The sequence below is a fragment of the Grampus griseus genome, assembly GCF_964374135.1.
Source record: "Grampus griseus genome assembly, chromosome: 2".
Lineage (NCBI taxonomy): Eukaryota > Metazoa > Chordata > Mammalia > Artiodactyla > Delphinidae > Grampus > Grampus griseus.
Window position 1 is genome coordinate 111,756,197 of NC_139018.1, and position 144,179 is coordinate 111,900,375.

The 144,179-nt window shown below is 43.5% G+C and overlaps 1 protein-coding gene and 2 pseudogenes across 3 annotated transcripts; 2 read left to right on the forward strand and 1 right to left on the reverse strand.

Moving 5' to 3' along the window:
• Positions 1–19,502: 19,502 nt before the first annotated feature.
• Positions 19,503–41,872, forward strand: SPESP1 (sperm equatorial segment protein 1; the record flags this gene model as incomplete). The annotated part of the gene is made up of 2 exons (XM_082649183.1): positions 19,503–19,572; positions 40,908–41,872. 2 exons carry the CDS (start codon positions 19,503–19,505, stop codon positions 41,870–41,872), a joined length of 1,035 nt encoding a protein of 344 aa, XP_082505309.1.
• Positions 41,873–55,658: 13,786 nt separating this feature from the next.
• LOC309817776 (large ribosomal subunit protein P1-like) lies at positions 55,659–56,109 on the reverse strand (annotated as a pseudogene). The gene has a single exon. The product of its transcript is annotated as a large ribosomal subunit protein P1-like (transcript).
• Positions 56,110–63,805: 7,696 nt separating this feature from the next.
• Positions 63,806–102,961, forward strand: LOC309819301 (NADPH oxidase 5-like; annotated as a pseudogene). Its single transcript has 14 exons — positions 63,806–63,949; positions 64,302–64,374; positions 66,715–66,919; positions 82,755–82,824; positions 84,159–84,325; positions 85,991–86,123; positions 89,434–89,594; positions 91,402–91,596; positions 93,276–93,320; positions 93,715–93,839; positions 94,117–94,205; positions 94,841–94,937; positions 101,629–101,795; positions 102,830–102,961. The product of its transcript is annotated as an NADPH oxidase 5-like (transcript).
• The last annotated feature ends 41,218 nt before the right edge of the window (positions 102,962–144,179 follow it).

Genomic DNA, 144,179 nt, shown 5'->3' on the forward strand with positions numbered 1-144,179 from the left:
TTCCTTCTTCTCTCTCCCTACTGGTAACCACTAGTAGAACCGCTATAGAACCACTTGTTCTCTATATCTGTCAGTCTGCTTTTTTTGTCATTGTATTCACCAGTTTGTTGTATTTTTTTTTTAGATTTCACATATAAATGATATCATACAGTATTTGTCTTTCTCTGTCTGACTTATTTCACTTAGCATAATGCCCTCCAAGTCCATCCATGTTGCTGCAAATGGCAAAATTTTATTCTTTTTTTAATGGCTGAGTAGTATTCCATATATATATATATATATATATATGTATATATATACACACCACAAATTCTTTATCCATTTATCTGTTGATGGGCACTTAGGTTGCTTCCATATCTTGGAATATCTACATTCTTTTTCTATATTCTTTTCCATTATGATTTATCCCAGGAGATTGGATATAGTTCCCTGTGCTATACAGTAGAACCTTGTTGTTTATCCATTCTAAATGTAATAGTTTGCATCTTCCAACCTCAAATTCCCAGGCAATTCCTCTCCCTCCCCCTCCCCCTTGGCAAACACAAGTCTGTTCTCTATGTCTGTGAGTCTGTTTCTGTTTTGTAGATAGGTTCATTTGTGCCATATTTTAGATTCCACATATAAGTGATGTCATATGGTATTTGTCTTTCTCTTTCTGACTTACTTTACTTAGTATGATAATTTCTAGTTGCATCCATGTTGCTGCAAATGGCATTATTTTGTTCTTTTTATGGCTGAGTAGTATTCCATTGTATATATGTACCACATCTCTATCCATTCATCCATCGATGAACATTTAGGTTGTTTCCATGTCTTGGCTATTGTGAATAGTGCTGCTATAAACATAGGGGTGCATGTATCTTTTTGAATTATAGTTTTGTCCAGGTATGTGTCCAATTGTGGGATTGCTGGATTGTATGGTAATTCTATTTTTAGTTTTCTGAGGAACATTCATACTGTTTTCCATAGTGGCTGCACCAACTTAACATTCCCACCAACAGTGTAGGAGGGTTCCAAAAGGGATCCATTTTTACCTGAACTGCTTCGCCCTAATTTCCGTGATAAAATTTTTAACATAAAGAAAGAAAAAATTGAAGAGTTCATACAAATCAACTAGAGTTAACAATTGTTAACATTTGCCATATTTGCCACACTGATCTTGTTAAAGTGTTGTAAAGTAAATACAGATGTTATCATATTTCACCCTAAACATCAGAATCTCTAAAAATTAGTACCTTTTCCTACAGGACTAGAATAACATTATCATCTCTAACAATATTAACGATAATTCCATTATATAATCGAATATCTAGAAGTTACTCAAGATTTTCCAACTGTTCCCCAAATATCTTTACAGCTGCTTTATTCATGTGTTGTTTTGCCGTATGTTTCTTCATCTTGGACTACCTTACCATTCACTTGTTGAAGCCCCACCATCTGGATTTGTCTGCTCGCTTCCTCAGAGCAGTGTGAGCTGTGTCTTCATCTCAGCCAATTCCTTTCACCTAGGAGTTAAATATTTTTTGGCAAAAAAATGCTTTATAGGTGGTGATGTATATTTCATATTTCATCATATTAGAAGGCACATACATCTAATTCTCTCAATATTTGCAATGCTAAGATTGATCCTTGGGTGAAGATGATAACAGCCTTACCCTAGGATTATAAAATTACATTTTCCTGCTTGTGCTTTTAGCAAGTAATCTGTGAAGTGAAATTTTGCAAACGTGTAAAACACTGGTTCCCCATCGATCTTTCATAAAATGCATTTAACATCTTTTGTTGAGCCTTACCTGAATCAATTCTCTCACTAAGGGGTTGTAAATTGATTTCCTAATTCTATTATTTCTTTTACATTTATTATCTGGCATTCTTCTATAACTAAGTCTCTCCCTCATCAGCAAGGTTTATTTGATTATCCTGATAATAATTCCTAATGAAAAAGCAGAATAAATGCCTAATTACTTTCCTTTAAAAAACTGTTTTCAAAGTAAGAAAGTAATTACCAATTTTCAAAGTTAATGTTTAGCCACCACCACTGATAACAAATGAGTTTGTTGTTTTATTCTAATTTGAATATCATTATGGATTTTTAATATGATATCATTATGAATTCTAAATATTTCAAACAGTTACATTAAGTATTTTTTTATGTTTACATTGTTATACATTTGGCCAGTAGAACCCCTTCAAGCTGGCTTATTCCTTTTTTTTTTTTTTTGCGGTATGCGGGCCTCTCACTGTTGTGGCCTCTCCCGTTGCAGAGCACAGGCTCCAGACGCACAGGCTCAGCGGCCATGGCTCATGGGCCCAGCCGCTCCGCGGCATGTGGGATCTTCCCAGACCAGGGCACGAACCCATGTCCCCTGCATTGGCAGGCGGACTCTCAACCACTGCACCACCAGGGAAGCCTCTGGCTTATTCCTTTGACAAACTTTTATAAGGCTTTGAAAGTTTCACAAGTTTCTTAAACTCTCTAAGCTCCAGCGTCTTCACTTATAAGATACAAATAGTGGTACCTACCTCATAGGATTAATAATAAGAATAAATGGGATAGTGTTATTTGGCATGGTAACTGACATTCAGTAGGCAGGTGATAAGGCATAGTTTTTATTATTATTGTTCCAAGCTTTGCATTTAACAACCCTAGTAACCTTGGATAAGACATTTGTCTTCCCTGGGCCTCAGCTTCTCTATCTGTACAATGGGAGATTTAAACTTTGAGGTCCTTTCCACTTTCAACATTCAGTAATTTTTTTGGTAACCATACCAGTGGTTTTGTATGGGCTTAACAAGAAAACAAAAACAAAACAAGAGAAAAACCCCAAGAAGGACATTTATGAAAATCCCATAGCTAACATCATATTCAATGGTGAAAGACTGAAGGTTTTCTCCTTAAGATCAGAAACAAGATAAGAATGTCTTCTTTCATCACTGCTATTTAACATTATTCTGGAAGTTCTAGCCAGAACAATTAGGAGATGAAACATGTTGAAGGAGCATTGAAGTAGTGCCATAGGACTGAGCCACTGTGCAAGGGCTGGGAGAGGTTTTTCTCTCCATGTCTGTCTCCCTCTCTCTCTCTGCATTCATTTCCTGGTATCCAAGGAAATCTGTCAAAATGCTAGCTGAATATAAGCTAAAGGAAAAGAGACTTCAGAGACCACATACAACAAAGATTGCAGACTTTACAAAAATAATTTAGAAAAGTAATTCAGCAAACAAACAGCCAAAGCTTACAGCAGGCAACAAAAACAAACACTGAAGGAAGGAACAAGCTGATCTCCAGAGCTGCTACATTATAATATTCAAAATGCTCAGTTTTCAAAATAAAATTATGAACCATGAAAAGCAGCAAGAAAGTATGGCCCATTCACAGAAGATATTAACAGAAACCGTCCCTAAGGAAGTTATTGAACTTACTGGAAGAAGACTTTAGTGCCACCCCCCAACCCTGTCCACAGCCGCACCACCGCCTCGCTCAGGAGGGACCCAACAGCCGAAGCCCTATTTGCCCTCGGGGCCAACCACGAGGTTCAGTGCCTGGAGCCCAGAAGTGAAACTGAGAAAAAGCAGACTCACAAGAGAAGAAAAATGTTTAAATGACATATGTACAGAGAAACCAAGATGTCAGAGGAGTAGGAGGATGTGGAGTTCATCTCTCTCCACAAATGCATCAAGAATACATCTGCAGATGGAACAACTCTCACAGAACACAAGCTGAACACTACAGAAGACCTTGGGCACTGGAAAGAACAAGAAAGATCCCGCCATAACCAGGTAGGATGAAAGAAAGAAGGGAAAAAGAAGAGAAGAGGAAGCAGGATGGAATCTGTGCCCCTGGGGAGGAGCTAAAACAGAGGAGAGGTTCCCACATCTGGGGGAGCCCCCTCACCAACGGGGAAATCAGTTGGGACAGAAGGGGAGCATCTGAGGCTGTCAGAGGAGGGTGAAATGGCCAGTCTGTGGCAGACGGGACAGAGTGAGACCTACACAGACAGTCCGTGCCACAGCCCTGCACGCCTCAGACTGGGACATGTGTCCGCTAATGCACACGGGGGCTGAAAGCTGGAACGTGGGGACTGCAGGGCAAACCTGGGAGGAGGAGTGCTGTTGGCTTCAAGGAGACAGCATGAGGGGATGGGAGGGAGGAAATCCATAACCGGGAATGCTTGTGGAGGAAACCCAGACTGCCATAGAAGCAAGGCACCACTGATGAGTGATGCACAGGGGGTGGAACCACCATTGCAGCCTCTCTTTCCCCATGCGCCGGCCCCCTGCCCCACCAGGCACTAGGAAAAGCCCCCACCAGGGCTGACCTTTTCACACTGGCCAGCAGGCACTGGGAAAGGCTCCCACTAGGGCCGGATCTCTCGCGCCCATGGCCACCAGCTTTCCCGTGCACCTGTTGCCACCGGAGCCCCTGCGACCCACGCATTCATGCTACCTCCATGCCTTGTCCTCACCGGGGCAGACCCGAGTGCTCCAGGGCAGCCTCGGGACCAGACTCCTGTGGGTGGCCCACACACAGAGGTGGGGCTAAAACCACAGCTGAGCCCCAGGGGTGGGGCGACTAAGGAAGAGGAACAAAAATCTTTCCATGCAGCTGCACAAACTGCAGATTAAATCCCCGTGACTGGCTTGGTAAACCCTGTATCTATGGAATATCTGAATGGACAATGAGCGTTCCCACAACTGAAACCGGCTTAGCTCTAGCAGCTGTGGACTTTGGGGACTAGAACACGTGGGAGCTGGGCCAAGTCAAAGTCTGAGCTGCCCTCACAGTGCCCACAGAGGGACCAGAGACCTACCTAGAAGTTGTGGAGGGCCTCCTGGGGAGGCAGAAGTTGGCTGTAACTCACAGTGGGGGCAAGGACACTGACAGCTGAGACCCCAGGAAAATATAATTATTACTATTTTTTTAATGTTTTGTTTTGTTGTTTTTTATTTAAAAAAAATTTTTTTAGTTAAATTTTTTTTAATATATTTTTTATTTTTAAAGTATTTCTATTTCTACATTACTTTTTTGTCGTTCTGTGTTGTTTCCTTGTTTTCGTTCTTTCCTTTATTCTATTTTGTTTTTATCTTTTTTCCCTTTATTCTATTCATTCTTTTTTTTTATCTTCTTTTAAAACATTTTGTGTGTTTGTTTTGTTTTCTTTGCTTTTTCCTTCAGTTTGCCTTCTGCTTTCGTTTTGTTTCTTATTTTTTGTTTTTAATTGATTTCATTTTGGGATTCTTTTGTTTGTCTGGTTGTTCTCTTGTTTTCTGTTTTCTCTGTTTTTGTTTTTGTTTCTTATTTTGTAGGTGTGTGTTTCTTTGGTTTTTTGTTTGTTTGGTTTTGCTTTTACCATTAGTCTGGGGTTTTGTTTGTTCGTTTGTTTTTAATTGTTGCTGTTGCTGTTTGCTTGTTTTTGTCTTTGCTATTTGTCTTGGGTTTTGTTTGTCTGTTTGTTTTCATTTGTTTTCTTCCCACCCTTCTTTTTTCTTTTTTTTCCCCCTTCTTTGCTAAGCCTATGGCTTGTAGGGTCTTGTTTCCCAGGCTGGGTGTGAGGCCTGAGCCTCTGGGGTGGGAGTGCAGAGTCCAGGATGCTGGAACGCCAGAGAATTCCTGGCCCCAGGGAATATTAATTGGCAAGAGCTCTTCTGGAGCTCTCCATCTCAACTCCAAGACCCGGCTCCACGCAACTGCCTGCAGGTTCCAATGCTGAACGCCCCATGCCAAACAACAAGCAAGACGGGAACACAAACCCACCTATCAGCAGACAGGCTGCCTAAATTCACACTAAGCCCACAGACACCCCAAAACACACCACCTGAAGTGTCTCTGCCATCAGAAGGAAAAGATCCAGCTCCACCCACCAGAATGCAGGCACCAGTCTCTCCCACCAGGAAGCCTACATAGCCACTAGACCACCCTCACCTACTGGGGGCAGACATCAGAAGCAAGAGGAACTATGACCCTGCAGCCTGCAGAAAGACCTCAAATACAGAGAGTTAGACAAAATGAGAAGACAGAGAAATATGTTGCAGCCGAAGGAGCAAGGTAAAAACCCACAAGACCAAATAAATGAAGAGGAAATAGGCAATCTACCTGAAAAAGAATTCAAAGTAATGATAGTAAAGATGATCCAAAATCTCAGAAATAGAACAAAGAAAATATAAGAAACATTTAACAAGGACCTAGAAGAACTAAAGAACAAACAGTGATGAACAACACAATAACTAAAATTAAAAATACACTAGAAGGAATCAATAGCAGAATAACTGAGGCAGAAGAATGGATAAGTGAGCTGGAAGATAGAATGGTGGAAATAACTGTTGTGGAGCAGAATAAAGAAATAAGAATGAAAAGAATTGAGGACAGCCTCAGAGACCTCTGGGATAACATTAAACGCACCAACGTTCAAATTACAGGGGTCCCAGAAGAAGAGAAAGAGAAAGGGTCTGAGAAAATATTTGAAGAGATTATAGTCGAAAACTTCCCTAACATGGGAAAGGAAATAGTCAGTCAAGTCCAGGAAATGTAGATATTCCCATACACCATGATCAACTGGGATTTATCCCAGGAATGCAAGGATTCTTCAATGTACACATATTAATCAATGTGATACACCACATTAACAAATTGAAGAATAAAAACCATATGATTATCTCAATAGATGCAGAAAAATCTTTTGACAAAATTCAACACCCATTTATGATAAAATCTCTCCAGAAAGTGGGCATAGAAGGAACCTATCTCATCATAATAAAGGCCATATATGACAAACCTACATCAAACATTATTCTCAATGGTGAAAAACTGAAAGCATTTCCTCTAAATCAGGAAAAAGACAAGGGTGCCCACTCTTGCCACAAATAGGAAACCATGAACAAATAGATAAAGGAGATCTGGAGAACAATATGAAAAATTATGAAATAGTAACACAGAAATATAAATGATAAAAAAAGAGCCAAAAAGAAGTTCTGGAGCTGAAAATTACCATAATTGAAATGAAAACTCACTAGAAGCTTTCAAGAGCAGATTTGAGCAAGAAGAAGAAAAAAATTGGTGACCTTGAAAATAGATCAATTGAAAATACCCAGTTTTAGGGACAGAAAGAAAAAAGAATGAATAAAATTTAACAGAACCTAAGAGACCTGTAGGACCCCATCTGTCATACTAACATATGTATAATGAGGATCCCAGAAGGAGAAAAGAGAGAGAAAGGTACACAGAGAATATCTGAAGAAATAATGAACCCAAACTCCCCAAATTTGATACAACACATGAATCTATACATTCAAGAAACTCAACAAATTCCAAGAAGGATAAACACAAAGAAATCCACACTGAGATACATAAGTAAAAGGCCAACAGCCAAGGACAAAAAGAAAGCAGCAAGAGTTAAGTGAGTCTGTATGTAAAAGTATCCTCGATAAGATCAACAGCAGATTTCTCACCAGACACATGGAGGTCAGAAGGGAGTTGGATGACATTTTTGAACGTTCTGAAAGAAGAAACCTAGCAGCTGAGAATTGTGTAGGAGTGAAGGAAAAATTAGGACATACCTAGATGATACAAGCTAAGAGAATTTATTGATAACAGAACTGCCATACAAGAAACACTAAAGGTGTTCTTTAGGTTGAAATAAAAGAGCACTAACAGTATCCCAAAGCCATATGAAAAAAATATAGATCTCCTGTAAAAGTGACTACATAAGTAAATATAAAAGCTGGTATTATTGTATTTTGGCTTCTAATTCTACTTTTTATTGACACATCCTACATGATTAAAGGACAAATGCCTAAAACAATTATAAATTTGTCTCAGTGGGTGCAAACATATAAAGATATATTTTGTGAAAAGAACAACCTAAAGGGGGAAATGGAACTGTCTAGGAGCAGAGTTTTGTATGCTATTGAAATTAAGTTGGAATAAATTCAAACTAGATTGCTATAAATTTAGAATGTTAATTGTAATCCCCATGGTAACTACTAAGAAAAATATCTAAAAATTATACACAAAAGGAAATGAGAAGGCAATCAAAATGGCACACTACAAAAAGTTAAATAAGCACAAAAGAAGGCAGTAATGGAGAAAATGAGGAACAAAAAGGTATAAGACATACAGAAAATAAGTAGCAAAGGGCAGAAATAAGTCCTTCCTTATCAGTAGTTACCTTAAATGTAAATGGATGAAACGACTCTAACAAAAAGCAGAGATTGGCAGAGCAGATTTTTTTAAAAGAATGATCCAGCTATATGTTGTCTACAACAGAGGCACTTTAGATCTGAGGGCATGCATGGGTTGAAAGTGAAAGGATGGAAAAATATATTCCAGGCAAATACTAACCAAAAGAGAACTGGAGTGACCATACTGAAATCAGAGAAAATAGACTTTAAGTCAAACACTATTATAGGAGACAAAGAAGAACAGTATATATTAGTAAAAGGGTTGATTCATAAAAGAAGTTATAACAGTTATAAACATATGACAGAGCCCCAAAATATATGAACAGTGGAAGAATAGAGAAATAGACAGTTCTACAATAATAGTTGGAGACTTCAATATCCCACATTCAGTAATGAATAGGGTATCTAAAAAGATCATAAGGGGACTCCCCTGGTGGTCCAGTGGCTAAGACTCCGCGCTTCCAATGCAGGGGGCTCGGGTTCAATCCCTGGTCAGGGAACTAGATCCCATATGCCACAACTAAGAAGTCTATGTGCCGCAATAAGAGATCCCGCATGCTGCAACTAAGACCCAGTGCGGCCAAAATAAATAAATGAAAAAGATCATAGGAAAATAGACTGATAATATAATAATAGGACAACACTATACACCAACTAGATTTAACAGACATATATTGGACATTCTACCCAATAGTAGCAGATACACATCCCACTCAAGTGCACATGGAACAGTCTTCAGGTTAGGCCATATATTAGGCCACAGAAAAACCTCAGTACATTTAAAAAGATTGAAATCCTACAAAGCATCTTCTCCAACCATAATGGAATTTGAATAACATAAGGAAAGCTGGAAGGTTTTAAAATATGTGTAAATTAAACAACGTACTCTTAAGCAATCAATGGGTCAAAGAAGAAATCACAAGTGAAATTGCAAAACATTTAGAGTTGAATGAAAATGAAAACACAACATACCAAAACTTCCGGGATGCAATGAAAGCAGTGCTAGGAGGAAAGATCTATCGATGTAAACACCTACATTAAAAAGAGCAAAGATCTCAAATCAACAACCTAAATTTACAACTAAGGAACTAGAAAAAAATATGGAAAGTTAAACCTACAGCAAGCAGAATAAAGTACATAATAAAGATTAGAAAGGAGACAAGCAAAATAGAAAATAGAATTATCTATTCTTTTCTTAGAGATTATCAATGAAATCAAAAGTTGGTTCTTAGAAAAGATCAAAATTTACAAACTTTTTGCTAGAATTACTAAGAAAAAAAAAGAGAGAAGACTTAACTAAAATCAGAAATGGAAGTGGGGACATAGAGACTGACCTTATGTGAATAAAAAAGATTGTAAGAGGATACAGTGAACAACTGCATGCCAACAAATGGGATAACCTAGATGAAATGGAAAACTCCTAGAAACATATAAATGACTAAAACTGGCTTAAGAGGAAATAGAAAATCTCAGCAGACCATTAACAAATAAAAGGATTGCATGAGTAATTTTTAAAAATTCCCAATAAAGAAAAGTCCCAAACAAGATGGTTTCAATAGTGTATTCTATGAAACTCTGAAGAAGAATTAATACCAATTCTCAAACTCTTCCAAGAAATAAAAGAGGAGGGAACACTTCCTCACTCTTTCTACAGAGCCAGCATTACCTTGATGCCAAATCCAGACAAAGACATCACAGGAAAGAAAACTACAGACCAGTATGTAAATATAGATATAAAAACGCTCAATAAAATAGTAGCAAACTGAATTCAACAGCGTATTTAATAAGGACTCTACACCGTGACAAAGTGGGTATTGGCTTTTCTCACTCAGCATAAGTCCTTGGAGATTCATCCCAGTTGTCAAATCGATAACTCTTTCCTTTTTATTGCTGAGTAGTATTCTGCAGCATCAATCACAGTTTGTTTAACCATTTATCCGTTGAATGACAGTTGTTTCTAATTTTTTTAGTTATTATGAACAAAGTTGTTATGAATATTCATGTTCAGTTTTTGTACATTTTCAAGTCTCTTGGATAAGTGCCCAGGATTGCAATTCCTGAGTCATATAGTTGTTTCATGTTTATTATTATTATTATTATTTTTGGCTGCACTGCACAGCATGTGAGATCTTATTTTCCCTGACCAGGGATTGAACCTGCACCCCCTGCATTGGAAGTGCAGAGTCTTAACTACTGGACCACCAGGGAAGTCCCTTCATGTTTAGTTTTATAAGAAAATGACAAACTGTCTTCTAGAATCGCTACATCATTTTACATCCCACCAGCAATTTATGAGTGATCCTGTTTCTCTGAATCCTCAGCAACATTTGATGTTGTCACTCTTTTTATTTTAGCTATTCTGATATGTGTGTATCTTGTAGTGATTTTAATTTGCAGTTCTCTAATGACCAATAATGGTGAACATCTTTTCATGTGTATTATTTGCCATCTCTATATCCTCTTCAGTGACGTGTCTGTTTGTGTCTTTTGCTCATTTTCTAATTGAATTTTTTTCTTTTACTCTTGAGTTTTGAGAACTCTTTATATATTCTAGATACTAGTTCTTTGTCAGATTTGTGGCTTGAAGATATTTTCTCTAAGTTGGTAGCTTGTCTTTTCATTGTTTCTTGGAGCAAATGTTATTAATTTTATGAGGTGTAACTTAAATTTTTTTTTTTTTTTTTTTTTTTTTTGCGGTACACGGGCCTCTCACTGTTGTGGCCTCTCCCGCTGCGCAGCACAGGCTCCGGACGCGCAGGCTCAGCGGCCATGGCTCACGGGCCCAGCCGCTCCACGGCATGTGGGATCTTCCCGGACTGGGGCATGAACCCGTGTCCCCTGCATCGGCAGGCAGACTCTCAACCACTGCACCACCTGGGAAGCCCCTAAATTTTTTTCTTATAGAGATCACGTTTTTAGTGTCAAGCCTAAGAATTTTTCACTTAATCCTAGATCCTGAAGATTGTATCCTGTTTTTTTTTTTTTCTTAAAGTTTTATACTTACATCTGTGATTCATTTGAAGTTAATTTTTGTATAAGGTGTGATGTTTGGGTCGAGTTTCATTTTTAATACTGTGAATGTCCAATTGCTCAAGCACCATTGCTCGAAAAGGTTATCCTTTCTCCATTGTTTTGTTTTCGCATTTTGGAAAAAATCAGTTGGGCAGATATGTCTGGGTCTGTTTCTGGATTTTCTATTCTGTTCCAATGATCTATGTGTCTATCCCTCTGCCAATACCACATAGTCTTGATTACTGGTTAATATTTTTTGAAAGCTCTGCACTAATATAATTAGTACAGTACAGTAAGGACTGAGACCCACTGCTGGAGCTAGCAAAAAAGCTTCCAAGAGGTCTAATAGTCAGTGAAAGGTTTGCTGTACTTAGAGTCAAAAGACCTGGGTTTTGTAGTCTTATTCCATCAGGAAATGACTGGGTGGCTGGCCAGATCTTTTAGCCTGAGCGTCATTTTTCTCATCCACAGAACTGGGATGCTAATACCTGTGTAGCTCACCCTCCCAGTAGGCTTGTGGGTATAAAAGGAAATATAAAGTCTATAAGGTTTAGACTAAAGCCAGTATTAAAATATAAAAGGTTATTATTTGAGGGATAAGAGGAAAATGAGATCCATAGAGATCAAGGTCCTTCTTACCAAAGGTCACCTTCTACTTGATTTGGTAGCATCCGCCAGAAAGTTTCACATGTTATTCAACAAATACTTACACATTCTTCCAGGTACTGTGAAAAGTCCCTGGGACATAGATACAAAAGGACACGGTCCTGTCCTTATGAATCTTCCTTTTCTGTGGGAATGTATTCCATTTTTCAAAAGTTAAGTGAATTCAAATTAAATGTATATTGAGCACTCCTTTTTTTAAAAATTGTATAGTTATCTTAACTACTCCCTTTTATTGAAACACTTTATTTTATTTTTTGGCTACACCATGTGGCATGTGGGATCTTAGTTCCCTGACCAGGGATCAAACCGGTGCCCCTGCAGTGGAATCACAGAGTCCTAACCACTGGACTTCCAGGGATTTCCCTGAGCACTCCTTTAGAATTCCAGGACCCTTCTAGATGGATGGATCCATGGGGCAATAAATCATTGTTCTGACTTCTCTGTAAGACACCAGCTATATCCTCAGACTTTCACGGGGCTGCACACTGACTTTAGAAGAGCCAAAAGGAAAGGGGGAGGGTTTCCTGGACAAAAGTAAAAACACTCTGAGACTCACATTCTTGTCAACCCTTCCCAGCTAGCCCCATCTCCAGTCCAGGATTTCTTTGCCATGTATTTATTAAAACAAAACAAAGACATCCCATGGAGCCAATTCAGAGTCCTGTAACTGTGAATAAAAAACGCATTTTGCTTACTTCAAATAGGGCAGAACCTGTTGAAAGTGTCAGCCTGCCTCATCTGTATTTTCCCAGGTCTCATTTTACAAACTGATTTCACTCCAGGTTTGTCTGGACTGAAATCAATTTGTAAAAGGAAGTAGTTTAAACAGTCAGAGAAAGACTGGATATTCATCATTCCTCTTGAGAGCCTGCAATGAAGAAAATCTCACTTGGAAAATAAAGGCTATTATTATTTAATCATTTAAAGTATTTTTACATGCTATCTGGTGCATTTATAAAGCAAAGCATTAGAGTAAAACAAAACACACAGTAGCAAAACATGCTCCAGCGCAACAAAATCAGAATCCTGTTCCTAAGCTCACAGGAGGAATATTTGGAAGTAATTCCAAGTACCATCCCAGCCATTGGTGGGGCTCTGCTGCCCCCAGGTGGCCGAAGCCCTTCTCTGACAATGCTGGTGCTCTAGTGCTGATGTTAGGGTGATTTTCAGAAGGGCAGAGTGGCTGAATGGATAGGGAGGGAGATGGGTGCATTCATTCGTTTACTCATTCATTTAATAAATATAGAATTTCAACTGTTTTGCCAGGCACTGTGCCAAGTGCTGTTAGGAAGTGGCATTTGAGATCTGAGATCTGAAAACCGCCTCGGCATTAAGGAGGCAAGGGCCATGGGCAGAGCTGTCCTGTGTGTTGGTCCCAGGAGAATAGTAGGAACAGTGGCAAGGACTGGAGAAGTGACCTATGAAAATGGAGGCAGGATTTCCCAAATATGCTTCTTCCCCCAGGGGCACAGACATATCTCATAGCCTATTAGTTGAAATCCACTGGGTTAACAAGAGAAAGAATAGAGAGTAGGTAAATGTGAGCTTTGGATACACACTAGAAAGTACACAGGGAAGGTTTGAGGTGGGGACGGGAAGCGAGAGTAGGCAAAACCCTTTGCTTCACTGAAAAAAATAAGTGAACCAGATTAAAACAACAGGATACCATATTTAACATGGCTTTGCTTCAAAGATTATGACACCCAGTATCAGTAAGTCACTATAGTATTGATGGGTATGGAAACTGGTGCATTCCGTTTGACATAGCAATTCCACCATTAGGAATTCAGTGCCCAGAACTACTTGCAGAGGTATGTAGAGAAAAGAGCACGTACCATTAGCTTCACCTGGGCTTAAACGATGGCATCACAGATGCTTAGAGCTGAGGGGTTCCTTCTTGAGATTGAAAATTGTTCTGGCAGTTGCCTCTGTGGCTGGTTACTGTTCTTATCTCCTTTTAAGATTCTGTAAAAGCCTTTATAAAATTCCCAACCTTTTAATTTCCATTGAACTCAAACATTCATTTATTGAGCACCTGGTGAATGCAAGACTTTGGCTCGGTGGGAAGAGTACAATAAAGGAACGACTTAGATTTGGTTTCCTGCGCTCAAGGACCTTGGTCTAGAGAAGATTGACTTGTAAAAACGTGAAATACAGTAATTCAATAAAATAATGCCTATAACATAGCCTTATGGAAATATGGTATAGGGAAGATACAGTACATTCTATTTAGAGGGATAAGGGAGGGGTGGATTCCTAGCAAATGTGATATTTGAGCCTTGGAACACAACAGGATTTTGATATGTCTGGGAGGTTGGGCATGGGGGAAAGGACACCATATCTTTAGGTTGGAAGAGCATGAGCTGTTATTTGTTTAGTCAGTCTTCGCTGAGCACCAAAAGGTGCTATGTGAAATAGAGGAGCATGAGAACCACCATAAAGGGGAGATAAAAATACATCCCTGAAAAAAAAAGTCATGTAATACTAAACGATCCGGAGGTGAAGCAGAAATGCAGGCTAAATACTTTTTTTTTCTGGTAGTGAATTAGCCACTTTAAAACTATTTCAGTGAAGTCAGCAGGAGAAAGCATGAAGCATAAGATACATATTTATACGACTGCCCCCCTTCTCCAAGCTTCCAGATTTTGTAAAAACTTATTGTTTTTATTTTCTATTACATGAGCAATGCATGTTTGGAAAAATGCAAGGGATAAGAAAAATATTTAGAGTAAAATTCTTCCTTTAAAATCTCCTGTTCTCTGCCCAATCTCATTTCTTTTCCTAAAAGCAAGCGATGCTCTCAGCTTGGTGTGTTTTCTTCCAGAATGATTTCTAGTGTATGTGTGTAAATATATAACTCTGCTGTGATTTCACATAATGGATATATGTGTTTTTCTGCATTCTTTCTTTAAAACTCAATACCATATTTTGGAGATTTTTCTATGTTAGTACATAGAGTTAAAACTCATTCTTCTTAACTAGAATTCCACAGTAAGGCTATACCTCAGCTATTTCACCACGTCCATTTTAATGGTCCATAAGGTGAGAGCCACTAAGGTCTTATCTGATTTATATAAACAACAGCAAAAACAATCCCAACTCTGGACCTAACAAACAGACATCTTTTTTTTCTTATTTATTTATTTATTATTGAAGTATAGTTAATTTACCGTGTTGTCTTAGTTTCTGGTGTACAGCACAGTGATTCAGTTATATATATATGTATACACTTTTTCATATTCTGTTTTCATTATAGTTTATTATAAGATATTGAACATAGTTCCCTGTGCTATACAGTAGGACCTTGTCGTTTATCTACTTTATATATAGTAGTTTGTATCTGCTAATCCCAAACTCCTAATTTATCCCTCCCCCTGAACTTTCCCCTTTGGTAACCACAAGTTTGTTTTCTATGTCTGTGAGTCCATTTCTGTTTTGTAAATAAGTTCATTTGGATCATATTTTAGATTCCACATACAAGTGATATCATATGATATTTGTCTTTCTCTGCCTGATTTAATTCACTTAGTATGATAATATCTAGGCCCATCCATGTTGCTGCAAATGGCATTATTTTTAATGGCCGAATAGTATTTCATTGTATTTATATATAATATACCCCATATTTTTTATCCATTTATCTCAAACAGATATCTTTTTTTTTTTTTTTTTGCAGTACGCAGGCCTCTCACTGTTGTGGCCTCTCCCATTGCGGAGCACAGGCTCCGGACGCGCAGGCTCAGTGGCCATGGCTCACGGGCCTAGCCGCTCTGCGGCATGTGGGATCTTCCTGGACTGGGGCACGAACCCGTGTCCCCTGCATTGGCAGGTGGACTCTCAACCACTGTGCCACCAGGGAAGCCCTCAAACAGATATCTTATTTGAAACTCTCACTTAAAGCTCCTCACCCAATTCCCTTGAACTCTATCCTGGAAAGGGAGACACAAACAATCTTTGCAACCCCCAAACCTGTCCAGGCTTCTGTCTGTAAACTACAAACTCCCTTCTCTGCTCCCAGAAATTTCACCCTGCATGGGGGAAGCAGAACTTCCATCTCCTGAATCCACATCCAATCTATGGTTTTTGCTCTCCTGCTGTCCAGTTTCCTTGACCTTTGATATCCAAAGCCAAGCATGTCCACTAAAACACCAACAAAACAAATTAACAAAACTTTTTACCCAAGCAGCAGCTCCTACAAAAGTGCTTTGGCTTTCAACCCACCGTGAATTGAAAAAATAATCAGCCCTTCCTTTTTTTTTTTTGCGGTACGCGGGCCTCTCACTGTTGTGGCCTCTCCCGTTGCGGAGCACAGGCTCTGGATGCGCAGGCTCACGGGCCCAGCCGCTCCGTGGCATATGGGATCTTCCCGAACCAGGGCACGAACCCGTGTCCCCTGCATCGGCAGGTGGACTCTCAACCACTGCGCCACCAGGGAAGCCCCAGCCTTTCTTTTAAGTCTCTGAGATTCTAGCTGGTCTTCCCTGAGGCAAGTGCACTAATATCTCAATGGTGGAATGAAAGGTAACAGGACAAGGAAGCCCAGGGAGGGTGAGACCTGAGTTAATACCTCAAATATGATCTACTACAACTTGAACATTTTCCCAAATTAGGTATACTTTATAAGCATCATTTTAATGGTTGCCCAGTATTCTAACCAACAAATATAATTTACCATTCTCTTATTTTTTTATTTTTTTTTTTACGGTTCGCGGGCCTCTCACTGTTGTGGCCTCTCCTGTTGCGGAGCACAGGCTCTGGACGCGCAGGCTCAGTGGCCATGGCTCACAGGCCCAGCCGCTCCGCGGCATGTGGGATCTTCCCAGACCCGGGCACGAACCCGTGTCCCCTGCATCCGCAGGCGGGCTCTCAACCACTGCGCCACCAGGGAAGCCTCTATTTTTTAAAATTATATTATAAATGATCCATTATGGTTATCTTAGGACATACTCCCCCACCCCACCCCAAATTTGTATTATGTAATTTACATAGTAGTATTTATATTATGTTAAGGATTTTGTTGCATATTCCAAATTGCTTTCCAAATAGCTGTAACTGTTTGAGTCTAGAAGGCTGCCGTACTTGCATTAAGCACTGGTAGAGCGCATAAAGACTCCTGCCCCAATCTTGAAAAAGCTATCTGTATTAGCTGTCACCGCATCCTCACCTCTTACTCATTCCTCAACTCACTGTGGTCTGGCTTCTGCCCAAACCACTCCACTGAAACTGCTTCTGCCAAAGATCTTGTTGCTAAATCTAAGTCCTTCTCTTGTTTGACTTCCTAAAAGCATTTGAAAAGCTTCTATGTTCTCCTAGGTTTCTTCTCCCCATATTCAGTCTCCTTTGCAGGTCTGTCCTCCTCTTTCTAGCCTGCCCATATTTCCCAGGGACCTGTCTTAGGCCTAATCACCTTCTCACTCTAAAACTCTCTGATACCCGAAAACTGGGTTCACCTCTTGGTGGGTGTTGAGCTAAAAGACACAACCAGGCCAAAGATCAGGAGAAGAATGGATTTATTATTACTTGCAGCAAGTAAGGAGAACACTGGAGATCTCTCCCCGGTAGGAGGTGTCTCCCTCAAACACCAAAACCGGGGAAGTTTTAAGCTAAGGGTATATGCATATTCATGAAGGGGCTTGAACAGAGGAAAATTCACTATAGAATTGGGGCAAAGGTCGACACAGTCGAAGCTATAGTTGGGTGAAATTAGGAGGGTCAACATCACCACCTGGATAGGGGCCTTAGTTCCTGCAGAACTCAAAGACTATATCACATAGTCATGTACATCCCTTGAGGAGGAGCTAGGACTCTGTTTTATTCCTGAATAAAATTTATTTATTTCTTGACTGCTTTTCCTTTGTTCCTGCATTCCCTTACCTTTCTTAAGATCATTATTACTGAGACCTGTTTAAGGGCAAGCATTGTGGCCAGGCTTAGATCACAAAGTGGCTTAGGCCAAAATGGCTTCTCTTATGTCGAAGCCATTCCTGGTTCTCCTTCTCCTGGGACCCCCTAACCTACCTGCTTACATCTCCTCAGGCAATCTCATACATGCCTACTTCTAAATGTTGATGCCTCCTAAACCTCCAGCTCCATTCTCAGCTACCTCCAGAGCCCTATGTCCATCTGGTCACTGGACAGGCCACTCCAGTAGGAAGCCCCAAGCCCATCTCAATAGAACAATGTTGAAACTAAACTTAGCTTCTTCCTCCACCCCTGCCACCCCTGTAACCCCCATTTCACACCCATGTGAGGTGACCAAGCTAGAGACATGAGCATTCATGTCTCTCATTCCTCACTTCCAATTAATTCCCCAGTCTTGTTGATTCTAGCTCTAAACGTCTCTCAAATCAGTCCACATGTCCCATGTCCTCTGTCACTATGAGTTCAGGACTGTATCAGTGAATGGTGCCTGGATTACTGGATCAGGCCCCTAACTTGGTTACCTGCCTCTAATTTTGCTTCCCTCCAACCCACTTTCTTTTTGTTTTTGTTTTTCGCCATGCTTCATGGCTTGCAGGATCTTAGCTCTCTGACCAGGGATCCAACCCAGGCAACAGCAGTGAAAGCCCTGAGTCCTAACTATGGGACCACCAGGGAATTCCCCCTCCAACCCACTCTTGACACTGCAAGGATAGTAAGCTTTCTGAAGTGCAAATCGAATTACACCTTTCCCAGCTCATAACCTTGCATTCTCTCCCCACTTCAGAATAAGATCCAAGGCCCTTGCTTCCTGAGGCAGAGATATGCGTGTCTGTAAATTAAAAAAATTACCATACAGTAAAATTGATTCTACAGTTCTGTGACTTTTAACACACATATAGATTCTGCGGTCACCACAACACTCCATCACCCTCCCTCGGAACCCCTCATGTTATCCCTTTATAGTCAAGCCCTTCCCCATCCCTAACCCCTGATGACCACTGTTCTATTCTCTACAGCTATAGTTTTGTCTTTTCCAAAAAATGTAATGCAATCTTTTGAAAAAAGCCCCTTAAGGCGGCTTTAAATGTTTCTACCTAGCTCTCCTCCCTCACCTCCAACAACTGCCCCTCCCCCGCCCTGGCAATTAGACTGAACTATTTTCAGTTCTTGGGGAGCTCCAAGCTTTCCTCCATCTAGGCAACCTCCCCCGTCCCTGCCCTTTGGAATAGGGGGCCCCTCCTCTGATCTGTACAGTGCCTAGTGTTTCCCCATTACGGCACTTCCACGCTGTTGTAATGGCCGGTTATTTATCTATCTCTTCCATGAGACACTTCCTTCTGCGCAGAGGCCTTGTTTTAGGCACAGCTACAAGTCCAGTTTCCCGCATGGGCGGACGCCACCGCACACCCACCCTTAAAGCCCCAGTATTCCCCAGGGTGTCAAGACTTTCGGAGGCCCGCGAAGCCTTAGCAAGCATGTGCACGAGGGAGGGGCGAGGCACCGTGGCCCCGCCCCTCTGCGCGGCGCTAAGAGTGGGTGGGGCCACAGCCGTTCGCGATCCCCTCATCCACCGCTTCTGGGCTTGCGCGCTGGAGGCAACCGTTGCCTGGCGCCCACGGCCCTGAGGTAGGAGCGTCGGCCGCCGACGCCATCCCGTTTCGGCCTGAGGTAACCGGCCACGCGGCCCCAGGACGTTCCCGACGTATGGTGGAGTGCTGCGGACGATGCCCATGAAGTTCGTAGTCCTTCTAGTTTCGCTGTTGCTATGGACTTCGTCCGTGCCGACGTATCTGAGTGAGTGACCGGCCCGAGGTAGCAGCCACCCCAGGGGATACTGCTGGGGGAAATTCCCGGGTTTCAGGGCCCGTCCAAGACCCGGCTCTTCCTTTTCTTGGTCCTGCATACCTCCCCAGCTCCACTGTCCAGGAGTCCTACCTCTGGTACCGAGGTCTGTCCCTGTCCTACTCCGACCCCACCTGCGCGCGACCAGGCAGTGATCCAGGCAGTGGATCCCAAACGTGACCGGGCTGTGCCGGGCTGGGTCCCTGGGGCTGCGGGGGTGACCTCTTCACCCCGGCGGAGACGGTCCTTGTTCCCCTGACCCCGTTTACCCGAGACTCGCTGCAGCTGTGATGAAGCGGGGTGGGCCACCTGCGCCCAGAGGGCCCGGGCGGCCGGCTTTGGTATGGCTGGCTGGCTGGCTGGGCATGGTTTTCACATTTTTAGCCGTGAATGTGAAATGTGATCTTTTCGTGACTTGCGCAGGAAGTATGAAATTCCAATTTCATTGTTCGTTAAGTTTTCCTGGAACACAGCCAGCTCATTCTTTTATGTGTTGTCCAGGCTGCTTTCCCGCCTTTTAACTGCAGAGTCCAGTAGTTGCCACGGAGACAGGATGGGCTGCAAAATCTGAACTATTTGCTCTCTGGCCCTTTACAGAAAGAGTTTGAGCCTGTGGTTAAACGGGGAGAGCATGTGGATTGCGGGCAGCTGTCTGGGACGCTCGCTGACCTCCTATGCACTTCCACAGAGCATCCTCGGGTGCACAGGATTCAAAACCCTAGCTGAGCAGAATTACAGCTTCCCACTTGTCCCTCCCCGGTGGCTGAAAACTAATAAGGTCATATTCAGGGGTGCTGAGACTATTAACATCACACGGACGCCTCGAGGTGTTTAAGTATTTAAGTGTCTGATAGCTGATATTCCAGATAGGACCATGAGGCTTGTTCATCTAGTCTAACTGTAGTTCATTGTAGCATCTAGTAATGTTGGGGTTTGATTTAACTATCTAAATAAAATTTAACCGGTAGGTGTGAAAAAAGTACTAAAGTACATGCTAGCTATGCAGAGCTGTATTTCAGACTTGTTAGAAGGTCTTAGTTAAAAATTGGATTTCAAAAATGAAAACACAGCACAACCTAAGTCATAAATAGTAGTGGATAAAGTTCTGAATAAAGTGCCCTAGATAACTAAAGTTAGCCCTTTCAACACTAGCCCTTATGATAGCTGTTCTAAACAAAAGTCTTTGTAAAATTTTTCTTTTTTGCGGTAAAGGAACAGAACATACTGAAGAGGATAATATTCTTTTCTTGCTGTCTAGTGGTCATTATTACTAACACCAGCTATTGCCTTTTGGTAGTTGTAGAGCAGTAGGTCACACTGACTAACATATATGCAGACTTTAGTTGAAGTGACATTAATTCTGTCACACAGTACTCTCTGAGACTGCTGGTTAGCAATACCTGGATACTCAACTCAGCACAATCTCCGGCCTAACTCCATAATTTCATGGCCTGTGCTTTTTCTTTGTACCCTCTTAACCTAAACTTTCTTAAGGCTTTTAGGAAATGAAAAGATACTTCTCAGAAAAAGGAATGATTTTGTGTTGAAGATATAGATGATACAAGACATGAGGAAAATATATACAGGTCACAGATCATAGAAGATACCTTAGAAAAGGTACCTCACGTCTTTTCCATGGAAGGGCTTAAGGGATATGTAGGGCAATGCTAACATGGCTACTTTCTCTGTGAAACTAGGCTTTTCATTGTGTTTGATTTAAGTCAGTTATGTATTCTTTATTTTGTATGTCCACTATTCCAACGGTGTTGGCAAGAGAGTCATATAAAAAAAATGCTCTCTCATGCCAAAGAAAAGGCAAATAGGTTTTCATAATGAAAAGTGCATCTTTAACAATTTTTTTTTAGAATACAAGACAGTTTTGAGGTTATCTTATACAAACATCACAGGTATGTATTAAGTAATTACAGTTGTTGAAAACATCAGTACTTCTTGTAACTACTCATACCTTTTTATTAGGCCCAACCCAAGATTAGCTAGTACCAGTTTAATCTAAATTCAGCTTGATACAAATGAGAGTTGGGTGTACAGCAGTCTGCACTCGTCTACATACACATAGATCCTGATGATGCTGGATAAACATCTTTTTACTATGTACTTAAATTTATATACATTTAATTAATTTCCTTATATTTGATTTTTCCTTAGTTTTAGTTGTATTTTTTCAGTTTTAAAAATCATGCCTCTTGGGCTTTCCTGGTGGCGGGTTCGTGCCCCGGTCTGGGGGGTTCCTGCATGCCGCGGAGCGGCTGGGCCTGTGGGCCGTGGCCGCTGGGCCTGCGCGTCCGGAGCCTGTGCTGCGTGGCGGGAGGGGCCGCGGCGGTGGGGGGCCCGCGTACCCAAAAAAAAAAAAAAATCATGCCTCTTTAATGCATTGCATTGTACAACTTACTTTTTTCTTTTTAAAGAGAATACTTTTTGCTTTTTTAAAAAAGTATAACTTCTAAAGTAATATTAACATAATAGTTATATATTTAAGTACTATTAACTACTATTAAAATAAATTATATAATCTGCCTTTTATAATTTTAAGTCATTAGATATTCATGGGCCTGAAGCTATAAATGCAAGAATGTGAAATAGATTTCAAAAATGAAAACACAGCACAACCTAAGTCATAAATAGTTTTAGGGCCTTTTTTTGGGTATCTCATGAATAACTTGTTTTTTCCTAGTCATCTCTTTGGATAAATCAGCAAGAGTAGAGGTAATGATAGAGGATTGTTTTAAGCTAGGACAACAAAAACTCTTAACTTGGTTTTCTAGGTTAGTGCTAAAAGAAGGCTCAATATGTGAGTCTTTTTTGTCTTTAGGAAGGCTTTTGTCCTAATGGACCACAGAAGGCAAGGGAAGTAGTAGTAAGGCAATAATTATTCAAATCTATTGGCAATTGATGGAATTGAAAAGGAAAAACTGGAAGGAAAAGCAGATTCCTTTTATTTCAAGAACATTAAAAAGGTAAAATTCGCTTGGTTCTGGTGCTGCACGTTCACTTTTCACTGTTTCAAGGCCCAAGGCCATGGCACTTGGGAGAGTCTTTCAAACCTGTGAACGGAATGTCATGACACACTTTGTTAATGTTTTAGATAATGAGGAGCATGTCTTCTAATGCAAATGTCCAGAGGGTGGACTTTGGAGGTATGGTAGTTTCATTAGCCTGTCTATTAATATTTTATGGGGAAAAAGTTATGTTTTTCTGTTCTTTTCAGCTGTCTTCTGTGTTCTTTTGATAGGATCTCATGTATTTTTAAAGATTTCTTGTCTTCTGACATTAAGCAGTTGTACCAAGACCACTTTGTATATTCCGTGTTCTGAATGGGATTAGCCCTCCTTTTGAGGAGACAGAGTAGAACATGGTATTAGAGACCAAAGTATCTGGGATGCATATCAGTGCTGGGTGATATTATTATTTAGGTTACTTTACTCAACAGAACTAGAAGAGATATATTTTAAGGTCATGAATTTGTTTTGGTTCTGATTAAATTTCAACAGTACTCATAGGATAACTTCCTGATTTTTAACTCTTTACCTAAACTAAATTTGTTTTCCTTTTTCAAAATATAATTTAGTGAAGCTGTTTTGGTTATCTGTTGCAGCATAAAAGACCACCCCCAAATTTTATTATTTCTCACGATTCTGTGGGTTGTCTGGACTCAGCTGGGCAGTTCTGCTTCATATGGTGGAGCTGAGGAAGCTCAACTTGGATGAGAGCATCCAACATGGCTGCTCATATTCCAGGGTCTTTCTCTGCATGACTTCTCATCTTTGAGTAGTCTAGCCCGAGTGTCTTTATACCATGGCAACTAGCTTCCAAGAGGGAGCTTTATAAGCCCCCTGTACACAAGCTCTTATAAAGCCTATGCAGTGTCAGATTTGCTAATGTCCTGTAACAGGCCAAGACAGTCACATAGGGAGAGCCTGTATTCAGTGGGGGAAGAAAGACACTACCCAAAAACATAAATACCAAGAAATGCAAAGCCATAAAGTTATATTTCTTCTTTTTTTTTCAGCTTCATTGAGGCATAATTGTCTAATAAAATTATAATATATTTAAAGTGTACAATGTGATGATTTGACATATGTATATGTTGTGAAAGAATTCCCACCATTGAGTTAATTAACACATATCACCTCACATCTTTACATTTTTGTGTGTATCATCAACTGTTGTCACCATATTATACATTAGATCCTCAGGCTTTATTTTTCTTATAACTGAAAGTTTGTACCCTTTTACCAGCCTCTCTCCCTATTGCCCCTATCCCCAACCCTAACGTTATGTTTCTTTAACAGGACATTTAATTAATATAAACATAATTACTTGTTTGTTTTACCTGCCAGCAAAAATTAAAATTTGAGTTAACAAATTATAGGAAAACTGCTGGAAGAATAACACGATGCAGTGTTCGTTTTTGTCATCATTTTTTGAGTACACACCTCTAATGAAGCATAGTTATTACAACTTTGATTTGAGTTGGAAGTACTTCAGCTCAGTTATTCAAGTTCATTTTAATTTGAAGGTGTTGGTGTTTTAGCTGGCAGTTCTTACATGATGACAGCTTTCAGGTATTAATTCTTACTTGCAACACTTCTGTAGAGTATGGGAAATCTATTCTTTGTGAGCCCATTTCATGACATGGACGGAAAATACAAGCAATTTGTTCTCCGAAGTTAAGACATTCAGCCAGAGTCTGGCCCACCTATAAATGATTCAGTGTGTATGTTAAGCTTTATATACATGAGTTCTTTACTGATAAAGCCATTCTGGTTTTCACTCTTGTGGTAATAAAAATCCTAGTTATATTTGAACCTTTTAAAAGATGAGCATCCATGATTTTGGTTAAATTTTGGGTACAATCACCAGTTGCTGTATCAAGATTACAGGCCAAGGGCAAAGTAAAAACATACGAGTTCTTAAAGCACAATGACCAGACATATTCCATTGAACTTTAACTTTTTTTGTCGTTATGTGAAAAGTTTAAAAATTGATCTTTCCTTCTTTACTGAGCTACTAGGTTTCCCCCAGTTATATGGAACATTTTGCTAGTACTTTTAACTTACCAGGTATTTAATGTCATACCAATTTTTTAATTTAAATTAACAATATTATTGGGCTTTAAGGCCTTAGTTTTTTAATAAAACATAAATTGCATTTTAAGCACATGATCAGATAGCAGCCATCTTATATTGAGAGATACAGATATTTTTAGAATTCCATCTTGACTTGTAGTGTTTTTGAGTGTGTTTCTTTGTACTGCCTAGGTATTACATTATGTATACATAACATCACAATCTATTGGTTTCAGTATTTTGCCAGTTTCAGTGAAATGTAGAAACCTTACCTCCCTTTATGTTCTTTTACCCTCTCCCATTCATAATATAATTGTCATATATATTTCTTTTACATACATTGAGAACCACATCAGATAGTATTATAGTTTTTGCTTCAACTTAATTTGGAAAACTCAAGAGGAAAAGAAAAGCTCATTGAATTTACCCATATTTTTCCTCCTTCCATTATTCTTTCTTCCTTTTCAACGTTCAGGATTCCTTCTTTTATCATTTCCTTTCTGTTTAATGAGCTTCATTTAGTCATTCTTTTAGGGTAGGTCTTCTGGCCACAACTTGTCTTAATTTTCCTTCATCAGAGAGGTCTTGATTATCCTTTCATTCCTGAAGGATATTTTCCCTTGATAAAGAATTCCTAGGTTGACAGTCCTTTTCCTTTTAACACTTGAGACATATTATGCCATTTCCTTCTGAGCTTCATGATTTCTCATGAGAATTCAAATTGTCATTTAACTTGCTTCTTTCAAGATTTTTTTCTTTGTCTCTAGAGTTTTCAGAAGTTTGACCATGATATGTCTTGACATGGATTTCTTTGGGTTTATTCTGTTTGAGATTCACTCAGCTTCTTGAATCTGTAAATTCATGTCTTTTGCCAAATTTGGGAAATTTTCAGCCATTATTATGTCTTTGAATGCTTTTGCAGACTTATCCTTTTTCTTTTTTCCTTTCAAGGCTCAGATGACATGAATGTTAGATCTTTTTGTTGCAGTCTTACAAGACCCTGAGGCTCTGTTCAATTTTTTTTTTCATTTTCTCTCTGTTATTCAGATTGGGTAATTGCTATTGTTCTTCTTCCACTTCACTGCTTCTTTCCTCTTTCTGCTGTTGAGCCTACCCGTTGAGTTTTTCATTTCAGTTATTGTGTTGTTCAGTTCTAAAACTGAATTCATCCTTATATATTCTATTTCTTTGCTGAGATTTTCTATTTATTTGCTAAGACTTTCTATTTTTCATTTGTTTCAAACATGTTCATAATTGCTTGTTGAAGCAGTTTTATGATGGCTACTTCTAAATCCCTGTCAGATAATTCAAACATCTGTATCATCTCTTACATCTCTTTAGCTCTTCTGCTACAGATTTAAATAGACCTCTGACACCACTTCAGTGGTGGATGGGGAGTGTTGTGTTGTTAACACAGGGTGGAGAAGAAAGTCCTAGCTCCTTGCTTAGTCTTCTCTACTTGAAGAGAAGAGATATTCACACTTGCAGCGGCATTTCTGTGGGATAAGGGCAGAGGGGTCGGGGCAGCTCAGTGAAGCTTGATGAGGGTGAAAGTCTATGTTCTCCACTCAGCCTTTGCTGGTGGAGGGGTAGGATTGCAGTGTTTCTGTGGTTTTGGCTTCTTAAAAAATTTTTTTGTCTTGCTCAGCTATTCTTTTCCTGGTCCTTTGGCTATGCAGAGAGCAGTCTTTTCTTGGAGCCGTTTTTGTCTGTGTCCATTGGTGTTTCTGGATTGCCAGCATCTCCAGTCCCCAGTCTAGGGTATATGTGGCAAAAAGAAAACCCAGGGAATTCACTGCTGTGTCATTACTCAGGTCCTGAAGTCCCTAGTTGGTCTCTCTTCCTCTCTCCACCTTTCCAAGTCTTCTCATCTCATGCTTGTCTTACATATAATGTTCAGGGGTTTTAACTGTGCTTAGTAGTAAGGATACGGGGAAAAATACATGTTTTCTATCTTTTTGGAATTGGAAGTCCAGATATATTGTTTTAAAACATTTTATTTGGGGCTTATGGAAGAGGCAGTGTGTTTTACAAGTAAACAAGAGTACCTAAGTAGGACATGCATGGGAATTATGTGATGATCTGTTTTTATTTATATTTATTTATTTTTTGTGGTATGCGGGCCTCTCACTGTTGTGGCCTCTCCCGTTGGAGAGGACAGGCTCTGGACGCGCAGGCTCAGCGGCCATGGCTCACAGACCTAGCTGCTCCGCGGCATGTGGGATCTTCCCGGACTGGGGCACGAACCCGTGTCCCCTGCATTGGCAGGCAGACTTTCAACCACTGTGCCACCAGGGAAGCCCCTGTTTTTATTTTGGTCAAAATATGTTGGAATTAAGTTTACAGTGCTTTTGTCTATATTATTTTCCAGTTTGTGTATAAGGTACTAGTTGTTGGAAAGCAGAGAGAAGTCTTAATTGACTATCAGATATCCATTTAATTTATTTAGATAGAATTTTATCTGAGTAGTGATTCATAGTACTCTAAATAATTTAGAGAGACTGTAAATAAATTCAATATTTTGAGAGTTTATCTAAAATTTTCCTTTAATTTTTAATTATTATAGGCAATTAACCAGTGTACATTATTTTACGAGCAACATTCTTTTTACTTTAAAATCAGTTTGATGCCAAACCTCAAGTTTTTTTCTTTTAAAAATCTTTAGATAAATACCTATGCTATTAATCTAAAATTGTTTTAGTTTGCAGGTTCATAATTAAGAATGTCAGTAATTATAACCAAGTTAATGTCAAAGTAAAATACAATTCATATTAAGTATTATCAGAGGACTATAAAAGGTAGACTCTACATAGCACATTTTAATGGAAGAATTCTGTTGGTCCTTGTGACTTTACAGTATTGTATAAGTTTTATAATAACCAGTTTTTAAGATACCAAGTGTTTGGTTTGTAACACATTTCAAGTGAGATCTCATATTCACATTTTATTTATGTGTTGTTCAGTACAGTTCTTGAAAAGTTTAGCTATGTGGACCTCAAGTGCAAAAACCCAAATTCTGCATAGATTTGGATGTGCCCTATTTGCTTTCCAGTTTTGTATTCTGTGATAACTACACAATCACCATACAAGTAAAACACATAAAAATACTTTTTTAAAAGCAAAATTTTTAAAAAGACCTAAAATTGACCAATATTCTTCTGAAATTTTAAATTGTTACATTAAATAAAGAACTTCCCAAAGATATATTAAAATTACCTACTGTTATTATTACCCTATATTTTATTACCCTTTGAAGTAAAGATTTTTCATATTAAAGCTCCCAAATTTGAGGTTATATATCTTTTAAAAGAAATCAAACCCCCACGCCCACCCTTTTTTAACCAAAGAAGAAGTGGGAGTGGTTTAGTTTTCCTCTTTATTCGGCTTAGAAACTATTGGTTCTTTGGCCAAGATTTAGGGTGACATGTTTTTTCCTTTTTTAAAATTTTAGTCTCAAAGGAACTAGGTGTGTTTCTAAATCAGCTTTTTAATGTTAGCATTTTATTACTGTCATTACATTTTATTGTAATTTTTGGCATGCTGTCACTTTTTAGGAGCATAAAAACTCTCCCCCCACCCCTTTTTTGAGAGTAAGGTTTTTCTGGAAAAAATTGTTAGTTAAAACACTTAATGCGTTTTAGCTTTACTGATTAGGAAATCTCTCCAGAAACAGATAAAGGTGTAGCCTTTGGGATGTTTACAAAAAATACAATTATATATTTCCATTCTTTTAAATAGATGTTGTAGAAGAAATTTTTTTTCACACCTATTACCAATTGAAGTTTTATTCAGTTAGATATATTCATGAAATTAGATATTTTAATTGGTGCTTAATGGTGTATTTTTAAGAACTTGAGACTTCCCAATATCATTTTCAAAACTTGATTAGTGTACAGTATATTTGCACAGAAAACAGAGCACTAAGTTTTCTTGGAGTGGTTTTTTATGCAGTTTCTTGAGCAAATAAAATAAGCCAGTTAATTTACATGTGTTAAAACCATTATTTATAGCTTAAAATGAGTAACTAAACCTAAAAATCATATTTTTTAATTTAAAAAAATTTACAATATCTTTGGTCACATAAACCATAGTTTCTTAGCTGTGATAGGGGAACCAAACCACTCCTAACTCTTTGGTAGAAGAAAAAAAATCTTATGAGTTCTATTTTCAGATTCATAATCTTAAATTTAAGAAATTTTATATTAACTTCCTCTTTAAAGTGATAAAAGTTATGGCATAATGAAACTGGTAAATATAACTCTTGGTTTATATATGTCTTCAGTTAGCTCTGCTAACTAAAATGAAAATAACGTCTATTGATAACATTAAATTTTATAAATTCTGGTTCTTTAAAAATGATTTAAAAATGTGTTAATGTCTAGTAACTATAATGCAAAACAGTTACAAAAATGAGATTTTAAATATATAATATATATAGAATAAAGTGCATAATCACAATGTATGGCTTAATGAATTTTTATAGTTAATGCTCCTGTGTAACCAGTGCCTAAACCAAGAAACAAAATATTACCAACTAGTTTACAAGCACTATATATATATATATATATATATATATATATATATATATATATATATTTTTTTTTTTTTTTTTGCGGTTTGTGGGCCTCTCACCGTTGTGGCCCCTCCCATTGCGGAGCACAGGCTCCGGATGTGCAGGCTCAGTGGCTATGGCTCATGGACCCAGCTGCTCCACAGCATGTGGGATCTTTCCAGACTGGGGTACGAACCTGTGTCCCCTGCATCGGCAGGCGGACTCTCAACCACTGCGCCACCAGGGAAGCCCAAGCATTATATTTTAATGTATGCAAATATATAAAATCTTGCATAGAAATTTAAAGGACTGGAATTTTCTAAATTTCTTGCACATACAAAACTGGGTTTACCAGAAAGAACTTGTATAAAAAAGAAAGGTTTGTAGTACATGCATACCTTGTATAGAAAGGTTATGCACATAACCACATGAGTCATTAGGTTAATCAAATAAAATTCTTGACAGTGACAGATCAAACTGCTTATATTTTTCATCCATCTGATAAAGTATACTAATAAAAAACAGCCTTCCCTTAAACTCTAGTATTGTAATGCTGCTATCAAGAAAGAATTGTCCATTAAAACATCAACAATCTCAAATTAAAATTAAAGAATTAGAATAGAGAATACATCAGATAACTGTATATTTAACAACAAAACAATTTAAAAAATTACAAGTAACCCCAAACAAGATAATTTGACTGTTCATTAATTGGAGTAGAATGTAGTCAAATTATACAAAGGCGGGCTTCCCTGGTGGCGCAGTGGTTGAGAGTCCGCCTGCTGATGCAGGGGACGCGGGTTCATGCCCTGGTCCAGGAGGATCCCATATTCAACACAGTCCCTATCAAAATCCTAGCCTGCTTTTTTTTTAGAAATTAACAAACTGATACTAAAATTCATATGGAATTGCAAGAGACTCAGATACCCATAACAATCCTGAAAAAGAACAAAGTTCAAGGAGATTGCGAAATTTAGTATTACAGCTGCAGTAAACAAGACCGTGTAGTACTGGCATAAGATTAGACATATACATATAGGAGTTTGGGATTAACATATACACACTACTATATATAATATAGATAATCGACAAGGACCTATTGTATAGCACAGGGAACTCTACTCGATATTCTGTAATGACTTATATGGGAAAAGAATCTGAAAAAGAATAGAGGTGTATATATACATATAACTGAATCACTTTGCTGTATACTGGAAACTAACACAGTATTGTAAATCAAGTATACCCTAATATAAAATAAAAATTAAATTTAAAAAGAAAGAAGAGAATAGAAAACATAAAAGTGTGCCACACATTAAAAAAAAAAAAAAAAGGAATAGACATATATATTAATGGGATTGAATTGAGAGTCCAGAAAGGAACTCTTACACTTATGGTCAATTGATTTTCAACAAGGATGCCAAGACAATTCAGTGGGGAAAAGAATAGTCTTTTCAGCAAATGGTGCTCGGACACCAGGAAAAGAAAATGAAGTTAGACCCTTACCTCAAACCATATACAAAAATTAACTCAAACTGGATCATAGATCTAATGTAAGAGCTAAAACTATAAAACTCTTAGATGAAAATGTAGGTGTAGATCTTTGTGTCCTTGGATTTGGCACTGGTTTCTTAGGTATGACACCAGAAGCATAAGCAACAAAAGAAAAAAAAAGATAAATTGAACTATGTCAAAATTTAAAACTTCTGTGCTACAAATGATAACTTTAAGAAAGTAAAAAGACAACTCATAGAGTAGGAGAAAATATTTTCAGATCATATAAATGATAAGGGACTGGTCTCCAGAATATATAAAGAATTCTTATGATTCAGTAATAATAAAGCAACTCAATTAAAAGCTGGGGAAACTATCAGAATAGACATTTCTCTACAACAGATATACAGATGGTCAACAGGCACATGGAAAGGTGCTTAATATCATTAGCTGTTAGAGAAATATGAGTCAAAACCACAATGAGATAGGACTTCACACCCACAGAGATGGCCATATCAAAAGGACAGACAATAACAAGTATTGGAATCATACGGAGAAATTAGAACCCTCATATACTGCTGGTGAGAATGCAACTGCTTTGGTAGTTCTTGAAAGGATTAAACATAGTGTCAGTTCCACTCCTAGGCATGTACTCAAGAGAAATGAAAATGTATTAATACATCCACACAAAAACTTGTACATGAATGTTCATAGCAACATTACTTATAATCACTAAAAAGTAGAAATGACCCAAATGTCCATCAGCTGATGAATGAATAAACAAAATGGGTTACATCAGTACAATGGTCCATTATTTAGCCATAAAAATGAATGACAGGGCTTCCCTGGTGGCACAGTGGTTGAGAGTCGGCCTGCCGATGCAGGGGACACGGGTTCGTGCCCCAGTCCGGGAAGATTCCACATGCCGCGGAGCGGCTGGGCCCATGGGCCATGGCCGCTGGGCCTGCGCGTCCGGAGCCTGTGCTCCGCGGCGGGAGAGGCCACAGCAGTGAGAGGCCCGTGTACCGCAAAAAAAAAAAAAAAAAAAAAATGAATGACATACTGATATATGCTACAACATGGATGACCTAGAAAATATTATACTAAGTGAAAAAAGCTAGTCACAAAAGAACACATATTGTATGATTTCATTTATATGAAATGTCTTGAATAGGCATTTCGTAGAGAGACAGAAAGTAGATTAGTGGTTGCCTAAGGCTGAGGGGTAGGGGTGGGCTTCTTTCTGGGGTGGTGTTTTAAATTTAGATTGTGGTAATTGTTCCACAACTGTGGCTATACTAAAAACCGTTAAATTGTATACTTTAAAATATGTAATAGATAAACCATGAAGATATATTAACATTGCCTAAGATTATAATTTTCTTAAAGTTATGTTAATGTGATGTTATTTTAGAGATTGATAAAATGCAATAAAAGAAAATTAATAGAACATAAGCAAATTTAGTTAAATTTATGTGATCTCAACTTATATTATGCCTTTTAGTAAGAACCACTTAAAAGTTCAGGGGCTTCCTGAAAATTGGAGTTGTTTAACAACAATGTTTATGATGTTGTTTTAGATAAACCAGATTTAGAAATTCAGAAAAATATGGTGAAAGCAGTATCTTTGCCTAATAAGATACTGCTTTGCCTAAATAAGAACTTTTTTTACTTGTCCAGATTTTCTCCCTAATTATTTTTAGACTATTAGCCAAAAGCAAACAAAAAGCAAACTTAAACCAAATCAAAACAAAGAAACAATAAAAAACAGTCTTTAGACCAGCAGATTTATCTTAAACATAACATGGAGCTTAGTTTTCCTCTACAGCATTCTTCTTTAGAAATTTTTTTGCATGTGATTATTTCCTTAAGGTAAATTATGGGAAGTACAATTAATTTACATACTTGCCAGCATTTGGTTCATTCATTTAATCATTCATTTAACAGATGCCTTTTGACTGTCTACTATGGTGCTAGGCACTGGTTAGAACAGGGGAAACAGAAAACAAAGCAGACATGGTCACAGCTCTCAAAGAGCTTATCATATGTAGCAGTTAGCAAACATTAAATATATACATAATCAAAATTATCCCAAGTTTTATAAAGAAAAGACCAGCATGTTAGAGAGAGACTAATGAAAAATCTGGGGATCAGAAAGTAAGGAAGTTACTTCTTTTACTAAAGAAGTAACATACGCACATGACAATCCTAGGTTTTATTGTTTAAAATTTTTTTCTGCCTAATTGGTAAAAGAAAAATTGTTTTTAACTTGCATTTGTTTATGAACAGTGAATTTTAGCAAGTTTTCATGCTAATTGACTTTTATGTTATTCCTTAACCCTCTTCTTCCTCCTTTAATTGACTATTCTATGAGGAGGAAGTGTGTGTTTTGAATGTATTGTTTGTTGATTGAAGTTTTATATTTCATTACTCATTTTATTTTTGTTTTTGTTTTTGTTTTTTGCGGTACGCGGGCCTCTCACTGTTGTGGCCTCTCCCGTTGCGGAGCACAGGCTCCAGACGTGCAGGCTCAGCAGCCATGGTTCACGGGCCCAGCTGCTCCGCGGCATGTGGGATCTTCCCGGACCGGGGCACGAACCCGTGTCCCCTGCATCGGCAGGCGGACTCTCAACCACTGCACCACCAGGGAAGCCCTCATTACTCATTTTAAATCATGATTTTATTATTTTCCTCAGAATAAACTCAAAATTAATTAATTTGCTTTTTTACCTCTGTGTGAAGTGAATATATTCCTTTGTAAGTCATTGACTGTCAGTTCCTACCCATACTTTGTGTTAAGAAAACGTTAGGGACTTCCCTGGTGGTCCACTGGTTAAGACTGTGTTTTCACTGCAGGGGGCGCAGGTTTGATCCCTGGTCAGGGAAGTAAGATCCCACAGCGTGGTGTGGGAAGGAGAGAGAGAGAGAGAGAGAGAAGGAAAGAGAGAAAGAAAGAAAACATGTTAAATTTGGATCAGTTATTTTTAATATTGTCAATACATCTTAATACATGAAAGGGATACATTTTGGTCCAGTTGACAGTAGAGCAAAATTTTGTATATTTTACCTATTTATTTATGATATTTTAGTATTCATGTGTATTTAAAAATAGAGCTGAATTCCTTCAGAACAATTTTATTATCATACTTTTACTATTTTGCCAGCATCCTAGTGTCATCTTTTTATGACAACATTGTGTAGTTGTTATGTGTACCTGCTTGAAGTAAGGCAGCCTGTGTTTGGATCCCTTATTACCACTTATAAATTAAATATAATATCAGGCAAATTACTTATCCTTTCTAGGTGTCCTCCTTTTCCGCTTTATAAAAACACTTCACGGGACTTCCCTGGTGGTGCGGTGGTTAAGAATCCGCCTGCCAATGCAGGGGACACGGGTTTGAGCCCTGGTCTGGGAAGATCCCACATGCCGCGGAGCACCTAAGCCCGTGTGCCACAACTACTGAGCCTGCGCTCTAGAGCCAGCGAGCCACAACTACTGAAGCCCGTGCGCCTAGAGCCTGTGTTCCGCAACAAGAGAAGCCACTGCAATGAGAAGCCCGTGCACTGCAACGAAGAGTAGCCCCCGCTTGCTGCAACTAGAGAAAGCCCGCTCGCAGCAACAAAGAGCCAACACAGCCATAAATTAATTAATTAATTAATTAATTTAAAAGAACATTTCACATCCAAAGCCTTTAGTATAGTGCCTGGCACATAGTAATCGCTCAGTCAGTCAGAGCTGTTATGGTCTTTTCAATCACTGTTTTCCAATTTCCCCTTCAGATTTCATGCTACTTTTGTTCCTACAGTTTTACTGTTTTGTTTACTTTTCTGTTATTTCTGTCATGTGACTAATTCTCCCTGTACTATTTCAAGAAGAAAAGTGCAGGCAGTCCCAAGCTCAGCTATTGATATAATCTCCGTATCTGTGATTCCTGTTAAACCTCAAGCCTGCATTAGCAGGTAGCCATTCTGCTTAGTTGAGGCACTTTCCAGGCAGCATTATGGCTTCTCAGGGTGGAAAAGATTCTTACTTTAGCCACATTCTAAGACATTGCAGTGTTTGGTTGGATCACTAACTGGTGAACATAGAGGGAATATTATAAAGTACACCAGGGTAGACTGCAAATATCCAAAATATAATAACCAAACTTCTAGCAGAGTTGTCTGGTCTTTGTAAGAATTTGAATTTTGTTCATCTTTCTAGCACCTCCTGAAGAATGGGGAAAAGCAGATTTTCACAGTGGCCAGGGCCATTTGTAGGGATATTTGAGCCTTCATTATCTTTTACTACCTTGCTTTGTGAACATTTAAAAAAAAATTTTATTTTATATTGGAGTATAGTTGATTTAGAATGTTGTGTTAGCTTCAGGTATACAGCAAAGTGATTCAGTTATACATATACATATATCTGTTCTTTTTCAGATGCTTTGTGAACAATTTTATAATGATCAAATTGACTGGCAAGAGCAGTCAATATGAAATATGTAGATGTTTTTGGAGGAAAAAAGGAGGTGGGAAGTGTGTGCGGAGAGGGTGGATTTAACAATAGAACAGTGTATAGACAAAGAGTACATGAAGAGGGGAGGGAAAGCAAGGTAGAAGGTAGGGTGCTCTGTTTTTAGGCAGCCATGAACAGGATTTTTAGAGTTGCCTGAGTTTCAGTATAAAGGGATTATGAGTACTTCAGTTCTTTTAGGAATCAACTAGCAATAAGTATCACCTATTTCTGTCCTTTGACAATCTAATTTGCCTAATAGTAACCTGGATATCCTATTTACTACTTTGAGAAGAGACAGGTTATTAAAAATTGAATGTTTAGCAGACTGTAATCTAATAGCAATGTCTTTTAAGAAGCATTTAAACCACTGTTGGTTGCAGACTTTAGATTTGCTTATGAATAGTTGCCCAGAATTGAAATTTTTCCAAAACAGGTTTTTAAAAACATTTTATCATGGAGAAGTTTAAATATATACACAAGTAGAAAGAATGGTATAATTGTCATATATCTATAACCAGTTTCAACTATTATTAACCTATAATTAATCTTGTTTCATTGATATTTCCACCCACATTCCTTTCCACCTTACCTCCTTGATCCCTCTCCCCAAGGCTTGGTCCCTCTCCCCAACTCCTAAGACTTGGATTATTTAGAAGCAAATTCCAGACGTCACATAATTTTATCAGTAAATATTTCAGTATAAAGCACTGAAATATAAGTACCTTAAAAAAACTACAACAATGTGAATTTCACACCTAAAAAGATAATAATTTCTTAATATTACCAAATACCTTGGTCAGTGTTCAAACTTTCCTGATTCTCTCTTTTCCAGTTTAATTGAATTCAGATTCAAATAAGATTCATGCATGTAATTCATTGATATGTTTGTTAATTCTCTTTTAATCTGTAGTTCCTCCTTCATCTCTATTTTTCCCCTTGCAGTTGTTGAGGAAATTGGATCATATGTCCTATAGCTTTCCGTAGTCTAGATTTTGCTGAGTATATGCCCATGGCGTACTTTATATTTTCTTTTGTTGTCTCTTGTACTTTCCATATGTTGTTAGTTACATCTAGAGAAACTTGTTGGACTCAGGTTTGACCTTTTTTGCAAGACCACTTCATAGGTGGTACTGTGTCCTTTTATCAGGAAGCATATGTCTGATTTTGTCTTTTGTGATATAAATAATCATTGATACATTGCAAAATAATTACGTTCTAATTATAAATGGCTTCTTCATTTATTAGCTGGAATAATTCATAAATTGAAACCTTCCCTCACCTTTAGCTGTATTCAATATGCAATTGCATCTATTTCTGTATTTTCTGTTCCATTCATCTGTCTATTCATGTACAGTGCTATACTATTTTTATAATAGAGGCTTTGCAATATATTTTAATATATAATAGGGCTAGCCTCTTGTTTTTCTGGCTATTCTTACTCTGTTCAAATGAACTTTATAATCTATTTTTATAACTTCATTAATATTATTAACATATTAATGATATTTTACTAGGAGCATATTAAGTGTAAAATTAACAGAATCTGACATCTGAGCATGTTTATTTTGAATCTTCTTGTCTTAGAACATGGTATGTCTGTTTGTTGAAGTTTACATTATGTCTTTCAGAAGATTTTATTATATTCCTGTATCAGTTTTCTGTGACTGCTGTAACAAATTACCACAAACTTGGTGTCTCAAAACAACAGAAATTTATTCTCTCACAGTTCTAGAGGCTAGAAATCTAAAATCAGCATTACTGAGCCAATATTAAGGTGTAGGGCAGAGTTGTGGTCCCTCTGCAAGCTCTAGGAGAAAATATTTTCCTTGTCTCTCATTCTTTATATTATGACCACTTCACTCTACTCTGCCTCCTCTTCTGTGTTACTTCCTCCTCTTCTGTGTGTGTTTCAAATATCTCTCTGTCTCTCTCTTATAAAAACACTGGATATAGATCCCTCCCAGATAATCCAGGTTAATCTCCTTTGTCAGGATCCCTAACTTAATCACATCTGCATGGACTCTTTTTTCTTTTCTTTTAAAAAATTATTGTTTATCTACCTCTCTTTCCCCCCCCACCACCAGTTTTATTGAGTTATAATTGACATACAGCACTGTATAAGTTTAAGGTATACAGAATAGTGATTTGACTTACATACATCATGAAATGATTACCACAGTAAGTTTAGTGAACATCTGTCATCTCATATAGATACCAAATTAAAGAAATAGAGAAAAAAAATTTTCCTTGTGATGAGAACTCTTAGGATTTACTCTCTTAACAACTTTCATATATAATGTACGTCAGTGTTATGTTTAGCGTATTGTACATTACGTCCCTAGTCCTTATCTTATAACTGGAAATTTGTACCTTTTGACTGCCTTCATCCAATTTCCCCTCCCCCCCCACCTCTGGTAACCATAGATCTAATCTCTTTTTTCTGTGAGTTTGTTTGTTTGTTTGTTTTTGAAGTATAATTGACCTACAGCACTATGTTAGTTCCTGTTACACAGTACAGTGATTGGATATTTCTGTACATTTCAAAATGATCACCACCATGAGTCTAGTTACCATCTGTCACCATACAAAGATATTACATAATTATAACTATATTCTCCATACTGTATATTTCATACCTGTGACTCGTTTATTTGTAAGGTAACATTTACAGGTTCCAGGGATTAGGACCTGGTCTCTGGATGTCTATATTCAACCTAGTATAATTCCTCATATAAATTTTGGACATGTCTTTTTAAATTTATGATTTGATATTTTCTTTCATTTTTTGTTATCATAATAGCATCTTCTTTCTCATTTTATCTTCTAACTGGTTTATATTTGTATATTGATTTTTGTATGTTGATTTTATAACTTGCTACTTTACTAAATTCTCTTACTCCATGTAGTAGCTTTTCAATGGATTCTTTTGTGTTATCTCAATGTATAATTATATCATCTGCATATAAAGATAGTTTTATCTTTTTCTTCCCAATTCTCATGCTTCCAGTTATCTTGTCTCATTACATTGACTGATACCTCCAACATGATGTTAAAGAGTAATGGAGATATTAGTATTCTGATCTTGTTCCTTATCTTTAGCAGGAGAGCTTCTAGTGTTTTTTTACTAAATAGAATCCAAAGCCTATTTCTTTTTAGGGATTTAAATTTATATTTTAAAATGAGAAATGTAACCAGTTTTGCCTTCATAGAGAATAATATTATCTTATACAGTGCTCTGTAGCTTTTCAAGTGTTTTCAAATAACTAATTTATTTAGTTCTGTGAGATAAAAGGGCAGATATAGTATCTTAATTTCATAGTTAAGTAAATGTTCAGAGAAATTAGGTAGTTACCTAAGGTCATGATGCTAGAAACTGGTAGAACCAGGACCAGAATGAAAGGTTTTTTTTGACTGCACTAGGCTACAAATTCATTTTACTTAATATTTTCCTTCAGGAAAACTCTAGATTCAGGACAATGTATTTTATAAATATAAGAATACATAAATAAGTTATTTTCCTTTTTAAGATGTGACCTTTAATGGTTTACTATGTTAAGTGATTGTGTGTGTGTGCTTAGAGAGTAAAACATCATAGATAAGTCTAATGACCCCTTTAATAACCAACTTCAGTCCCATTCCCTCTCCTCTGGGGCAAATGCCCACATGAATTTGGTATGTCATGCTTCTAATCCATTAAAAAAGTTCTCAGTTCACAGACAAATGTATGATGCTATGTCACTGATTCATAAAAATTATAAGGATAGGGCTTCCCTGGTGGTGCAGTGGTTGAGAGTCCGCCTGCCGATGCAGGGGACACGGGTTCGTGCCCTAGTCCGGAAGGATCCCACATGCCGCGGAGCGGCTGGGCCCGTGAGCCATGGCTGCTGAGCCTGCACGTCTGGAGCCTGTGCTCCGCAACGGGAGAGGCCACAGCAGTGAGAGGCCCGCATACTGCAAAAAAAAAAAAAAAAAAAAATTATAGGGATAATATACAAATCTACCTTATGTTCTATATCTTTCTTTTTTCACCCATCATCATCAAATGGATCTCAGGGTATGCAAGACTTTTCTGAACATGACATAAAACACAGAGTCTCCTTTTAGAATCTAGATTTCTAGTAGACAAGTCTAGTGTCTTTCCACTATCACATTGACTCACTAAACTGTTCTGGTTAAGATTTTTAAAATTTAGAAATATAATTTCAATTTTGATTAAAATTCCATCTGGTCTTTCTAAGTTGTAACAGATGAGTTAAGGAAGAGAGGAGGTAAATCGTTTTTGGACTATTTTGTGCTTGCCAAAGAGCTGAATAAAAGTGCCTCCTGAGCAGAAATTTTGTTATTTCATTTTGCCTGCAGAGGGAGGGTTCAGATAGAAGTTATTCATTAGTGTTTGGGAAAAAGTGACTTACTTCCTTGAATTAGATCAGTTTGTATCCATGACAGTGGCGAAATCAATTCAAAATTACATGTAACACAAAATTCTAGCACTTAAAATTAAAAACTTCTGACTCTGGAGTTGGGGAGTTGAGCAGAATTTCAGAATATATTATTCAATAATCTTTTCCGTTTTCCACATTGGAAATGAGAGGCTTCACCACTCAGATACTGCAAAATACCAGTATAAATAGAACTGCCATTTTGTTGTAAGAGTAAAATATGGATGATTTAAACCAGGAACTTTTCTGTAAACTTTTTCTGTAAAGGGCCAGATAGTATTTTCAGCTTCGTAGGCCATATCGTCTCTGTTCCAACTATTCAGCTCTACTGCTGCAGCCCAAAGCAGCCATACACAATACATAAACAAAGGGGCAAGACTGACTGAGTTTCAAAAAAACTTTATTAATGAAAATATTTGGGTGGATGTGACCCACAGGCTGTAGTTAGATTTTTGCTGGGTTGAAGGCAGTGATATACCAGTAAATGTTTAACAACTGGCTTTTCCGAGAGGTGGGTACACCCTGACTTATGGTGTTTGCCCATTTACATGAGGCAGATACTCTCACCATGGTTGATTTCAAAGTACCTACTTGATATCACTCATCAGGGAGGTGAAAGAGATAAACAATGGCATACCATTATATAGCATATATAGCATTTATAACATACTAGATGTAAATAACCTCAAGAGCATAAATAATAGGAAAATGAAATAAAATAAGAGTGATAAGTTTTGAATATTACCTTGTTTTGAATACATTTACTTAATTGTAAATTCAGATAATTTAATTTTTAACAATGTCTGTGTTTACCATCTGGCTCACAAAATTCCTAAAAATTTAATAATTGGCTCTGGTGAGCCACTCTAAGCCTACTACGGCACACCACTGTGTTAGAGGACATAACCAAGAATTTTGTTTTAGTAAGTTGCCTACTGAATCATAAGTTATATGGGAGAGTAAAAGCAAAGAGATATAGAGAATTGTGTTAATATGTAACTTTTGCACTAATTTTGCTCATCTGTTTTAATAAGAATCTGAAAAAATAATTTTGTTCCTTTAAATGAGAGTTGACTGTGTCAAAGGTGCTTTATTTCTTGGTTCTTTATCTCAACTTTTAAGTGATGGCATATGAAGTAAATTTAGGTGAGTAGATTCTGTCAATATGTCATACATAATAATAAATGTTACTTTTTGTTTGGATTTTTCCCCTTAAGGAATAACTGTGACGCCTGATGAAGAACAAAAATTGAATCATTATGTACAAGTTTTACAGAACCTAGTATTAAGTATTCCCACTAAGGAGCCAGGTCATCAGAAAAGATCAGAGTCTCCAAATAATGCTGATTCTGTAGGATCGAGGGTATCAAAATTTAAGGAGGTAAAGTTTACACATGATGAAGCTCCAGCTGAGAATGATGTTTTAATCAATCCTGTCAGTGAAGAAACTACAACTTTCCCTACTAGGGGCTTCACACTGGAAATAGATAAAAAAAACCATACTAAAAGTACAGCTTTCTGGTCAATTAAACCAAATAACATTTCTGTTGATTTACATGCAAAAGAACCTTATATTGAGAAAGAAGAGCCAGAGCCAACTGTAAGTCAAACTGAGGCACCAGAGCAATTGCCAATTGTTACTGAATCATTTACAAGTCAAGGTGTCACCTCTTTAAGTAGGAACACTGACTTGGATATTGCCACAGAAGGTGTTCCTCAGCTCTCAGGCAACTATGAAATGGAAAATCCTGAACCACACAATTTGTATAATAAAGACATTTTGAAAAAAATTGAAGATATCGGCTCACAGGTGCAACAGGTACCTCTTCCTGAGAGTTTCAAGCCAGAATATAGAGAAGACATTCGAGCCTCTAAAGAACACCTAAAACGAAGCCTTGCTCTAGCAACAGCAGCAGAACGTAAATTAGAAAAAATGTATAAATCCCAGATGTTACCACTAGGACAAAGCAGTGATGGAGTTGATGACATTGAAACTGTTATTAACATGCTGTATAATTCTAGATCTAAATTACCTGAATATTTAGATATTAAATATGTTCCACCAGAGATGAGAGGAAAAGCTACTGCAGTATTCAATATATTAAAAACAATATTATGTGTAAGTCAAGGAGAAACTCAAAACCTCATTAGGAAGTTATTAAACAATAATATAAAACTTTAAAAACTACTTGATATTCATGACAAAGTTGATCTAAGCTAACTGTGCATTCATTCACAGGGGAAATAAGCATATTAGTGATTCAAAAGTTGTATAAAAATATTTTCTATTGTAGTTCAATGTGCTAACATCTTTATGTGTCATGTATTATGAAAAGTTTTCATATACACTAAAACCTAACAATTTAAAATAAAATTTTGGTTCAGGAGTTTGTAGTTTTTTCTCATTAATTTTAAAAGTTATAAAGATCTAATCCATAAAATGTTTAAGCTTTGATTTTACTTGAATAGGTTAGTAAATTCATCCATTTTATAAGACTTAAGAGACTTGTGCAGTCTGTATATGTCGCTGGTTTTCAATAATTGCATATAAATGTAAAATTTTAGGATATGTGGTCTTTATTACTCTTTCAGAGGATCTGAGTTTTCTATCTGAATAGCATAGTTGGAGTATGTATCAGAACTACTTTTATTTGAATATATATGTGCCTCCTCTGAAAGGTGGATGATACATTAAGATACATCCCTATTCCTTTGTTGTTAAATACTTTTGGAGTATCAGTGAGGGACTGTAACCGGGATTTGTAATGAAATCATTCTCACTTATTTTCTCTTTTTGTTTGTTTATATACATATACACTGAAGCTTTGCAAATCTTTTATTTGGGAGTATGACTAACACAATTTAGGTTAACTGTAATATTGTAATTATGGTACAGGTAATTCTGTTTCATGATTTGACTGGTATTATATTTAAATTCATTTATTTATTCACTTATCAAGTGAGTCATTTATAGTTTAATAAATATTTATTGACCTTTTACTATGTGCAGGACAAAATGCTGGATTTGGGGATACTTAGTTCCTTCTCTGTTTGAAATCGTATTATAGCAGCAAAGACAGACATAACTTCAACAATTTTTAAATTTCAGTTGTTATAGAAGTATGAGAAATTTGACCTCACCAAGACCAAGAATAATGGGAAAGCTATCCTGAGAAAGTAGCATTTAAAGTGAGATCTGAAGGATGAGGGTGTGTGTAAGGGAGAAGGGAGCATTCCAGAAAGAGAGAACAGCACGTGTGAGTGCTCTGAGTTGAGAATGAGTATGGCAAGTTCAAGAAGTAGCTGCAGTATAGAAGGGCAATGGAGAGCATCTTAAGATGGAGCTGGTAAGGTACACAGGGTTGGAATAGATCTTGCAAGGCCTCAAATTGCATATTAAAGATTTTAGCCTTTATCCCATGATCAATGAGAAGCCATTAGTAGATTTTAAGCAAAGGCTAGGTATGATCAAAATTGTGTTAAAAAAAAAAAACCCACTCTGGCTACGGTTTTGAAAGTAGGCAAAAGTTGAAGTGTACTGTGCCCAGGCCAAATTTAGCTTGGACTAAGATGGAAAGAAGTGGCAGTTAAGAGGTAGAATCAACAAGATTTGGTGATTGAATGGATATGGTGACTGAGCGAGTAGCAGGGATCAGAAATAATTCACACACAATTAGCTATATTACAAAAAGGACTACTAATGTTTTATTTCATAATAACACTTTTACCGTTTACTACTGTTGCTTTTTTCTTTTTTTTTTTTTTTTTTTGCGGTACACGGGCCTCTCACTGCCGCGGCCTCTCCCGTTGCTGAGCACAGGCTCCGGATGCGCAGGCTCAGCGGCCATGGCTCACGGGTCCAGCCGCTCCGCGGCATGTGAGATCCTTCCGGACCAGGGCACGAACCTGTGTCCCCTGCATCGACAGGCAGACTCTCAACCACTGCGCCACCAGGGAAGCCCTACTGTTGCTTATTTTTAAAAAATAATTTTGCTATGGGAAATTTCAAACGTGCAAAATAAACAGATTAATAAACCCATGTACCCATCATCCAGTTTCAACAATTATCTACTAATGACCAGTCTTATTCCACCTAAACCGCTTTCCCTCTTTTCTATTTTATGTTGGATTAAATGCCAGATACTTTTTCATTTCATCTGTAAGTATAGGAGTGTGAAGCTCTATAAGCTTTTTAAAAAACCACTACCACAATATCACACATAAAAATTTAATAATTCTTTAAATCATCAAATCTAGTCAATGTTCACATTTCTGATTGTCTAATAATTAAAAAAATTTAGTTTGTTTGAATGAAACAAACTAAATAAATCCAAATGAAGTTTACACGTTGAGATTGGTTGATTTGACTCGTTAAGTCTCTTTTAAACTACACCTCTTTTTTTCCTCTTGAGATTTATTTGTCAGCGAAATTGGTCATTGGACCTATGGTTTTACACAGCAGAGATTTTGCTTATTATATCCCCATAGTGCCATTTAGTATGTTTTTGGTAAGTTGGTAGTTGACTCTAGAGAGGCTTTATCAGACTCAGGTTGGTTTTTTTGTTTGTTTTTGTTAAGATGTTGATGTATTCCTCAATCTGGTATGTTTCTTTTTGTATTATTAGCAGCCTATGATGATTATTACGTAGATAAATTGATCAAATGTTACAAGAAGAGGATATCATTCCTTCCTTTATTAGCTGGAATATGTCTATAAAGAGAAAGTTCCTTCCATATGTTGTTTGAGTCCGCAGTAGTCCAGTGTGTATTGGAAAGGTCTCACATGCTTGAATCTTTCTCTGTGTTTAACAGTTTTCAAAACAATTTGTTCATAGAATCCTCCAATGGTGCCCAGTTTTCAAAAATTAGATCTTTATTCTGTTAGAGCAGTTGTAGGCTTGCAGAAAAATTAAAAAGTACAGAGTTCCCACATACCTCCCTCTCTTCCCCCATAGTTTCCCCTATTATTTATATCTTGTGTTAGTGTGGTACATTTGTTACAATTGGTGAACCAATGTTGATACATTATCATTACTGAAGTCCATAGTTTACATTAAGTTTTACTCTTTGTGTTGTACATTCTATCAGTTTTGTTGTTGTTTTTTTTTAAATTTATTTATTTTATTTATTTATTTTTGGCTGCACTGGGTCTTTGTTGCTGTGCACGGGCTTTCTCTAGTTGCGGCGGGCGGGGGCTACTCTTCTTTGCGGTGCACGGGCTTCTCATCGCGGTGGCTTCTGTTGTTGCAGAGCTCGGGCTCTAGGCATGCGGGCTTCAGTAGTTGTGGCACGTGGGCTCAGTAGTTGTGGCTCGCGGGCTCTAGAGCACAGGCTCAGTAGTTGTGGTGCACGGGTTTAGTTGCTCCACGGCATGTGGGATCTTCCCGGACCAGGGCTTGAACCCGTGTCCCCTGCATTGGCAGGCGGATTCTTAACCACTGCGCCACCAGGGAAGCCCCATTCTATCAGTTTTGACAAATGTAAAATGACATGTATCCACCATCACAATATCATACACAATGGTTTCACTGTCCTTAAAAGGCCTTGTGCTCCACTTATTCATCTCTGTCTCTCCCACCCCTCCAGCCCACGGCAACACAGATATTTTTACTGTCTCTATACTTTTGCCTTTTCCAGAATGTCAGATAGTTAGAATCATATGGTATATAACCATTTCAGATTGGCTTCTTTCACTTAGCAATATGCATTTAAGATCCCTCCGTGTCTTTTTGTTGCTTGAGAGCTCATGTCTTTTAGTACTAGATAGCATTCCAGTGTACGGATGTACCATAGTTTATCAATTCACCTATTGAAGGACATCGTGGTTGCTTCCAAGATTTGACAGTTATGAATAAAGCTGCTATAAACATCTGTGTGCATGTTTTTGTGTGGACATACATTTTCAGTTGTGCCAGTTTTTTCACACTTTGAAAGTGAGATACTTTAACAAACTTTTACATTTGGCGATAACTTTAACAAACTTTTACATTTGGCCAATGTGATTGATGAAAAATGCTAGCTAGTTGTTGTTTTAGTGTATATTTATTAATTATGAGTTGGACTTCTTTTCATATTTATATTGTTATCTGTAGAAACGATCTATTCATTTCTACTTCTCTACTGGTTTGCTCTTAGTGATGCATACAACCTGTTAATATAATAAGAAAATCGGAATTTTGTGTCATAGTTTTACAGATATTTTGTCTAGTTTATTATTTGTATTTTGGTGTTTCCATGTAGAAATTTAAAACATTTATAAATCAGATTTACACATTTTTTCTTCGGGTGTCTTTATGTTTTGTGTCTTGCCTTTCCCACTCTGAGATTTTACAAAATTCCTCTGTTCTATTATAGTGTTTTAATGGTTTTACCTTTTGAAAATCAGACTATTTTTCAGAGCAGTTTTAGGCAAAATTAAACAGAAGATAGAGATTTCCCTTATATCACCTATCCCCATACATGTGTAGCCTCCTCCATATCAGCGTCCCCCACCAGAGTGGGATATTTGTTACAATTGATGAGCCTACTTTGATACATCATTATAACCCAAAATCCATAGTTGACCTTTGAGTTCACTCTTGGTATTGTGCATTCTCTGTGTTTGGGTAAGTGTATAGTATCATAAAGAGTAGTTTCAGTGCCCTAAATATCCTCTGTGTTCTGCCTATTCATCCCTCCCCCTAATCCCTGGCAACCATTGATCTTTTTTACTTTCTCCATAGTTTTGCCTTTTCCAGGATGTCATATTGGAATCATATAGTTTGTAGGCTTTTCAGATTGGCTTCTGTCACTTAGTAATATGCATTTAAGGTTCTTCCATGTCTTTTCATGGCTTGATAGCTCATTTAGCTCTGTATAATATTCCATTGTCTGAATGTATCTCAGTTTATTCATTTGCCTATTGAACATTTTGGTTGCCTCCAAGTTTTGGCAATTATGAATAAAGTTTATGTAAACATCCACATGCAAGCGTTTGTGTGGACACAAGTTTTCAGTTCCTTTGAGTAAATACCAGGGAGCACAACTGCTGGATCATATGGTAAGAGTATGTTTAGTTCTATGGAAACTAACTAACTGTCTTCCAAAGTGGCTGTACCGTTTTGTGTTCCCACCAGCAGTGAATGAGAGTTTGTTTCTCCACATCCTCACCAGCATTTGGTGGTGTCAGTGTTCTGAATTTTTACCATTCTAATAGGTGTGTGTAGTAGTCTCATTATTGTGACCTATTATTTTTTAATTAAACTTCTTATTTTTTGATAAATATAAGTAAATATGCAGTTGTAAGAAATAATACAAAGAAATCTAGTTAATGTATTCCTTACTCATATCACTTATAGTAATACCTTTAAAAACTATAGTACAGTATCACAACTAATATACAAATATTGATACAAGATACAGAATGTTTCCATCAACACAATGGTTCCTCATATTGCCCATACAGTCACTTTATAGCCACACCCACTTTCGTCCTGCCTTCACCTCTCCCTAACCACTGATAACCACTGTTCTGTTCTCCATTTTGATAATTTTGTCATTTTAAGAACGTTATATAAATAGAATCAAACTGTACATAATCTTTTGGGATTGACTTTTTTCACTCAGTTCTCCAGAGATTTATCAAGGTTGTTGCATGTATTATTAATTCCTTTTTTTTTTTTTTTTTTTTTTTTTTTTTTTTGCGGTACGCGGGCCTCTCACTGTTGTGGTCTCTCCCGTTGCGGAGCACAGGCTCCGGACGCTCAGGCTCAGCGGACACGGCTCACGGGCCTAGCCGCTCCGCGGCATGTGGGATCTTCCCGGACCGGGGCACGAACCCACGTCTCCTGCATCGGCAGGCGGACTCTCAACCACTGCGCCACCAGGGAAGCCCCATTAATTCCTTTTTATTGCTGAGTAGCACTCCACAGTTTGTTTAACCATTCACCTGTTTAAGAACCTCTTGTTCTTAAACAGGTCAAGCATCTCTTCAGTTTTTGGCTATTACAAACAAAGCTCCTATAAACATTCATTAGTAGGTTTTTGTTTGAACATAAGTTTTCATTTCTCTGGCATAAATGCCCAGGAATGAAACTGCTGTGTTGTATTCAGTTTTATAAGAAACTCCCCACTGTTTTCCAGAGTGGCTGTATCATTTCATATAGCCACCAGAAATATATGAGTTTCTCTGAAACCTTGTAGGCATTTTGTGTTATCACTATTATTTAATGTTTATTTTAAAGTGTACAAATCAGTGGTTTTAGTATATTCATAAAGTCTGACAACCATCACACTATCTAGTTCCAGAATTTCATTGCCCCAGAAGGAAACCCTATGTCTCTCCCCTAACCCCTAGCAAGCACTAATCTGTGTCATGTCTCTATGGATTTTTCTATTCTGGATACTTGATATAATCATACAGTATCCTTTCATTTAACATAATGTTTTCAAAGTTCATCCATATTGTAGCATGTACTAGTACGTTATTACTGCTTATGGCTGAATAATATTCCATTATGTGGATATACCACATTTTGTTTATACATTCATCAGTTTATGGACATTTGGGTTGTTTTCACTTTTTGGCTATTAGAAATAATGCTGTTATATATGTACATGTGGACATATGTTTTAAATTCTCTTGGGTGTATACCTAGGAGCAGAATTGCTGGGTCATATGGTAACTTTATGTATAACTTTTTGAGGGACTTCCAAACTGTTCTCCAAAGGAGTGAACCATTTTACTTTCCCACTAGCAATGTATGAGGTTTCAGTTTTTCCACATCTTTCCTAACAGTTGTCAAAGTCTGCTTTTTTTTATTATAGCCATCCTTGTGAGAGTAAAATGGGTATATCATTGTGGTTTTCACTTGAATTTCTCTAATGTCTAATGATGTCAAGTAACTTTTCATGTGTCTATTTGCCATTTGTATATCATCTTTGAAGGAAAGTCTGTTTAGATCCTTTACAATTTTAAAGTTAGGTTATTTGCCTTTTTATTATTGAGTTATAAGAATTCTTTATATATTTTGGATACTGGTTCCATATTAGATACATAATTTGAAAATATTTTCTTCCATTTTATCTGTTGTATTTTCACTTTTTAAATGGTATTGTTTGCAGCACAAAAGTTTTAAATTTTGATAGTCAAATTTATATTTCCTTTTGCTACTTGTGCTTTGGTGTTATATCTAAGGAACAACTGCCAAATGCAAGGTCCCCCATTCAGTATGACTGGTGTCCTGTTACAAAGAGATAAGAATGCCATGTGAAAACAGAGACACAGAGAGAACACCATGTGAGGACAGAGGCAGAGATTAGAATGCCAAGGATCAACAGGCACCACTGGAGGCAAGGAAGAAGAAAGGAAAGAGTCTACCCAGAGTGTCAGAGGGAGAATAGCCCTGCTAACACCTTGATTTTGGAATTGTAACCTCCAAAACCATGAGAGAATAAATTCCTGTTGTTTAAAACCATCCAGTTTGTGATACTTTAATACAGCAGCCCTAGGAAACTAAAATAGCCAAGGTGTTTAATTTTTTTTTTTTTTGGCTGTGCTGCAGGGCATGTGGGATCTTAGGTCCCCAAACCAGGGATTGAACCTGCACCCCCTGCAGTGGAAGTATGGAGTCTTAACCACTGGACAACCAGGGAAGTCCCTAATTTTTTTTAAAAATAAATTTATTTATTTATTTTTGGCCATGCTGGGTCTTCGTTTCTGCGCACAGGCTTTCTCTAGTTGCGGTGAGCGGGGGCTGCTTTTCATTGCAGTGCGTGGGCTTCTCATTGTGGTGGCTTATCTTGTTGCAGAGCAGATGGGCTCTAGGAGCGTGGGCTTCAGTAGTTGTGGCACACAGGCTCAGTAGTTGTGACCCGCAGGCTCTAGAGCGCAGGCTCAGTAGTTGTGGCACATGGGCTTAGTTGCTCCGCAGCATGTGGGATCTTCCCAGACCAGAGCTTGAACCTGTGTCCCCTGCATTGGCAGGCGGATTCTTAACCACTGCACCACCAGGGAAGCCCCCTAATCTTTTTTTTTAACATATTGCTTAATTCTATATGCTAATAATATTCATTAAGGATTTCTGCATCTATATTAATGAAAACTATTGGCCTGTAGTTTTCTTCTTTGTGTGTGTGTGTGTGTGTGTGTGTGTGTGTGTACTGTCCTTGTCTACAAGTTTTGGTATCAGGGTAATATTGGCTTCATCAAATGAGTTGGGAGTGTTTCTCTTTCTTCTATTTTCTGGAAAAGATTGCGTAAATTGGTGTTAATTCTTTCAACATTTGGTAGAATTCTCTAGTGTACCCTTAGTTTTCCATTGTCTGAAAATACCTTCATTTCCCCTTCCTTTCTTTTTTTTCTAAATTTATTGATTTTTTATTTTTGGTTGTGTTGGGTCTTCGTTGCTGCGTGCAGGCTCTCTCTCATTGCAGCGAGTGGGGGCTACTCTTCCCTGCAGCGTGCGGGCTTCTCATTGTTGTGGCTTCCCCTGTTGTGGAGCACAGGCTCTAGGCACACAGGCTTCAGTAGTTGTGGCTCACGGGCTCAGTAGTTGTGGGCTCCACGGCATGTGGGATCTTCCCGAGCCTGGGATCAAACCCGTCCCCCCTGCATTGGCAGGCGGATTCCTAACCACTGTGCCACCAGGGAAGCCTCCCCTTCATTTCTAAAGGATATTTTTGCTGGACATAGGCTTCTGGATTGATAGTTTATTTTCTCTCATCACTTGAAAAATGTACTGCTTTTTTCCTGCCTCCATGGTTTTTGATGAGAAATCCACTGTCATTTGTTTTGTTTTTTCTTAGGGTAAGATGTCACTTCTTTCTCACTGCTTTCAAGGGTTTTTCTTTCACTTTAATTTTGAGAAGTTTGCCTATAATATGTCTTTGTGTGGATTATTTTGGATTTATCCTGTTTGGAATTTGTTCAGATTCTTGAATCTATAGGTTTATGGGTTTTGCCAGATTTGAGAACTTTTCATTCATTATTTCTTTGAGTACTTTTTCAACTCTACCTTCTTCTCTTTTTCTAGGACTCCAATGACAGGCATGCTAGATCTTCTATTATAGTATCATGGGTCCTGGGGCTCTCTCCATTTATTTTTTGTTTACTTTCTCATTCAGATTTGGATAATTTCTATTATTCTGCCTTCAAGTTTACTTTTTCTTTCCTCTGTTCCCCACCCCCTGCCCCACATTCTTCTGTTGAGACCATTCACAGAGCTTTTTGTTTCAGTTATTTTCTAATTCTAAAATTTTCATTTGGTACTCCTTTATATCTTCTAATTCTTTGCTAAGACTCTATTTCTTTGGGGAGATTTTATACTTTTTCATTGATATCAATCATGTTTATAATGTTCATTGAAGCATTTTTATGATGACTGCTTTAACATCTTTATCATATAATTCTAACATCTCTGTTATCTTGGTGTTGACATCAGTTGATTATCATTCCTGCTGGGTAGTGGTGAAAGTTCTGACTGTCCACTAGGCCTCCTCTGATACCACGGTAGTGGTGAGCAAGAAGGATGACTTATTATTGCTGAACGGAGATGGAAGTCCAGGCTCTCCATATGGTCTCCACTAACATGTAGTGGGGGATTCAGTACACCCAACAGGGATGAAAGTTCTGGCTTCTTACTCAGCCTTCTCTGACACCACGCTGGTGAGGGCAGCATCCCTACTTGGCTTTTGCTAGTGGAGATGGTTGGATTGGAGGTCACAGTTTTTCTGTACTATTTGGCTGGAATAGAGTGGTTACTGGCTAAAAGTTTTCTAAATTGCTAGCCTGCCCCTTCCAGATCCTTTGGCTAAAGAGAGTGGCTTTTATGAGATTTTTATGTATGTGCCTTCTCCTGTTTCTGGGTTGTCAGCTTCTTTAGCTCCAAGTCTGGGATATATGAGGAAAAGAAAGAAATCTGGAGAATGCAGTACCATGTCATTTCTTGGGTTCAGAGGTCTTTAGCCAGTATACCTTTTTTTTGGTCCACCTTTTAGAGTCTACTTATGTCTGTTTTATATATGATGTCCAGGGATTTTAGTTGTGTTTAAGAGTTTGTACTTTATCCTAAAGACAATAAGAATATTTTTAAAGATTTTAAGCATTTTTAACAAATCATTCTATTTGGCTGCAGTGTAGATAAAGGATAGGAAGGAACAAGACTGGAAGTAGAGGCCAGTTAGGAGACTTATAGGAATCTGGTGAAAGATGATGATGTTCTGGATTTGGATGGTAACAGAGGAAGTAGAAATAAGTAGTTGAATTTGAGAGATATTTAGGAATTAGGAATCAATAGAATTTGGTGATTGATGTACAAGACAAAGCAAGGAGTCAGGAATGATTTCTATGTTTCTGACTTGAGCCATTGGGTACATGGTAGTGTACTTTGTTTTTTTAATAGCATTTATCATAATTATAATTTTATAGTTATTTGTATAATTATTTGTTTAATGTTTGTCTCCCCTCACCAGACTAAGTCTAGGAGAGCAGGGGCCATGAGAGTTTTGTTCATTGCTGTAATCCTAGCACTTAGCACAATGCCTGGCCCATAATTATATGTTCAGTAAGTATTAATGTATTACACTATATTTAAGAGGAAGCATGTTTATGGGTGAGATGATTTTGGAAATGTTATTTTTGAATACATTAAATTTAAGATGCCTATGAGACGTGTTCCAGTTAGATATATTGGTCTAGAGCTTAAGAAATAGCTCTAAATAAGTATTTGGGAGCTATCTGCATATAAATGGAAATTTAAGCCATTGATGTGGGGGGATTCTCTATATAGTATATAGGGAAGAGAAGAAGACCTAGAGCTAAGGCTTAAGGAACTCTAATTTAAAGAGACAAATAAGGAAAAGGAGCTCCTAAAGCAACTGGGGGTAAGAATAGAGAAGTAGAAGGTATACTAGGAAAAGTATAGTTATATAGAAGCCAAAGGCAAAATATTTAAAGAAAGAAGGAGGAGTTAACACTGTTGTAACTGAGAAATTGAGCAAGATAAAGTCTGAAAATCATCTACCCAATTAGGGCAAAAATGGTTGTGGTAGAGGTGTTGATGAGGAAGGCATATTGGAAGAGTAAGTTGAGATAAGAAAATGGAAATAGAAAATGTAGACAATTCATGAAGTATTTAACTGACTAGAATGAGAAAAAAAGATGATATCTGGAGGGGAAAGTAAAACCCAGGGAAACTATTTGTTTGTTATTTTCAGATAGGTGAGACTAAGTCATGTTTAGGAGCTGATGAGAAGGAGCCAGTAGAAAAGGAGAGGTTGAAGATAGTTAATGGAACAAATGAGATCCAGAGCACTGGTAGAGGATTTTTACTTTAGATGAAAAGATTTAACATCTCCTTTATTGCAATAGGAGGGAAGGAGAAAGAATGGGTTGAGATAAAGGTGGGCTTATAGGTTCGGTAGCAAAAAACTGAGGGAATTCCAGATTGTAGCTTCTATTTTTTTTTAGTGTAGCTTCTATTGTCTTTTTTAGTGATGTAGAATACCTGTTGATATTGAGTGAGTTAGAAGGTTTAAAAGCAATAGCATATGTGAAGGGACTAGTACATACTAAGTGCTTAATAAATGATAACTTTGTGTTACTTGCAGCTTTAAAGAGGTTTTCTATGGTTATATAGGGCCAGTGCCGTATAGCGTGATTTGAGAACATTCAAAATATCTCCTTTATATTCTGGCAAAGTGCTTGAAACTCTATTTTGAGAAAATGTTTACATTGGATTAAGGTATTTTAAGATACTGTTTTATGTGTTCATATTTTGGTGAAATATATATATATATATATTTTTTTTTTTTTTTTTTTTGTCACACCACATGACATGTGGGATCTTAGTTCCCTGACCAGGGAGCGAACCTGTGCCCCCTGCAGTGGAAGCTTGGAGCTTGGAGTCTTAACCAATGGACCACCAGGGAAGTCCCAGTGTTAGCTCTTTTTGTTTGTTCATTTGAAAATTCTTTCTTTAGTCCTTGCTTTCCAAGGTGCATATGATAGTGTAAATTTTATTAAGAGTTTTGTAGTATGAGCTCTTATATTTAGGTCACTGATCCATTTTGAGTTAATTTTTGTATGTGGTGTGGGGTAGAAGTTGAACTTTCTTCTTTTGCATGTGGATATCCAGTTGTCCCAGCACCATTTGTTGAAGAGACTATTTTTCCCCAATGAATGGTCTTGCACCAATGTTGAAAATCAACTGGAATAGATAAATGAGTTTATTTCTGGACTCTCAATTCTATTCCATTGATCTATATGTTTATTCCTATGCTATTATGACACTATTTTGGTTACTGTAGATTTGTAGTAAGTTTTGAAATGGGAAATGTGAGTCCCCCAACTTTGTTTTTCTTTTTTAAGATTGTTTTTGCTATTCAGGGCACCTTGTAATTCCATATGAATTTGAGAACTGGCTTTTTCATTCCTGAAAAAAAATGGCTGTTTGAATTTTAAAAGGGATTGCATTGAATCTGTAGATATCTTTGGGTAGTATTTCTGTCTTGAAATAGCAATATTCCATCAACAAAGGATGATTTTTTTTATTTAGGTTTTCTTTAATGCCTTTTAACAATGTTTTGTATATTTTAGTGTAAAAGCCTTTCACCTCTTCGGATAAATTTTTTCCCAGGTACTTCATTCTTTTGAATGCTATTGTAAATGGATTTGTTTTCAACTTGTTCATTGCTGATGTATAGAAACACGACTGATTTTGTTGGTGTTGACCTTCTACTGTGCAACTTTTCTGAATTTATTTGTTAGTTATAGTAGCTGTTTTGTGGATTATTTGAGATTTCTATATATAGGATCATGTCGTCTGCAAATACAGATAGGTTGACTTCTTTTCCTTCTGGGTGCATTTAATTTCTTTTTCTTGCTTAATTACTCTGACTAGAACTTCCAGTAAATGTTGAATAGCAATGGTGATGATGATGATGATGAAGTGATCATCTTTATCTACTCCCTGATCTTAAGGAGAAAGCTTTCAGTGTTTCACCATTGAGTATGATGCTAGTTGTGGGGTTTTTATAAATGCCCTTTATCATGTTGAGAAAGTTCCAATCAGTTCTAGTTTTTGAGTGTTTTTATCATGAAAGGGTGTTTGAGTTTTGTCAAATGCTTTTTCTGCATCAGTTGAGATGATAACATGGTTCTTTCATTTATTTTATTAATGTGGTGTATAACACTGATTGATTTTCTTATGTTGATCCACACTTGCATTCTTGGGATATATCCTGCTTGGACATGGTGTCTGATCTTTTTAATATGCTGCTGGATTCTGTTTGCTAGTATTTTGCTAAGGATTTTTGCACCTACATTCATAAAGGATATTGAGCCATGATTTCTTTTCTTGTAATGTGTTTATCTGACCTCATAGAATGAATTAGGAGGTATTCCCTCCTTTTCTTTTTTTTTTGGAAGAGTTGTGAAAGATTGTCGTTAATTTTTCTTTAAATCTTTCGTAGATTCACTCGTAAAGCCATCTGGTCCTGAACTTTTCTTTCTTGGGAGGTTTTTGATTACTGATTAAATCTGTATTGGTTATAGGTCTGTCAAGATTTTCTATTTCTTCTTGAGTCTGTTTTTGGTATCTGTGTTTCTAAGAACTTGTCCATTTCATCTAGGTCTAATTTGTTGGCATACAATGGTTCATAGTATTCTCTTATAATTATTTTTATTTCTGTAAAGTAGGTAGTAATGTCCTTATTTTCATTTCTGATTTTAGTTATTTGAATCTTCTCATTCTCCTTCTGTGTCCTTCTAGCTAAAGGTTTGTCAATTTTGTTGATTTTTTCAGAGGACTAACTTTATTTTCATCGATTCTATTTTCCTATTCTCTAAGTCTGTTATCTTCACTCTAATATTTATTATTTCCTTCCTCCTTTTAGCTTTGTGTTGACCGTGTTCTCCTTTTTCTAGTTCTTTAAGGTGTAATTTTATTTTTAAGAGTTCAGCTTTTTATTGAACGTGTTACTGAAGAGGTTTAGTCAAAAAGACCAAAGCCCACGTCATCATCAGACTCTTCAGATTCTTCTTTCTTTTATTCCACTTACTCTACTCAGCTGGGGCAGCAGTGGTGGAGGGGGAAGGACCTCCTGCTAGTGCATCACCAGCTGCTGGGGCAGGTCCACCTGCCCCCACATTGCAGATGAGGTTCCCGATGTTGACATTGGCCAAAGCCTTTGAAAACAAGCCTGGCCAGAAAGGTTCAACATTTACACCAGCTGCTTTAATGAGGACATTGATCTTATCCTCTGTGACCGTCACCTCATCGTCGTGCAGGATGAGGGCTGAGTAGATGCAGGCGAGCTCCGAGACGGAGGCCATGGTGCGGGCCAGTGCTAGGCAGGGGCTGCCAGGCGCAGTGCTAGTCGCCGGATGAAGTGAGGGCCTCACCCCAATGCAGCCTTAGCTTCCTTGGAAGGACCGAGCACCTTAGCGGCAGCTGAGGAAAGGGCTAAGGTGTAATGTTAAATAATTATTATTATTTTTTATTTTTTGGCTGCATCACGCGGCATGTGGGATCCTAGTTCCCCGATCAGGGGTGGAACCCATGTCCCCTGCATTGGAAGCACGGGCACCAGGGAAGCCCCTAAATTATTTATTCCAGATGTTTCTTTTTATTTTTTTATTAATTAATTAATTTTTATTTTTGGCTGCGTTGGGTCTTTGTTGCTGCGCACGGGCTTTGTCTAGTTGTGGCGAGCAGGGGCTACTCTTTGTTGTGGTGTGCAGGCTTCTCATTGCGGTGGCTTCTCTTTGTTGCGGAGCATGGGCTCTAGGTGTGCGGGCTTCAGTAGTTGTGGCACACAGACTCAGTAGTTGTAGCTCGCAGGCTTTAGAGCGCAAGCTCAGTAGCCGTGGTGCATGGGCTCAGTTGCTCCACAGCATGTGGGATCCGTCCAGACCAGGGCTCAAACCCACGTTCCCTGCACTGGCAGGTGGACCCTCAACCACTGCGCCACCAGGGAAGTCCTCTTCTTTTTAATGCAGGTATTTACTGCTATAAATTTCCCTCTCAGCACTGCTTTCATGGCATCCAAGACATTTTGGTATATTGTATGTTCATTTTCATTCGTCTCTAAGTATTTTTTACTTTCCCTTGTAATTTCTTCTTTGATCCATTGGTTGTTTGAAAGTGCATAGTATAATTTCCCCATATTGGTGAATTTTCCAGTTTTACTTCTGTTATTGATTTCTTGTTCTTTTCTATTGTGTTTGGAGATAATATTTTGAATGATTTCAATCTTTTAAAATTTACTGAGACTTTTTTTTTGTGGACTGATATATTGTCTACTTTGGTGAGTGTTCTATGTGCACTTGAGAAGAACAGATATTTTGCTGTTGTTGGGTGGAATATCCTATATATGTCTGTTAGGTCTAGTTTGATTATAGTGTTGTTCAAGTTTCTTTCTGTTCTATTTCCTTATTAATCTTCTATTTAGATGCTTAATACATTATTGTAAGTGGGATATTGAAGTCTCTATTATTATTCATTCTATTCCTTCAACATTTTCACCATATATTTGGGAGCTCTGGTATTTTGTGTGTATATATTTATAATTGTTATATCTTCTTGACGAATTGACCCTTTTGTGAATATATGTTCTGCTTTTTCTCTTGTAACAGTTTTTCAATTAAAGTCTATTTTATCTGATAGCAGATAGCGGCCCACATTTCTTTTGGTTACTGTTTGCATGGAATATCTTTTTATATTCTTTTACTTTCAACATATGTATGCCTTTAGATCTAAAGTGAATCTTTTTTGACAGCATATAATTGGATCCTGTTTGTTTGTTTTCACTCATTCTACCAATCTCTGCATTTTGGTTGGAGAATATAATCCACTTACATTTAAAGCAATTACTGATAAGGAAGGACTTACTTCTGCTATTTTGCTATTTTCTGTATGTCTAATATCTTTTTGTCTCTTATTCCCTCTACTACTCTTTTCTTTTGTGTTTAGTTGATTTTTGTAGTGAACTTTTTTGATTCACTTCTAATTTCCCTTTGTGTATAATTTTTAGATATTTTCTTAGTAGTTATAAAAGGGATTACATATAACATATTAAATTTATAATGATCTAGTTTAAATTGATACCAACTTCAACAGCATACAAAAACTCTGCTCTTATAGAGCTCTGTCTTCACCCCTTTATGTTAATGTTGTTACAAATCACATCTTTATACACTGTGTGCTCAATAATAGATTTATAGTTTTTAAAATGCATTTTCTTTTAATCATGTAGGAAATAAAAAGTGGAGTTAGAAACTAAAACTACAGTAATGCTGGCTTTCATGATTACCCATGTAGTTACTTATACTGGAGACCTATGTTTCTTTTTTTTTTTTTTTTTTGCGGTACGCAGGCCTCTCACTGTTGTGGCCTCTCCCATTGTGGAGCACAGGCTCTGGAGGCGCAGGCTTAGCAGCCATGGCTCACGGACCCAGCCGCTCCACGGCATGTGGGATCATCCCAGACCGGGACACGAACCCACGTCCCCTGCATCAGCAGGCGGACTCTCAACCACTGTGCCACCAGGGAAGCCCCCTATATTTCTTCATACAGCTTTGTGTTACTAACAACTGTCCTTTTATTTCAACTTGAAAGACTCCCTTTAGCATTTCTTGTTGGTCACATCTACTGATAAGGAATTCCCTCAGCTTTTATCTGTGAATGCCTTAATTTCTCCCTCATTTTTGAAGGATAATTTTGCCACACGTAGAATTCTCGATTGACAGCTCTTTTTCTTTCAGTACTTAATTATGTCATCCCACTGCCTTTGGCTCCATGGTTTCTTCTAAGAAATAGGCTGCTAATCTTATTCAGGATCTATTGTACATAATAAGTCACTTCTCTCTTGCTGCTTTTAAGATTCTCTCTTTGTCTTTCAACAGTTTGATTATGTCTCAGTGTCTTAATCTGTTGGGCTGCTATAACAGAATGCCATAGATTACATGGCTTAAAAACAACAGAAATTTATTTCTCACAGTTCTGGAGGCTGGGAAGTCCAAGATCACGGTGCTGGCAGATTCACTCTCTGGTGAGAGTCTGCTTCTGGTTCATAGACAGCCATCTTCTCACTGTGTCCTCACATGGCAGAAGAGGCAAGAGAGTTCTCAGAGTTCTCTTTTATAAAGGCATTAATCCCATTCATGAGGGAAAAGCTCTCATGACCTAATCACCTACCATAGGCCCCACCTCCTAATACCATCACATTGGGGGTTAGGATTTCAACATGAATTTGGAGAAGGTGGGGACACAAACATTCATTCTATAGCACTTAGTATGGATCTCTTTGAGTTTATCATACCTGGAGGTCATTGAGCTTCTTGGATATGAAGATCCATGTCTTTAATAAAATTTGGCGAGTATTCAGCCATTATTTCTTCAAATATTCTTTCTACTTCTTTCTTTTTCTCACATCCTACTAGGACTCCCAAAATGTGTGTATTGGTACATTTGATGGTGTCCCATGGGTCCATTAGGCTTTGTTCACTTTCCTTTATACTTTTTATTTCTGTTCTTCAGACTTTTATAATTTCGATAATCTTATCTTCAGGTTCATTAATTCTTCTGCCTGTTCAGAGCTGTTGAACCTCTCTAGTGAATTTCTCATTTAAGTATCATACCTTTCAGCTCCAGAATTTCTGTTTGGTTCCTTTTCATAATTTGTATCTCTTTATTGGTATTCTCATTTTGTTCTTTATTTTCCTACTTTCTTTTAGTTCTTTGACCATGGTTTCCTTTAGCTCTCTGATCATATTAAAGATAATTGATATAAAGTCTATGTCTTTTTGTCCAATGCCTGGATTTACTGCTTCTTTGTATGTCTTGTGACTTTTGTTGAAAACTGAACATTTGAATATTACAATGTGGAAACTTTGGAAATTAAATCTCCTCTTCCCCAGGATTTGCCATTTTGGATTGTCTCTTTGAAGCTTCAGTCACCTATGGTTTAGTGACTTTTCCAAATTATTTTTTCAAAGATTATATTCCTTGCCATGTTTTGTTGTTGAAGTCTACATTCCTTTAGCTTATGGTTAGCTAGTGTTTTGACAGAGATTTCCTTGAATATTAGGAGCTAAAAACAAACAAACAAACAAACAAGCAAACCACCTCTCCTAGTCTTCACAGATTAGCTCTGTGCTGGGGCAAGCTGTTTAGCCTTAGCCTTCGCTTCTTGCTTGTACCAATTCTAGAAATTAGCCAGAAGTGAAGGTTTAGGATCTTCTCAGGTCTTTTCTAAGTATGTGTGTGATTTTCTAAATTCCCCAACATACTTAGAAACTTCCCTTCTTTGGCCAGCTTGCCACCATCATCTTGGATCCTCCACATCTACTCCACAACTCTTTTGTTTTTAGCTGCCTACTTCAACCCAAAATTCCAGCACCTTCCAGCTCTCCAACCCAATTCTACATCAAGCTCTGAGTCCTTCACAGGTCAAAATGCATCAAGAGACCCTGATAAATATTTGTCAGTCTCCTCAGGGTCTGTATTTAGCAGCACAAAGAACTGGCAGTAGCTTTGGCTCTGTAGATTTTGGGGGGTTTTTGGTTTTTAATATAATTATTTTAGGCAGAGTACCTCTCCCACTATGGAAAGAGAATTTTCCTTCTCTGTGGAGCGTGTTCCATGAGTCATGGGAAGGGCCTGGTCTCCCATTTGCATCTCTAACTGTAGCAGGGGTGAGCAACTTCACCATTTCAACATTGGCTAGAAAACTAATACTAAATTAGCCCACTCAGGAGCAAAGGCAGGGTTTACTGCCAAATACCTCGGCTGCTCTGGACATCTCTGTGTTCTTCCTTTGAAGGAATGACTAGGAGTCTGGAGGCAGGCTTCTGGATTTGTCTCTACTAGAGTGGGTTGGGGTTCCTTATATCCTTATTCAGCTCTGCAGGAGTGAGCTGAGCAGGCAACTAACCCCGGTGGCCAGTTCCATTGACTGGGCTTCCTCAGTCCTGGGTACTTTGTCCCTATGTAGGTGGCAGGAGATGGGGATAGGGCCAAACTTCTTACAAACTTCCCAGCGGTCACTGACATTTCTTGAAGGAGGCAGGGGTTGTCAGATGAGTTTTCTGGTCTGGGTCACCAAGACAGGGTCTGGAGGATGTGTCAACCAGTAGCCTTTGGGCTTCACTTTCAGTCACAAAACAGCCTCCCCTGCCCAGGTTTCATAGATCTGTTCCCGTGTGGTGGTGAAAATCAACGTGACCTTCAGAAAGCCTAAAATATTACAACTTGTGAACACAGGAGGATGCCCTAACCCACCAGCACACAAGAGCATTTTTAAAAAACATTAAAATGTTTTCAACTGCGAAATTTCTTAGACTCTCAGTGTGTTAAAATTGGAGGAGATCTACGAGCTAGGCTGAACCCAGCCCCTCACTTTACAGATGATGAGACAGAGGTCACAAGAGGGGAGGCCTTGCTCAGGGTCACCCTGAAAGCCAGTGGCACAACCAGGACTGCCCCAAGTCCACCCACTGCCCTCACCACCAGTTTGGGGACGAAGGTCCGCACATTATCCTTTTCTTATTCTTGCTTCTCCTCAGAGCTCATCTTTTGTTTTTTTTTTTGTTTGTTTGTTTTTGCGGGACGCGGGCCTCTCACTGCTGTGGCCTCTCCCGTTGCGGAGCACAGGCTCCGGATGCGCAGGTTCAGTGGCCACGGCTCACGGGCCCAGTCGCTCCGCGGCATGTGAGATCTTCCCGGACCGGGGCACGAACCCGCGTCCCTTGCATCGGCAGGCGGACTCTCAACCACTGCGCCACCAGGGAAGCCCAGAGCTCATCTTTTGAATTCTGTGCCCTTGTTCCTTCTTATCTAGTCCCACTACCACTGCCTTAGTTAAGGCCTCTTGTCCTCTTGCCAGGATGGTGATGATGGTAATAATAATATTAATGATAGCAGCAGCTGACACTGACTGAGCCCTTACTGCTCACCAGACCCTGTTCTAAACTTTACGAGTATGAACACTTTAAAATCTAACAGCCCTTTGAGGGAGATACTAGTATCACTGTCATCTTATAGATGAAGAAACTGCGGCACAGAAAAGCACAAGGTCATAGAGCTGGTAAGTGGTGGAGCCAGATTTGAATTTGGGCAGTTTGACTCTGGAGTTCATGCTCTCAACCATTTGATTAAACTGCCTTTAGGGGATATTAGCATAATGGGTAACAATTACTACCCCATTTTACAGACCAAGAAACTGTCTTGGTGAGATTAAGCAAGGGCACAAGGCTAGTAAGGAGCAGAGCTGGTTCTCAGGCCAAAGCCGTGGCTCTTAAACACCAGTTATACCTCTTCTTGTCATCATGACCACCCTGCCCCCATCAAACTGACAAAATCTAAGCCTCCAACAGGAAGGCCAAGAAGCAGTATTTTTAACAAACAAATTTAAGAACAACTGGTATCAGGAGTTTGGGATTGACATGTACACACTGCTGTATTTAATATGGATAACCAACAAGGACCTACTGTATAGCACTGGGAACTCTGCTCACTATTCTGTAATAACCTAAATGGGAAAAGAATTTGAAAAAGAATAGATACATGTATATGTGTAACTGAATCACTTTGCTGTATACGTGAAACTATCACAACAGTGTTAATCAACTATACTCCAATATAAAATAAAAAGTTAAAAAAAAAAAAGAACCACTGGTATCAATGGTATCAAGATTAAGGGACTTTGGAATCAAACAGTACAGAGCGTGGAATCCTGGGCCTATCACTTTAACCCCTTTAAGCTTCATTTCTCTCTTCTCTAAAAAGGAATATTAGTTATTTTAAACCATAGCTAGTATTTATCACCTGCTCACTGTTGCCCAGGCCCAGTGCCTCACATGCAGTTTCAACTGATCACAGTGCTGTCCCACCAGGTTGTGGTGGCAGTTAAATGAGATAACACCAAGTGTTGACCCGGCATGGACTCAGGCTCAGCAGATAAGAGCTATAATCTTAGCCACGATGATAGCTCTCCGTCCATTTTGTGTCTGCCCCTTCTGGATAGGAAGATTCTCACAGTTATGATGTGTGTCTTACTCATTTCTGTGTCTGACCAGGGTCTGGCTCGTAGCCGGTGTCCAGTCAATCTGTAGAAATCTGTTGACACAAAGGCCGAGAGCATGTCCTCTGCTTGCTTCCAAGCCCTTAATGATTTTTTGGCTGAAATGAGCCTCTTGCTTTTCATTTTGTTCCAACTGTTCCCAGTTCTTCCATGAACCTGAGCTATACATGCTTCAGTGATTGTGTTTTTGCTTTAGGGATCAGGGACAGCATAGGGTGGATTTTTGAAGATTTTGCAGACGAGGATAGAAAACCCAGGCAGCTTGGACCAGCCACTGTCACAGTGTAACGGAAGATGTGAGCTGACACACTGGTGGCCAAGGTGGGCGGTGATCTCTCCAAACTTTTCCGTCTGCATCTGAAGTCTCATGAGGCTCATCACTGCGGCTATGGGAGTGTTTCTCTTGATGTCACCCATAAAGTGGGGTGACCACTGCCTTCCTACATCACAGGGTCACTGTGAAGATCAAATCAAATGACCACATGCTTGTGGAGGCTTTTGCTAACTGTAAAGCTTTGTACTGGGGCTAGGCCTTGGTCAGGTGGGCGTTTGGTTCTCAGTGAGTTGCCCCTCCCCTTGGTGGAGACGTCCCTCTCCCAGGACCCAGGGCCTTACCTTCTCATTGTTCTCTTCTCCTACGCCTCTGTTCATTCAGCTCAAGCCAGGCTGGGCTTTCCTGACTTGCTTCTGAATTCTTTCAGACCCACCTTCCTTATCTTTGCCCCCTTGCTTTCAAATTCTTAGCTGACATTTTAATTTTTCTACAGAAACCAGAGTCTTTCCAGCATTTCCATCTTACTTTAGCAGTGCACTGTGTCTGCTGGTAAGTCTTATTTGGCAGTCCTGGCTCATGGACCACTGCCTGAGCATGCAGCTGTCTGATAAGCTCTTAGCCATGTGGGGGAGGTCGTCTGTTCCTGTCTTCATCACACACATGCAAGCCTCCTGTCTCCCGGAGCATCCTGTCACATTGCTTGTCCCAAGCCCAGATCTCGCCTTTCAACAGAACCTCATTCAGTCTGTTTCCTTACTGACCTCATGTCATTCCATCAGCATGATCTTCTGGTCCCTTGGTGGCCCTCTGAGTCACTCCAGCTGATGGGATATAACCCAGACTTCTGAGGAACTGAACCTGCTGCTGGTGCCAAGAGCTAACAGGCAGGGAGCTGTGAGTGGGACTTGTGCCTGGGACACCTCGGTATAGACACAGCAGGTCCCACAGGAGGATCTGTTCCCTGCCAGTTGCCCTCAGAAGTCCTGGGCAAAGGCTTGAAGGGCAAGGATCACTAGTGTCCAAGTAGGGGGACCAACTGTCCCAGCTAGCCGGGATCCAGGAGTTTTGCGGGGCACAGGCCATTCAGTGCCAAACAGAGAAAGTCCTGGTCTTCCTGTGTCTGGGACAGTTCAGCCTCAAGAGGACAAAAGGGGGTCCTTTCACTTCGATTTGGATTTGAGGCCCCTTGATTTTTCAAGGCTCCCTTGATTTTCCTCAGCTGATGAGAGTATGAACAGTGGTTTTGCCTGAGCCTGAAAGCTCTGTCCCTGTCCAGGTGAACGATGACAAGAGGCAGGCCCAGGCAAGCCCTTGCTGGCCCTCAGCAACCTGCCTGATGATGTGGGGAAGTGAGACTCATACACGGGGAGAACAGAGAAAGAGCATGTCTGTTTAAGCTAAGGTGGCAAGGCTCCATCAAGACAAGAGAAACCCCAGGAAATAATGATACAGCCCATTATCGGGTAAGTTAGCTGTTGACCAACGATGCCCATCTATGGGGTCCTGCAGAATGTACAAATCAGACCTTTTCTTCAGGTGAACACGGTGGGGGAAGGATTTGGAAATGAGTCCTCGATTTAATGCATCTGCTTCCGAGGCCCCTTGCTCCCCTGCCACCACTCAATGCGTACACGCATATACACGCACACGCAGCCAGCCTCTCCCCCACTCCTACACATCCCCGCAGGCCCTTGACCCTTGCTGCTCCTGTGTCCGGACCGTGGCCCCCGCTGGGCTTCCAGATCCACAAAGGGAGCTGAGTCTCTTGGGCGGTGACTTTCAGCCCTAACAGCATCGCTGGCCTCACAGATGTCCTCATGTAGCCCTTTGGTGGCTGAGGGATTGCTGTATCTGTCCCCCTGCCCTAATCATTCCAGGAGCAAGTACCAGATAGCTAGGGACAGCCCCTGTGCCCCAGAGCCTGCTAGAATTATTCAAACAGGCCAGTCCTAAGCCTGCTTACCCTGCCTCACCCATCCTTCCCATGGAAACTGCAATAAAGGCTCTTGCCCAGTTTCCTCTGCTCTCTCTGTCCTGACTGGCCCTGGTGTTACCCAGTGTGGCCCTGCGAGGTGTGGGGTGCCTCCTGTTTCTAGGGATCTGTGAGTATAACACTCTTCTTCCTTTGTGACAGTTGTCTCTATGTCTGCATGTCTTACCTTACCTGACAAAACAAATATCAGGTAGCTTTATCATGGTCAGGCACACACCTAAGCACTCACTGTACATGGATCATCTCATTAAATCTCAGCACAGTCTGTGAGGCGGGTGCTATTATATTTTGCAGATGAGGAAACGGAGACCTGAGTACACGCAATTAAAATAACAGAGGCAGGATTAAGAATTCAGGCATGCCAATCTGAAAGGCTGCACTCCCAACCTCCACTCTGATCTGCCTCAATTATTATTGAGTAGTTGCCTTATTATTTTTATTACATTAGCAGGCAGGGGCAGGGCAGTCTGGTGTCCCCATAAGCTCCCATGTGAGGGCAGAGGTCAGGTGGGAGAGCTGAGCCGTGTCTCTGGTCCTGGTCCTAAGCAGCCCCACTTGAGAGCTATAAAGGGCTCACGGAAGAGCTGGATCCTAGGTGGGAGGCAACCTTCTGGAGCAACCTGTCTTGATGGATTTGAAGGGCCCTGGGGCAACCCCTGTTTAGAACTCTCTGTCCAGTGATCTGTTTACAATCACCCTCTACCCCCACCATCTGTCAGTCAAGGTTTTAGGTTATGAGCAACAGATACCAGCTCTGGGTAACTTAAGCAACACTGATTAGAAGACTACTGGTACATTAACAGAACTGATAGAGAATTTAGAAAGCCAGCGTAAGAATCATTACACACCAAGAGGAAACTAGTGGCTAGGAACACAGCAAATTCACCTTCAGGAACAGTGTGATCAGGATGCAACCTGGCACCCCGTCCCTGGACTCTCACTGTTGATACTCTCACGTTGCTGTGTCTTTCTGACACTGACTCAGTGTCAAAGCCAGTGGGGACTTTTGGGGGTGATGGATATGTTCACTGTCTTCATTGTGGTGACAGTTTCATGGATCTCTACATATGTCAAAGCATATCAAATTGTACATTTGAAATATTTGTAGTTCATTATATGTATTCTTACCTTAATAGCACTATTTAAATAATATAGTCTGGAGAGATCCCTGTGCCTAAAGCTGGGGGGCGGCAGGGAGGGGAGTGGAAGATGAAACAGAGAGTGGGGGGCAAAGGTCAACAGGCCAGCTTCATGTAGAGGCCAGACTGGCCATGAGAGGCGAACCGAGGCTCCTCTCCCCAGCTCTTCTGGAGGGTCCTAGACCTCTTGCTGGGTCGTGGCTTGTCAATAGCAAGTTAAACTTGTAGCTGATGTTAGCTTTGATGGAGAAACTACTTCTTCTTCCTCTTTAGGCCTAGCTCTCTGCTCCTCTAACCATCTTGCTCACTGAGCCTCAGTCTGGGAGGGGCAAACTCCCTTCCTTTAGGAGTGGCATTGAGAAAAGTCTCAATGGCTAGAACTGTTGAGGGATAGCATTGCTCAAATGGGTTGCCCTGAAGCAGATAGAGAGGCATGAATTTGTAGCAAGCCATTTATTAAGCTCTTAGGGGACATAGGTAAGGGGATGGGGAAGCAGGACAAAGCCTGGGGCCCCTCAGACAAAGGCCTATGAGGGCAGCTTCTGCCCATCCCGCAGGGAAGTCTGGAGTGGGAAGAACACCTCAGATGTCCCAAGCTGAGCTGGGCTTGCATGCTGTGGCCCACGACCCGCTGGGAGAGGAGAAGGATGCCTACTTCCAGGCACGCCCTGCATTCTTCACTCCAGCAGCCGAGGGCAGCTCCCCCAGAAGAGATGGGAGTGCTGCTGTGGGAGGTGAACAGGGGCCCAGAAGTGATGAAAGGTGCTCTGGATGCAGCACCAACACTGTCCATGACAAGCCAGTGTCTCCTTCAAGTCCCAGCAAGTCCAGGGCTTGGCTGACAGAGGTAATGGAAAGGCAGCCTTGTTTGGAGGAAGGTGAGCCTTGGCGTCCAGAGACCCCAGACTTAATTATCACATTCTTTTACTTGGCTGTGTGCTTTCAGCCTGTAGGACAAACCAGGCTTAGTTACACACATCTGACACATTCTTCCACTGCTCACGTCAGAGGTATGCAGAAAGATCAGTTTTCAAAAAGTGCTGCACCTTCGATTTTAGTTTGACTACTCATTTTGTCACACTGCTATTATATTCTGCTGGAGACGTGGGGTATCCGCCTATGGGGCCTGTGGGTTGGGAGGGAGAGCAGGGAGAGTGTGAGGAGTCAGTGCTCAGAGAGTCAGCTGACTGGTTTCACAGGCAGGACCACACGCCACTGCACAGAACAGAACGTGGGGACTGGAAATGTGAAGACTGTAGTCCACAGGCCTCATTGTACAGATGGGGAAACTGAGGCCCAGAAAGGAGAGACTCTCCACTCCCTTAGCTTATATTTACCCAGCACCTCTCTGTGCCAGGGCTTGCACCAGAGCCTGGGAACAGAATACCAGGATGCCACAGACTCCGACCTTTTAGCTTTTCACCTTGAAATAATTATAGATTCACAAGAAGTTGTAAATGTGGTACAGAAAGGTCCCAAGTGCCCTTCACACAGTTTTCCCCAGTGGCAACATCTGGAATAAAATTACAGTGTAATAGTAAAACCAGGAAACTGACACTGGTACAAGCACACAGTGTTTACATGTACTAATTAATGTGTGTACAGGGGTATGTGTATGTGTGTGTGTGTGTGTGTAGTTCTATGTACTGCTATCACAAGTATAGATTTGTGTGCCCATCATACAATCGAGACATGGAGCTTTTCTGTCACTGCAAAGGACCTCCCTCTGTGTCCCCTTCATAGTTGTCCACACCCCACCCCCCCATTCCTCAGCCACTGCTAAACTACTTTCCATCTCAGACCTTGCTTTCAGGGGGCTCACCTCTTCGGAGGGAGAGAGATGCAGATACAAATCTTGGCAATGTGAGGAATAGTAAATGCCTGTGTAAGTATAGGAATGAAATAATACCATGACATTTGGGTGCAGTTAACGCCACACTCCTGAGGGTGTCTAAGTCAGATTGAATCCATTGAAAGGGGACCAGAAATGGGGTGGTTTCAGCCATTACAAAGAATGAGGTCGCACTGAGGTAGCTGACGTAGAACAACCTTCAAAGCAGATGACGGAAGGCAAAGGACGGAACGGTACATTCTGGCTTGTGTGTGTGTATGTGTGTGTGTGTGTGTGTGTGTGTGTGTGTGTGTGGCAGCTCTGTAATCAGATGTCATGTGTACATACACAAACACCACTAATGGTATCACCTGTGGAAAGTGAGACCAGCAGTTGAGGAGGGAGGGATACTCGTCTCCTTGTCTACTCTCTTGTGCTATTTCAGTTTTCACTGCGTGCGTGACTTGCTTTTATTAAAAGGAAATGGAATCATTTTGGACGCTCCTTAAGCAAGAAGGAACGTATCCTGTATATTTGTATCCTCATATCGCCATATCCTTGCTTTCTCCTCTCCCTTGGGTTTGCAAAAGGCCCTCTAGGGACTTAGCAGTCTAAAAAGGGGGTTGTGCAGCCTCTAGTTGCCATGGTAGCTGTTGCTCCTGGTGACACAAGATGCAGGCCTGGCCCTCCCAGCCCTGTGAGCAGGGGGCTTGGAACCCGCACACCACCCTGGGTACCAGATGTTAAAAAAGACGTCTCTATCAGTGCTAGCATGGGATGAGTCAGCTGTGTGATTTCAGGAAGACACTGCGTTCAGTGGTCTGCACTGCATGGTGTACGCTTTCTAAAGACAAATGTTCTTTACCTAACAACATCTTAACCTCTACCTCGGAGCACCAAGCCCCATTCTCCTCCCCGCTGGGATAATCTGGTTTAACTGCCTCTACTGGTTTCTAAACACAGAGTCTGGTTTAGCGGTTGTCTTGGGGGCAGCCCATTCTCACACCAGGGTCCCCTCCCAGCCCATTCATCTTCCTCTCTCAGACCCAGAAACAGGGAGAATTGTTTAGTGCTTCTTAAGGGGTGGAGAACCCTTATTGACCACAAGAGGAAAATCGAGCTACCGTCCAGTGTATGGGGCTCATGTCAAGACAGCTTTTGTTCTTTTCTGGTGAGTCAACAAGGGCAATAAATGATATAAATTAATTTCTTGATAAACTATTGTGATACATTAAATTCCCAATAGGTTCTTCTGCTTCAACTCAAGTGTGTGTTGATAGAATAAAAGTAAAATGCAGTGAGAACTAGAGGAGAGAACTAAATTAGCTCTCTTGGGGAGGAGTGGGCTGGGGAAGGGAATTTTTGTGGTGGTCCTTGAAGGTTGGGTAGGAGTTCACCAGGTGAAGAAATGAGAAGGCGAGCTATCCTATGCTTGGTGCTAAAACCAGGGACCTGACTCTGACCAGAGATTTTCCGAACTATTACATGCTGCCATGGCCCCGACCCCTCTCTGTCTCCAGGACTGAAGGCATATGTTCAGGTGAACTTAGAGCCTGGAGAGAGGCGATGCTGTCTTGTCAGCTGGCCAGGACATGTTCAGTCCAGATGGAGCCTGTAATACGCCGATGTAGACCGAATTGCCAGATACTCCACTTCTCTTGTGGAACCAGTGTCCTGGGAACAGGCCGGGACTGCTGCCCTAAAGTAAGGCCTTACCATTCATGCTGTGATTTCTGTGGGTGCAAACTAGACAGGGTTAAAAGACTGGGGAGAAAAGAAAGGCAAGGCACGGTGGAGAAAGCAGGAAAGGCCAGGCAAGTTTGCTTTGGGGAAGGTCTCAGGCCACGACTCACAGTGGGAACATGATTCACAGACATCCTCCGAGGCCTGATTATTCGAGGCTCACGTTTCCTTCCTCTGGGACTCCCAAAGCCTGATGGTTCTTGGCACTTCTCAAAAGCTAAAGGCAAAAATAATATTTTAATTTTCTCCAACAGAAAGTCTGCGTTATAGCTACTAGCCTTATTCCAAGAACCAATTCTTAGGAAATTGGATTAGGACATAAATTTACAGAGTTCCTGGATCGGCCCAGGATTCTTTTTCCACTTACGCCACATGTGCTCCACCCTGCCTTCTTCTTTGCGTCTGAGATGCAGAGCCCAGCCTCGGGTTTTGCAGTCACCACCTCAGGATGGAGGCTGGTGGAAAGAGCCGCATTAGGGGACCAGGGCTCTAGTCCCAACTCCACCAACTCCTGAGATACCACCAGGAGACCACATCCACTCCATGGGCCTCAGTTTCCCCATCTAGAAAGGAAGGTTGCACTAGATGTTTCATAGAAAAAAATCTGCATACTCATTTTTTAGGGAGGGGAGTCAGTTAAAATTTTACCCACATAACTGAAAATTAATTTAAAGTGTTTGGAAGCCACTGGAATAAATCATCTTCAAGGCTGTACCCAGACCTAATTTCTGTAAGTCTCTAGACTTCTCCATGCTCAAAAGTGGAGGCAGAGTGGGGAGGAGGGAGGTGGTTTGGCTTCAGCCAGGTGCCCGCAGCAACCCTCCCACCGTTGCCCTCTTTTAATAAAGGAGTGTGTCTCACACATGTCACCTGTCTCCTGGGCTGAATGGTGGTGGCACTGGCAGCTGGCTCTTGCTGCACATGTTTCTGATGGCTGGAGCAGTGAGGGGGTCTCCTGTGCTAAGGATGCAGAAGCGGGTGGGAGGGAAGTGGGGTGGCTGAGGAGGAGAGGTTCTTGCCCAGGATCCAAGCCCTGCCCCACACTTTCTGGAGAACAGACCACTCCAGGAAGGAGAAGGCAAGGGGCACAAGATCACGTATCCAGTGCGACCCACTGGAGTGTGTACTTGCGGTGTCTCAGTGGAGTCACACAGCCTCATGGGGCTAAGTCTGAGTGTTACTGAGTCCGAGCTCATACTGCTCGCTGCACGACAGGCCAGTCAATTGAGAGGCGAGGTGTTGGGGCAAGGAACAGCGATTTTATTCAGAAAGCCAGCAGACGAGAAGATGGTGGACTCGTGTCCCAAAGAACCATCTGCCCAGGTTTGGACGCTAGTTCCTTTTATAGAACAAAGAGGGGGAGGTGAGGAGGTAAAGTAAAAAGAAGGCGATCAGTTGTTGGAAATATTTCCTGGTTCCGGCCAGACTCCAGAGGGGATGTGATAATTTCTTCCTTCCTGCAGCCATTCACAGGTGGGCCTGGTGTGTGTGTGTTGGGGGGTTCCTGTGAGCTAAACAAAGGTATTTTAACTTAACAGTCAGGCATGGGAGGCAGGGTTCCTGGAGAATGGGCCATTATGTATACTTTAAGCTCTAGGCAATATCCCTTGAGTGATTAACTTGTAGCAGAAGGAATACAATACAAAGGTTAAAGTGAAGCACCATCCCAACATGGAGTCAGATTTGTTCTTCCCTGTTTCAGGAGCAGTCCCTTTCTACAGGTAAGAAAGGTGGGGAACAGGGAGAGGAAGCACACTGGCCTCAGGCAACAAGTGGTGAGCCCAAGTGCTGATTCTGGGGGCGGTGGGGTGAGCGGGAGTATCGGGACCATGACCCCTGGGTAGGCAGTTGGGGCCACATGAACTCACCTATTTCTGCTTCAAGAAGACTAGTCAGGATTCTTTTTCTGGGACTTGGGAAACAAAGCAGGTGGTTGAGAATAATCAAAACGGCCTTCTGAATGAGTGAAAATGAACTGAGTGTCTCTTCTGGGTCAGGTGCTTCCTTGTGGTGTTTCATTGAATCCTCACAACCATGTGCTTTGGTATTCGGGGAAGACCCCCCTCACCCCCCACAGAGAACTCAGAGAGGGAGAGGGGGCTGCCAGGGAGGGCAGAGCTCCAGCCAAGGCCAGCCCCTCTCACTCACAGGTCTTGTTCCCATCAGGGGGCCCGCTGGCCACACTTGCCAAACAGCTGATTGTCCCACGTGAGTTCCATGAGTACAGTCAGCCCCTCCCTCCTGTCCCTGACCCAGTGCTGGGTACGGAGGAGATGCTCAGAACCAGAGCATGAGTGTCTTCCAGCCTACTTTAAAGTATTTGAAGCCACTGTTGTGAACTGCTCTCCCCCACCCCTCTTTCCACCTGTGTGCTCCTGTGTGCCAGAAAGCCTTCCAACAGCTAAAGGGAAAACAAGTCTTTCCCTTTAGCAGAAAACTATACCTCAGTGGGCTCCTAGGAAAGGAGCGCTGTGCTGGGAGTCTAGTACTGGAGCAAGCACAAGCCCACTGCAAGCTTCAGTTTCCCCATCTATGCCATGAGGGTGCCTTTGGTGAGCCTTAAGCCCTCTTCAGGGCCCATGGCCCCTGACCCTTTATGGGTGGAGCTTCCAATCTCTCCCAGGAGCAGGGCCCAAAAGGAATCCCTTTCTAGGTTTGCCATCCAGAGGCAGCCACACAGAGATCCCACCTCTGTGGTCCTTGCTGCTTTTCTACTTAAAAATAGTCCTCACTCAGCTTTGACTAGATCAAAGGGACACACTGCTGGAACTTGCTGGCCAGAGGCTGTCACTGTTAACTCTTGCCCGCTGGTTACAGGTGGATTATAGCAAGTCCTGTGGGGACATAAGGAAGAAATAAGGCATATAAGTTCTGTGAGGGCAGGAACCGTTGGTCATCTATTTATCTCTTGGATGGCATAGAATATTTCTTGAAGGAATGTTTGAATGAAATAGGGAATGAGCAGAGGTGATTCCTACCTAGAGCTGATAGGCTCATTGCGGAGGGAAGAGATATATACACAAAAAGTTAAATAATGATCCAAGGACCAAGTTACCATGCAAAGCAACGGTATGACATGTTGCAAGACAGCATTTGTGGTGCAGGAACACAGTGCAACTAATTCTGGGCTGAGGAGAGCAGGAAGAGCCTCTAGAAGAAGTTGGACTTTGGGCTGGACCTTGAGGGGTGAGTCCGGTTTGAGGGGTGTGGAGCCCCCAGATGCTTGCTCTGAAGAGGCAGTTCCTGCAAAGTTTCCGTGTTGGAAACAAGCAAAACACGCTCAAGCTCTCCAACAGAGGATGTGTCTCTGCTCTGGAGAGAAGGGAGACTGGACATGACTGGCGGGGCTCAGAGTGTTCTGGCCCAGGCTCTGCCCCTCAGTTTGTCTGCCTGACAGATGGAGGTCAGAATGTCTACCCCACTGGGATCTTGTTGGGATTTCCTGGGATGTGTTTGCACAAGCATTTTGCGGTCTGCGAAATGTTTTGCAAATATTCACTGTAATCCCAAGATGAAACCTGTTGCTCAAGGCAGGCACAGTGTTTGTTCTCTCTGTGTTTTCCTCAAGCTGAGGGATGGCGACTCAAGGCCCAGGAAACAAACACTGACCAAATCAGTAACCGTTTATGGAGCTGCTACTGTGGGTGGAGCCCCAAAGGGGATACAAGAGGAGGAAGACGGGTCCCAGCCATCCAGGGCTTAAAAAGGAGATAAGAAAAGTGGGTGAAAACTTAATATCCCCTGAGATTTTGTATATCAGCTGAAAATGATAATAGAACTTGCTGGAATGATATTAGGTCAACTTAACTGCCCTGTTTTCCATGAGAAGGTCATTTCAACCCCAAAGGTGTGAGACTGGGGTGGGGTGATAGGCCATATTCCATCTCATTAGCATGAACCCTAGTGACATCAGCAGGAAAATAGAGCCTCTGCTTACTGTTCTTGGCCCCAGGGAACAGTTTCTTGTGAGCCTCTCTCCCAGACACAAGGTGCATAATGTGGGTGAGGTCAACTTTGATGGTTCTAAAAATGTATACCCCTGTGTCTGCTCTTACACTGTGTGCCAAGGCAGGGAGAACAGGAGAAAATCTCCATTGAGCAGAGGAGGGACTGGATCCTGAACAGGGGAGGTGACTTTCCCAGGCCAGACAGTGAGTTAGCCTGGGCATAGAAGCCCCCTCTCCTGATTAATGCCTGGAGCTGTTTCGGTTCCTGCTGACCCTGCTTAGAACTGGAGTTGGGCATCGGGAACGGTTGACTGGAGTGGGGAGATTCCTCTGCGGGTTGCTGATGTGGCTGGTCTACTACAGTCATTCACTAAATATCAATTGAGTAACTATTATAATCCAGGCACTGCTCTAGTGTTGAGATTCATTCGAGAATAAAACAGACTCAAGTCCCCGCCCTTATGGAGCTTACTTTCTAGTGGGGGAGGAGGCAGACAAAAAACAATAAGGAAGCACATTATATAGCACATTAGAAGATGGAACGTGCTGTGGAAAGAAGGGAGTAGAGCAGGATAATGGGGATCAGTAGTTTGGGGTGGGTGAGAACCACCTTTAAGACAGGGTGCTCAGGGTAGACTTCATTAAGAAGGTGTGAGATGAGCAAAAGCTTGAAGGAGGGGAGGGAGTTAGCCAGGTAGATCTCTGGAAGAAGAATGTTCCAGGCAGAGGGAATGGTCAGTGCAAAGGCCCTGGGGCAGAAGTGTGCCTGGTATGTTCAAGAAGTACTGAGGAGGCCAGTGTGGCTGGAGCTGAGTGAGCAAGGGGAGAGCCCAAGATGAGGGCACAGAGGTCATGGGGCCATGTCATGGGGGGAATACGGAGGGCTTTGTGGTTATTCTAAGTGGGATGAGAAACCATCTAAAGGTTTTAAGCTGGGGAGTGGCTCATTAATTTACATTTGAAAAGGATCTCCAGGGCCCTGAATAGAGAACAGACTATAAAGGGATGAGGGTGGAACAGAGGGTGAGTTAGGAGGCTGTCCAGGTGAGCAGTGATGGTCCCTCTGGCTAGGGTGGGACCTAAGGAGGGGCAGTCAGATTCTATATCTATTTGTAATGTAGAAGTAGAAGCAGCAAGATTTGCTTGTGGGTTGGATGTCAGACATGTGGGAAAGAAAGGAATAGATGAGTACTCCATAGTTCTGAGGTGAATGGGGAAGGGGTCGTTTACTGAGATGGGAACAGTGGGTGGCTCAGAGTTAGGGATACCGTGAGTCCAGTTTTGGACGTGTTAAGTTTGAGATGCATATTGACATCCAAGTGGAGATGTTAACTGGCCATTGGAATTACTGGACCACAGTTCAGGGCCAAGGTTGGGAATGGAGACATGCACTTGTTGATGAGCTAGTTGACAAGGAATTTAGTTTAGATAGAAAAGATAGGCTGAGCCCAACTTATAAAGGCCAGATAAAAGAACAGGATCTATCCATAAGTCAGGACACTGAGAAGGAGACAGTGAGTTAGAAGGAAACCAGGAAAGGGTGGGATTCTCGAAGTCAAGAGAAGACAGAGGTTCAAGAAGGGAAAAGAATTCACCTTTGTCAAACTGCTAAGGGCTGAGAATGACCCCTTGGCTTGGCCATGAGGACATTGTTGTTCATCTTATTAAGAAAGGTTTCCTTGGGCAATAGAAATCTGATTGGAGTGGGTTCCAAAAATAAAAGGGAAATGACGAAGTGGAGACTGAATATAAGCAACTCTTTCAGGAGGTTTTGCTATTAAGGAGAAACTGGGCAATAGCTAGAGGAAAACGAAGAGGAAAATGATGCAGAAAGCAAGGAGATAATTGCAGGTCACAATCCTCAAGTGGGTGAGAGGATGAGGACTTCAGGGCACAGGGGGCGAGGCAGCTGCAGAGAGGAGCACATGCAGGTGAGCCATCATTTTCCCTGTGGCTTGTCCACATCTCAGCTGCCTTTCTGGACTCATCCTGGCAGAGGAAAGCGGCCGTAGCAGTGTTCCCACCCTACAGCAAGCAGAGCAAATCCATGGGCTACAGACTCAGGTCTTAAAATCAGCCCAAAGAATCAACAAATAATATGTTGTAGGGCTGGAGTGAAGATACCATGCTTTTGACAAAAAAAAATGTAGAAGAAAAGTGTTCTAAGCCAAAAAACAACCAGTTGGGAGTATGTCATGTAACGAAGCTCTGTGTCCCCTCTACAGTAAAATATGTCCTACTTTACCCAAGAAATGAGGAAAAGAGGTTTTCACTATTTTTCCTTCCATGATGATGTTTCACTTTGTTACTAATCAGACTAAGGCAAATAAAAATTGAAAATATTGGGCTTCCCTGGTGGCACAGTGGTTGAGAGTCCGCCTGCCGATGCAGGGGACACGGGTTCATGCCCCGGTCCGGGAAGATCCCATGTGGAGCGGAGTGGCTGCGCCCGTGAGCCATGGTCACTGAGCCTGCGCGTCCGGAGCCTGTGCTCTGCAATGGGAGAGACCACAACAGTGAGAGGCCACAACAATGAGACGCCCGTGTACCACAAAAAAAAAAATCGAAAATATCATTTTTTGCCAAATGGACAAATATTTTTTTTGTCTTGTTATCTCATTTTTTTTAACATCTTTATTGGAGTATAATTGCTTTACAATGCTATGTTAGTTTCTGCTTTATAACAAAGTGAATCAGTTATACATATACATATGTTCCCATATCTCTTCCCTCTTGCATCTCGGTGCTTTGTGACCACCTAGAGGGGTGGGATAGGGAGGGTGGGAGGGAGGGAAACACAAGTGGACAAATATTTTAAGGGATAATTCTTAGTATTCAAAAATGTTCTGTTAAACAGGCATTTCTTAAAACATGGGTGGGAGTGAAAAATTGGTTCAAGATCTTTGAGAAGCAGTTTGGCTATTGGCTGTAACCAAAAGACTTAGGAAATTTCATACTTCTTGGGCGCAGTAATTCCTCTTTTGGGAATCCAGCCTAGAGAAACCATTGGAAACTTGGACAAAGATTTAATAACAAGATTTCTCAAAAACTTGTTTATGGTAATGGAATAAATATAAGAAAGTTAACTGTCCAAACATAGAAGACTAGTTTACAACATTTTTGACACATTCATATTTAATAATATGGAGAAATGTTTAACATATGTTGGTAAGTGAAAAAAAGTTACAAAATTATTCCAAGTGAATTATTCAATTCCATCTTAGGGATTGTACATCCACTCTTCAATTAGGTCTAGACTAAAAATTATGTATTGAATTATTTAAAATTTTAATAACCATATGTGTCTCCATATTTCTAGTTGCATTTTCTTCATACCAGCTGGGCTGGTTTCATTTCTGCCCATTTTTATTTAAGTTCTTATTCTTTTTTTTATGAATGTTTTTCTTTCCTTTCCTTCTTTGAGAATTCTAAATATGCTTAATGTCTATTATTTTCACTTCTTACAAAATGAATTCCCCCTATTATTGGTTTGATTGGCTGTCTTCTTTGCAGTCATTCTTTTGAGGTCTTTTGGAATACCAGCTTGTTGACTCATCTTGAATGGGGTGTGTGTGTGTGTGTGTGTGTGTGTGTGTGTGTGTGTGTGTGTGTTGTGTTGTGTTGTGTTTGTGTTCAGCCCTTCTCTAGAAGTTCTGCATTGCTTCCACCCAGCTTCCTGGTCCCCTCAGTTCAACATTAGCCTTACCTTGGTGGCCTCGGGCTCCCATCCAGGGAGAGCTGAGGATACCATGGGTCCAGTCACCAAGCAGCAGTTGTTGTGGTCCAGCTCTTGGCTAGGAGGCTAAGTACAAAATATAAATCACAGTCCCAGGCAATGGTCAGACACAGCTTTTTCCAGCCCTCTCCCATAAGCAGGGGCATGGCATGTTTCTGCTTCATCTCTGGTCAACAGAGATGTTTATCTTATTTGAGATCAGTTGGTCTTTTAAACTAAAAAAAAATTTTTTTATCTATCATTGCTTTGTATGTGGTACAGATGAGGGGGCCTCAAAGAGTGAATGTAATACCATCTTAACCAGAAGTCCCAAGTCTCAGCTTCTTACTTTTCTGACTCTGGCTTGTGGCTATGAAGAAGTGTCATTAGCATTTATGCCCACCTTTTGCTAACTGCTTTGCTTACTCCACTCCCAATTTTCCCCAGGTACTTGGGTGTCTCACATGTGCTCACGAGCCAGCCTGCTCAAATCCCACCAATCTCGTGCTCCTGGAGCTGTCTACTACCTGGCAGCCCTCCTACTGGCTGTACTGTCCTAGCACCTCCCAGTAGAGGGGTGATCTCCTGGACTTCCAAACATTCAAGACCCCCGAGTCCAAACAGTACCGGAGTCTCCTGCAGTCCCTGCAAAGAACTCCCTGCCTTCCCTATCTCTTCAGAGAACTCAGACCAGAGTTCAAGGGCAGAGCTGAAGAACAGACCCGTGCTTCCCTCTCCTTCTTCCCAGGTTTCACCCCCAAGCCCTCCACTTACAGTGTTCTCCTCAGTGGCCCCTTTCACACAGGTGACACTGATTTCTAGGAGACAGCAGTGAGCAGTCCTGAGACAGATCTTAGTTCCCCTGTATAGGAATTGAACCTGGGTAGCCTGGATGAAAACCAGGAATCCAAGCCGTTAGTCCACCAGGGGCTAGAGGCTAGAAGCAAAGTGCCTCTAGCTCTTCCCCCCATTGAAAGCAAGAATGTTTCAAGGAGGCAAAAACTGCAAAATAGGTACAAAGTTTATTACTAGAGACACAGCCCAATGTATGGGAGAGCACACAGAGAAAGAGTGTATTTATTTAAGTCAGAAGCAAGGCAGAAATACACACCCAGGGAGAAAGGGTATAGCCATCCTTCCTAATGAGGAGGAGTGCAGGAAAGAGGTGATTTAAATCACTTACATAGGACACTTCTTCCTGGTCTTTGTTTACCTTTGGCCAAATATCTGGTTTCTTTTTCCACACCTGACCTGCCCTAGGACCCTCCCCAACATGCCTGCCAACTTTTTGCTAAGATGGTTCCCACTGCAGAGGCCTGTGGCGGTATGTCCCACACCTATTATGGGATGGCGCCCCCTCCCTTTTTGACCCCCAAGGAGCCTTCCCGCCCATGTGCAGACAGGGAAGTTTTCCTTGACCTCCGGAGCGGTCATCTTATCTCTTTACTTCAGCAGAGCTCATCTTCTGCCACTAGCTTTGTCCTTGGAGCATCTGGGTGAGAGCAAAGCTTCAGTTTTCCTCCACTTGACACGTACCAGCTGTCCAGCCCAGGGGCCCATTTATCTCCTACCTCAAAACCAGTTCATGTGAATGAGTCCATCACACACAACCCCCCTCTGAATCCCAGGCTGGGCTACCTTCTGCATGTGACTAGAAATAGATGCTCAACATTAGCAGTGATTTTATTTGGGTAGGTAGATTATAGTGATTTTTTAAAAAATCTTTTTTAAAGTGTGTGTGTGCTTTTAGGTATTTTTCTAATTCTCTACAGTTAATGTTTATAATTTTGTAATCATGCAACAATATTATTGGGGACATTTCGGTTTCTTCCATGTCCTGGCGATTGTAAATAGTGCTGCAATGAATATTGTGGTATGTGTATCTTTTTGAATTATGGTTTTCTCAGGGTATATGCCCGATAGTGGGATTGCTGGGTCATATGGTAGTTCTATTTTTAGTTTTTTAAGGAATCTCCATATTGTTCTCCATAGTGGCTGTATCAATTTACATTCCCACCAACAGTGCAGGAGGGTTCCCTTTTCTCCACATCCTCTCCAGCAAGTATTGTTTGTAGATTTTTTGATGATGGCCACTCTGACCTGTGTGAGGTGATATCTCATTGTAGTTTTGATTTGCACTTCTCTAATAATTAGTGATGTTGAGCAGCTTTTCATGTGCTTCTTGGCCATCTGTATGTCTTCTATGGAGAAATGTCTATTTAGGTCTTCTGCCCATTTTTGGATTGGGTGGTTTGTTTTTTAAATATTGAGCTGCATGAGCTGTTTATATATTTTGGAGATTAATCCTTTGTCCGATTATTCATTTGCAAATATATTCTCCCATTCTGAGGGTTGTCTTTTCCTCTCGTTTAGGGTTTCCTTTGCTGTGCAAAAGCTTTGAAGTTTCATTAGGTCCCATTTGTTTATTTTTATTTCCATTACTCTAGGAGGTGGATCAAAAAAGATCTTGCTGTGAGTTATGTCAAAGAGTGTTCATCCTATGTTTTCCTCTAAGAGTTTTATAGTGTCCAGTCTTACATTTAGGTCTCTAATCCATTTTGAGTTTATTTTTGTGTATGGTGTTAGGGAGTGTTCTAATTTCATTCTTTTACATGTAGCTGTCCCATTTTCCCAGCACCACTTATTGAAGAGACTGTCTTTTCTCCATTGTATATCCTTGCCTCCTTTGTCATAGATTAGTTGACCATAAGTGCGTGGGTTTATCTCTGGGCCTTCTATCCTGTTCAATTAATCTATATTTCTGTTTTTGTGCCAGTACCATATTGTCTTGATGACTGTAGCTTTGTAGTATAGTCTGAAGTCAGGGAATCTGATTCCTCCAGCTCAGTTTTTTTCCCTCAAGACTGCTTTGGCTATTCGGGGTCTTTTATGTCTCCATACAAATTTTAAGATTTTTTTTTCTAGTTCTGTAAAAAATGCCATTGGTAATTTGATAGGGATTGCATTGAATCTGTAGATTGCTTTGGGTAGTATAGTCACTTTCACAATATTGATTCTTCCCATCCAAGAACATGGTATATCTCTCCATCTGTTGGTATCATCTTTAATTTCTTTCATCAGTGTCTTATAGTTTAATGCATACAGGTCTTTTGTCTCCCTAGGTAGGTTTATTCCTAGGTATTTTTTTTCTTTTTGTTGCGATGATAAATGGGAGTGTTTCCTTAATTTCTCTTTCAGATTTTTCATCATTAGTGTGTAGGAATGCAAGAGATTTCTGTGCATTAATTTTGTATCCTGCAACTTTACCAAATTCATTGATTAGCTCTAGTAGTTTTCTGGTGGCATCTTTAGGATTTTCTATGTATAGTATCATGTCATCTGTGAACAGTAAGAGTTTTACTTCTTCTTTTCCAATTTGTATTTCTTTTCCTTCTCTGATTGCAATGGCTAGGACTTCCAAAACTATGTTGAATAATAGTGACGAGAGTGGACATCCTTGTCTTGTTCCTGATCTTAGAGAAAATGCTGTCAGTTTTTCACCATGGAGAATGATGTTTGCTGTGGGTTTGTCATATGGCCTTTATTATGTTGAAGTAGGTTCCCTCTATGCCCACTTTCTGGAGAGCTTTTATCATAAATGGGTGTTGAATTTTGTCAAAAGCTTTTTCTGCATCTATTGAGATGATCATATGGTTTTTATTCTTCAATTTGTTAATATGGTGTATCACATTGATTGATTTGTGTATATTGATGAATCCTTGCATCTCTGGGATAAATCCCACTTGATCATGGTGTATGATCCTTTTAATATGTTGTTGGATTCTGTTTGCTAGTATTTTGTTGAGGATTTTTGCATCTATATTCACCAGTGATATTGGTCTGTAATTTCCTTTTTTTGTGGTATCTTTGTCTGGTTTTTGTATCAGGGTGATGGTGGCCTCATAGTATGAGTTTGGGAGTTTTCCTTCCTCTGCAATTTTTGGAAGAGTTTGAGAAGGATGGATGTTAGCTCTTCTCTAAATGTTTGATAGAATTCACCTGTGAAGCCATCTAGTCCTGGACTTTTGTTTGTTGGAAGATTTTTAATCACAGTTTCAATTTCATTACTTGTGATTGGTCTGTTCATATTTTCTATTTCTTCCTGGTTCAGTCTTGGAAGGTATACCTTTCTTAGAATTTGTCCATTTCTTCCAGGTCATCCATTTTATTGGCATAGAGTTGCTTGTAGTAGTCTCTTAGGATGCTTTGTATTTCTGCGGTGTCTGTTGTAACTTCTTTTTCATTTCGAATTTTATTGATTTGAGTCCTCTCCCTCTTTTTCTTGATGAGTCTGGCTAATGGTTTATCAATTTTGTTTATCTTCTCAAAGAACCATCTTTTAGTTTTATTGATCTTTGCTGTTTTCTTTGTTTCTATTTCATTTATTTCTGCTCTGATCTTTAGATTTCTTTCCTTCTGCTAACTTTGGGGTTTGTTTGTTCTTCTCCTTTAGGTGTAACGTTAGATTGTTTATTTGAGATTTTTTTCTTTCTTGAGGTAGGCTTGTATAGCTATAAACTTCCCTCTTAGAACTGCTTTTGATGCATCCCATAGGTTTTGGATCATCGTGTTTTTCATTGTCATTTATCTCTAGGTATTTTTTATTTCCTCTTTGATTTCTTTAGTGATCTCTTGGTTATTTAATAACGTATTGTTTAGCCTCCATGTGTTTGTTTTTTCCTTTTTTCCCCTGTAATTGATTTCTAATTTCATAGCGTTGTGGTCAGAAAAGATGCTTGGTATGATTTCAATTTTCTTAAATTTACTGAGGCTTGATTTGTGACCCAAGATGTGATCTATCCTGTAGAATGTTCCGTGCACACTTGAGAAGAAAGTGTAATCTGCTGTTTTTGGATGGAATGTCCTATAAATATCAATTAAATCTATCTGGTCTATTGTGTCATTTAAAGCTTGTGTTTCCTTATTAATTTTCTGTCTGGATGATCTATACATTGGTGTAAGTGAGGTGTTAAAGTCCCCCACTATTACTGTGTTACTGTCAATTTCCTCTTTTAGAGCTGTTAGCAGTTGCGTTATATATTGAGGTGCTCCTATTTTGGGTGCATATATATTTATAATTGTTATATCTTCTTCTCAGATTGATCCCTTGATCATTATGTAGTGTCCTTCCTTGTCTCTTGTAACATTCTTTATTTTTTATTTATTTATTTTTTTTGCGGTATGCAGGCCTTTCACTGTTGTGGTCTCTCCAGTTGCAGAGCACAGTCATCCAGACGCGCAGGCTCAGCGGCCATGGCTCAGGGGCCCAGCCACTCCACGGCATGTGGGATCTTCCCAGACCGGGGCACGAACCCGTGTCCCCTGCGTCAGCAGGCGGACTCCCAACCACTGCGCCACCAGGGAAGCCCTACTGCTGCTTCTCATGTCCGCCTGCTCCAGCTCCTGTGTCCACAGGAGCGGCCACTTTGAGGCGCCCCAGCCCTTGCCCCTTTGCCTGTCCCATCCTGGGCTCCCAACTTCATTTCATGCTGCGTTCCCTCTAAATTACTCCAGAGCCCAGGAAGCTCCAGGCGGTCTGCGTACTATGGACGTGTGATTTGGGGTTCTGCCATTGGGCAGTAGTTTTATGTCTGCTGAGTGAAAATGTTCTGCTCTAGAAGATTCTTCTGGCTTTTTTGCTGGCTTATCCCCTTGCTCTAATTGGATTAAACTGAGCACAGGGAGGGGAAGGAACACAGGCTTTCGGGATTCTAATCCCCACCCCACTACTTACGGGTCACTCATTGTCGTCATCTGTAAAACGGAGCTATAATTCTCTACCTTTGGAGTTATTAATATTTTAGGAATTAAACGAGATAATACATGTGAAGCCAATAACTACACACACCTGGCACATGGTCAGTCCAAAAGTATTAGGTCTAGTTTTGCTTTCCTCTCTCTAGCCTCCTCGAGATACAAGAGGTCACAGAGGATTTGGTTGGGAGACAGGAACTGTCCCTTGGACTGATCTGGTCACATCAGAAGTAGACATATATATGTATACATATACACAGCACCTACTTGGGGCCAGCAATGATCCTTTGAAGTCAGAATCAGCATCCTCATTTGACCCATGAGGAATCTGACTCTCAGAAAAGTAACTTACCAGGCCAAGGTCCCACAGCTAGTAGCAGAGCAGGTATTAAAACTCAGGGCTGGCTTCCCTGGTGGCGCAGTGGTTGAGAGTCCACCTGCCGATGCAGGGGACGCGGGTTCGTGCCCCGGTCTGGGAAGATCCCACATGCCGCAGAGCAGCTGGGCCTGTGAGCCATGGCCGCTGAGCCTGTGAGTCCGGAGCCTGTGCTCCGCAACGGGAGAGGCCACAACTGTGAGAGGCTCGCGTACTGCAAAAAAAAAAACAACCAAAAAAAAACCTCAGGGCTTTGCTCTTTCTCCTCCACTCCCAGGACACCATTGCTGTCTTTCCTTCCTTCCTGCTGAGAAAGGGTCAGTGGGCTGAGACACTGATGCTCATGAGCCCATCAGAGGGGGCAGTTCACTCTGCCCAGAGCACCCCCAGGCAGATGTTCCAGATGTTTGCCACTAGCACCAAGAATCTTCCCTTACAGACTTTCTGGACCAAGCCCCCAGAACAGAGAGGCAACGAAGCTTCCCACCCCCAACCTCCTACCCAAGCCTGTTCCCAGGAGAGGGTGTGTGTGGCCAAGGCTCTGGGCACAGTCCTGGCTTTAAGGATGGCCGTGAACCTTGGCTCTGTTCCACCCCCAGGCCCTGACTCTGGCAACTTACTCCCCACTCCAACAGGTGTTCTATTGGACCCACCTGTCCTACCTCCCATGTCTGCACGGGCCCAACTTCTGGAAGTAGCTGCTGGTCCCCGGCATCTTGTTCTTCCTGGAGAAGGCCGTTGGCCTGGCCGCATCCCTCATGGAGGCCCTGTGCATCGTGGAAGTCATCTCCTCCCTTCCAAGGTGCAAAGGGGGCCTGACGAGCCAAGGGGAGTCACAGGTGGTGGGGTGCAGAAGCTGAGTACTCTGTTAGACCCCCACTCCCAAGGAAATGGGGCACCCCATCACAGTGGAGAAGATAAGCAAAGTGCAAGACTCGATCTAGCCCTCCAGGAGTGACACTTCTGGAAGGGGAATAACAGGTAAGCAGGGTACCACTAAAGGCCAGTGTGCACAGAATACCTTCAGTAAGTATATATTAGTGTGTACAAGGTGGCAGGCCCTGCACTAGGTGACAGAGATGCAGAGAAGGCTCAGGCACTGTCCCGCTCTCCATGGGCACCCAGGCTAGTAGGAGAGCAGCCCTTCCGTTACAGTGCAGGGCTGTGTTGTAAGAGAAGAAGAATCCCAGGAGGTGTTAAAACTCTTTGTCTTTGAGAGATCAGAGAAGCTTCAGAATGAGAGGGGAGCTGCCTTTTCAGGGTTTTGAAAGATGAATAGGAGTTTGTTGGATAGACAAGACAGGGAAGGGTTTGCTTGGATAAGGAACAGCATGGGCAAAGGCACAGAGTTATGAAAGGGCATACTGTGCTTGGGGGACTACAGGTAGTTTGGCACAGCTGGAGCCAAGGTGCCAGGGAGAAGCTGGAGGGGTGGGAAGGGCCTAAGGGTGAGTGGCCTCACTCTGCAGGCCACGGGGAACCCTTGAGCAGGGTGAGGGATGGGTGGGCGGTGGTATTGAGGTGCTTTATACTCCAGCTGCATTTCTTTACTCGCTCTATAGAAGATGGCTTGGAGGGGACCACTGGGGAGGCTGTTGCATACGTGTAGATGAGAGCTCACGAGAGCCTTGACCTTGAACTGGGTGGGGAGGGGGCATGTCACAGAAAGACTCAAGAGGTAACTGGTTGCATTTGCGGTTGAGGTGGGGAAGGCGTCTAGGCTGTCTTGCAGGTGCCTGAGTAACTGGGGCCATTTTTGGAGAAAGGGAAGGCAGTTCTGGGTGGGTTTGACTCTGGACAGCTTGAGAGTGAGGACACAGAAGTTGACTAAGAGGCTGAGGTTTCTGTCTAGACCCTGGCATCAGACAGAGTGGTTGGATTCAAATCCCGTGGTTTCTTAGCTGGTGGCCTTGAGCAAGTCATTTAACCTCTCTGAGCCTCAGCCTCTCCTGCGTAAAGTGGAGAAAGAATGACATTCATCTCAGAGAGTCGCTCTGAGGACTAGAGATAGCACTAGAAGAGCTCCACACAGCTCTGGCACCCAGTAAGTGCTCAATAAACGGAAGCTACTAGCCGGGAGGCAGTTGTATCCTGGGGAGATGCCCGTTCACGGTTGGAATACCACCCAGGTGCCACAGAAGTTCCAAGAAAGGGGCTGGAGCAGTCAGGGGCTTCACAGAGTGGGAGGGCCACTGAGAAGCAGTATTTACACCACAAGAAGTGGGATCACACCATGAGCCCCACTTCAGACACAGCCTGACTTCCCTTCTCTGATCACTGCCCACCCCCTGGTTGGCAGATGTGCTGCAGGGGCGAGACCCCACTCACAGGCACAGAAGAGTCTCATGTCTGGGGCCGGCCTGGCTTATGGTGGAGAAAGACGGCCCAGCCTCCATCCTCTGGCCTTGGGGCCCCTGGCAGCTCTGGGCCTGCACAGATGACCCTGGTCTCTTTCTTCTCTCCCCAGGTCACTCATCTCGTCATCAAGAAGCCCCCTCCTTTCCACTACAGGCCTGGCGACTACTTGTAACTGAACATCCCCACCGTCGCACACCACAAGTGGCACCCCTTCACCATCCGCAGCGCTCCCGAGCAGAAAGGTAGGCCTGCGCCAGCCCCACTGGTCACTCAGCAGGTATTACTGAGTCCTTGCCGTGTGCCAAGCAAGGCTGGGAACCAGGAACACAGAGGTGAACAAGACCAGACACACAAAGTCGACCTCCCAAAGCTCCCTCTGGAACACAGAGGCAGCCGTGCAGATGCTGACCGAATGGGGTGTTTGGCGCTGTACTGGCTGCCGTGAGGGTCACAGGGGAGGGCCTGGCCTGGTGGGAGAAGTGGGCAGGGTGGCATTTCAGCTGAACTTTGAAAGGTTCGTAGGAGTTTCCTAGGTAGGGAAGGACGAGGGGGTGGAGGCGGAGGGAGAAGCATGAAAACATGGAAACATAGGAGGGTCTGATGTAGTTTGGGCTGAGAGTTGGGTGGAGTAGGGAGGAAGGAAGTAGGGGCAGTGGGGGCGGGAAAGAGGGTCAGAGAAGGGACCAAAGGCAGACAAGAGTGGCTGGCAAAGTCGATGAGAACCAGGGTGGGACTGTGAAAGACTTTGAACGCAGAGTGGAACGCAGGATGGCGCAGGCGGTTGGGAGCCCGCAGGGGTCTTAAGCGGAGGAACAGCGGCTCAGAGGAGAGGGGACCATGTCGTTTCCAAAGGGGCTGTGACAGGAAGCCAGGCTTCCGCACTCCATGTGGGCATGAGCCCTGTGGGGCGTCAAGGCAGCAGAAGCCCTCGCACCCTTCTCCCCCATCCCTGGACCACCCCTATTCCCTCTGGATACCCAGCGCCCATAGAACCGCTCAGCGGACCCCCCCTTTGCCCAGCTGTCCTCTGACTCGCAGCCATGCGTGGGCCTGCCTTCTGGTCCTGAGCTGTTGGTCGGGCCACAAGCTGGACCTCTGACCTCCTGGCCAGGCATTGGCCCTCCCACCTCAAGCGGTGCTTCTGACAGAGGAGGCCTTGCGTGGCCTGTTACAGCGAGACCCTTGCTCGGCTTCATGAGGAGTAAAGGCTTCTGGTTGCCAGGGTTCTCTGACCCACCCCCATTAAAAGCTGTAGCTTCACTCAGGATGCCTCCCACCCCCTGGCCCAGCTCCCTCAGCTCAGGGCGCAGACCCAAGTCCAGGGTTCCCCACCCGGAGCTGCACAACACCCACCCTGGAATCATGTGAGTGGTGGCCTGGAGGTACAATGGGATGAGGGTGTGGGTTAGAGAGGGTGGGTTACCTTCTTCCTATTTTTCTTTCCTTTGCTGTTTTGTAAAGAACAGATATGCTTCCAGAAAATTCAGACAGTATAGAAACATGTCCTGAAGAAAATTAAAATCCCTCAAGTAATTCCACCCAAAGAAATCCATTGTCCGAAGCGGGAAAGGGACGATGGGATGAATTGGGAGATTGGGATTGACATATATACACTCTTGATACTATGTATAAAATAGATTCCATAATGAGAACCTACTGTATAGCACAGGGAACTCAATGCTCTGTGGTGACCTAAATGGGAAGGAAATCCAAAAAAGAGGGGATATATGTATACATATAGTGATTCACTTTGCTGTACGGTAGAAGCTAACACAGCATTGTAAAGCAACTATACTCCAATAAAATTTTTAAAAGAAAAAAAAATAAAACCATTGCCTTCCAGATCTCGATACATCTCCATGGATAATCAGAAGCAGAGATAATTCTGCATGCAAGGGATCACTGTTCACACTGTGAAGCCCACTTTTTCTCCATGAATAGTATGTCATGAAAGTCTTTGCATGTCAGTTCTTTTAAAAGAAGAACTTTTCCTTTTTATGGCTGCATACTATTCCAGTGTATCAATACTAATATGATTATAATGACCATGTTTATTTTATGGATGTATTATTTATTTGACCAATTCTTGAAGGGGTTTCTTAGGGTCTCAGCTTGGAATCTGCCCATATCTTGGGCCCGAGTCCCCTGCAGTGAGCTGAGTGAGTCTATATGGGGACTGGTAAATCCTCCAACTTTGTTTGCAGAGGTGGCTTACAGAATCAGGAGTGGAACTCAGGCTCGCAGGTGCGGCTGATTGAATTCAGCTGACATTTAAGAGTCCTTCTCCGTATGAGTCACTGTGTGAGGCAGTTCAGGGTGCATCTGTGCGACAGGGCATAGCCCAGCCCTCCTGCCTCTTTGCACCCTGCAGGGTGAGGAAGCGCCAGGAAGGCGCATGGGAGTAGGGATCCAAGCACGTGACTTTCAGTCCCCTCCTCACAAAGCTGTGAGAGCATGCCTCACCTCTCTGTAAACATAGGGTCCAACCAGTCCATTCAGGAACTTAGGTGGACAAAAAAGTGTGACATCTTGGTTTCACTAACAGCTAACTAAAATTTAGCATTTTCTTCAGGTATGAATGCAGGTAACAATGCATAGTAGCATTACCAACCCGTGTGCCTTTTTCGAAATGAAAACCATGGGTTCTTCTTCATATCACATTACGGTTGCTGTCCATACTTTCGGATATCATTCATGCTTATTGCTAATTCACGTTTCCAGTGGCCATGTGACTCCTGCTGCATCTCAGTATTTCATGTATTAACAAAAACGCACATGTATTCTTAAATCAAAATTTTAAAAAATATATTTTGATAACTGTCTCATTATAATTGGTTTCATTTTTACATATGTTATTCAATGTATTTAAAAACATTCTGAGAAGGAGTCTATCCATTTCCTTCATACGACTGCTAAAAAGAGTCCGTGGTTTAAAATAAAAGAAAAAGGGTGAGAACCCTAGACCAGGAGATCTCTTAGGGGCCTCCTTACTCTCATGTGGGTTCTTTCTGGTACCCCTCAACAGAGGGATAGCCCCCCCAGGCTTTTCCATCAGTCATCCACTCAACAAGGAACCTTAGTAAGCAACCCCTGCATCCCAGACACTGGGGGCAGTGCAAGCTGTGGTTCCCACCATTGACTGAGCACCTACTGTGTGCAGAGCCGTTGTCAGGCACCCGGTTGAATGTGGGAGGGAGAGGGTCCCCACCTTAGTGAGACCCTGGCTTGATGGAGGAGGCCTGGCCCCCACCCCTAGGGAGCTCCCAGTGTGCTTAGGGGCACTCTGACCCCTGCCTTGGCAAAGGAGATTGAACCCTTAGGTTGACCTCACCGAGCAAGATTGCCAGATCTGCACAGAGAGCTCGGCTCTCCAAGTCCCATGACTGTGGCTGCTAGTTTGGGCCTGAGGAAGGACATTCAAAGGAGGACTTAAGGACATTCAAAGGAGGACTTAAGGACAAAGGAGGACTCCCAATCCCTCCAAGTGAGACGGGCCTGTCCCTGCTGGAGAACAGTGCTGAACCCTTTCCTCCCTCCCTGTCTCTTGCTCAGACACCATCTGGCTACACACCCGGTCCCAGGGCCAGTGGATAAACAGGCTGTATGAGTCCTTCAAAAAATCAGACCCAGTGGGCTATGGTTCCGAGAGGCTCTCAAGGAGTTTGAAGATGAGAAGGAGTCAGAGGAAGCCGCAGGGAAGTGACTGCAGGGAAGTAAGGCTCCACCATGGTGACACACCCATGGGGACCAAGTTGCCTTCTTAGCTGGCAACCACTGAGCAGCTGTCGTGTACACCGGCTGGACGGTGGCACACAGGGCGAGGCAACTACAGACTGTGGGGTCCAAGAGCCTCCTCGAAGCCTGACCACGCCAGATCCTCCCCGCTCCAGTGTGCTCCATTAGAAAGAAGGGGACAATGCAAAGAGGGGGAAATTGAGTTGAGAAAAACCCACCCCCACCTCTCTGCTCTAACGCTTTCTAACTGCATGGCCTTGGGCACATCTTTTAGCCTTGCTGAGCCTCAAAGTTGTTCATCTACAAACTGGACGTGCTTCCCACCGTTGGCTTTCCTTTTACACATGATTCTTTTAAGGACCAATGGAATGAATGCATGTCAAGTATTGAGTGAACTGAGCAACATGGTCCAGAGGGATCATTCATTATCACCATCACCATCATCACCGCCACCATCACCATCACCATCAGCATTGTTATCTTTTGAGCCCTGATGAACTGCACAAGATTGACAATCTGCCAGTGCCTGGAGTGAATACAGGTTCTGGGAGGTTTGTGAGGAATACAGAGAGATCAGAGCAGCACCTGAGGAAGCAGGGATAGATGTAGGAGGCTGAGGGTGCCTGAACACTTAGTAGGCTGTACCACTGAGCCGGGAGACAGGTTAATATGTGGAAACCCTGTTGAAGGTCAAAGGAAGAAAGCCCCCAGGCCTGGCCCAGCCCTGCCTTGCCCCTGTGGAATTTAAAGTCCAGGGGAGAAAACCATGTGGAATCCTGCCTGGTCAGACCAGAGGGACCTTCTAGGACAGTGCCAAGAGCAAAGCTCCGGGAAAGGGAGAGGTAGGTAGAAACAAGCAGAATGTTCTCTCCTGTTAATCAGGGGAAACCTCCCGAAGGAGAAAGCTGATTTTCAAACCCGGGCGAGTCTTGGCACACTGAGATTGGTGGCTAGATACACTAAAAGCAGTGTTTCCTTGGGGTCTTAAGCACCGCTGCCAAAGAATAAACTGGCACAATCTTTCTGGTGGGCAGTCTGGCTATATGTGTCAGCGTTTTAATATCTATACCCAATGGCCCAGCAATGCCATTTTTAGGGATTTAGCCTAACAAGCTGATTGGACACATACACAAGAAGTACGTTAACCACCTTGTTCATTCATTCATTTAGCAAATATTTATTGAGCACAGGATCTACTGTTTTCCAGGTACTGTTTTAGATGCTGGAGATATGTCAATAAGCAAAATAGCCATTGGCACTGCTTCCCTTCCGGAGGGGAAGATAGACAGTAAATGCCCAAATAGATATAAAATGTGTCACGTGGTAATAAATGCTATGAAGAAAATCAGTTAGGGTAAAGGGAAAGAGCTAATTTATATAATATACCGTGGTTGTTAACAAGAATGAGAAAATGAGATTAACCAAAATGCCCAACGGTAGGGAAGCAGTTAAAGAAATTACTGATCGCCCGTCTAATAGAATAGTAAGTTGCCTAAAAAAGACTATGTGAATGTATATGCATTAGCACGTAAGCTGGTCAAGATGTAGTAAGTGAAAAAGGCAAATTACAAAACAGTACGTTCCATTTATGTGAAACTGTGTGTGTGTGTGAAAAAGATCTGGAAGGACAGAGAAAATGTTTAGAGAAGTTGTGTCTTCCAATTCAGGGTACTTTTTTACATTATTCTTTAAAGTTCTGTAGTTTCTGAATCTTTTAAAAAAAACTAACACGTACTGATCTTGAGGTTTAAATCATAAAGCACTGGGTTTTTTGAAACCAAACAGGGTTTGCAGCCCCAGCCCATCCACTCTGGAGCCTCGGCACAAGGTGCAATGGACTCCAAAAAGGATGTCTCTGTGGAGGTGATGCCCTACAGGCCCAAGGGAACTCCACAGCAGGGGGATGAAGCCCTGGTGTACGTGGGGACAAAGGACGGGGTTCAGGCACAGTGGGAAGCTGCAGCTGAAGACCTGGGCCAGGTAGGGCTGAGGAAGCTGGGGCTGGAGCATGGAGAGCCAATGATTTTTCTTCCCAGGAACGGTGGGTGGGTCCTTGGAACTTGGAAGAGAAGGCCTCAAGGGCAGGCCACATTCAGGAAGGACCACACGCCATGTGGTGTTTCTGTAGCCAGTCACCTGCATGGCACCTTCATAACTTTTGCCGTATTTACTTCCCACAGGTGATATTTCCTACTGAATCTTTCTCCTTACATCCCAACATTACTTTCAACTTAATCGTATTTTAAAAGGACTCTTTAGATTGCCATGTTTAATGAAGAACCAGTTATCACGTGCCGTAAACAGAAGATAACTCTGAAAGCAAAAACGATGTAATTAAATGCTTGCCAGATGTTGCTGCCTGCTAAGTGAGGCTCTGAGCCTGAGCTGCATCCACTGCTTGTTCCCTCTCTCTCTCTCTCTCTCTGTCATGCTCTCCATCTCTTTCTTTCTCAGATTGTTAAAAGAAAAAAAAAGGAGGAGGGATTAGTAAGTGTTAGAGAGATGTTAAAGATATAATAACCATGGTGTAAGGCTTTCTCCTTGCAATCAGAAGGATTTTAAAACATTGTAAGAGAAGTATCCCTCTCACAGTATACTTCCTAAAATAATCTTCACAAGTAGTTCACATCCAGCACTGTGGAGGACACAGAATTCGGTTGCCGCCAAAGAAGCAACGTGGTGTGACGTGGTGAGTGCAGGATGGGCAGCTGGAGACCCAGGCTCCACCCCGAGCTCTGTGGGAACTTGGGCGAGTCATTTCCACACTCTCGGGTTCGGCTTCTCTCTGTGAAATAAGGGATTTGCTTGGATGATTGTGAAGGTCACTCCTCACCAGAGAGAAACTGTCACAGGCCCCTGCAGCCCTTTGAGTGGGGGGAGGTTCTGTTTCCTTCATCTTCAGGAAGGAAGCACTTTGACCTCAGGGAATCTGGTCTGCCTGTCCTCGGGGCTGGAGGAGTTAGGCAGAGCAGAGGAGGCCTTTTCCCTGCCCTCAGGCAGCTCCCTGTCAGCAAGCCCAGAGCAGGGTCCCAAGGGCAGGGGCGAACTCTGAACCAGGCCCATTCGTGGCTTTTCTGCCTGGAGCAGCTGGGCAAAGCTTCCAGGAGGAGCAGCCACTCCAAGTGAGCTGCACACTGAAGGATGCACAGGAATTTGCCAGCTGGGCAAGAGGAGAGCGTGCTCTAGGCACAGGGAAAGAACGTTCAAGGCCGGGGCTGTGTCTAGAAACATGAAAGCTATCGGGGAGTGGCTGAGCCCAAGAGGCGGCTGGGGTGAGTCTTCTCCCATCACACCCTGAAGCTGACTTGTGTTGGACCTCTAGAGCGATTGTTACATTTTCAGGAATTTTGAGAGCCAGTTATTAAGCACAGTCATTGGTGGGAGCCGTGATGGCAGTGTTTACACCGGAAATCTAGACACTAAAAATCAGGAGTTTGTCGTTGCCGGTGGTGGTGCTTTCTTTTTCTGAGGAGTCCGTGTACCAGCACACCACTGATGTTCTCCCTCAAAAGTGCCCCATGCTCCCTGGAATGGTTGGGGCAGAAAAGGCAATTCCCTTTCTGTAAGGTTGCTCAGACTGGCAAGGGTGAGGAAGCCTCTGAGAAATGCCTGGCCCGCCCACTCCCAGAGACCCACCTTCTCTGCTCTACTCCCTGCAGGTCTCCGAGGTGTCCTCTGAGAACCACCAGTTCTGTAACATCAAGGTGAGAGGCTCAAGGGGGTGACCCCAAGCAGAGGAATCGAAGCCTCTGCCCACGGGGAGGGCTTGCTGTGGCTCTTGGTACCCGGGTTCCACAGTCCCCACGGTCTGACTCCCAGGTCTCCAGATAACGGAACCAAACCCCTGCCCTCCCAGGGCACACGGGGAGTGCTGGCTGGGCCCTGCTCTCACCAGCTCTGCATGTGAACATTCTAGGGCTCTCCCAGACTCTGGCTCAGACCACAGCGTGTAGAATGTGCTCTGAGTGGGAGCCACTTACTCCTGGGTTCCAGCCCAGGAGATGACTGCCTGTATATAAAGGGAGGTCCTGAAGCGTCGGGGTCCGCTTCTCCCTCACACACCCATCCTGTCTTTCCTCTAACCCCTCCTGCATGCAGTGCTACATCGATGGCCCTTACAGGACCCCCAACCGCAGGATATTCGCCTCCGAGCATGCTGTGCTCATCGGGGCAGGCGTCGGCATCACCCCCTTTGCTTCCATCCTGCAGAGCATCTTGTACAGGTGGGTGGACAGGCTGTGGCCCTGCCTGCATCCCAGGGCAGAGTCCTGAGAGACGGCCTCCCCTCCCCGCCCTGCCTTCTCCCTCCTTTCACCTGGCTCCCTCTCCCCTTTTCTCTCTTTCCTCTCCTGCTCTTTTTCGGGTCTCACCCCTCCCCCTACTCATGGGGTGGGCCCTGCCACTCCACCTCCCTCCCTGTGCCCTGCACTGTTCTCTGGGGTCCTGAGAAATCTCATACTCACCCCAAACTCCAGAGCCCCTCCTCTCTTCTCCCCTCAGGCACCAGAAGAGAACGCACATTTGCCCCCACTGCCAGCACTCCGGGAGGGAGGGTGTGTGTGCAGGATGCTGACATGAAGCTCCACAAGGTGAGTGAGCACCGCCTCCTGCAGGAAGGACTGGGGAGCTCCCCAGACACCAGAGCTACATGCCCCCTGTGCAGAGGCAGGGGAGGGAGAGATGACCCCTCCCCGGCTTGGATCCATTGGTCTCTGTGTTCAGGGCTCCCCCAGAGAGACATTCTGGGCCCTAAAGGCAGGCATCTCGTTAAAGAACACGGAGCCTGAAAGTCAGGCAGCCGGGATTCAGTTACAGCCACGATGCTTGCTAGCCGTGACCTGACGGTGGTTTTAAAAATGAAAACGTTTGCCGTTTGAAAATTTATTATTCTGTGTAGGCCACTTCAAAGAGTTTCTAAAAAAAAAACAATGAAGTAATGTTTTTCTGGCTGTCCTAAACTTAAGATCTCAGAATACTGCTTGCTGTAAACAATAGATTATTAGAGAAAATCCTGACCTGGTTGTCAGGACCCCGAGTTCTGATCCCATGCTGCTCTGTGGCCTGGGCAATGTTCCTCACCTCTGCGAGCCTCGGTCTCCCCCTCCCTTAAATGGGGGCGATACTGTGTGCCCTGCTCACAGCAGGGTGGTTACACCAGGGCCCTGGGGATCACAGATATGAGTGAATGAGGTAGGCCCCCTCTGAACTGGACCCTTCTCCGTAGGTGGACTCCATCTGGATCAACCGAGACTAGCGGTCTTTCGAGTGGTTTGTGAGTCTGACCAGAATGGAGATGGACCAGGCCGAGGAGATTCAGGAGGGTAGGAGAGGGGCGAGGCCTGAGGATGATGGAGGTGGGGCAGCGGGTTTCGGGGTCTTTTTAAGAAAGTGTTTAGATTATTCTATCAAAAATGTGGGGGAGGGGATTCCCTGGTGGCGCAGTGGTTGAGAGTCCGCCTGCCGATGCAGGGGACACGGGTTCGTGCCCCGGTCTGGGAAGATCCCACATGCCGCGGAGCGGCTAGGCCCGTGAGCCATTGGCCACTGAGCCTGCGCGTCCGGAGCCTGTGCTCCACAACGAGAGAGGCCACAACAGTGAGAGGCCCACGTACCGAAAAAAAAAAAAATGTGGGGGAGAGGGGCCTGCTTTTTTCCCCCAATAAAATGCAATATTTTGTGAAACTTAAAAGAGAGAAGAGAAAAAAAATTCATAATCCCATCTAGGTATCCAGGCATTTTAAAGGATTTCCTTCTGATATTTTTTCTTATTCACATTTTATAAAAATGTATAGCCTCCCCCACCCCATTTCTCTTTTTTATGGCATTTCTTTTTATTCAAAATGAGCACTTATTAAAAAGTTAGATAACCAGGCCTCATTCCAGACCTTCCAAGTCGGATTGTCTGGGAATAGGGCCCGGGAAGGTACATTTTAACACGATTCTCAGACGATTTGTATTCACACTTTTTTTTTTAAAGTTTCCTTGAGGGATAATTTGCATACAATAAAATTCATCAATTTAAGTGTCCAGTAAAGACAATGGGATTTTGACAAGTGTGTCCAGTTTTATAACCATCACCATAATCAAAACATGGGATATTTCTATTACCCCCGAAAGCTCCCTCATCTCACTTTGCATCAATGCCCTCTCTCCACTTGCAGCTCCTGGCAACCTCTGATCTGCTTTCGATCACTATCGTTTTTCCTTTTCTAGAATTTCATAAAAATGGAATCATATAATATGTATGTAGTCTTTTCTAACATCTTTCACTAAACATAATACCTTTGAGATTTATCCATGCTGTTGCATGTTAAATTAAAGTAAGTAGTTAATTCCTTTTTGTAGCTGAGAAGTGTTCCATTTTCTGGATATACCACAATCTTTTTCCACTCAGTTGCTGATGGATGTTAGAGTTATTTCCACTTTTTAGCCATTTTTGACTATGAAAGTCTCTGTGTGGGCATATGTTTCCTCTTCTCTTGGGTAAATACTTAGAATTGGGATTGCTGGGTAGTATGGTATGTGCTAAGTTTTATAAACTGCCAAATTATTTTTCCCAAATGACTGTACCACTTTGTATTTCCATCAGCAGTGGAGTTCCAGTTGCTCCACAACCTCATCAACATTTTTTTCTTTACATCTTTATTGGAGTATAATTGCTTTACAATGTTGTATTAGTTTCTGCTATACAACAAAGTGAATCAGGTATACATATACATATATCCCCATATTCCCTCCCTCTTGAGCCTCCCTCCCATCCTCCCTATCCCACCCCTCTAGGTGGTCACAAAGCACCAAGTCATCAACACTTGATGTTGGCAGTCTTTTTAATTTTAACTATTCTAGCGGTGTATAGGGATATCTCAATATGCTCTTAATTTGCAGTTCCCTAATTAATTATGACGCTGAAGATATTTTTATGGTCTTATTTGCTGTTTGTATGCCTTCTTTGTAAAGTGTCTGTTCAAATATTTTGTCTGCTCTTTAAATCCAGATATTTTTCTTCTTTTTATTAAATTGTAAGAGTTCTTCATATATTATGGAAACAGGTCCATTACCAGGTGTACATTTTATAAATATATTCTCCCAGTCTGTGGTTTGTCTTTTCATTTACTTAAACTGTCTTTTGAAGAACAAAATTTTGAAATTTTAATGATGTCCCATTTATCAGATTTCTTTCCCTTATTCTTCATGCTTTTTGTGTCCTAACTAAAACCTTTGCCTCACTCAAAGTCATGAGTATTTACTCTTAGGTTTTCTCCCAGAAGTTTTATAGTTTTAGCTCTTTATTTAGATCAGTCTCATAGTGAGTTCAACAAGGTCCAGGTTATAAGGTGAATATGCAAAAGTCAATTCTATTTCTATTTACAAACAACAAATAATTAGTATTTGAAAATCTTTAAATAGAATTTTAAGAACCATGAAATACTTAAGGATAAATTTAGCAAAATATGGGCAAGATCTGTATACTAAAAACTACAAAACATTTCTGAGAAACAGTTTTTTTATATTTCTTGTACTTGAAGTTCATTGAACTTCTTGGACATCTGGGCTTATAGTTTCCATCAAATTTGGATAAATTTCAGCCATTCTTTCTTTACATGTTTTTTTTCTGTCTCCCCTTCTCCTTCCTGTCACTTCAATTACACAGATCTTAGACTGTTTGATATCTCACAGGTTATTGTGAGTATGGTTGTTGTTGTTTTTTCCTCTCAATCTGTGCCTCATATCAGATAGTTTCTATTGCTATGTCTTCAAGTTCACTCATCTTTTCTTCTGCAGCAACTTATCTATCCTTCCCATCCTAATAAATGTCCCAGCAGGTTTTGAAAAATAGATATCAAGAAGCTTATTCTAAAATTTATAGGGAAAAACCAAAGCACCTAGAATAGCTATTAATCCTATCCATTGTATTTTTCATTTCTCTTATTGTGTTGTTCTTCTCTAGAAGTTCCATTTGGGTATCTTTTATGTCTTCCATTCCTCTTCTCATCGTAGCTGCTTTGTTTTGTTTTTACATTCTCAAGGACATTTATAATATTTGCTCTAACATCTTTGTCTCCATCATCTCTGTCATTTCTGGGTCTGTTTCTAATGACTAATTTTCTCCTAGTTACGAATCATATGTTCCTGTTTCTTTACATGCTTGGTAATTGTTTACTGGATGGCAGGTACTGTGAATTGCATGTTGTGTTCTGGATTTTGTGGTATTTCTTTAAATAGCACTGTACTTTGCTCTGTTGCACAGTGACATTGTTTAGGATGGTTTGGATACTTTCAAGACTTGCTTTTAACTTTTGTTAGGGAGAGTCCAGAGCAGGCCTTATTGTGGGGCTAATTCAGCCTCAGGGCTAAGGTGCTGCACCTCTGAGGACTCATCCTACTGCCTTATATATTAGAAGGTCTCTGCACTCTTGATGGTGGAAGACAAACTATTGCCAGCTCTGTTTGAGCTCCAGGTACTGTGAAGCCTCATGTTTTCTGGTAATTTTCTTTCACAAGTGTACAGATTAACACTGAGCCAAAGACTGAGGAGGAACTTTATGCAGATTTCCAGAGCTAGTGAGCCCTCATCCTCCCTTCCTCTTTCTCTTCTTCCTTCGGTCTCTCTTCCTCTTTGCAGTTGCCCTTATTCTAGTTTTGTGCCTGGCACGTTCTAGCTGTCCTGGCTCCCTGATCTCCAATTTCTGTCTCCTCAATTCAGTGAGGCCAACACCAGGTAATTGTAAGGCTCACTTCAGTGTTTCCTCCCTCAGTAATGACAGTCCTACATGACCTGTTGACCAATGTCTGGAAACCACTGTTTTATATATCTTGCTTATTTTTCTAGTTGTTCAAGGTGAGAGAGTAATATGGTTCCTTTTACTCAAGCATAAATTTTTAATAGACGTAATCTGTAAGTAGAAATGAACATGTGAACAAACATATATATTTATTGGGGGTGTGTGCTCAATGTTTCCTGATGAGGTAGCAATCAAAAAGTTTAGAAAATGGTCTAAGATAAAAATTATACAGCTTGGCATGTACGAATTCTTTTGCTGATTTGTATGAATTCTTTTGGTCCCTTCTTTTATGCGTTCATTAAATTGGAATGTTTAAATGTCCTCTCCCTAGTCCCTGCAGTCTCCCCTCCCCGCCCAGCAAGTGTTGTATCCTACATTTTTTACTAAGCATTGCATGATAACATGTTTCTCTGGGTTATTTAATAGTCCTCATGGGACATCTTTGTGGAATACTGAGGTTTTGTACTATGTTTAAAGTTAATCTGTTAGTCATTATTTTGTTTTGTTATGTTTTACTTACGGAAGATCTTAGATAAGGAGGAATATCTCTAGATATGTTTCTAACTTCAAGAGAATTGGTGAGGTTTTTTTTACAGTGTTGAGTCCACTGGAACTAGATCTTATTTGGCTGGTTAATTATCACAAGGTTGCCATGAATAAATTCAAATTCCTATGCTAAACATAGTTTATAAGTTCAAGTAATCAGACACAGTTTTCTACAAAAAACATTCAAACACATATAGTTTACTGTAAGAAACATCCAAAGCCTTAAAGCACCAGTCAACAGTCTTTGGAAGAGAACAAATAAACCCTAGAATATTGTAGTAAAGCTTCTTGCCCTTTCTTGTAAATAACAATTAAAGCAAATATTTATATAGCATTGACTTTGTTCTAAATGCTTTTAAGTATATTAATTCATAAGAAACTTGCTTTTATGATGACAGCTTAAGGGAGAAGTTTAGATTTAATTAAAATTTTCTAGTTACTGGTGTATAAATATTTGCTGTTTGCTTCTTCCTAATCTGTGTAAGCAAAGGGTAACAGCTAACCCACTGCTTTGCATTCTCAAAGCCACTTGAGTCAACAACTTTGTTACCTCAAATTTCTTCCAAGGTTTCTCATTGCAGCTGAAGCACATGGCCTCTGATTTCAACTTTAATCATATACCGAGGTCTGAGTCAAAGAATTTGTGGTTTATAATTTTTAATTTCTATAGCTTAAGCTTCAATTTTGCTGTTTGAGTTGAGTCTTTTACTCTATCCCATAATAGCTATAGAACCTTGGGCACATTGCTTTGCCTCTATCTCCTCATCTGAAAAATATGGATACTACTAAGTACCTACCTCATGGGATTGTAGTGAGGATTGGGTGAGAGATCATCTGTACAGCACTTAGAATAAGGGCTGGAGTTTAATAACTGCTCAGTCAATTTACCATTAGTAGAAGTCCTAATAGTAGTAGAGGTGGTAGTAATGGTAGTAGTAGTAATTGCTCCATAAATTTAGTAGTAATAGTAGTACCAGTACTCGTAGTATTTAATGGCTATGTAATGAAGGATACGGTGGTTTGCCGTATATTATTTAACCATGCCCCTACTACTGGACATTTTATTTATTCCTAATTCTCCGCTATCATAAATAAAGCTGCAATTAATATGCATGAGCACATAGTTTTGTTTTCCCCTTCCTTTGGATGATTTCCTTAAGAGAGTGTCCCAGAAATGGGAGGACTGTCTGGAACACGCTGTCTTGGAGAGAGCGAAAACCTCCACAGCGCCTCCTTCTCCCTCCCGCTCTGATGTCTCATTCTCTCCTTTCTTACCCCTGTGTGGGGGAATGGGGGGGGCAGTGACTCTGAGGAAGAAGGGCCAGGGCTGTCTCAGGTGGGCATCCCTTACGGTACGTCTTCTTCCCTCCTGCACCACCACACTACTCAAGTTCAGTGATGTGTGAAATGAAATGTGGTGTCCCTCCTAGGGCCATTTGCATTTTAACAATGGCTGAGATCTTGAGCCAAAGGAAAAGTGGGCTAATCGTGGCGTGGCGTATGAAACAATAGAGAACAAGCTGGGCTGGCCTGAATCCTTTAGGGAGAGAGAATCCTTTAAGGATAAAGGATTGTCAGCTCGTGAATCCAACGTGGTAGATCAGGCCCCGCCGTTTCTGGCCTGCATTGTGGCAGGGGTGTGGGGCAGCCCTGGCCAGTCTTCTCCCCATCATGGCACACTGGGAAAATGACAACATGTGTTTGCCACCTCTGGGAGAATGGAGGAAACTGCCTGAGCACAGAGGTGCCCACCTGGATGTACCGATTGCCCTAGAGCTGGCGGGATCAGTATCTCACAAACCTGTCCCATTGCAGACACAGAGCTGTGGACGCTCAGGCCTAATGGGTCTCCTAGATGCCAGTCTCTGCCCTGTCCCTTCAGTCCTCTGACTTCCTTCCCTGAAATGCTCTTTTCATCTCATCATGCCCTGCTCCAGTACCCTCTCCCTGCCCCCATTCCCTAGCTGGGTATTCCAGATTCTTCACATTCTGGCCTCACTGTGTATCCAGTCCTACCCACTGTTGCACCCATTCAAGGATGCTCTGCTCCAGCCGGGCAGTCACATCATGCCCCACAAACTCCAGCCTCCCACCTTTGTCTCATGCTACTCCCTTCTTAGGGTGCTTCCTTCACCTCCCCTTTGAGTCTCAGCCCTCTTCCAAGACCTCGCCCAGTCCCCACCGTCCCAGGAAGCGGCTGCGTGTGCTTCAGCCTGCCCTGTATGTCAGTAGCATTTGCCATCTGATCCACTCACTCAACCCTTGACTCTCTGGTCTCAGCGGTCTTTCCATGTGTGCATAGCTTGTGTCCCCAGCTAGGCTGAGCAGACACCATGAGGCACAGAAGGGCATGAGTTCAGAGACCAAGGACAGCCACGCTGCCCTGGGATTCATTTACCTTCTGCAAATATAAGGTCCAGCTCCTGGGGTGGTTGTGAGACTTACATTAGACAATGGCTATATGATAACTCATCTGTGCCGTGCACAGGGCCTACCCAGCTCGAGCAGCTCAAGAGAGCCATCTTTCCTCTCTACAGCACTGGTCAAATGGAGGTACTGGGTGAATATGGTTGGCCGACAGTGTGAGTCCTCCTTCAAGCCCCAGGACAAGGTGGCTGGCATCCTGCCCTGTCCCCATCATGGGTGCTGGCCCCTCAATCCTGCCCTCTCCTCCCCCACGTAGGCCGTTTCCTGGAGCTGCGCATGTATATGACCTCCGCGCTGGGCAAGAATGACATGAAGGCCATTGGTTTGCAGATGGTCCTCGATCTCCAGGCCAAGAAGGAGAAGAAGGATTCCATCACGGGCCTCCAGACACGCAGCCAGCCTGGGCGGCCAGATTGGAACGAGGTAAAGGCCACCTGGAGCCCTGAAGCCTGCAGGGACTAGTGGGTCTGAGAGTCTGAGGCAGTGACTGGGGAGATTAGGGCCAAGCAAGCAGGGGCAAAGATTGAGGCCAGCATCCGAGTCCAGCCAGGATCTCAGGGCTGGAACGGGAGGCAGGGGACCTACATCCTGGCTCCATCACTAGCACCGTTTGTTCCAACCCTAGCCTCCGTTTCCCCATCTGATCACAGAGGAAGTTAGCCCATATAACCTCCAAGGTCTCTCCCAGCCCTGACCCTCTGCAAACCAGAGTCTGAAGGCCCCAGTGGACAGAGTCCCGGGGAGGCGTCGTCTTATCCCTTCCTGGTACAAAGAGGGAAACTGAGGCCCAGAGCCACAGAATAGTTTGCAGTCTTTCTATTTTATTCCTCAGATTGATTTTATTATTATTTTTCCTCCCTGAGCACTTACCAGTTGGGGTGCAGAGTTTGCCTGAAGTGACTAGAAGGTATTTCTTTTCAAACTGCTATAGATGATCCATGTTTAGATAGTGAGAGCCTGGGGAGAACGGGATGCCGGCGGGGCTTCAGCACCAAGAGAACTTTAGGCAAAGGCAATTCTTAAGCAGAACTTGGGGTGGAAAAGGGTCCTCGCCGGAGGAGAAAGCCTGACTTCAAGAAAGCGGCATTTTGATGGAGGCCCGTGGGCTAGCATGAGGTTGGGGCTTTGGAGGTCAGTGTACCCTCTGGGCTCTGCCATCGGCCTACAGCACTGCAGCTGGTTTAGTGCACGTCTCCCCCATGGATGCAGCTCCTTGAACTGAGCTGGATCTTATTTCTTTCTGGTCCAGCCCCTCCCTGGGGTCGGAGTCAGGTTACTCACTGAGCAAATGGCTCCTAAACTAATGGCTGAAGCCAAGCAGCTGTGCCCTGGGGCTCCTCATGGGGAGGACAGCCATCCTGGCCCATTACGTCTTCGGCTCCACTGGGTGTGTCACTGGGCGGGTCCACGGTCCCCCCTCTTCTCCCTCTGCTCTCCCCCAGCCCTGTGCAGTCCAGGTGTTCCAGAAGTTAGCCACTGAGAAGAAGGGCAAGGTGCAGGTCTTCTTCTGTGGCTTCCCAGCTCTGGCCAAGGTGCTCAAGGACCATTGTAAGCAGTTCGGCTTCAAGTTTTTCCAAGGGAACTTCTAGCCCTGCCTCTCCAAGCTCTGCCCAAACCCGCACTGCCCGCCAGCCGGATCGGATTGCTACCAGGGCCCTGCAGAGACCAGCCTCAGACGACTCAGAAAATCCTGCTCACCGTGCAGAACAGGAGGCCCTAGGGGACCGATGGACTTCCTTCAGAGCCCAGGGAGAAGGGCAGGGCCTTGTGCGGTGCTGCTGTGAGTTCCGGGATTGCTGTGGGACTGGTCAGACTGGGGGCGGGGGATGGAGGTGACATGGCTGGGGAGTGCAGGGGGCCTTCTCAGGGCAACAGCTTCTCTAAAAGTCCTCTGAGGATGCCTTCCCTCCTGCTACAGTGGTCCTAGACCTGCCTAATCATCAGGGTCATTCAGGAACTTCCACACACTCAGCATGTTATTATGAAAGTTTTCAAACATACAGAAAGTTAAAACAATTGTGCAGTGGACAGTGTTACCCACTTTCTAGATTCCTCGGTTAACATTTTGCTGTATTTGCTTTACTGGGAATTTTCCATCTATCCCTCCCTCTAGCCGTCCACAAATCTATCCCATTTATCTGATGCATTTCAAAGCACACTTTGCTACTCCAAGGAGCTTTCTTTAAATGTAGATTCCTGGGTCCCACTCCCAGAAATTCTGATTCTGAAGATCAGGGGGTGAGACGCGGAATGTGTATTTTATCCCAAATCCATTCCCATAGGGAGAGAGAAGCAGCTACTTTTCCCTTCTCCTTATGTCATTGTCTTCCCGTCTCCCTATTTATCTGTGTCCCTTTTCTCTTTCTCCCTGTGTCTCCCCACTGTGTGTGTCCCTCCCTTGCTCTGCATGACGGTTTTCCCTCCTCTGCACACACTGAGTCATTAGAGAAGCAGTATGGAGACAGCGTCTCTGTGTGTGTCTCTCCATGGTGGTCACAGAAAGGCCTTGTGCCCAGGAATCTAGCAGGTTGTGACTTGACGCTCAGTGCAGCCATGCCCCAGTGACGTGGCCCTGGCAACCTCTCTGAGCCTGTTTCTTCATCTGGAGTATGGGCCCGGTGCCCCGTCCTCCCTGATCACAGTTGCTGAGGGTGAGATGATATACCACCATTTGTGCCCAGGACGTTCATCCTCCGTCCCTGGGTGGCTCTTTATTGCTCCAGGTATCTGAGTCTCTGCATCTTCTCTCTGCACCCTAGCTCCCTCTGGTCTGTGTTCCAGCCTCTGTCTGCATCTGTCACTGTCCGGGTAGGAGTGGATGGCAAGGACAGAAAATACAAAAGCCCCCCTAGGAGACTCTTGGGGGAGGAGAGGTCCTAGGTGGCAGGCAGGCGCAGGAGGGCTAGCCTCACCTGTCGGATCCGAGCTGGGCATCTTCTCTCTGCCCCACACTGCAAGCCCCTGGTGACCCCACAGTTCCCGGGCATCCTCTGCCTTGCAGCTGGTTTAGGCCTTGCAGCCTAAACTCTCCTCCCCAAAGCTGCCTTCAGCGGGTTGGAATCAGGCACTTTTCAATGGGATTGTAGATTGTACCTTTCTTTTCTGTGGGTAGGAAGTACTTGGCGTAGAACAGGTAAAGAAGCTGGTGACAACCATGATGGTGACACCCGTTATAAAGTGCTGGGCATCAAAGGAGGAGGGCGGCTGGATGCAGCCGGTGAGGGGAGTGCAGAGGACGAGCAGAGAGGACCCTTGGAGTCATCTTGCGGATGACAATGAAACGAAGTCGGTGGGAGAAGTTCTTTTCAAAAAGCAGCAGCAAGAAAAGGGGATGGTGGATGAGGACGTTGATGTGCATCTTGGGGCAGAGGGTGCAATGCAGAGTGAGGACTGAGACAGAGAAAAGACGGGACACAGGACATCATATTCAAGATGTGGGAGGAGCTGGAGGAAGAATACAAGAGGAAGAGTGGGACCCAGCCGTCAGCTCTGTGGTGAAGGAGGCAACCACGTGCCGTATGGAGGGCAGGAAGACGGGGGACTGGGCTCAAGGAGCCTCTCCTGGGGCTGGGAGCCAGCATATCTGGGAGGCCTCGTGTTGGGGCACTTGTGCATGATCGTGTTTAATTTCCAACAAGCCTGGGATAGGCGCCCAACTCACGTGGAGAAACTCAGACCAAGAGAAGTTGTTACCAGCTTAACTGGCAACACTCTTGGAACCCATTTCCTCTTGCTGAGTCTGTGTTTTCCCCTTGTAATCAGACTTGGGAAGGCTTGGAAAAGCAAAAACAAAAACAAGAACAAGAACAAAAAACAACTGTCGGGCTTCCCTGGTGGCGCAGTGGTTGAGAGCCTGCCTGCTGATGTAGGGGACACGGGTTCGTGCCCCAGTCCGGGAAGATCCCACATGCCGCGGAGCGGCTGGGCCCGTGAGCCATGGCCGCTGAGCCTGCGCGTCCGGAGCCTGTGCTCCGCAACGGGAGAGGCCACAACAGTGAGAGGCCCGCGTACCGCAAAAAAAAACAAGAAACAACTGTCACTCTACGGAGGGTAGAGAGAGGTAAGCTAGGAGGTCCTGATGCGCTGGGGTATCTAAAGAGGATATAGCAAGTCACGGGGGGAGTTGGCAGGGCAGAGTCTGTTTAGCACAGGACTTCACACACACACACACACACACACACACACACACACGTCACCATTGTTTTACATTTCACCCAGTCTCTGTCCACAATGCCCTAAAACACTGGTGCCCCAGTCCTCAGTCCCTTGCTCTCTCTTTACAGACTTCTACCGGTCTCCCACTCCTCTATACAAACAGCCAACTGTTCATTTAGAACCTTATCTTCCAAAGGGCATGGAAGCAGGTGGAGGAACTTGAACCTCGATTCTAAAATGCCTGAAGGATCCACACGTGTGACTTGTGACCACGTGTGGCGAAGGCGTTCTCTCCAGACATATTCTTCTTGCCCACTGGAGGGCACTGTGGAACCAGCGATCTCGGGAGGTTTTGTTTTGCTGGGAGGGACGCTGGTTGCTGAATGGTAGTGAATCAGGAAGAGCCAGGGAAGACCGTGCCCCACCCCAAAGCTCCCGGCCCTGGCCCACACCTGCAGCGCCAGACTCGAGCAGAACCGTGAAGTCCAGAGACTTCATTTTCTAGATCAGAGTTTCTCTAGCTGCCAGCCCCTTACCGCAACACATAAATGCATGCACAACCCTCCCCTCCCAACCCCCTGCCCCCATACACACACACACACACACAGACACACACACACACACACACACACACACCTCCCATCCCTGTACCAGTGTCCGGGTTCTGGGCTTCCCTCTTTTCTGTCTGCAAGGTCAGAACAGGCTGGAGGGTTGGAGTTCGTTGGTCCAGGCTCTGCCACCTCACATTGTCATAGGTGGCAGGATCAAATATGTGGGTATACAGATTACTCGGGCTGTCCGTCTAGATGTTTCCTAGATGCCCAGATGGGGGCCATCCTGCCATCAACCAGAAACAAATACATCCCGATGGCTGGCTGACTTTTCTCCTTCCACCCAGATGTTGGCAATGCTGTAGGCACATCTGGGGCCAAGATGGCCAAGGTCGACACACACACACACACAACAGAGAGGGAACACAGGCGACCTGCAGATCAACGGTGGGTGTATCAGGGTGTGTGCTGCCCTCCTCCACCAAGCTGTGAGCTCCTGGGGGGCAGGCCTGTGGCCCCATAGCCTCCTGTAGAGGGAGGGGCAAGAGCCCTAACCGGATACCAGCTCCCACCAGGGCAAGGGATTACTTAAATGGAATCATCCTCGGGAAGGGTCTTCTGCCTGTAACTGTCACTTGTAATCTGGGGAACAAAAGCGCAGGCACAAGCTCACTGAACGAATTGCTTTGCCAGGAGGCTCCACGACGCTATTCTGCCGTGACGACAGCTCTGGCAGAGACAGCAGTGTTAGTGAAACAAACCGTCAGGCCCCCGCCCCGAGCAAGCCGCACAAGTGCATTCCGTTAATACACTGCGAGGCAGCAGTGTTGGGGGAACGGGGCGGGGGGACGTGGGCCGTATGGAGAAGTGTCACCGCCTGGCAGACGAGGTGGAGGTTAGGATTAGCCACACCAGCTGAGACTGGCTCTGGGCAAACTCCCTGGAGATGTGCCGCGGAAAGGCCTTTGCCCTCTGAAGTTGGGGCGCCCGGCTCTGCATTTGCTTCTGCCCCAGTCAGCTGTGTGACCTTGGATCTGCCCTGTGACCTCTCCGAGCTCTCACTTCCTCAGTGAACAGATGGAGGATGTGAGTGTTTAAATGCCTGTACGTGCATAGTCATTTCCAAAAAGATACACAAAAATATATTTTATCTGTTTGCTCTGGGGAGTGGGAATGAAGAGAAAGGAAGGAAAAGATTTTGTTTTTGGGGTTTTAGGGTTCTTTCTTACTTTGCATTTTCTACCCCTCTATCGATTTTGAAGTTTCTGTGATAAACATGTATTCGTTTTATAGCTTTATTTTTAAAAAGAAACCCAAAGTAGAATGTTAATTAAAAAAAAATTCCAGTACCAAGTTTTGATGTTTCTATTCCATCTCACAAAAACCAAACAGTGTATGTGTATCATGCAGGAGACAGATAGAAATGTATGGGAAGACGTTGAGAAAGATGCACACCAAACAGTCCACAGTGGTCAACTGTGCAAAAGGCAAACGCACTTTTGTGGTTTTCTCTGTTCTGTTTCGTGTGTTCATGTGTTACCCATGTAATGTTTCACAGCATAGAATTTTTATACCATGTACTTCATATACTACTCATTTTTTATCTACATACTTATGTGATGGCCTATGTCATTTTTTCAAGAATGAAACAAAATGGAGAGATTGTCTGAGGTGTCTTCTAAAGATCCCTCATATCGATTAGTTCTCGAATGGAAGGGTTTGGGGCATGGCTGGGACTGAGGGAGCCGTCCCTCCAGCTGGGGGGCCTCTCCCGGCCTCTTCTGCAGTGTGGCTGCTACAGTGCCCGTATTCAGAATGCAAAGCTGCCAGCCCTAGATGCTCTAAGTATGCAAATGAAAGGCCCCTTCCAGGCCCAGGGCTGGTCCAGAAAGGCTGCCTCGGGTGCACTGTCTCTGCTAAACAAATATTCATATTAACCAGTCTTCCTGACAGACTGACGCGTCTTTTTATGATCTGTCTTTACAATATGATGACTTTCTCCTTTTAAAAATCAGATTAATTCAGACAAGACATTTATTTTATGGGGAAATCCATCCCAGGGGGAAGGAGACTCCAGCTGAAAGGCAGAGATGGCTAGAGAAAGACTCGACTCTCAAGGAAGCTTCCCGCTCCCAACCTCAGCCACGTGGCAGTGGCCCCCAATGAGCTGCCCTGATCCTACCCCGGGACAAGTGGGGCCACCTGGAATCGTCCCAGCTGTGTGAGTGTCACCTCCTGGAGGAAACAAAATAAAATAGGAAGGGAGTTTCAGTGTGGTGGAGGGGAAAGGGTGCATTATTTTTCTGGTAAAAGGAAAAAGTTCTGAGATTCCCCCAAACTTGGTTGGATGTCTGTGTATACAGATTAAGCTTGTCTTAAAGAAACCGTGAAGTACGTCCAAGGGACATGAATTATTTGTCTCTGTGCCGGGAATAGCGCTACCATCTAATAGGTGCCTGGCAGTTGTTCGTGAATGTTTCTGTGCTATGATCCCTGTTTCAGCTGGTGGCCCATGAGGTACCCTTGACTATTCTATCTCCCCATCCTCAGCCTTCAGCCAACCACCAAGCATGTCAACACGTTTGTCAAATCCATTCCCTCCTGCATCGGCCCGGCCTTGGTTCAGTCCTTCAATCGCCTCTTGCCTGGACTAATTACATCCACCTCCTGGCTGTCTTCCTTTCTCTAGTCTCTCCGGGTCTGATCCATCCTCCACACTGTTGCAGATCTGATTACACCCCTTCCTGTTGGATAACTGTCCTATCGCAGTCATCGAACTCCTGAGACCGGCACACAGGCCTCCCCACATGAGCACTCGATTAAGATCTGCAGCCGGTATCATTACTGGCCCTTCCTCCTGTGTCTTGCCAACATCAGTCTCACCTTCATACTCTAAAAACACCATATAACTCAGAGTTTCCCCGACCACCATGAAATTTCACACCTTCCAGCCTTTGCTTCTGCGGTGCCTAACATTTGGAGCACGCTTCCCCGCCTTCAGATTGAGATCTCAGAACACCTTATCAGCTCATCTATGAAGACTTCCTTGCTGGTCCCTCTCAGCGCAGAAGAACAGCCTCCTCGGTGTGATTGCGTGGGACCTACTTCCACGAGAGCATCTGTCGCAGGCACTGGCTTTACCTATGCATGTCTGTGAACTCCTTGAGAGCAGGAACAGGGTTTATGCATCTTTGTCTCCCCCATGCCTAGCACATAGTAGGTGATCAAGTGTTGGTGTTGATGAGCTGACATAACTCACTTGAACGAACCCCCGTGTCTCCTTCCTTTCCCTACCTGCTCTGCCTGTGACCCCTCAAGGATGAGCAAACTGCAATATCCCTGCAGGCAGACTGGACCAGCCTTACATGTGGATTGAGTGGGCAGCTGCCTTCAAGGTGCAACTTCAGGGGCCCTAGAAAGATCCCTGCCTCCCCCACCTCCCATCCCTCCCACACTTGCTTCTCTTCTACAAGCGGAGGTCAGGATTAATATAGAAATCCTAACGGCAGAGGTGGGCTCCACCTCCAGCTCCCCCTGTAGAATAAGGAGGTGGGGCTCAGGGTCCCTTGTACCTCTGGGACATGTCCTTCTCCTCTTCCTCATTCTTCTTTCTTCCTCTAACTCAAAAGAGATGAATGACTTAGAGCCAATGAATCAGAAAATAGGGAAAGAAAAAAAAAAGAGAGAGTAATTTTGCCAAGTTATTATTCAAAGGAGCTCTCTGGGACCAGGAACAGAGTAGCCCCATCAATCACCCCGCAGAGCTCTGGGGGCCGGCGGGGGGAGATGGCCGCTCTCTGTGCGGATGGCTCAGTGCGTGAGTGAGTGGCTCAGCCGGGAGCCCGAGGCCCTCTGCCAGGCACCACAGAGAGGGAGGGAGGGAGGGAGGCCAGAGGGACACTGAAAGAGGACAGTCAGCCCAAAGCCTGGGGACAAGTCTTACTGACCTGCTTTTCTCGACAGGCCATAGCCCTGGAGCCTGCACTCTGGGCTGGGCCAGCTCTGGGGAAAGCGCCCCTTGGAGCAGAGCAGAGATAGATGGAGGGGGCAGACCTCAAGCCTGGAGCCTGCTCTCCCCAAGCCTTTGCTTCCCTGAGGGAGGCAGCCACGGCCTCACCCACCAGAAGGGGGACCTACATCCCATTCATCCCTGCATCCCAGGGCTTAGCTCAATGCATGCTCCTTGGATGAGTGAATGGATGGATGGATGGCAAACTTGTTACAGCACATGGTTTGCTTCTCTTTGTGTTTTTTATTACTTTACTGGAATTTTTCTGCATAGGTTACTGCTGCTTATTACACTGTAATTATAACCCACTTGGGGGCAGAAGGGAAATCTGATTCCTCTCTGTGCACAAGTTCTACATATAGGAAGCCCTTGAAAAATAAGTATGGAAGGAAAGAGGGCAGGAGGGAGGGGCAGAGCCTCTTGAATGGCATCAGAGCCTCTGTGCATCTCCAAGGTCCCACTACATCATCATCTGGGAGATTGTTGGCCCCCAGGCTCCACATTAGAGCAGTTTTGGTGCTGTTCAGTGGATGAGTTTGTTGAATTCCTGCCATTTTGGGTGCTGGAGTTGAACAGTGGACAAAAGAGTCAAAGTCCCTGCTCTCAGTTTCCTCATCTGTAAAATGGGGACAACAAGAATAATGGTACCTATTAGAGAAATGGTAAAATGATTAAATAAATAAATGTGCATGAGGTGCTTAAGACAGTGCTCGGCAGGTAGTAAGTTTTAACAGGTGCTGGTTATTTCTGTCTTAGTCCGTTGGGACTACTATAGCATGATACCATAGAACGGGGGGCTCATAATCAACAGGATTCATTTCTCACAGTTCAGGAGGCTGCAGTCTGAGATCAGGGGGCCAGTGTGGTCGGGTTCTGGTGAGGAATCTCTTCCAAGTTGCCCCTCTGCCATCAGAAGGGGTCTGCAGCCTTCTGTCTTCAGGTCCTTTGTGACCAGACATATTTGGGGGCCTGATAAATGCCCTCCCCTCCCAGGAAGGACCACCTGGCTCCCAGGAGTCCCCAGACATCGCCCTCACACGTCCCCGGGGAAGCCCTGGCTAGCTGTGTGGGCATCACTGCGTCCTTTCCCAAACTGGCTAATCCTGGGCTGCAGGAGACACGGGAAGATGGGAAGATCCAATCACAGGCGCTCCAGCTTGTGAGGGCTGCATTGTGAATTCGGGGGATAATGTAGGTTCTTTTCTCCCCTGATTGCTTCTGGAATCTCCTGCCTGTTTCTCAAATCTGAGTGTTTCGTTGCCCTCCGCTCTGGCTCTGTCTGTGTGCCTCTTGTCCAGAAGAGGAAAACAGAGAAGTGCTCCTGGGGAATTTCTGTTCAGTGTTGAGGACAAGAAGGCCAGTTTCAGTGAGGCTGTCCCCACGTCACCAGGGGAGCAGGCAGGTGGGATGGTCTTTAAGGGCAGGAGGCAGGAGGGCCTCAAAAAAAAACCTGACTCCCCCGTCCAAGCTAGACCGAGGCTAATCTCCCAGGAAGGAAAGCCCCCTCCTCACACCCAAATCTCCCAACAAAATCCTATCAAGTCAGCTGAGGTTTATTATTAGAGAATCACTCATTCATTCATTCATTCATCCACCCCACAAGCACAGTGCCAGGTGACAAGGACACAAAGCGTGGTGCTAACACAATGAAGTAGATGCCAGCACAGGGCCTCATGAACTGCTGTCATGGCCAAAGGAGAGGGGAACCAAGGTCAGGGTGGGGGTGAGATGTCCCCTGACCTTGATCTTGGAGGAGACTTGGGGAGCAGGGGTGGAGGGTGTATTTGTACGCACAAGTCTGGACATGTGCAAAGGCACAGAGGTGTGACTGTCTACTCTCAGGGTGGCTGGAGGGCAGGTCAGGAACCTAGCCAGGGAGGGAGTGCACGGTGGAGACAGGCCTGGAGGCTGAGCTATGAGGAGCCACAGACGTAAAGCAAGGGCGTGGCAGGGTCATGTTGGAAAGACCACTGTCCACAGTGTGGACAATGAAATGAAGGGGAGAGCAAATGCAGGGGGAGCAGCTGGTGGAAGAGCACCTGGATTAAGGCAGAGGCGGGGGATGGATTGGGGAATGGGTAAGAGGGGGATGCAGGGATGAGGGGTGAGGACAAAGCCTTCCCACACCGTACCATTCAAGCCGAGACACAAAACCTGTTCAAAGCAGCCCTGGTAAAAGGAATGTTGATGGTCAGGATGGAATGGGCAACACCAACTCCAGTTCAGGATGGACCCAAGTCAGGAGTGAGGCTGCCCTTTCCTGTTTTTTTTTTAACTTTTTTTGACGTGAAGCATTTTTTAAAAGTCTTTATTGAATTTGTTACAATATTGCTTCTGTTTTATGTTTTGGTCACGAGGCATGTGGGATCTTAGCCCCCCGACCAGGGATCAAACCCACACCCACTGCATTGGAAGGTGAAGTCTTAACCACTGGACCGCCAGGGAAGTCCCTGCCCTTCCCTTCTTGAGGTCCTTTGTGTTCTCTTGACATGTCCTGCAGGGTGTCAGGACTTCTCACCCTGGGCAGTAGTCTCTGCATCTCTTACTTCAGATTCTCAAGAGGGAACATCTGAGTGACTCAGCTCACGTGTCCCTGCTTCCAGGCAGTGGATTGGCTGCCTTGGGCTCAGGGTCCACGTCTGGTCCCATCAGCCATGGCTGGGATTGGGGAGGGGCCTGGACGTCATAGGACTACACGGTTAGGAGCTGTGACAGGTTCCCCAGAAGGGGTGTGGGCAGGGCAGGCAGTGATCCTGCTTCCTACCATGACGGCATTTACTTGTGCCTCTATTCGATACTGTGCATCCAGACCCAACCAAAGCCTTTTCACTCTCTCGCGGTCCCAGGTTGTTTCGTCTGTGTGGCTGTCATCTTCAGCTAGCCTGAAAGCTCCCTGAGGCTGGATCCTTTCTCTCCCACCCCTCACATTTCCTACAGAGCACTTGGAAAAGAGCTTAGTAAACAGCAGTAAGTAAAGACTTTTTGCCTGATCTTGGATTCCATCCAATGTCATTTTTAATTCTTTTACTATTTACTTAAGATTTGCAATAGGATATTTGTCCCTTTGTCAGGGCCTCGCCCTGTGAACAGCGAGGCCAGTGAACAACCTGACCACGACATCCTTCCCTCGTCTCTGCAAACTGACCCCTGATGGTGTTCTGGGCAACCCCAGGTGAAAATAATGACCAGATTAATTAGTCCTGAGAATTCATGTAGCCATGTGCCTGTTCTCCCCAGTGATGGTGAGAATCTGCTGGGGGTTTTGGGAGAGTTTTCATTTTCCTGACAAAAGGAACAGGAGAGGCTGGTGCCCCCTCTATCTCCTGCTTCCTGTCTTGGCCGAGATTCCTGGACATCCGAGGGATCCTATGACCAGGAGGCAGAAACCAATACACAGGGTGAATGGAGGGCAAAGTTAGAGAGCCCTGGGCACTCCAGGCAGTGTCAAGCCTCTGCCCTCACCCGGTACCTTCTTGCTCTAGGACAGGAAGTTTGCTTTTCTCTGCTGTGTCCCCAACTCCTAGAACAGTGCTGGGCATGAGGTCACCTCTCAATAGTTCTCTGTGGATTGAGGGAATGCCTTTATTTTTAAGGCCACTGTTAGGGGTTGTGTTACTTACAACTAAACATATTCCTAACTGATTCAGTATCTATAAAAATCTGTGTATGCTAAGATTAATGGAGTAGGCTGGGTGGACCCACAATCTCAGGTGGCACCCTAAAATTTGAAAAAAGATGCTGTGATGAGCCAGCTGGCTCCCTGGCCCTCAACCTTTCTCTGCCTAGAGTGGGGACCACTTACCCCTCTCCCCCCTCCAACCTGCACTTGCACCCCTCCTTTTCTTCAAGGGAAGGGCAGTCACTCATTTTTTTGTGGGTCAGTGTTTTGGTGCTACACATCACCTTCTGGCCTTGTCCTGACCCCCAGAGCCGAGGAGGCAAACAGGACCCAGCCCTTCCCAGGTAGGAGACCCCAAAGCCCCACCAAACATTAGAGGGGAGGGGAGCAAAGCCGGGGCTGGGGGGAGACTTTAAAGTCATTTCCTGCCCCATGGCTCTAGCCTTGCATTATCCCCCACGTGAGCCATTAACCTGCTAATTACCAACCAATTAGCTCTGGTGAGGTTGCTGCTTCCACAGTCTTTTAAGCCTTGCTCCTCCTCAGTACACAAAGGGCCCTGACAACCTCAATTCCCACCCCCCATAAGCTGTCCTTGGGGGGCACCTAAAAGTGCCCTCGGCGGACAGGTTCTGAACATCCTCCTGCACCCACTCCAATGGGTGCTGAAGAGAACTTCCCCCAGGAGACTCCACAATCACGAGCATTTATAAGTCAGCAGGTAAGCGAGTTGTATTTCTACCAAATGGGTAGGAAAAAGTAAAGATCATGAGATGACCAGCTTTTCTGAGGTCCTCACTGCAGACCTAAAACCTGACTTTGTAATAGCCCCATTATTTTTATACCCAGCTGAAACAGGAGGGAAGGGGGCAGGGCACAACCTTTAAAGGACTGACACAGGCATAGGACACAACAAAAACTGGTTCGAGCCAACTAGGTCGAAGATGGCAGAATATTCGACTTCCAGTAGACCTTGAGCCTCATTATACCCTCATTGTAATACATCAGCATATGCTAAACAACACACCCACCAGCGCCGTGACAGTTCTGAGGCCAACCATAAAAGGTCAAAAGGTGGGCAGTGGCCCAATTCTTGGAAATCCACCCCCCCCAAAAAAAATAGTTGGAATAATCCTCCCACTCGTTAGCCTAAGAAATTACCCCGCCCATAAATACTAACCACCCCTCATTTCAGGGCATCTTGCCACACTCTGTCGGTGGAGTGTGTTTCTCTCTAAATAAATCCACTTCTTACCTTTTGCTTTGTCTCTCACTGAATTCTTTCTGAGATGAGACATCAGGAAGCTGAGCTTCATTAAGTCCTGAGACCAGGTGTGTGATCTCAATTAAAAGACGGTGGGTTCAAGTCGCAATCTGAGTCATGCAGTTTCACAGCTAATATCAAACTTTAAGCTTCTCTACTTCTCCTCCTGGGGCTCCCAATTTATTTTCTTGCCACGTTGCTATCAATGCCCCGCTCTCCCCCCATTCTCTGTAATGTCATCTAATGTCATCTGCCCTTTCTTGCAAAATCCAGCTCAAATATTTTTCTCTCAGAAATATTACCTTCCTCGGCCTCCCAACCCTATCACCAAATAGTCTGCATCATGTCTCTAAGCACACATTTGAGTGTGGATTAGTAAATGCTTCAAATCTTTATACTCGCCTATGCACCATCTTCTTGCCCAAACGAAGTTCCTGAGGGTGATTTCTCTGTATCTCTCATAGTGAGACACCATGGCGTAGTACATAGTGAAAGTTCAAAAATATCGCTGATTGCTTCAATTATCTATTGCTGTGTAATTCGCCGCTCCAGAAGTTAATGGCTTAGACAACCATTTTATTGTCTCATGAGTTTGTAGGCTGATTGGGATGGCAGGGTAGTTCTGTTGCATATGATATCGGCTGGGACTGCAGCCATCTGGGGGCTGGACTGGGCTGGGGCATCCAAGATGGGTCACTCACGTGGCTGGTGCCTTGGAGGTCAGAAATGGAATATTGCCTGCCGCATCAGTAAAAAAAGGATGTCACAGTCATCAGAGATTGCATGAGCTTGTGAGCCCTGAGGGAACTCAGGAAGGAAACAAAGGATACCTGCCCTCTCGCAGCCATCAAACTGCAGTCACTCCCCATGGGGAGCCTTGAGGAAACTCAGGATATGAAAACACAGGACACTGGCCCCAGAGAGCTGAGGTGCATATCAAAGGAATGATTTCAGTGAGCCCAGACTCTTGCATTTTCCCATGCATAGAAAAGTGCTGAATTTCTTAACTTGAGATATCTGGTTTTCTTTAATTAACAATAATCTTTTGATATTCAGACTACCTGCCTTTTGTTGCAAAACTCCTATATAACTTTGTTCCCCCCTCACCTCAGTTCTCTCAGGGTTACTGCAGATGCTGCCTACGTGGCTCGAAGGCCTAAGGATTTCCTCCAAGTAAAACATAACTCTCAACTTTTAGGTTGTGCCTATGTTTTAAGTCGACAGAGGGGTGGCTGGAAGGCTGGCCTCAGTTGGGACAGCTGAGCCCCTCTCTCTCTCTCTCTCTCTCTCTCTCTCTCTCTCTCTCTCTTCCTCTCTTTCTTTCTCTCCTCCCATAGATTCTCAGGGTCTCTCCTTTTCCACCAGCTCTCTATACTGTCTCTGTAATGGAGCAGGACCCTATGGGGCCTTCCCGGGACCGGCCTTCCCGCATATCCTCTGCTTTAGCTCCTCTCCAGGTACTTCTGTACCTAGATAACAGTGTTTAATGTACATTTCCTGAGTGGTTTTACAGATGTGAAAAACGCCCACTAAATGGAAGATGTTAACTACTTGATGGCCCAGACCTCCTGGAACCTAAGGATTGATGATGTTAACCCCTGTGACAGCGCCCTGTTACCTCACCATCAACCAATCAGAGAACTGTGCATGAGCTGATCGCATACCTTGCAACGCCCCTCCCTCACCTGGCCTTTAAAAATGCTTTGCCCCTTAGGGGAGCCTCTTTGGGGAGCTCGGGGGTTTTGGGGGGCCTGAGCTGCCCAGAGCATGAGCCACCCATCTCCTTGCGTGGCCCTACAATAAACCTTTCTCTGCTCCAAACTGCCACATTTCGGTTTGTTTGGCCTAACATCTCTACAGTGCAGAGAGACCAAATTTCTTATACATTGACTCAAGGCCTCCCCCAGAGCACAAAGGTGGAAGCTCCCAGTGCTTCTTAAGGCTTAGGCCCAGTGTCACTTCCACCATATTTTATTGTTCAAAGCAAGTCACAGACCAGCCCAGACCCAATGTGGAAGGACACCATGCAGGGCGTGACCATGGGGAGGTGTCTTGGACACTCTGCCTGCTGACGGAATGCCCAATGGCATTTCATCGAGGCGGGGGTCTGGTTTTCTAAAGCACCAAGATTGCTACAAAAGACTCAGCTCTCTCTCCCTCAGACTGTCTTTTTATCAAGAATAAGAAACATACGCACACGCACAGAGCTCTGGGAACATTGCCACCCTAACCTGAAAAAATAAAAATCTCGAAGAGGATGAAGTTGTATGTTATGAGGAGAGATTAAACACTATCATTTTTAGCTGCCTATTTATGAGGTGTCTTAAATATTATTTCATTCAATCCTGATCTTCATCCCCATTTTAGAGATGAAGAAACTGAGGCTCAGAAGTGTTAGGTCATCTGCTCACAGTGGTGGAGCTATGTCTGTCTAACCCCAAGACCCTTCCATCATACCAAACAGGATCATTAGAGAATGATGTAATGTTTCTAGTCTGCAAAAACAAGACCCTGAAAGCTGAAATTGGCCAGGGTCCCTCAACCAGGATCCTAATCCTCCCTTGGAAGAAAACAGATGCAAAAGCAAGCACAGGGCCTGGTACGTAGTAGGTGTCCAGTAAACACAGGGCCTGGCACACGGTAGGTTTTCAGTAACATATGAGCACCACCTCTCTACCCCAAACCTATTTCTTCCACAGCTCGCTGTCATGGGTCTCCAGCAGCAGCCATGATGCTGAGTTGTTGGCATAATTGCAGGCATAACTGATTCACTCTCTGATTAGATGTGAAGTCGGATGGCCAGCTTGGAAGGGCTCTGTCCACTCCACCTCACTCCTTTCCCCACTCGCATTTCACCCAACAGTCCTGTGCTTTTTGAGCAGTCTGTTCCTGGAAAGCAGAGAAAAGTAACAGATTGACTGAGTGTGGCCAAGTGATTTATTTTTAATGTGACTAAACAAGACACACACCTGCCTATGGAAACGCAATCACGCTGAATCATCAGAGACTCAGATGGCCATTTAGGCAAGAAAAAGACAGGAGACAGGGGAGAGAAGGAGAGAGGGGAGCAGAAGAGAGAGGAGGAGAGGAGAGGAGAGGAGGTCGGGGCCATCTCCTAAAAGTTATGATTTCAACAGCATCAGTGAAGCACCTCCAATTGGGCCAGGTGTCCCCATTTAGCTTGACTGATGCCAAAAATTTCATAATTAGACTTTCATTCCTCTGGTTTAATCAAACACAGGATGTCCCCCACTGAAGTGTAAATGTAACAGGATCAGTGCATAAAACCACACCAACTATTTCTCAGTGAGAAAGATCTTTTACGGAAGCAGGGTTGTTGTGTTTTTTCTTTTTCCTAGGCGGGGATGGGCATTAATGCAAAGTTTACGGGAGTCACCTGTGAGGGAACGAAAGGTCACAGAGAGGAAATTTGGGGGTCCTGGAGACTTCATGGAAGGGTTCTCTCCTTCATGGCTTTAAAAAAAAATTGAAGTATAGTTGATTTACAATGTTGTGTTAGCTTCAGGTGTACAGCAAAGTGATTCAGACATATATCTATACATATATATGTATAGATATATATCCTTTTGCAGATTCTTTTCCCTTATAGGTTACTACAAAATATTGAGTATAGTTCCCTGTGCTATACAGTAGGTCCTTGCTGGTTATCTATTTTATGTATAATAGTGTGTATATATTAATCCCAAACTCCTAATTTATCCCTCCCCCTGCTTCCCCCTTTGGTAAGCATAAGTTTGTTTTCTATGTCTGTGAGTCTATTTCTGTTTTGTAAATAAGTTCATTTGTATAATTTTTTTAGATTCAACATATAAGTGATATCATGATATTTCACGGCTTTTCTTAATTATAGCAGCTGCCCGTACTGAGCCTTTGCTACGCAGGTGCTGTGGGCACAATCTCACACACGTGTTCTTTCATTCAGTCTTCCCAGCAGCCCTCTCACTCTGCAGGTGAGGGAGCCTTGGGGCAACCTGGCTTGTCCGTCTCAGCACTCTAAAGGTAAGCTCTGGATACGGCAGGGTTTCTCATGGGACTCCCAGCACCGCCAACAGTGCCTGGGTCTCAGGAGGCACTCAGGGCATCCCTGTCCACAGAGTGAAGGGCCAGGCATGGGACGTGATGCAGGCGCTCTAAATCCAGAGCCCGTGCTCTTCGCCATTTGCCATAACTTTCCCCCAGGTAACCCACTCCCTGCTCCCCTCTTCTGGCCAGAGTAGCATGAGAAATTCGTGAACGACGGCCCGGGGGGGAGGCTAATGTCCTCCATCATAGCTCCCTCCCCGAGGTCCCTGGGTCAGCCCCGATAACTGGACAGCCAGACCCTTCCACTTTGCACAGCTAGTTGTCTCTTTCCAGGTGCTTCCTCTCCCCAGTACGGCTGTAATGCCTTTGAGGGCAGGCACAGCATCTCCGCGGAGACATTTTTGGGTGATGAATGTGTACTTTTAGAGTTGTACGAGGATCATTTTCGAGAGCAACATTGTATCTTTGTGTTTTCTATTAGTCCAGATTGTGGTGGGCTTTCTGATCAGTATCCCTCCTCCTGTTCCTAGTATTTGGTCCAGCAGCAAAGGAGGGAGCTGATAAAGTCGTAAGAAAAGGGGGGAGTCCATCAGATTGGTAAAATTTTAAAGATTGATAATACTGTGTGTGGGCAAGGATGGTGGAATGGATACTCATATACTGTTGGTGAGGCCTTTTTAGAAGGCAAATCATCAGTAAACAACAGTGGCTTAAACAAGACAGAAGTTTTATTTTTCTCTCAAAAAGCTAAGCTGGTAGGAAGTCCTGAGAAGAAGCGTGGCTTGGCTGCATGGGGTTATCCAGACGCCCAGGTTCTTTCTATACATCACCCCACCATCCCCAAAAGTACTGTCTTCATCACCTGGTGGAAGCTCGTTCTCACTGCCACCACATCTGATCTCCAAACAGCCTTCTCCATGGAGAAAGAGGAAGTAGGCCGACAGCGTCTTTTACGAGCATGACCCAGAAATTTCACACAATACTTCCCATTGGCCAGAACTTAGTTACCTGTCCCCATGCAACAAGGGAGCCTGGGAAATCCATTCTCAAGCTGTGCCCAGCTAAAACTCAGGAGATTCGTTGCTAAAGGAAAAAGCGAGAAAATATTTACTGGGGGAAAATAAGCAGTTTTGACACATACAGGAATTACCCAAATTAAAAGTCTACATATCACCTGATCTGGCAATTCTAGTTCAAAAAAATCTATTCTAAGGAAATATTCACACAAGTACATAAAGATTATGTATAAGGATAGTACTGAGGGCTTTCAAATATGTTTGCAAACTCTGATACTCCTCCCTTCAAAGGGGCTGGACTTGGTGACTCACTTCTGATGAACAGAATGTGGCAGAGGTAACAGTGTGTGACTTCTGAGGCTAGGTCATAACGGGCATTTCTGCTTCTGCTTGCTCTCTCTTGAATAACTCACTCTGGGGGAATCCTGCCACCATGTTGTGAGGACACTCAATCAGCCTCATGGAGAGGGCTACATGGGGAACTAGGAACGAGGGCTCTGCACCATCAGCTATCATCCACTTGCCAGCCCTGGAGCAAGTACACCCTCCAGCCTAGTCAAACCTCAGTGATTGTAGCCCTAGCCAACCTTCTGACTGCAACCCAATGAAAAACACTGAGCTGGAAGCCATCTAGCCAAGCAGCTCCCAAATTCCTGTCTGGCAAAAACTGTGAGCCATATTAAATATTTATTATAGTTTTAACCCACAAAGTTTTGGGATAATGTGTTAGGCAGCAGTAAATAACTAATACAATAGACATTGTTTCCTTGCTTGTAATAGCAAAAAAAGTTAGAAATACCAGAAATGTCTATGACGAGAGGTCAGGGAGGGTGCTTGGAGGCCCCACACGCACTCCCTGTGGTACACAGTTGTGTATATGTATTGTGTACCCAAAGTGCCTTTTGTGGACACTTAGTATATACACAGTTGTATATATGCATTGAGTACCCAAAGTTCCTTTGTGGACACATATTATACACACAGTTGTGTACATAGGTGCTGTCCTCCTTGGGAGGGTGCTTGGACTGATTCAATCAGCCCCTTGGATCATGTGACTCCTATTGTGAAATCAGTCCCCGTAAATCAGGTGACTCCCATTGATTCAATCAGCATGCTTGTATCACATGACACCCATATATTAAACCGGCCCCCTAAATCACATGACTCCCCTTGATTAAATCAGCCCTGTTAAATATCCTGACCCCCATTAAATCAACCATCCTTCTTAAATCTCCTGACACCCATTATACCAATCAAACCCCTTACTTTTCCTGACCCCCATTAAATCAATCTGCCTTCTTAACTCTCCAGACACCCATTAAGTCATTCTACCTTCTTTTTTTTTTGGCTGCATTGGGTCTTTGTTGCTGCACGCAGGCTTTCTTCTGGTTGCAGCTGTGGGGGAGCGGGGGCTACTCTTCCTCGCGGTGCACAGGCTTCTCATTGCAGTGGCTTCTCTTATTGTGGAGCATGGGCTCTAGGCTCGTGGGCTTCAGTAGTTGTGGCATGCGGGCTCAGTAGTTGTGGCTCGTGGGCTTAGTTGCTCTGCGGCATGTGGGATCTTCCCAGACCAGAGCTCCAACCCGTGTCCCCTGCATTGGCAGGGAGATTCTTAACCACTGAGCCACCAGGGAAGTCCCCATTCTGCCTTCTTAATTCTCCTGTACCCCATTAAATCAATGGGCCTTCTTAATCTCCTGACCACCCTTAAAACAATAAGCCCCCTTAAATCACATGATTGCCTTTGATTCAATCAGTCCCCTTAAATCAGCCCAGGAAGGGTGCTGTCTGGGGTGCTTCGGTGGAGTATAGTTGATTAACAATGTCGTGTTAGTTTCAGCTGTACAGCAAAGTGATTCAGTGAGACATATACATGTATCTATTCTTTTTCAAATTCTTTTCCCATTTAGGTTATTACAGAATAGTGAGCAGAGTTCCCTGTGCTGTACAGTAGGTCCTTGTTGGTTATCTGTTTTAAATATTGTAGTGTGTATATGTCAATCCCAAACTCCCAATTTATCTTTCCCTTTGGTTAACCTTTGGTAACCATAAGTTTGTTTTTGGAGTCTGTGGGTCTGAGTCTGTTTCTGTTTTGTAAGTAAGTTCACTTGTATCATTTTTTTTTTGATTCCCCATGTAAGCGCTATCATATGATATTTGTCTTTCTCTGTCTGACTTACTTCATTTAGTATGCTAATTTCCAAGTCCATCCATGTTGCTGCAAATGGCATTATTTCATTCTTTTTAATGGCTGAGTAATATTACATTTTATGTATGTACCACATCTTCTTTATCCATTCACCTGTCAATGGACATTTAGGTTGCTTCCATGTCTTGGCTATTGTAAACAGCACTGCAATGAACATTGGGGTGCATGTATCCTATCAAACCATGGTTTTCTCTGGATATATGCCCAGGCATGGGATTGCTGCATCCTATGGTAGCTCTATTTTTAGTTTTTTAAGGAACCTCCATACTGTTTTCCATAGTGGCTGTACCAATTAACATTCCCACCAACAGTGTAGGAGGGTTCCCTTTTCTCCACACCCTCTCCAGCATTTATTGTTTGTAGACTGTTTGATGAGGGCTATTCTGACCAGTGCAAAGTTATATCTCATTGTAATTTTGATTTGCATTTCTCTAATAACTAACAATGTTAAGAATCTTTTCATGTGCCTCTTGGCCATTTGTATGCCTTCTTTGGAGACGTATTTATGCCTTCTGCCCATGTTTTTTTTTTTAATAAATTTATTTTATTTATTTATTTTTGGCTGCACTGGGTCTTCATTGCTGCTCGCAGGCTTTCTCTAGTTGCAGCAAGTGGGGGCCACTCTTTGTTATGGTGCGGGGGCTTCTCTTGTTGCGGAGCACGGGCTCTAGGCACACGGGCTTCCATAGTTGTGGCATGTGGGCTCAGTAGTTGTGGCTCTCAGGCTCCAGAGCGCAGGCTCAGCAGCTGTGGTGCACGGGCCCAGCTTCTCCACGGCATGTGGGATCTTCCCGGACCAGGGCTCGAACCCACGTCCCCTGCATTGGCAGGCGGGCTCTCAATCACTGTGCCACCAGGGAAGCCCCTGCCCATTTTTTGATTGGGTTGTTTTTTGTTGTTGAGTTGTATGAGCTGTTTTTATATTTTGGAAATTAAGCCCTTGTTGGTCACATCATTTGCAAATATTTCCCCCCATTCTGTGGGTTGTCTTTTCATTTTGTTTATGGTTTCCTTTGATGTGCAAAAGCTTTTCAGTTTAATTAGGTCCCATTTGTTTATCTTTATTGTTTTTTCCATTACTATAGGAGAGTAAAGATATTGCTGCAATTTATGTCAAAGAGTGCTCTGCTTATGTTTTCCTCTAAGAGTTTTATAGTATCAGGTCTTACATGTAGGTCTTTAATCCATTTTGAGTTTGTTTTTGTGAGTGGTGTAAGATAGGAGTCCAATTTCATTCCTCTACATGTGTTTATCCAGTTTTTCCCAACACCATTTATTGAAGAAACTATCTTTTCCACATTGAGTGCTCTTGGCTCTCTTGTTGAATATAAGTTGACAGTATAAGCTGGGGTTAATTCTGGGCTCTTTATTCTGTTCTTGGTCTATGCGTCTATTTTTGTGCCAGTACCGTACTGTTTTTATTACTGTAGGTTTGTAGTACAGTTTGAAATCAGGAAGTGTGTGACACCTCCAGCTTTGTTCTTTTTCCTCAGGATTACTTTGGCTATTTGGGAGTCTTCTGTGATTCCTTATAAACTTCAGGATTTTTTTTTTCTATTTCTGTGAAGAATACTATTGATATTTTGATGGTGATCGCATTGAATCTGTAGATGGTCTTGAGTATTACAGACATTTTAGCAATATTAATTCTTCTGATCCATGAGCACAGATATTTTTCCATTTGTTTTGTCTTGTTTGATTTCTTTCAGAAGTCTTATAGTTTTTGTTGTACAGATCTTTCACTTCCTTGGTTAAATTTATTCCTAAGCATTTTATTGTTTTGATGCTGTTGTGAATGGGATATTTATATTTCTTTTTCATATGCTTTATCCTTAGTGTATAGATACGCAACTAATTTCTGTATGTTCATATTGTACTGACATCCCTGATTAGTTTCAACAGTTTTTTGGTAGAGTCTTTGGGGTGTTCTATATACAGGATCATATCACCTGCATTTCTATATACAGGAAGAATAAGTTTTACTTTTCCCCAATTTGGATGCCTTTTATTTCTTTGTCTTGCCTAATTACTCTAACTAGGGCTTCCAATACTATATTGAATACAAATGGTGAGAGTGGAAATCCTTGTCTTATTTCTGATCTTAGAAGAAAAGCTTTCAATCTTTCTCCGTTGAGTATAATGTTAGCTGTGCCTTTGTTATACATGATGTTTATCATGTTTAGGTGTGTTCCTTCTATACCCAATCTGCTAAGGGTTTTTATCATGAAAGGATGTTGTATTTTGTCAAATTGTTTTTCTGTATCTATTGAGATGATCATGTGATTTTTATCTTTCATTTTATTAATATGTACTGCATTTATTGATTTGCATATGTTGAACCATCCTTGCATACAAGGTATAAATTCCACTTGGTCGTGGTGTATAATCCTTCTTAAGAGTTCTTGAATTCAGTTTGCTGCTACCTTGTTGAGACTTTTTGTTCCTATATTCACGGGGCTATTGATCTATAGTTTTCATTTCTTGTGGTGTCCTTACGTGGCTTTGGTTTCAGGGTAACGCTGGCCTCCTAGAATGAGTTTGGAAGTATTCCCTTCTCAAATTTTTGTAAGAGTTTGAGGAGGAGTGATGTTGAGACATCAGAGAACTCTCTCTCTTGCACACATTGAGGAAAGGCCATATGAGGACATAGCGACAAGGCAGCCGTCTGCAAGCCAGGAAGAGAATGCTCACTAGAAACCAAACTGGCTGAACCTTGATCTTAGACTTTCAGCTTCCATAACTACAGGAAAACAAATGTCTGTTGTTCAAGTTGCCCAGTCTATGGTATTTTGTTATGGCAGCCCCAGAAGACTAATATAGGTAATACTCCCATTTCTTCTCTGTCACCCTCTCTGCACTGAGAGGTCTCAGAAGGCAGAGAGACTTGGTTTTGCTTATAGTTATGTCCCCAGAACCTAGAGCAGGGCCCGACACACCACTGTGCCCAAATAAATATATAAACATTTGAAATTAGCCATTCATACCTAGCAAAACATACAGCACAAAGTAAAACTGCATAGTTTTTTCTGGCATGTGCAATTAATTCATTTATTGCTTCACATTCTTCAGCTTGTCAGTGTTTACTGAACTCCTCCCATGTGCCAGACAGATAACGGTCAATATATGTTGTTTCCTCATGCCAAAATGGACTTGGTGTCCACCTAACTTTGTTGGGACCCTAAAGGAAACCAATTATCCTGCCCTCTCCCCAGGTGTCTGACTGAACTCAGCGTGTCCATCATAGCCATAGAAATATCACTAGCAGGCAATGCCAGTGGGATTGGATCTGCAAAGTGTTTAAAGTTTAGCAAGAAAGCTTTCCGCAAATGTCTACAGTACCACTCTGTTCCCAGCAAACCAGCATCCCAGTCAGCAGGGCTGCCATTTCCGGCTCATTGAGCAATGCTGTAGAAAAGTCCCAACACAATCAAGTTCTCTAGACAAGAAAGCAGAAGGGAGGGAACAGCCATCACAGCGCCTACTACGTGCAATGTGCGGGACGTGTGGCTTCAGTTATGTCGCCTCTGATCCTCACGAAATCACTGACGGATGGAGAGCGGAGGCTCACAGGGGTCACACAGCTCCAGCTGAGGCAGTTGGGGGTCTTCCCTTCAACTTGTTTGAGCAGGAGGGGCTTCAGAGGCCAGTCACAGGAAAAGAGGAGAGCTGTGCTCCTCATGCCCGGGTGTCCTTGGACCCTAATCTTTCCTTCTCCCTCTTCAATTCTCCTGAGTCCACATATAGGGATGTAACGATTTTGGAAATTTTGAGCTGAAGGAGGACAATCTTTGCTTTTAAAGGGGGAGCTGTTAGGGTGTTTGCCTATTGGGATGCTGGGATAGCACCTGGTAACTTGATGGGATTTCAAAATGAAGTTACTAATAGAAATTACACACTGGGAATTACACAGTTTCCAGAGAAATTGCTAATAGAGAGTGGCTTGTGCTGGGAGGTTGGAAATGTTGCTCCAGGCTCTCACAGCTGTGCGCAGAAGGTATTGAGGCCAGGCACGGCGGAAATGGTATAGGAGGGGTCCCCTTGCAGACTTGGCTCTGCACAGGAAGTAGAGCAAGCAGGAGCCAATGTAACAGTATAAAACCAGATGCAAAAGACACCATCCCGGGGCTTCCCTGGTGGCGCAGTGGTTGAGAGTCCGCCTGCCGATGCAGGGGACACGGGTTCGTGCCCCGGTCCGGGAAGATCCCACATGCCGCGGAGCGGCTGGTCCCGTGAGCCATGGCCACTGAGCCTGCGCGTCCGGAGCCTGTGCTCCGCAACGGGAGAGGCCACAGCAGTGAGAGGCCCGCGTACCGCAAAAAAAAAAAAAAAAAAAAAAGACACCGTCCCCACGCTAGCTATCAGTCTGTCCCTGGGTGGAGATCTGAAGACATTTCATCTTGGACACAGGCAGGCAGCCGTAGGCTAGAGCCCAATTCCTGATTCCTGGGCAGGGGAGGATAGCCTGAGGGCAGCAAGTTCCTAACTTTGATCTCCACACATCCCTCCCTGAGAGAGTGTGGAGGAATGCAGGAGAGACACTACCGCAGAGGGAGCAGCATGTGCGGGGAGGTCAGGAGTATGGCTGGGGTGAGAGCCCATGAGCTGGAAAGTGGGAGGTGAGGCTAGAGCAGGCAGCAAGCACCACGTTGCGATCCGCCGCATAAGTGACCTTAGTCTCGGGTTACATCTGTCTCACCTCCTTTCAACCTCAGAAGTGCCCTGTTGGGCAGTAGGTTCTATTGTCGCCCTACTAATAAGCCATTTTGAGACGCTCTTTATCCTGACAGTGATGAGAAAGATTGCAGGGTTTTAAATGAGGAGAGCCACACAATCAGGTTTGTGAATGTGTGTGTGTGTGTGTGTGTGTGTGTGTGTGTGTGTCGGGGGGTTGTGAGGATTGCTTAATGATAATTTTTTTGAAGAGCTAACATGTTCATACAGGTCAAAATGTTAAAAGACTGAGAATTCTCCCTTCCACCCCTGCCCTCCTCCCATCCACCCACCCACTGGCCCCTATGACCTAATTTCCCTCCCTAGAAGCAAACCATGTTACCAATTTCTTGTGTGTCTTTGCAGAGATATTTAACGCACATACAAACAGATTTTCTTTGTCTTTTGTTTCTATCATTTTCTCTCTAATCCTTTTTTAATTTTCATTTAATTTTCTGACTTCCCTTATTTCTCTTGCTTTCTCCCTCTGAATTTCTATTTCTTCTCCTTCAGATTTTAGACTTCATTTTAAGAATGAAGGTTAAACAGTTCTCTTTTTTTCTTCCACGTCTTCCCTGAGCCCTGCTGGCTCAGGATTCATTTCCTCCTATTATTTCATGACCTCTTCCCTGAGGTCTCTTCACTGTGTTTTCTTAATTTTCTGGTTAGAATTTTCATGTGTTCCGTGGCAACATTTTTTTGGTGCGCCTTTGCCTGCTGTTGCTTTTTTTTTTTTCCCTCCTTTTTTCTTGTCAAATCTCTGTATAGATGATTCATCATTGAAGCTGGTGATTTATTTTTTTCCTTGCCCGTGGACCTCCTGTATGAGAGTGGCCGAGGTTGCCTTCCAGGTGGTCTAAATTTTCCTTATGACCCAGGGTTAATATAAGTGCACTTAGCCTTGATTTATCTCCAGCCAACGGTGATGCTTTTTCCAGTGTAAAGCCTCTCCTCCCCTGTTGCCACAGAGACAGACCACTTCCTACAAATATGGCTTGTCTGGGTGATGCCTCATTTAGTCCTGGTCCAGCAGAGCTCATGCCACCAGCATCTGTGCCTGCTTCCTGCTGTTGTAAACAAGGGCTTTCTGTATTGCACCTCCAGGTGTGCCCCTCACCCTGTGGTGAGCGTTTTGCAGGTTGTCCCCGAGACTCTGCAGTGAACTGTCCTCACTCCACCTTCCTCCTGTGAGTGCCTCTGCTGCTTTTTTTTTTTTCTCCCTGCTTTCAGGATCCGAGTTCCCCAACCAGAGATTGAATCCACTGAAAGCATAGAGTCCTAACCGCTGGGATGCCAGGGAATTCCCTGAGTGCCTCTGCTTTGGAGGCAACTCTTCTACCTATTTTGTGTTTTAAGCATCTCCTACTTTCCCTAAAAATGGAGTTTGTAATTACTCAATTCCTTTTCAGTTTTAGATTATTTCCAGTAAAAGAAAAGGGGATTGCTAACTTTACATCATCTTCAAATGAGAAGTTCTCAGCTTAGAAAGACTATGTTGGCTGTGGCAGTGAGAGACTGAGGCAGAAAGATGGCAGGCTGTTAGACCAGAGAGGAGCTTGCTCCTGCATTGGGAGTTGATGTTGGGGAGGAAGAGAAGTGGACCCAAGACAGACTTAGGAGGTGCGTTGATAACTTTGGCTGATTAGATGTTTGAGTGAGGGTAGGGGGTGTGGACCAGAAGGGGGTGGACAATTTTAGGGCAGGCTACTGGAAGCTGCTTGTGATGTGACATGGAGCTGGGCTTCCTCTTCTGCAGCTTCCTGCCAAGTTCCAAGCCAACTCTGTTTAGGCTGGGCCCTCTGGGAAGAGTGTAGGAGAGTCCTAATGGGACAGTGAGCTTCCCACCCGTTCCTTGGGAGGTCCCCTGCAGATATCTGTATGAAACTCTGATGGAGACCTCCGAGAAGACCTGAGGCAATCAGAGTTCCTTGCCATTCCAAAATTTCTGTCCTATTAACCCAGTCTCCCTGATGATGAGACCTGAAAATAGGGTTTGCAAGATTAAAAAAAAAAAACTGGGCATAAAATGCTCTGTAAAATGATTGATATCCCAGTGTTTCCTGCCAAGCTCTGACTAAGGAACATAGATTCCTAACTTCCGGTGGGTGAGGGTGGGAGCCAATTAGAGGTCCTATAGCCCACCCCATCTCCTGCCTCCAGAAATGCTTTCTCGGTTATCGAACCTGGAAAAATGAACAGAGAGCATTGTCTTTCTCTAGGATTCTCCAGAGCAAAAAGATCAGATTTTTTTCTTTAATCAGAATGTGATAAGTCCTGGGAATTTCCTTTGTTTTTTTCCCTTAATGTGGTCAGGGTTGAGAACCAAGGGCTACACAGTCTCAGAGATGGTCAGAGTTCATTCAAAGTTAGGAATTTGCTGGCCTCAGGCCTGTCCACTCCTATCCAGTAACACAGCTGTCTGCCTGCGTCCAAGATGAAATGTCTCCAGTTCTACTCCCTGGGGACAGATTGATGGCTGTTGACACAATCACCCAGGTAATGTGTCTTTTGTATCTGTTTTGGTTTTTGTGTTTTACACTTTTACCTTGGCTGTACCTATGGTATGTTTCTTGACCTGGCTCACGTGTTACAGCAGGGCTGGCATCAACACCTTCTGCACACAGTTCAATAACTTACGGCCTCATTCCCAACCTAAAAAGGCTGTTGCCTGTTAGCAATTTCTTTGGCAAGTCTTCAGCAGTTCCTAAGCTAGTTATTAAGCCTCATAAGGATTTACTTTAGCAAGAATAATCCTGGAACATTGACTTTCTGCCCCTAAAAATCCCAGGCTGTGCTCTGCTCTACAATGGAATGTTATACAATCATTTAAAATGGGGCTTATATAAGACACGGTGTTTAGGGAGGGTTTTAAAACTTGAGAGAATGCTTACCATATTGCGAAAAAAGCAGGCTACAAAATTGTATAATTTCAAGTACGTTAAAAACTATGTGTGGGGCTTCCCTGGTGGTGCAGTGGTCGAGAGTCCGCCTGCCGATGCAGGGGACACGGGTTCGTGCCCCGGTCCGGGAAGATCCCACGTGCCGCGGAGCGTCTGGGCCCGTGAGCCATGGCCGCTGAGTCTGCGCGTCCGGAGCCTGTGCTCCGCAAGCAACGGGAGAGGTCACAACAGTGAGAGGCCCACGTACTGCAAAAACAAACAAACAAACAAAACTATGTGTGATAGAGTGAAAAGAGGCTTCTCACCCTGCCCTCCCTGCTACCCCACACCCACCCCTATTTCCCTTCCAAGCAATTAAAGCCATATGCTTTTTTGTCAAGTTAATGGAGGATATCTTGGCATCTAACCTTGGCAGAGAGGAGGTAAATGTTCTTTCCACCAATAAGGTCAGGGTGTTTGCTCACAGGAAATAGAATTACAAGTACAGTAGTAGGAAGAATATTAATTTCTTATGCGGGTCAAATATTATTTGTATGGTTGTGGGGTTTTTTTTTTCCCCTGGAAGAAATTAATCTTGGGGTAGCAAGGTAGGTTCTGTTTTAGATGCACTGTTGGGTGAAACAGCTGCCATTTACGTGGCAGACACCCCCCATTCTCTGCCTCCCACATTTGTACCCCAGAGCACCATGCTTCCCCTTCCTCCCCTGCACCCTACCTCCCCAGCAAACCTGCTTCTCCTCTGCTGTAGCAGCAGCAGCTGGCGGCATAGGAAAAAGACATGGCCGTTCAAAGCCAGAGGCTGGGAATGCGGGAGGCATAGGAGTCGTTTCAAGAATTCCTCATTTGTTTGAGGGAGAGAGGTCGTTCCCAGAAGGGGATGAGCTGGATTTCTGAGCAGAAAGAGGTGAAGAGTCAGAGGGACAACTGGAAGAGAGGAGAGGGGGCAAGAGATCCCAGTAGGAGACCTTGGGGAGGTTCATGCAGCAACCTACTCCACCTTCCCTCCCATCCCCGCCAAATAGGACCCCAGATCTGTTCTCATTCAGTGCAGAACTGAAATCTTTCTTAAGGTCCCAGGGGCACCTCAGAGAAAGGCTGGGCTTGGACAAAGCCCTGGGCCGAAGCAGCATGGGTCATGCCCAGTATGCGCCCACGGGGGACACGCAGAGGTAGCAAGTTGATCTCTTGACACCCTCTCCCCAGAAGACCCCAGAAAGAAGGCTTTCACAGGAGTCACAATTACACAAATGGAAATAGGCTTAAACGCTAACCATGGTTCCCTCTGAATATCTGGATTATGGCTATCATATCTTCCTGTTTATTTAAGCTTTTCTGAACTTGTCTTTTTTGGGGGGGGTAATAAGAGATAAGTGCTATTTTTACAATCAGGAGGGAAAAAATGTCATGGTCACTTGCCCAGGGAGGTCTCAAGGATGGAGGTTTCAGAGTAAGTGGCCTGAGGCAGCTTTGCAGGGATGGGGATATGGCGGTTATGACCATGTCAGGCTGGAAAGAATATTGAGAAGTCATCCAGTCCATTCCCCTGCCTCTGAGATGAAGTACCTGAACAAGACACAATAGCTGAACCTCTTCCCCATGTCAGAAGCTGCCCCTTGTCCCCTTCATCCTTCCGCTCCAGCAGAACCCACAAAGAGGTTCAACTTCCTGGTAAATGTCTTTATCACGCTCATGTCTCCAGCGTTCTCCTAAATAGAAAATAGAGCATGATCTTCCTGCAGAGTCTTTGCTCCCAGGTGGCTCTAGGACCTGCCTGTGGGCAGTGTCCTCTGCGAAGACCCAGTCACCCGAGGGGCAAGTGGAGTCAAGCTGGGCCCCAGGGCAGGGGGAGCCCAGGTGAGGAGGGAGGGAGCACGGTTTGCCCAGGACTCAGCCAGGAGAGTTGCTTCCCTCGCTTCCTTTTTTCCTTCCTTCCTTTTCTCTGCAATCGCATGAGGTGCCGTGCCAGGCATGTTGTGGACTACAACAACAATGGAAGCCGAGGTCTTGGCCCCTGGCTTCCAGGAGGTTATAACCTAGTGAGGAGGGAAGACCCACGCGGGAGTGTTAATTTCCTAGCACAGGTGCCTGGTTTCCATAAGCTGTTCCTGTGCCCCATGGCGGGGAGGCGAATACGAGACACACACGTCGATGTGACAGGCCTTGAAGAACAAGGATGTTGCCTTTTAGGTGGGGTTGCAAGAAGAGGTCTGTGATGAGGCTTAGGTCACACGAAGTGTAGAGCGTTCCAGAGTTCCAGAGATGGAGGGATGGCTATGCTTTTCCTTTGGAGCCATACTATTGCCCCTCCCTCCCACCCCTTCCTCCGATTCTTCCCTGAATAATGCCCCCCCCCCACACACACAGATTCCCTGTCCTAATGCCTGGAATTTGTGAATATGTGATTAAATTAAAGATTTTGAGGTGGAGAGATTATCCTGGGTGATCCGGATAGGCCCAATGCAAGGATAGGGATCCTTATAAGAGGGAATCGGGAGGCTCAGACAGAGAGAAAAGATGTGAGGGTGGAAGCAGAGGCCAGAGAGGGAAGAAGATGCTGCACTGTTGGGTTTGAAGGTGGAGGAAGGAACCATGAGCCAAGGTGATCCCTGGAAGCTGGAAGAGGTGAGGGAATGGATTCTCTGCACCACCCCCAAAGCCTCAGGGAGGAATGCAGCCCCGCCAACCCGCCTTAGACGGCCAACCTCCTGAACTGTAAGATAGTACATTTGATTTGTTTTAAGCCACTAAGTTTGTGGAAGTTTGTTACTGCAGCAATAGAAAACCAATACAGCCCCTGCAGTCCCTGTGAGGCAATCGTTTGACCTCTAGAAACAAGAAATGCCAACATGTATTTGAAATTAAACAGTAAAAAACAAGGAAAACATATTTGGAACCCATAAAGTTGACCAAGAACTGATGAATATATAAAGAGTTTGATAAGAAAAAGATCCTACGGCAGATTTCTCAATGAGCAAAGAATATGATGAATGCTATGTGTTCAAGGAAAAGAAAGGTAGATGGCTTTGTGCTGAAATGGAAAGATTCTCTCTAATGGGTTATTGGGTGAAAAGGAATAAGCTGCAGGAGTATCACACGATCCCATTTGTGTGAAAAACAAAACTGAGTCATCCATATCGTATTACATATGTTCTTTTTTACTGGAAGGAATCCCAAGAAAATGTTAGAAAGATTGCCTTTAGGAGAGGAATAGAGGGGAGTGGCATTGAATTTTTTAAATTTCCTGCTGTTTGAATTTTCTAAATTTAAATTATTTTCCAGTTTTATTGAGATATAATTGACATGTAACATTGTATTAGTTTTAGGTATATAACATAATGATTTGATACATGTATAGATTATAAAATGATGAAATAAGTATAGTTAATAATTTTTTTAATGTCAACAAAGGCTAATTTGACCAAGGAGGTTATAACTCATGTTTGGTTTGTTTCTTGGTATCTCTTTGCATTAAAAAAAAAAAAAACCCAGCATAGGAGAGGGTGTGGAGAAAATGGAACCCTCTTGCACTGTTGGTGGGAATGTAAATTGATACAGCCACTATGGACAACAGTATGGAGGTTCCTTAAAAAACTAAAAATAGAACTACCATACGACCCAGCAATCCCACTAGTGGGCATATACCCTGAGAAAACCATAATTCAAAAAGAGTCATGTACCAAAATGTTCATTGCAGCTCTATTTACAATAGCCAGGACATGGAAAGAACCTAAGTGCCCATCATCGGATGAATGGATAAAGAAGATGTGGCACATATATACAATGGAGTATTACTCAGCCATAAAAAGAAATGAAATTGAATTATTTGTAGTGAGGTGGATGGACCTAGAGTCTGTCATACAGAGTGAAGTAAGTCAGAAAGAGAAAAACAAATACCGCATGCTAATACTGCATATATATGGAATCTAAAAAAATAAAATGGTTCTGAAGAACCTAGGGGCAGGATAGGAATAAAGATGCAGACATAGAGAATGGACTTGAGGACATGGGGCAGGGGAGGGTAAACTGGGACAACGTGAGAGAGTGGCATTGACTTATATACACTACCAAATGTAAAATAGATAGCTAGTGGGAAGCAGCCGCATAGCATAGGGAGATCAGCTCGGTGCTTTGTGACCACCTAGAGGGGGGGGATAGGGACGGTGGGAGGGAGACGCAAGAGGGAGGGGATATGGTGATATATGTATAAGTATAGTTGCTTCACTTTGTTATACAGCAGAAACGAACACAACATTGTAAAGCAATTATACCCCAGTAAAGATGTTAAAAAAAAAAAAAACCCAACGCAATAAAAGGTGGACCACATAGGGAGAAATCTGACAGAGAATCTAGTATGGTATATACTGGGTTGTCCAAAATGTTTGTTCGAGTTTTTCTATAACAGCTTACAGAAAAACCCGAACGAACTTTTTGGCCAACCCAATATGTATTATTTTCTTGCAAACAGGAAGCACTGGGCTGTTCTATAAGGTTTGCTACTCAGGCTTTTCCTTGGGCAACAGTCAAAAGAAGTGTGATAAATCCCCAGGACATGGGTTACCAAGGCCCTCAGATCTAAACATGATTGTGTTGTCAGCCTGGTGCCTCTAGAGCTGTGGGGAAAACAGATTTGCATTCAGGTCCCAGTATTGCCATTCCTTAGTCGTTCAACCTCTGGGTAACTCAGAGGACTTCTCTGGACCTTTGTCTCTTCATCTGTAAAATCAGGATGACGAGGATGTTCGTTTTCGGGGTTTCTATGAGACTTAAATAAGACAATGTTTGGGAGAGCCCAGTGCAGCGACCAGCTCAGGCAGGAACAGAAGAAAACCAAGTTTTCTTCTCCTTCCTTACCTTTCTTTCCAAGCCTGTCGAGGGCTGAAGGATGCCTTGTTTAACGAGAGGTAAGAGCAAGTCTCTGCCTATAAAAGTACAGCAACCTCATAGAGAAAACCGTCACGAAGCCACATACCTATTTCCACATTTGTGTGTCTGCCACCAGCTTGCCGTCTTTGCCAAGTCACAGAAGGTTAATAAACGCTGTGAGTTGTTTAGAGCCAAGCAGGCACGTTTTGCCTTCTCCCTGACACAACTTTAATGTTGCTGCAGCAGCTGAAATCCTAGGTGTCATTGGCCCACATGCCCACCACCCGTGACTAGGGTGGGACAGAAACAAGCACACTTGGTTCCCAGGGCCCCTGTAGAGATGGTAGTTTTCTGGTGAATTTGAACAAGAACTGGAGAAATTCAGCTTACAGCTGCTCCAAGAGGTAACTGGGACCAACTGTTCTGAGCTGACGGGAGAAGCTGAACTCTTGGAATCCCAGAATCTGGAGATTTGAAGGGTCTTCAGGAATCCTCTGCTTGGGTGGCCACCTCTCACCAGAAGCCTCTCTGCAACACCCTGCCCATGGTGAGCAGCCCTTAGCATGATGAGCATGGGTAAGGGGGTGTCCAAACACTGGAGACTGCACAGGTGGTCGGTCAGAGTCCCCTCCTGTTGTCCAGGCCTACAGGGAGGTTGACTCTTTTTCCTAAGAAGAGTTCCCTCACCTTTTTCTCTATCATTCACCCATTTATTTGTTCTCTCCACACATTTTGGTGGAAATCTTTTAAGTCCTGGGCTCTGGTCAGTGCAGCAGGGACCATGACACAGACCCTGCCCTCACGACAAAGTCACAAGGTGTCAACTGAAAAAAAATGCACAACCTAAGAGTTGCGAGTTATCTTTTATTCAGTAGACAAAACTGAGGACTTAAGCCTGGGACATGGCATCTCAGATAATTCTGAGGGACGGCTCTGAAGAGGCAAGCGAGGAGCCAGGATACATAGGAGGTATTGCAACAGGGACCAAGTAGTCAGAACATCAAAAAATTACTGTTAATTAAGAGAAACCAGACATCTCAAGTTAAGGAATTTAGTGCTTTTCTATGTATGGGAAGATGCAAGAGTCTGGGCTCACTGACGTCATCCCTTTGATATGCATCTCAGCTCTCTGGGGCCAGTGTCCTGTGCTTTCTCATCCTGAGTCTCCTCAGGGTGCACCATCAGGGCAGCTGTAATGTGATGGCCTGATGGCTGCAACATCCTTTGTTTACTGATATGATAGACAATATTTTTCATTCACAAAGAGGACGGAGGGAGCAGTGAGAAGGTCCTGCAGCATGGGGGATGGCACCTTGGCTAAAATAGAGACCAGTGGTCACCCAGGACTTCCTGAGCACCTAGCACGAGCAAGGCGGTAGGGCCGGAAGGAAGGAGATGGAGTCCACAGAGGTTTATGGCCTGGGGCTTGATTAAATTTGGGGCGTGAGGGAGGGAAGGAGTCAAGGATGATCCAGCTCAGTGGAGATGTTGAGAATGAGGCAGGAGATAGATGGGCCCCAGGCTGAACAGCTGGAGTCTGTCCCCTGTGGGCAGATACTCCAAGACAAAGAGGAGGAAGGGCTAAGCTCTGCCCGGATAAGAGACCGCATATTTTTTATTCTCAAGGTCAAGGAGACCCTCCCGACTACACATGCACAGAAAGGCTCCTTGGAGGTCAAAAGGGAGGGGGCATCACCGCCTAGTAAGTGATGTCAACCTACCCATAGGCCTCTTCGCTGGAATCCATCTTGGCTAAGATTTGCGTGCGCACACATGGGAGGACCCCGAGATATACCAAATACAGACTCAGAACCAGGCAAAGCAAGATGATTGGCCAAAGGAAACCCAGAAGAAATGCCCCATATACATGATTCAAACTACCATGAGGCCGAGACTCTCTGAGCCTGCCCGTGTGTCTATCCACATGTACTCTTTTTCCTCCTAATGAACACTTCGCTTGTTTCACTACTTTCCATCTTTGTGGGAATTCATTTCTACAGAGCTGACGGGCCAGGGCCTTGTCACTGGCCACTGGTCTAGTGACTAGGACTCAGTGCTCTCATTGCTGCAGCCTGACTTCAATCCCTGGCTGGGAACCGAAATCCTGCTTCAAGCCACTGCAGGCAGAGGCCACCCGAGATGAAGAATACAAACACGGAATCAGGTTGGGGGCTGCGGGGCTGGGGGAAGTGAGAATGAGTTGGGTTTTAGACATGTGGGGCTCTGGGCCACCTCCAAGTGGACAGGCCCAGAAGCAGCTGGAGCTACGGTTTCATGGTACAGGAGTGACATCTGGACTGGCCATGGGGATTCAGTAGTCATCAATAAATGGTTGGTCAGGGAAGGCGGAAGAGACAGCTTGGGAGACAGGATACCTAAGACAGCACTCTGAGGCCCCTATACTTAAAGGATGGGAGCCCCAGAGTCTGAGAGGAGGGGGCATGGAAAGTAAGGAGAACACCCGGAGGAGGTGATATCATGGTGGCCCCATGTCCATACCCCACTTCTTGAGGACGGTTTCCTTTGAGAAGCCGCCCTTCCTCCTTTGTCTTTCATGTGGTTTGAGTGATTGGGGAGGGAGGGGCTCGGTCCTTAGGCAACTTTGTATCCCAGCCCCCCCTCCTTTGATTGGCTTAGGGACGGTGTATAAGCTCTCAGTGCCAACAGCAAGGAGGCATGGGGGAAAGGCAGGCTTTGGGGGAAAGAGGAATTCTTCTACCAGAAGAGAGACTCCTCCTTGGCTTGGAAAGAGTAGGATAAGGATGTGAAGTCAGGCCTCAATGCAGCCATTAAAAATTGTGAGGGGAAAGCCTGGAGCTGCTGGAGGTCCTCTAAGTGAGGCCTGAGTTTGAAGCCTAAATGGTAGGTGGCAGGACAGAGAGAGACCAGGTCTTAGATGACATTGTTTGAGCCACTAGATCGAGCTTCACCTGAAGCTAGCCTACTTCTAGGCTTTCCAGTTATGCAAGTCTGTCACTTTCCTTTACTCTTGAAGTCAGTTTGAGCAGAGTTTTGTTTTGCTGCTTGCAAAGCAGAGTCCTAATTAACACACAGGCTGAGGAATAGACCTCGTCAGGTCAGCGGGTGGAGCATGGGATGGGAGGGGAGGTGTCAGGATTTCAGAAACTTGGACACTTCTGTGTCCTTGAATCAGTATCACCTACAGAGCCACATCAGTGGAGTTTCTATTTTGCAATCTCTTTACAGTTTTTCTCCCCCTCTCCTGCTGTATCACCTCCCTGACAGTACAACTAACATGATTCTAAAGTTGCTTACTCACTAAAAATGAGGTGTTGTTGGAAAATAGGTTAGACTCCCCTCCTCTTTATGTTGCCTGCCCAGATACTGAAGTACCGTCCTCATCAACCAGGGTCAGTGGTGTGCAATGGCACGTCCTTGAGTCTCTCCCCAGTCACATCCATCCTCCACACTGTGGCCAAGTGGGCCCTCTAAAATACACATCCCTGCCTAAAAGACACCAGTACCTCCCACGGCCTGCTGGAATAAATTGCAAACCCCTTAGCATGGTGCATGTGGTCGCGTACGTGGTCTAGACGGTAGGTCCCTTCCGTCTTTGGCTACCTTCACGTGAGTCCAGCACTGCACCCACTGTATGTCATAAAACTGTTTGAACATGCCATGCCTTTCCACGCCTGTGCGCCTGCATGCCCGTTTCCCTCTGCCTGGAGAGATTGTTAATAACAATAGTTCACGTTTTGGGGGCACTTTCCGTGGACCAGGCACAGCACGAAATGCTGCACATGGACTGTCTCATTGAATCCTCACAACCTCCCAACGTGTAGTGCTATTTTCACACCCCCATCGCTCCCAGAGGGTCACCCCTGTCTCTGTGATTCAGACATGGGGGGAAGATGCTGGAAAAGCAGACATGGATTCTGGACTGAGGTCAACCCTGGAGTTAGGGAATGGGTGGAGGATCAATGAGGAAGGTTAGACAAAATATGACTGTCCAGAGGCCAAGTAAGAGTTTGAACATGAAGTGGGGAGAACCAGGTGAGGAGCTGGGGGTGATCTCGGGTGCGAGAAGCTCCATCTCATTGGACACTGGGGCTCCCACCCACTCCAGCAAGCGTCTCAAGGGACCTAGAGAATCCACATTGGTCAGACTAGGTCCTCTGGTCTATGTTCTACCCTGGAAACCACAGGTAATGGCTGTGTCCAGATTTCCTAGACCCTGAAGACTGGAATCTCTAGGATGTCCCTGCCAAGCGTGTGTGTGTGTGTGTGTGTGTCTGTGTGTGTGTGTAGGGGACTATTTGCATCTTTGCGAAGCTTGGGAGCCTGCGTGACAAGTAGGGTGCCCGAAGGCCACTCCTGTCCAAGGTCTCCCCAGGGCACAGTACCCACCTCCCAAACCTGCGCCCTTTTCTGGTTGGGAGAAGCTCCCCAATTCTCTACTCCAGCTGCTTCCATCTTGCCCCCTCCCAGCCCTCCCTCTCTCAGACAGTGCAACATAATTCCTCCCAAGAAAATGTGTTTTCACAAAACAAAAGCCAGGAAGGGGAGGGGTGTCTTCTGGGTGCTTGGCAACAGCAGCCTGCAGCTCAGGCTCACCCAGCAACACAAAGGCCTCTGGGAACAGAACTCGCCAACGCTGGGCTTCCTCCTGTGCTGGGGGCAGTGTCTGCCGCAGGGAGAGCAAGCTCGTTTGAATATCTCCACCATCCCTTCTATTCCTGATTACGTAGTCGCTTGATGAATGACTGTCTCCTGTGTTCACCACTTGAGCCTAACCTGCGTGAAGGCAGGATTTTTGTGTCTACTGTGTTCACTTTGGTCCTAGCACAGGGTCTGGCACACAGTAGGTGCTCAGTAAGTGTGGCAGAAAGGAAGGGAGGGAGGGAGGAAAGTGCTGATGTAGAGCCTGAGGGAGGTTATAGGCAGGATAAGAGGAATAGTGCCTGTGACTTCACCTTTATCCCCCGCTTTACTCAGAGGCCCTCTGATTTGGTGTCTGTAATCCCTCACCTGGAAGGGAGAGCGTGGGTTTCCTGCTTGTGGAAGACCTTGGACAGCTGCCCTCTCTGGCTCCCCTAATGAGAAGCTGCCTGGCTTAGGGGGAAAGTGCACTGGGCGGTCAGGCAGGCTGGGTGTGGATTCCAGCTTAGTGACCTTTGGGCAAGTTAAGTAAACTGAAACTACTTACTGTATTCAATGAGCTGCTAGTATGTAGATGTGCCTGACTCCTGCTAGAGGCTCAAGAAACGGAGCTATTATTATTTACATGGCATTTTGAACTTCATTCATTCAACTCATTCTAATGAGCACCTACAGGCCCTCCTCTCACAGAGCTTACTTTCAGGAAGTTCTACATGTCTCTTACTTTCTGCTGGGCAAATCTGGGGCACTTACTTTGCTAAGGGCCAGGGATGTGGGAATGAAGAAGATGGAGTCCTGTCCACTGAGGGGACATCGTCCCCCAAGACATTCTGGCCCCTGGTTTTTCCTTCTCATATCCTTCTCCAGTGCCCCCCTGGGCGAGGTACACTGTCTCTCTGGAAAGAAAAGGTGCTTCAGTCTCCTACAGTCTCCTGCCAGGTGTCCTGAGCCTGGAAGCTCCTGCTGTCCTCCCACATCTCCTCACTCAGAGGCAGGCAGTAGATGCTTACCACTTTTGTTGTTTGTTTTGTTTGTTTGTTTGGCCGTGTGTGGCAAGCGATGCCCCCTGCTGTGCCCCCTGCTGTGGAAGCGCAGAGTCTTAACCACTGGACCTCTAGGGAAGTCCCTTTTTTGTTTGTTTGGTTTTTGTTTTTTGATGCTCACCACGTATTAGTGCCCAGAAGGTGGAGGGTGAGGTCAAACTCTTCCCCGGGGTTCCTCTCCCCTGCTGTGAAAACTCCAGTCTTTGCTCCTGGCTCCTCTCTGTGTACCCTCTTTTGTATTCCAGTTTCTCCCAGCTGAGAGAAGGCTGAGAAGAACAAGGGAAGTGCAGCCTCACTGAGGAGGTCTCTTTCTGGAAGGGCTTCCCAAGCCCAGACAGGAGAAAACAATTTGGTACCACACAGGTATTGGTGATGCTGGGCCCCACCCCTCCTCACCCCCACCTTTCCCCCTCCCCTCCTTTGGGGGTATTTGAATCTCAAAAAAAAAAAAAAGAAAGAAAAAAAAGGAACAATGGGATCTGACAAAAGACTTGTATACAGAATATATAAAGAGCTCCTACAAATCAATAAGGCAAAAAAACCCAGTAAATATATAGGTAAAAAACTTAGAGTAGCCACTTCACAAAGGAGGATCTCCAAATGGTTAATAAGCATGAAAAGACACTCAGCCTCATTAGCCATCAGGGAAATTCCAATTAGAACTGCACCCAAATGGCAAAAATTAAAAAGAATGACAATGTCAGATGTTGGTAAGGATGTGGAGCAACTGGAACTCTCCTATGCTGCTGGTGAAAGGGTAAATTAGTACAGCCCCTTTGGAAAACAGTCCAGAAGTGTCCCTAAAGATGGACGTATTCATATGTTACCCAGAAATCCAGAGCCTAGATATGTATCTAACAGAAATTTGTTTATAAAGCACCAAAAGTCATGCACAAGAATGTTTATTGTAGAGCTATTTGTAACAGTCGCAAACTTGAAACTACCCAAACTACCCTTAGCGGTGAATGGATAAATTAAATGTAGTAATGTAGACAGTGGACGTGTATGGAACAATGAGAATGAATGAACTCCTGTTACCTGTAACAACATGTGTGAATGTCACAAACACAAGGTTGAGTGAAAGAAGCCAGACACATAAGAGTATGTACTATATGATTCCATTAATTTAAAGTCCAGAAACAAGCAAGCCTTAAGTTTATGGCGTCAGAAGTCAGGACAGTGGTTCCCTTTGGGAAGGAGTGCAGCACAAAGGGAGTCTGGGGGTGCTGGGAAAATTGTTTCCTGATCTGGGTGACAGTTATAAGCTAGGTGCACTTTGCAAAGATTTGAGCTGTACATACTTCATCAAGTTTTGCACCTTTTGGCAAAAGAGTTTACTCAAAAAAGAGGTGGGAGTGAGGAAGAGCATGGAAGTATGGAAGGAAAACATGCCGCCCAAAGTGGCGAGCAGTGGACTCTGAGATGGAGTTGAGTGGTGTTGGTGAGCAGAGCCTTCCTTGGGGAGGTCCTTGGGATCCACAACAGTGGGAGGGAGTGAAGGAAGGGGACGGGGCAGAGGGAAAGTTTAGGCTGAGGTTCAGCCCATGACGGCCTCGGCCGACCCCTCGGAGAAGCCCTGGAGCTTTGATCCACCCCTCAGCGTTTTCCTAACCTGGACTGCAATGGCCAGATCTTTACACTCTGTCAGTAGCTGGATGTGGGCCATGGGGGAAAAGGAGGAATCTTGGGCAGGGTTTCCCTCTGCAGCTGAGGCTCCCGTGAAGGGGCTGAGCGCTGGGCCTGCTACAACCCTCCCGGCAGGTCCCTCACTGAAGGGGCATCTGGGCAGCCTCCACAGGCAACCTGCCCCCTGGATCGAAAGGATCTTTCGGCCTAGAAAGATTTTCTGGGGCTCTTCAGCTCCAGCACGCCCAGTTTGGTTGAATTCTTCCAGGGCTGTTGCTCACTCACAGGACCTGCCTGGCTCTGCAGCCCGAAGCAGGCTTCCCACACAAGCCCCGAGGCCTGGAGGCACTGCAGGGTCTTTGCAGTTCCCCTCTCACACCTCAGCAAAATCCTCTCCTTGGCCTGGATGCCCTCACCCTGGACTCACTTGGTGAAATTCAGCTGTCCTTTAAGATGCAGGAGTCACCTCTTCCAGGAAGCTCTCTGGGATCCCACCCTTTTTCTAGGAAGAGTGGGCCCTTGCCCTTCTGAGCCCCCTCCAAGCATCTTGCCTTTTGTAAACCTCTGATGTGGAGGAAGGCGTTTGAGATGCGGAGATGCCTTATTGACGGCTGAACAGCAATGACAGTAGCTCTGATGGCTGCTATTGGCCAGTTCCTCTGAGGGGCCTGGCACGGCGCTGTGCGCTCACACAGCTGGATTTACTTCATCCAAACAACCCTGTGAGGGAAGAGTAGCTGCCCTGTAAAACAGAGGCCACCATGCCCACAATCCCATAATTGCTAAAAATCAGAGTTGGTACACAGACGGGAGTCAAGCCTTTCAAGCCTTGGAGTCCTCTGGAAATGGCAGTTAGGGAAGGAGAAGGGAAGGGAAGGGTGGGGGAAGGAGAGAGGAGGAGAGAGAGGAAGGGAGGGAGGGAAGGAAGGAAAGGAGGGGGTCCTCTGTCTATGCCCCTGGGGGCAGGCCCACTGGCTGCCTGTTTCCCCGAGCTGTGGAGTCCCCACCGCCTCCCGCAAGCCCTTCCCAGAAGCCCCTCAGCCCCCAGGATCCCGGCCTGGGGAAAATGCAGTCGGCGGAGTTCGCTGGGCCAGGGCTATAGCAGGAGTGGAGTGAGTGCACAGGTTTAATCCTGATGTTTACTTTCTTGCTGTCCATGCCCAGTCGCTCCCTTTGAAGAACTGCCTTGGGGTTCGTGTTGCAGCATCAAACAGGGACGGAAGAGGCAGCTCGCATTAGCAGTTGGGAGCCTCTAAAGCAGCTTAAGTCCCTGGGGGTGCCTGGCACACAGAATCCTGCCCTGAGCCTGGAGCACAACAAGGGAGGGACTCACAGCCGGACTGGGAGCAGCAGACAGACACACAGACCACAGGCACAGACACACAGGCCACAGGCGCAGACACACAGGCCACAGGCGCAGACACACAGGCCACAGGCGCAGACACACAGGCCATAGGCGCAGACACACAGATACGGCCGTGCAGATGTGCCTGAGCGCAAACCACTGCTCATGCACACGGGAGCATACATGGCCCCCAAAGCGCACCCAGACAGCATCCTCACATGCAGGTGCGCATGTATGTGACAGACATGTCGATAGACACACACCTGCACACGCAATCACTACAGAGACACACCCCGAGGTTTCTGGTAAGGGACGTAATTTTGTCCTTAGCCTCCTGCCAACGACAGTCTACTGATTCCATCTCTGAAATGCCTCTCCTAATTGTCCCTCTTTCCCACCCTGCCACAGCCCTAGTCCTTTTAACCCCATCCTGGCTGGATCCCTGCCCCCATTCTGGTCCAGCCTTCAGTCCATCCTACACACAAGGGCAGGGGTGGCCTGGGTATCAGGCAAATCTATCCACATCACTCCCTGCTTAAAACCCTTCAGAGGGCTCCCCTTTCCTACCAGATATAATTCAAATCATTTGGCATCTCCTATAAGGCCCTTTGCGTTCTAGCTTCAGCTCCTGGCTTGGAGTCCCAGGCACTCAGGCTCCAGCCGGGGAACTACAGCGAGAAGCTGCCCCTGCCGGCTCTCCACGTGAAATCCCCTCCTCCACCTCCACCTCCACCCTTTCCTTTGCTAAACCATCACCAGCCATCCTTCACGAAGGCGCAGCTCAGCCACCATATCCTCACTTCACCCTGACACTCAAAGCATTGCCGGTTGTC